This window comes from Haliotis cracherodii, unplaced genomic scaffold, assembly GCF_022045235.1.
Source record: "Haliotis cracherodii isolate W230 unplaced genomic scaffold, xgHalCrac1.p SCAF_4, whole genome shotgun sequence".
Lineage (NCBI taxonomy): Eukaryota > Metazoa > Mollusca > Gastropoda > Lepetellida > Haliotidae > Haliotis > Haliotis cracherodii.
In genome coordinates, this window is record NW_027266297.1 from 60,762,566 (window position 1) to 60,906,744 (window position 144,179).

At 41.4% G+C, this 144,179-nt stretch overlaps 6 protein-coding genes across 6 annotated transcripts in view; 4 read left to right on the forward strand and 2 right to left on the reverse strand.

The window, feature by feature from the left end:
- Positions 1–924: 924 nt before the first annotated feature.
- Positions 925–23,746, reverse strand: LOC139478752 (ATP-dependent RNA helicase DDX24-like). The gene is made up of 18 exons (XM_071261365.1): positions 23,600–23,746; positions 22,108–22,447; positions 20,889–20,972; positions 18,610–18,758; positions 18,144–18,225; positions 17,073–17,437; positions 14,947–15,132; positions 13,427–13,537; positions 13,122–13,240; positions 12,154–12,281; positions 11,290–11,408; positions 10,165–10,342; positions 9,280–9,383; positions 7,651–7,768; positions 5,496–5,592; positions 4,655–4,732; positions 3,563–3,729; positions 925–1,144 (listed from the first exon to the last, which is right to left on the reverse strand). Exons 1-18 carry the CDS (start codon positions 23,744–23,746, stop codon positions 981–983), a joined length of 2,736 nt encoding a protein of 911 aa, XP_071117466.1. The 3' UTR covers positions 925–980.
- A 201-nt stretch (positions 23,747–23,947) lies between these two features.
- LOC139479978 (non-structural maintenance of chromosomes element 1 homolog) lies at positions 23,948–37,607 on the forward strand. Its single transcript, XM_071262938.1, has 8 exons — positions 23,948–23,983; positions 25,608–25,769; positions 26,317–26,456; positions 28,700–28,777; positions 29,881–30,024; positions 31,217–31,333; positions 34,239–34,371; positions 37,278–37,607. The coding sequence occupies exons 2-8, from the start codon at positions 25,655–25,657 to the stop codon at positions 37,352–37,354; spliced, it is 804 nt and encodes a 267-aa protein (XP_071119039.1). The 5' UTR covers positions 23,948–23,983; positions 25,608–25,654; the 3' UTR covers positions 37,355–37,607.
- An 11,251-nt stretch (positions 37,608–48,858) lies between these two features.
- Positions 48,859–78,131, forward strand: LOC139478398 (A disintegrin and metalloproteinase with thrombospondin motifs like). The gene is made up of 14 exons (XM_071260842.1): positions 48,859–48,915; positions 50,333–50,372; positions 51,028–51,230; positions 52,878–52,973; positions 53,792–53,927; positions 55,613–55,968; positions 56,619–56,690; positions 57,410–57,567; positions 58,758–58,810; positions 59,459–59,588; positions 68,188–68,334; positions 74,970–75,096; positions 75,540–75,653; positions 78,084–78,131. The coding sequence occupies exons 1-14, from the start codon at positions 48,859–48,861 to the stop codon at positions 78,129–78,131; spliced, it is 1,737 nt and encodes a 578-aa protein (XP_071116943.1).
- A 14,041-nt stretch (positions 78,132–92,172) lies between these two features.
- Positions 92,173–96,534, reverse strand: LOC139478919 (kelch-like protein 24). The gene is made up of 2 exons (XM_071261608.1): positions 96,232–96,534; positions 92,173–94,754 (listed from the first exon to the last, which is right to left on the reverse strand). The coding sequence occupies exon 2, from the start codon at positions 94,722–94,724 to the stop codon at positions 92,964–92,966; it is 1,761 nt and encodes a 586-aa protein (XP_071117709.1). The 5' UTR covers positions 94,725–94,754; positions 96,232–96,534; the 3' UTR covers positions 92,173–92,963.
- A 4,491-nt stretch (positions 96,535–101,025) lies between these two features.
- Positions 101,026–123,281, forward strand: LOC139479254 (asparagine synthetase domain-containing protein 1-like). Its single transcript, XM_071262116.1, has 13 exons — positions 101,026–101,107; positions 102,300–102,500; positions 107,445–107,567; positions 108,472–108,591; positions 111,778–112,409; positions 113,043–113,135; positions 113,481–113,592; positions 116,132–116,166; positions 116,524–116,668; positions 119,578–119,645; positions 120,102–120,185; positions 121,976–122,066; positions 122,914–123,281. The coding sequence occupies exons 1-13, from the start codon at positions 101,060–101,062 to the stop codon at positions 123,172–123,174; spliced, it is 2,013 nt and encodes a 670-aa protein (XP_071118217.1). The 5' UTR covers positions 101,026–101,059; the 3' UTR covers positions 123,175–123,281.
- Positions 123,282–130,787: 7,506 nt separating this feature from the next.
- The window catches only part of LOC139480523 (uncharacterized), a 14,841-nt gene continuing 1,449 nt past the window's right edge, over positions 130,788–144,179 (forward strand). Inside the window, exons 1-3 of the mRNA XM_071263618.1 lie at positions 130,788–131,094; positions 132,512–132,684; positions 143,527–143,609. Coding sequence (XP_071119719.1) covers positions 130,788–131,094; positions 132,512–132,684; positions 143,527–143,609 — 563 coding nt within the window. The remainder of the gene's footprint in view (positions 131,095–132,511; positions 132,685–143,526; positions 143,610–144,179) is intronic.

Consider the following 144,179-nt stretch of genomic DNA (forward strand, 5'->3'; position numbering starts at 1 on the left):
AAAGTCTGATTAATTTAAATATTACAAAATAAATACAATATAAACCCACTGACTTGAACATAAGAAGGAACCTTCAAGCCAGGAGAAGATTTTTAAGCGGATGCTAAAAGGGCAACATTCTTTCCACTGCAAAGGTCAAGGTTACCAGGGGTCACAGTCACGTACCTACAAAGTAGGGATCAGAAGAAAGTGCTGTAGCTCTGCAACTCTTGCTGCAACGGCAAGCTCCTTCCCAGCGCATGACATCTTCGTTACACTCTCAGTAACATTGCTGCCACCAGTGATGGCAAATCTTGAAATTTGACCTCTAACCCCAAATGTAGTAACGTTTATACTTTTGATTATGTCTTTGGGAATGCCATCATAGTGAATTTTGAAAGGTTTACGTCTGACCAGATTTCCCAGATGAATTTACCTTTTTGTTTGTTTGATCAGATTGGTTCGAGATTGCAGACGAACAGAAAATCACTAAATTCCTTGTTTTATTCTTACAATCTACTTAAATGATAGTTGAAATGAAATAGAAATTCAAATCGACAAAGAAATTAATAAAGCTGAGTTATCTGCCTCATGGCAGTCAGTACTTGTTTGTAAACATAACGGTCAATGGGTTGCGAGCTCAACTCCAAGCATGGTTGTAGCCACCTATCACAGTGAGGAGTCTTGACTGGTGGCAGCAATAGTGAAGAGAACTCCGCGAATGGGCTATCGCTGTGAGGAGCTTGGCAGTGATGGCTGAAACAATGGCAGTATGGGCTTTCACCAGCCTAGTGGTTCCTGACACACTTGTCAAATTGGCCCAAACGCTGGCCTGTGACCTGTAGACCTTTCAGGTGAAGTGAAACAGCAGACTCAACAAACACATTGTTGTACAGATCAAGATTTGTATTTGTACAAAGGAAACATTTCATAATCTATGTACATCATATCAATTCTAGTTTTTGAATCTGCTTCTGTATCAAGAAAGTTTCTTTTTTTATTCATCCTGTCATCATCTTCATCTTTTTCTTCTTCCTCTTTTCATTCTTCCTCGTCTTCCGGTTCTCCCGTTTTTTCTTGATGACCTTGGGATGTGCTGCCACGTACTGCATCATCTCCTTCTGGGCAGGCTCATCACGCTTCATCTTCTGGATGGCATCATTGTCTGATATAACAAATGTATCAAACGTCAGTTGTCTGATATAACAAAAGTATCAAACGTCAGTTGTCTGATATAACAAATGTATCAAACATCTGTTGTCTGATATAACAAATGTATCAAACGTCAGTTGTCTGATATAACAAAAGTATCAAACGTCAGTTGCCTGATATAACAAAGGTATCAAACGTCAGTTGTATGATTTAACAATTGTATCAGTGTTAAAATTCTAACCTCAATTGTCTGATATAACAAAGGTATCAAACCTCAAATGTCTGATATAACAAATTACCAAACTTCAATTGTCTGACATAACAAAGGTATCAAACGTCAGTTGTATGATTTAACAATTGTATCAGTGTTAAAATTCTAACCTCAATTGTCTGATATAACAAAGGTATCAAACCTCAAATGTCTGATATAACAAATTACCAAACTTCAATTGTCTGACATAACAAAGGTATCAAACGTCAGTTGTCTGATTTAACAATTGTATTAGTGTTAAAATTCTAACCTCAATTGTCTGATATAACAAAGGTATCAAACCTCAAATGTCTGATATAACAAATTACCAAACTTCAATTGTCTGACATAACAAAGGTATCAAACGTCAGTTGTCTGATTTAACAATTGCATCAGTGTTAAAATTCTAACCTCAATTGTCTGATATAACAAAGGTATCAAACCTCAAATGTCTGATATAACAAATTACCAAACTTCAATTGTCTGACATAACAAAGGTATCAAACGTCAGTTGTATGATTTAACAATTGTATCAGTGCTAAAATTCTAACCTCAATTGTCTGATATAACAAAGGTATCAAACCTCAAATGTCTGATATAACAAATTACCAAACTTCAATTGTCTGACATAACAAATGTATCAAACGTCAGTTGTCTGATATAACAAATGTCTCAAACCTCAAATGTCTGATATAACATGTATCAGTGAGTTAAAATTCTAACCTCAATTGTCAATATAACAAATGTACCAAACCTCCACTGTCTGATATAACAAATGTATCAGTGAGTGAGTTATATTCAAACCTCAATGGTCTGACATAACAAATGATCAAATCTCAGTTGTCTGTGATAACAAATACATCAAACATTAATCTCTCAAAGACAAGCAATATAACTCTAAACCCTCAAAATTACATCTGTTATACATTATTCACAAGAACATACGTCGGCTACAAAAATTGTATCTGGCTATGTCTGTGAAGATTGTCTTAAGGTAAATGACCCCTGACTGCACTGAACTCACCATCATTCATTCAAACAGATGACATTTTCCTAAACATATTTGAACTGACAATAATTAGGAAAAAAATGGGACAGGATCACATATTTGTAATAGCAATATTTTCACTGAGTATGACACTTCCACACAGAACATACAATTCTTGTATGGAACGGTACCAAAGTATGTATTGTGCATTGGCTGCCAAGATGAAACAAGATAGTTGTTGCAGAATTTCTGTCTGAACATATAGCAAATTGGTAACGTCCTGTTTGCAGGGGACATCATATAAGAATTGTAAATTATATTTGAAAGATGGCATTACAAAATTCTCATGCAAGTATGTGGTCTGTCAGGGTTGGTTTGTTGTTTAACGCCGCACTCTGCAATATTCCAGCTATATGACGGCAGTCTGTAAGTAATCGAATCTGGACCAGACAATCTAGTGATTGATATCATAAGCATCGATCCTTGCAATGTTGGATCGATGACATACATCAACCAAGTCAGCGAGCCTGACCACCCGATCCCGTTTGTTGCCTTTTACAACAAGCATGGGTTGCTGAAGATCTATTCTACCCCCGATCTTCACGGGTCAAAAGCAGGAAATGCTAAATAAGGAATGTCTTAGCGACACATGTCAAGTCAGGTATTTTCAACATGGCCACAATGAGCCATCCCAATTTCTACTTCTTGACATCGATATATTATATATTAAAGTTTGTTTCTTATTTTGCTAATGTCAACCAAATAAGCATTGTTAATACAATTTCTAAAAATACCTAATATTTTGTTTGTTTGTTTGTTTGTTTGTTGTTTAACGCCACACTCAGTTATATGACAGCGATCTGTAAATAATCAAGTCTGGACCAGACAATCCAGTGATTGATGTCAGGAGCATCGATCCACCCAATTGGGATACGATGACACGCATCAACCAAATCAATGAGCCTGACAACCTGATCCTGTTAGTTGGCTCATACGACAAGCATGGATTGCTGAAGATCAATTCTTACCCAGATCTTCATGGGTAACAGACCACAGTCAGCGAGCCTGACCACCCGATCCCGTAAAATAAAACAATGCAGTTGTCATGGAAGTGTACAGTGTTGATGTCTGAGTACCCAGCATATACTGACAATTTCCCCATCTTCATCATTAGTGTTACCATGGCAACTCACCCTGTGTGTGTTCTGGTGCTATCAACCTGCCCATCTTGGTAGGGTATTTCCCTGAGAACAGCTTCTGTGTGAGCGGCCGCTTCAACAAGACATCCAGCTGTGCCTTCATCATCTGCTGCTTCTGCTTGTGTTTCTGCTGCTCCATCGAGTCACTCGGGTCCTCCAGGCTAGGTCAAAGGTCAAGGTCAAATTTCCATGGACTATGTTCCAATCATATGATACACAAATAAAGCTTCCCAAAAAAACTGTGCACAAAAGTATTGGCATTTCAACCTGGACAGTTTTATGTGTAAGATGTGAAGAGCACAGGTAAAATCAATCACATCACTGAAAAACTCCATTGGCTCTCTGTTGCAGCTCGCATTGAATACAACATCATTCTCAATGCATACAAATGTTTCAACAACATTGCCCCAAAATATCTCACTGAACTCTTACCACGACACTCTCCGAGGAGAACTCTCCGGTCTCAACAACAGAAACTATTTTCTATTCCAAAAATTAGATCATCCACGTTTGGCAAAAGAATCTCCTATTCCGAAGCAATTCTATGGAACTCTCTTCCAGATTATATCACCTTCAATCCAGCTCTTAAAGCCCACCTCAAAACCCACCTTTTTAACACACACTATCGTTGCTAAGCGCACTGAACACAAGATTTTGTGACGTTTATGCGCTATATAAATACACACATTATTATTATTATTATTATTGTTGTCATCATCTTCGTCATCATCATCATAATCATCATCATTATTATTATTATTATTTAAGGACCTGCATAGTGTCATTATTATTATTATTATTATTATTATTATTATTTAAGGACCTTTTTGTTGTTGTTTAAAGTTGCACTCCATGATGGTGGTCTGTACAATATTAAGCCTGGACCGGACAAACCCATGATTGATATCATGAGCAACAATCCACGCCATTGAAGTATTTTGACCCACGGTCAACCAAGTCAACAAGCCCTACCTCCATTAGTTGCCTCTAACAATCAGCTGAGGTAACTGAGGCATACGATGCTTTTGACTGGTTTGAAAAACAGGTATTCTCTTTTAAGGACAATGACGCCAAATACAAGGATACGCTCGCTCGTCCAGCATCATGTCAATCTCCTCTGCCGCCTTCACGAACCAGTCATTCTTCCGCTTCTTCTTCTTGAATCTGTAACACAGGACTCTGTCTATAATACAATCGGACACAACACAGCTATGGCTAGACTCAGCGAAAACAAAGTGCTTCCACAAAACATATACATCGTAATGCATAGGGGCTGGTAAACACAAAATACAATCACTGCACATATGTTTTTGAAGATAATGTAAAGCTGCACAAGGTGACTTTTGTGAGTGAGTGAGTGAGTGAGTGCTGTTTGTGTTGTGGTGTGTCCTGTAGTGTCACTGTCTTGTCACCGGGTTGTGTTGCTACTATGTTGTGTTCTATAGTGTTGTGTTATGGTGCATCTCATGTTGTGTTATGGTGTTTATAGTGTCGTATTGTGTCTCATGTTGTGTTATGTTATGGTGAGATGAGGTGAAATCGGGTTTAACGCCGCGTCCAAGATTATTGCACTTATATAGCGACGTGCATGTACATGTGTGTGTTTGTGTGGCTGCTTGTACTAGTCTGGACTGATGCCGATTTATAGTGCTAGCTCACTGAGATACCATGCCGCAGTTTAACATGAAGACCAAACTCAGACACAGTATACTGACTCCGAGCCAACCAGTTCTTGTTTTAGCCCCTTAATGCCAAGCGCCAGACAGGGTAACATCAAGTACCATCTTTTAACGTCTTTTGATATGACGCGGACGGGGATCGAACCCCGGACCTTCCTCTCTCCTGGCGGACACTCTACCACTAGACCACGGAGGCGGTCGTTATGTTGTGGTGCATCTTGTGTTGTTCTGTGTTGAGTGCTGCCTACCTGTGGTCCTCTGTGTCGATCTTCCGGGCCAGTGTGATGACATCCCTCAGGGAGGCGGTTGTGTGGAACTCCACAGGGAACAGGGGCAGGTCCTCATCTGATGCAGAAACATACAGCGGATACCTCCTGTGTCACACAGACTCTCCATGTGCACACAGACATACAGTGGATACCTCCTGTGTCACACAGACATACAGCAGATACCTCCTGTGTCACACAGACTCTCCATGTGCACACAGACATACAGTGGATACCTCCTGTGTCACACAGACATACAGTGGATACCTCCTGTGTCACACAGACATACCGTGGATACCTCCTGTGTCACACAGACATACCGTGGATACCTCCTGTGTCACACAGACTCTCCATGTGCACACAGACATACAGTGGATACATCCTGTGTCACACAGACATACAGTGGATACATCCTGTGTCACACAGACTCTCAGTGGATACCTCCTGTGTCACACAGACATACCGTGGATACCTCCTGTGTCACACAGACATACCGTGGATACCTCCTGTGTCACACAGACATACAGTGGATACCTCCTGTGTCACACAGACATACAGTGGATACCTCCTGTGTCACACAGACATACCGTGGATACCTCCTGTGTCACACAGACTCTCCATGTGCACACAGACATACAGTGGATACATCCTGTGTCACACAGACATACAGTGGATACATCCTGTGTCACACAGACATACCGTGGATACATCCTGTGTCACACAGACTCTCCATGTGCACACAGACATACAGTGGATACATCCTGTGTCACACAGACATACAGTGGATACCTCCTGTGTCACACAGACTCTCCATGTGCACACAGACATACCGTGGATACCTCCTGTGTCACACAGACATACCGTGGATACCTCCTGTGTCACACAGACATACAGTGGATACCTCCTGTGTCACACAGACATACAGTGGATACCTCCTGTGTCACACAGACATACAGTGGATACCTCCTGTGTCACACAGACATACCGTGGATACCTCCTGTGTCACACAGACTCTCCATGTGCACACAGACATACAGTGGATACATCCTGTGTCACACAGACATACAGTGGATACATCCTGTGTCACACAGACATACCGTGGATACATCCTGTGTCACACAGACTCTCCATGTGCACACATACAGTGGATACATCCTGTGTCACACAGACATACAGTGGATACCTCCTGTGTCACACAGACTCTCCATGTGCACACAGACATACAGTGGATACATCCTGTGTCACACAGACATACAGTGGATACCTCCTGTGTCACACAGACACACAGCGGATACCTCCTGTGTCACACAGACTCTCCATGTGCACACAGACATACAGTGGATACCTCCTGTGTCACACAGACATACAGTGGATACCTCCTGTGTCACACAGACATACAGTGGATACCTCCTGTGTCACACAGACATACAGTGGATACCTCCTGTGTCACACAGACTCTCCATGTGCACACAGACATACAGTGGATACCTCCTTGCCATACTAGGCTAGAATTATGATGTTTTACTTTAAATGGACTAACGAGTCTATGCATAGCCCAATCAAAATTGTGTAACGAAATCGACATCCGGTTCATAAACTGCCATGCAGATTTCGGTCGATTGCAGGATTTGCAAAGCATGTGCACTAAGTGGGTGTCAACAGATATTTTCCAAATCTTTTTTAATCAAAGTGCTCACATGATTTGATGCACTTAGCAAAGTAACACACATTTTAACGCAATATAGATTTTGATTATCGATCGTCTTGACTGGGCGCCGCCATTTTGTTTGAAGAAAATGCAAGTGATATAAAAGGTAGAATCTGATTGGTCAGTGGGAGAGACATAGAAGGGACATAACTTGTAATAGCAACTGGTGGCGCTATGATCGAGCCCAGGAATTCAAGCCAAGGGTGGAAACTCAATTTTCACAGTCACTAAACTCCCATGCCTCAGGAAGATGGTCTGCACATAATTCAATGTGTAACATAATGCACTTTACTGAGCGAGATAACAAATGTAAATTAGAAAATATAACTGGCTCTATCGACCTTCAAAACAGCTGACGAGATAGGTCCCCAACTCCCTCACCAACCAATGACCTGCTCCTCTGACAACACCAAACACTGCTTCACTCACTTCTGTTGAGGGTCTGTACGATCTTCCTGTAGTTGCGCACATCCTCCGGGCCGACCAGCATCACACTAAGACCCTCCTTCATGGCGCGAGCTGTCCGACCACTGCGGTGCACGTAGTTCTGTGGGATGGAGCATACAACAGACATGATTTGTTTGGATTGTTTGTTGCTTAATGCTGCACTCAGCAATATTCCAGCCATATGACGGCAGTCTGTAAATAATCGAGTCTGGACCAAACAATCCAGTGAATAATATCATGAACATCGATCCACGCAATTGGGATCGATAACATGCATCAACCAAGTCAGCCAGCCTAACCACCCGATCCCGTTAGTCGCCTTTTACAACAAGCATAGTCGCCTTTTACTGCAAGCATGGGTTGCTGAATACCTACTCTACCCTGGAATCTTCACGGGTCACCACAGACGTGAGACATCAGACATGTCAAAACACTGACAAACTACATGTACTTGGCACTGCAGTCCAGACAATCCAGTGTCTGACATCATTAGCATCGATCTGTTTGTCTGTTTGTTGTTTAACGCCACACTCAGCAATATACCAGCCATATGACTGCGGTCTGGAAATAATCGAGTCTCGACCAAACAATCCAGTGATTGACATCATGAGCATCTATCCACGCAATTGGGATACGATGACATGCATCAACCAAGTCAGCGAGCCTGACCACCCCATTCCATTAGTCGCCTTTTACAACAAGCAAAGTCACCTGTTACGGCAAGCATTGGTTGCTGAAGACCTATTCTACCCCGGATCTTCACAGGTAACAGACCACAGTAGTGACAGATGTAGAGGCATGTTGACAATACTGTCCTTTGAACAGACACGTGTTTTACGAATATATAAGCTCCCAAATAGTGCGGTAAAACATCACGCATAATTACTACCAACCACTGATGACTATGATGATACAATAGGTTGATTTTGGCATTGGATGGGTGTAACTAAAAAACATACTGTAAATCGTGAAATTAATGTGTCTCCAAAAGAATGCGACTCAATATGAATGCGACACCCCCTCCTCTCAAGAATCAGTGGATTTCCGTCTGAAGAAAATGTCCTCAGTCAGGTTTAGAATCCTCACCTTAATCCAACCTTACATTAATCCAATCACACACCAAATAGCACCGCTTATTAGCGCTGAATAAAGTACTTCTGCCAAAACAATACATGCGCGCTGGCTCGTGTCGCAAAGAACAAAGGGTGGCGTCTGTCTGGACTTGCAGGTGTGATCAGTGATGACATAAGTGAGTAGAACTCTTGTCTTGACCCCAGCAGTGACAATTCACAGGATGTAATTAGTGTTTGAATGACATTGTTTATATACTTTACATACAAGTGCTGCTCAATAAATAGTGGTGTGGAATACATCAGCGTATGTCTAAGTTGGTATTTTTGCTATCCAAAATGTCTTATTGTTGATATGAATGTGATGTTTAAAAATGCGAGCAAAGACCACTCGCATTTTTCGCATTTAATTCACGCTCGCGTTAATTTCAAGATTTACAGTTATTATCTCATAAACTTACAAAACACATCATTGGCACGAAACCAAAATCACTCACTCCCTCACAATGTATGCTTCATGTGAATATAGCAGGCACTGTACCTCGACGGTGCGGGGGACCTGGAAATGGATCACGTGCTGCACGTTGGGGATGTCCAGACCTCGGGCTGCTACATCGGATGCTATCAACACGCCATTGTCGTTGGCTGCAAGTAAAGTCACACTATCAACTCATCTTTTTATACATGAGTATGTTACTATATAAACAGTTTGCCAGGCTCTGGAAAACAATTTCCAAGCGGACATTTTGTACCAAACTTTTTAAACCCACAGTGGGTCCCCGGGGAGGGTCGGGTAATAGGGGGTTGGGTACCTGGGTAGTAAATTTGGACTCGTCCCAGCACTAACATAAAGATGTATAACAAGACATGTCTGGGCATATACAGCGCGGAAATGACTAGTATGGGTGTTACATTCATTCAGATTGGCTCCCACTCAAATCAATAGACTTGACCCATTGCACCTCACTCCCTATCTTTGCTAACAAAGAGTTTGTGTCTAGCTTTGCCATGGTAAGAAGAATGGTGATATACCAACTGTGTTTTCAAGGTACAGCTAGGTTATGTAACTGTGCGTCTGTTCCAGATTCAATTTAGCGTGGTTAAAAGTACAGGTAACCTAGCTCTACATTGAAACACAGTGTGTTTATCTCCAAAACAATCTGACACTATTATCATGATTATCCTCATCATTTAAACAGGACATGTGGACAATATACCGACATGGCTGACAATTTTGTTTGATATTTTTACTGTTTGTTTCAGGCAGCTAAATAATCAAGATGGCCGCCCACAAATATAAAAACATTCCTTCAGAATTAATGCCGTCGTATTGAGGTTCGGGTTTGTTTTTTTCGTAATATAACTGAAATACTGTTGTACTGTTATACTGCAGCATATTACAAAACTCATGGTTCTCGAAACGCACCTGAAAATCGGTCAAGGTTCTTGAGCCTCTGTCTCTGATGCATGTCGGAGTGGAGAGGTAGAGGGTTGCACTTGAGCAGGACGAAGATGGACATGAGTCGGCGGATACAGTCCTTGCTGTTGGTGAACACCAGCGTCCGACCGGGGTACTGCTTCAGGAAGTAATACAGATACAGGTCCTGGAGAGAGAGATAGTAAAATACAGTGAGTCACAGTGAGAGACAATGGGAGACATTGAGAAACAATAAGAGACAGTGAGAGATGGTGAAATACAATGAGAGACAATGAGACAGTGAGAGACAATGAGACAGTGAAATACAATGAGAGACAATGAGACAGTGAGAGACAATGAGACAGTGAAATACAATGAGAGACAATGAGACAGTGAGAGACAATGAGACAGTGAAATACAATGAGAGACAATGAGACAGTGAAATACAATGAGAGACAATGAGACAGTGAGAGACAATGAGACAGTGAAATACAATGAGAGACAATGAGACAGTGAAATAGTGAGAGACAATGAGAGAGAGAGTGAAATACAATGAGACAATAAGACAGTGAAATAGTGAGAGACAGTGAAATACAGTGAGAGACAATGACAGACAGTGAAATACAATGAGAGACAGTGAAATAGTAATAGACAATGAGAACGGTGAAATACAGTGAGAGACAATGATAGACAGTGAGCAGTAGCAGCCATGTCACAATGTAAATAACTTTAGTGTAGTCAGCTCTTACAACAGCCATGGGATCCCCAGTACCTTGCCCTGATTCCCGTAAGAGGCTAGAGACATACAAGTCTGTCATAATGCTTGATACACAAAGACGAAGTCAGTCCTACACTCTACAAGATTCCCAAACTTACTCCCCATCTTATCGTCGGGTGTTAGCTGACCTCAGCTCCTCATCTGGTGTAAGCCGATCTCACCTTCTCATCAGGTGACACAAATCTCACCTTCTCATGTAGTGTAAGCCGATCTCACCTTCTCATCCGATGTAAGCCGATCTCACCTTCTCATCTGTTGTAAGTCAATTTCACCTTCTCATCGGGTGTAAGCCGATCTTATCTTCTCATGGGGTGTTAGCTGACCTCATCTTCTCATCAGGTGAAAACAAATCTCACCTTCTCGTCTACTGTACAGTTGATCCTTGCTTCAGTCAGTGTTTCGGCTGTCCCGGCCTTGGTTGTCAGATCAATAATCTTGGGGCGGTCCTTGATCCCGATGGTGCTCATCAGCAGCTCTGTTGGTCAACAGTATCACAGAATTAATTCTTTACATACTGGACACATTCTGACCCCAACCCTGGAATAGCATGAGGGTTAAAAACAACGCTCCAGTCTCCTATCTCCACAGACAAACATGCTCTGTACAGGACAAGACATATCACAATATGGTTTAAAATTTGAGCGAGCGAGTGAGTGAATGATGTTTTAGGCCAAGTCAGTAATATTCCAACTACATCCAAAGGTCTGGACCCGGCAAACCCATCTTCGACGACAAACACATCATAGTTTAGATCTTGGTGAAGGGTACAATGGCAGGTTATTAACAAAGTCACTGAGCCTGACTACCTGATCAAGATGGTCACCTCTTATGACCAGCATAGGTTGTTGGGGGCCTAGTCTAACCCAGAATCCTCACTGAGGCCCTAACACAAGATAAAGGTTTTTGTGTACTACCAAGGCACAAGGTGCCATTCACGCTGACGACAAACACGCCACAGCTTAGATCTTGGCGGAAGGGCCGTGGTTTTTACTCAGCAAGTGGATGCGGGGTTGTACAAAAGTAGCAGTCATATGCAAAAAACATGCATAACATCAATACACTTCAGTTCAAGACAGGGCTATCTTTTTACGTAGGTCAGCAATATTATCAGCTTTCTCAAGATGGCATGAAGTTTGACAGTCAGCAAAAGATATTGATTTAACAGTGGTGGTTTGCTGGTCTGTTTCTCAGTAGATCAAGCAGATCAGGGGCATGTTTACCTAGTTTTTTCTTGGTGTCCATTTTTTCCTTCTTCTTCTTCTTGAGCCGTCTCTGGGGCCCACTGTGGAGCATGGTGAGGGTGGCCGAAAACACAAACGTCTGGCGGAGACGCTTCCGGTTCTCATCTCTGAAACGTGTGTTTGCTTCACATGAGTGAGGGCCATGTATTCAGTGTTACAGTGTTTGAAATAGTGAGTGAGAGAATTGTGTTTAATGCTGCTTTGAACAGTATTCCAGTTATGTCACGGCGTGTCAGTTTAATGTGGGAGGAAAGCCCGAAGTGATGCAAGTATCAGACGTTTGCCACTTTGCCGAAACCCACGAGCACCTGGCAACATCGAGGAGACCCGGGATTTGAACCCACACTCATAAGCCTCTGGCGTGCCCAAGGGGTGCAACTCTGCACAGCAAATTGCGGCACCTTAGATGAGTGGGCCACCCGTGCCCCCATGTTTGAAATAAAGATTGTATGCAGAACAGCATGATATCAGTACATTTTAGAAGGAAAATGAAAATTGATAATGTTTTTTATATGAAAGAGTCAACGTAACACTGGCTGCATATTTGTTCCAAACACCACAATAATGTCTTTGTCCACGTTTCACATAGATATCCCAGCTACATATGCCATGACCTCCATAGCTAACCACTGAATTGTGATTAGGACTAAGATGCCAATAACACGAGGAGGATCGCAGCCAATTTCACAAATCTTGACTTTGACTGTGATACATCTATGTTAAAGTATACAAGTCTTGTCAGTCATAGCACAAAGATGTCATAGTTAATTAGCTTCAAGCTGAGACCCTCTTCGTGTTCTTAGCACCTCAGCATATTTCACAAATCTTGACTTTGACTGTGATACATCTATGTTAAAGTATACAAGTCATGTCAGTCATAGCACAAAGATGTCTTATTTAAATTAAGTTCAGGTCGGGTCTTGATAATCTTGACAATCTTGACTCACACATTGATCATGTCCAGCAGCTTGGTCAGCTCCTCAAAGTGACCTTTCTCCACCATGCGGTCAGCCTCGTCTATCACCAGCTTGTGGATGCCGGCCACCTTGGTCAGGTGAGGATCACCCTGAAAACAGGGGAGATAACTCTGATATTCTGGTTCATAAATGCTCTGACTATTTGTCTGACCCTAACAGCATTTCAAAAACATGCAGCTTTGGCATTTATAAAATGATTAAGTGAGTCCATACTTTTCCAAACTGATTTTACGATTGTTATTCCCTTCAACACTGTCCATTGCAGGACATCTCACTTGTTGTATGAGTTCCCACAGTCTTCCTGGTGTTGCTATGACGATCTCCGGGCACTGTTTCAGCACCCGTTGCTGCTTCTGGGCGGCCATTCCACCAACAACCGTCGCAATCTAAGGGAGATAATTATATACTCATATGATTTCATCAACAGATTACGAAACATGTGAAAGTCAGTATCAGCAAGCAATTATCATCAACATTTGACATTCCTGTTCCACAGAATAACAAATGTTGTTCGTAAGGCGATTAATTTTTTTTTAGTTGGTTTACAGAATTTTGGTTAGTTCTTACAATGTTTGTGGTTGAAAAAAAAGAAGTCTTCAAATGAACATGTTGGTGGTTGAAATAAAAAATAAAAACATATTACAATTGTGAGCATTTTAAATCTTGTTTTTGGTATTGTATGGCATGTAATCCTATTGTAAATGGAACCCACGAAGGGCCATAACTCTAATCGATTTACATCGCCTCAAACTTTGGGGTAACCTATTCGCGTATTTCGCAATGAAACTAATTTGTGTGATATTTCAAGTTAACTTATTTCTTTATTTATTCTTATGCCATCAGAGTTGGCGGTATTAAAACATATCAGAAAAGTCATTTTAATTTTATTTTCATTTTGCTATCTTTCATGCCAGCAGATTCATAAACCAACACACACAAAATAAATCGCCAAAGAAAAGTTTAAGTGTGTTTACTAAAAGAGTGAGCAGGGTGGGTTTTAGCCGATTTTGGCCAAGGCACCGCCATCACCTGTAAGTTACCCCACCAACCTGCACAGTACAAAGAAACCATTAATTATCACATGGCTTTAAATGTAAGACCTCTGTGAACACACAATGCCATTTAGAAAGCGGTCAAATGTAACAAATGTTATACTTGGGATAACACTTTCTTAGTAAAAGTACACATTCTAGTACTTTTTTGGTCGAGTCCCATCCGGGATTTGAACCCACACTGCCAGAGTGAGGCACCTAATCGCTTTCGGCCACGGGAACTGTGCCAATTTAACTACAGAGGGGAACACAAAGTACATGATCTAAACTATTAGTTGTCAGGCTTTCATTTTGTGGAAGCCTTGATGGCTGGGTGGGTTAGATCGCTGACTTTGTGTGCTGGTTATTAGGTGCCTCATTTGTTACGTAAGACTTCAAATCCCTAATTGGGGGCACGGGTGGCCCAGTCGTCTAAGGTGCTGCGATTCGATGTGCAGAGTTGCGTCCCTTGTGCACGCCAGAATCCTATGATTGTGGGTTCAAATCCCGCTTCGCCCTGATTATGTTTCTAGGTTTGTCAGCACCATACACGTGCTTGTTGGTTTCACAAAAGTGGTAAACGTCTGAGACCTGCATCGCTTCGGGCTTTCCTCCCACATTAAGCTGACACGCCGTGATACAACTGGAATACTGTTAAAAGCGGCGTTAAACCCAGCTCACACACTCAAATCCTAATTAAACTGATTATATAGGAACCAAACTATTCCCTGGCCATCTGACATGTTCTACGCTGGCATACACACCCTGATATCTGTGTACTTGGCGGCCGCCATCAGGTGGTTCTTCACCTGGATGGCCAGCTCTCGTGTCGGCTCCAGTATCAACGCTACCAAAGGCTTGTCTCCCTTGGAGGTAGCCTTCACCTTCTCAAGGTCAGCGGCTTCAAATTCAATGTTGTTGATCACTCTCACACAACCAGTCTCATCACCCTACAACAGAAGCATGGATGATGATGATGATAATCATAATAATAATAATAATAATAATAATGAAAAAACCCCAAGAAATTCAGGGTATTGACACCCTCCCACGAAGAATCATGTAAGACAATAGATCCCACTACCCTCGCTCTTCCCTCAATCACTTATAATTACCAGTTATAATGGGAGGCCGTGGTTTGATTAACGTAGAGGCTCTTCATGACAGAATTGTATTTTGCACTTTTGCACACATTTTTTTGTAGGATGATTCTTTTCTGAAGCATGTCAAGACTCATGATGAAAACAAGGCATTCCACATTTTTCCTAAATGAGCCAAGGATGTGGGACATAATGTCAATGTTGATTTTGTTGATGGTTCTGTACTGCTGGACGGTACAGAAATGAGTGTCAACCAACAGCAGAGCCATATCAATCGACGCAGACTCAGTTTTTCAGGGAGAGGCTATGTGAACGACATCGCATTTATGTGCAGTGTGTTGAGAAGACAAGGAACCCTGCAGAGTCCTTCGCTTGGATGAAGTTGGCAAAGCTCACGACATTCTCAGTAGTCAAGCTGCCAAACAGGGCCACCCAACAACCTACTCTCTGCAACCAACGCTACCTAACTTTGCCTGAAAGTGAACTGTGCATTGTACACAGAATCATGTTAGTTCAGGATTAATAGCATCAAATATGTTCCTGCTATTTGCTAGCATTCAGCAACTTCAAATGAAAGCATGTCCAACAGTACTTGTCCATAGCAAAAAAATTCCTGTCTGATGTAGAGTTGGGTTTAACGGCACTTTGAACACTGAGTAAGTAAGAATGGTTTTATGCCGCTTTTAGCAACATTCCAGCAATATCACGGCGGGGGACACCAGAAATGGCCTTCACACATTGTACCCATGTCGAACCCGGGTCTTCGGTGTAACCACTAGGCTACCCGACAACCCCCTCAATTTATAAGTGTCAGGAAATCCTGAACCACCGTTTCATGAAACCCATGAACATGTGTATAGTGTTGACAAACCAAGCATCAAAATCGGGGTGCGGAGTGGGCAAGCAGTCAAAAGCGCGATGCTATCAAGCGCCAGGTGCTGAGATCGTATCCCGCTGAGACCAGGTTGTTGTTCAGCCTTGGGACCAACAATGTTTACAGGTCGTTACAGTGTTGTCACTACCCTTAGTGTACAGTACATTCACCCTGTGCACTCAAAAGAACCCACCCGTCCGATGGTAGATGACCAGATGGTGGAAATACGAATACATTCATACACCCGAAACACAAGTGTCAAAACTTGTGGTGTCACCCTGGGCAAGTGACTTAGTTCAAATGTGCCTCTGTTCACCCAGCAGGGAATGTGTACCCAATGTGAAGTGGATGTAAAAACCTTTTAGTGCCCCTGGGCAGCTTGGGTTGTATACTCCCCAGGGAGTTGAGAATGGTAACTGGAATGCAAACGGATCCACTGGTCTGGGATCAAATAAAACTGCATTTGAGCAGATACTAGTACCTGGATACCTGCGGTGTACTAATGAATAGTTTAAATTAATTAAATTTAAAATCTGGAAAAATCTGGGATTAGAACCATAATCCTTGGATCCTGGAATGCCCAAGGGAGACAATTCAGCACAGCTTGGATCACTGGGCAACAGGTGTGTAGTTAAACCAGCACCCGGCTGTAGTCAAATATTACTTGTCTGGAAGATTGAGGACACATTTTGTACTGACTGTTTTGCATTTGAGGTCCATCTATTTCTTTCATGTTTTATCTCAGACTCAAGATTCGTGTGAACATTTATAATCGCATAAGTTTCGATTCTTTCTTTACATTTGGCTAAGGAAATGCAAAACAATTTATTCTACTAGTCCCATAATCTAACATGCAGGATTATATTAGAATGGATATGATCACTGAACATTGATTTAGAAGTAAAAATTAACTGACATCAATTTCAAGTATATCTTCATCATCAGGAGGAAGATCATAATCGCCATCTTCATCATCAGGAGGAAGATCATAATCGCCATCTTCATCATCTGGAGGAAGATCGTAATCGCCATCTTCATCATCTGGAGGAAGATCGTAATCGCCATCTTCATCATCAGTAAGGTCAAGGTCTTCTTGCACACCACTGTCACTTCCTTCATGTCCACCTTTAACACCATCCTCCTTCTCATCCTCATCCTCCTCCTCCTCCTCCTCCTCCTCATCACCATCATCATCAACCTCTGCCTTCACATCAGCCTCACTATCATCTGATGATGAGTCTCTTTCCTCACCTTTCTCCTCCTCCTCCACAACTTCAACACCTTCAAAAAATGTAACAGTACGTATATCAGTATTTCAAATTTCACAATGTTCTCTGAATCTTTTATATTTTTCTGTGACAGTTCTGAGTATTTCAGACTTCTCATGAAGTAGCACAGCCAGTTCCTTACCCATTCTAACATGAGATTACATTAATGTAGAATGGAGAAGGTACAGGTTCCCTTCAGTAGCAGTGCCATCATGGTGGGGGGACACGAACAGTATGGTGACCATGATGGAAGCCAATATCATGGAGACTTGTACGTTTCGAAAAAGTCTTAAAGACTGTATACACGACTCTACAGTGAGTGAGTGAGTTGGGATTAACGCCACTTTTAACAGTATTCCAGTTATATCACGGCGTGTCAGTTTAATGTGGGAGGAAAGCCCGAAGTGATGCAGGTCGCAGACGTTTACCACTTCGGTGAAACCCACGAGCACGTGTATGGTACTGACAAACCTTGAAACATAATCGGGGCGAAGTGGGATTCGAACCCACAATCATAGGATTCTGGCGTGCCCAAGGGACGCAACTCTGCACAGCGAATCGCGGAGCCTTAGACGACTGGGCCACCCGTGCCCCCACACGACTCTACAAACCTGATCAATGCTTGTACATGTTAACAAGAACTACATGGCTCAGATATTGCTGATGCGGCATTGTAACTCGCTCACATTATGACATTGCAGCTTTCAAGAGCTACTGACCTTGTTGCTGCTGTTTGCGTGCTTCATGCTGTAAGATGTGGTGGAGCACAGGGATCCCAAACGCCAGCGTTTTCCCACTTCCCTGGACACACACAGAACTCAGATTAATATTAATTTGAACAAATGGAGTAAAGAAGAACTATGTACTTATCATGTTTACAGCTACAAAAATACATTTAAAAATTTAGCTAAATGATAAAATTTTGTTTATATTCATAGCAGTTTGAAAATTTTACATGCATAGTGGGAGCTAGGATAAGTTTAAAAATGTATGAGTTTCAACTGAAAAATTCAAAGGTGAAGGTTGAGTTAAAATTTAAATCACAGTGCCAGCCTTGAGCAAACCAAGATGGCCGCCATAAAGTCATTCCCAAATTATAGGGGGCAGTTTCGTATTCGAGGGGAAGTTTTGTATCAACACATTAACAGTTATTGTGTGGTGTATTAACAAAGTCTTATAGCTTACCGTTTCTGCAGCACCAACAATGTCCATCCTGTCCCTGATGGCGGACGGCAGTGCCAGTGCTTGTATGGAGGTCGGGGACGTGAAGCCTTGATGTTGTAGAGCTTTCAGGACTTGGCTCGGCACAAACAGATTCTTCCAAGCACGCATGTCTGGTTACAACATAGGACAGGTTATTTGTTTGGCCCACGAGTGTTAAAAATATAATATGTCTCTGTCTTAAAAAGATCTGTTCAAAGACACTGCATCACATCATGATAGTGAGTGAGTGAGTGAGTTGGGTTTAACGCCGCTTTTAACATTATTCCAGTCATATAGCGGCGTGTCAGCTTAATGTGGGAGGAAAGCCCGAAGTGATGCAGGTTTAAGACGTTTACCACTTCGGTGAAACCCACGAGCACGTGGTGCTGACAAACCTAGAAACATAATCGGGGCGAACCGGGATTCGAACCCACAATCATAGGTTTCTGGCATGCCCAAGGGACGCAACTCTGCACATCGAATCGCGGCGCCTTAGACGACTGGGCCACCCATGCCCCCCACATCATGATAAATGATATACTGGTATATTCAAAAATCACGGTTATGTCGACAACAAGAGTTAATCCCTCTCAAATACACTTTGTCGACATTGTGGCATCATTCATTCAGCAGGGTTAGAACTTAATACTAGCCTGCTAGCCTAAGGCTAGTAAATTTTATGTGGGCTAGTACAAATTGCCCAATTGGCCATTGTTTTAAATTGCAGGGGCATTTTATCTTTACCCGGGCTGGTAAAGGTTTTGAGTTTAGTTCTAAACTTGTATAGTCTATTACAGCCACGGGTTTGTTCATGAAATTTATTTGGGCTGATTGTCAGATTTAGGATTCATTTGGATATACAAACATCAACACATGTAATGCTAAATATGTTAAACAGGCACGTCCCATCATCAGTGGTAATAAATAGAGACTCAACCAAACATATTTGATAAACTTGAGTTCATCAAACTAACAATGACTTGAGATCTCTGGTGTATTCTGTCAGAAAATAATAGTTATCTTCACATCAGTGAGTGAGTGAGTTGGGTTTGATATTACTTTGAACAGTATTTCAGTTATATCACATCATGTCTGCTTAATGTGTGAGTCCAAAGTGAAACAGCAGGTCTTAGATTTTTACCATTTTGGTGAAACCCATGAGCATGGGAATGGTGCTAACAACCCTTGAAACATAATCAGGGCAAGTCTAGGTTTCTGGTAGGCTTAAAATACCCAAGGGGCCCAACCTTGCACTTTGAACTGCGGTACCAAAACTCAATGCATCACCATTGCATCTGCCATTTTTCATTGCGTTAAAAAGATTATTGCACTTATCTAGCTCTGTGTGCATGTGCGCGTGCGTGTGCGTGTGCGTGTGCGTGTGCGAAACATCTTTTGCTATGATGCAGCTAGGGGTCGGAAAACCACTGGCTTTCTTCTCTCTGGGCAGATGCTATATCCACCAGACCATGGAGGCAGTGTGTTACTCGGAACCAGACCATGGAGGCAGTGTGTTACTCGGAATCAGACCATGGAGGCAGTGTGTTACTTGGAACCAGACCATGGAGGCAGTGTGTTACTCGATCCAGACCATGGAGGCAGTGTGTTACTCGGCATCAGACCATGGAGGCAGTGTGTTACTCGGAACCAGACCATGAGGCAGTGTGTTACTCTGAACCAGACCATGGAGGCAGTGTGTTACTCGGAACAAGACCATGGAGGCAGTGTGTTACTCGGAACCAGACCATGGAGGCAGTGTGTTACTCGGAACCAGACCATGGAGCAGTGTGTTACTCGGAACCAGACCATGGAGGCAGTGTGTTACTCGGAACCAGACCATGGAGGCAGTGTGTTACTCGGAACCAGACCATGGAGCAGTGTGTTACTCGGAACCAGACCATGGAGGCAGTGTGTTACTCGGAACCAGACCATGGAGGCAGTGTGTTACTCGGAACCAGACCATGGAGGCAAGTGTGTTACTCGGAACCACTCATGATAATAAAGGAACTACAGTCAAACACTGTTGTGTCAAAGTTGAAGGGACCTACATAAATACATTGAGTTATGCGAGGTTCGACACAACCGAAATAATGACTAAACAAGGAATACTCAAGGATCAAGCTTTTACTTTGAGACAACAGTAAGTTTGACACATCAAAGTATGACACAATGGTGTTTGACTGTATGTGATTTTCAATACATGTGTAATCATGAACTACTTGCTGTCAGACAGCTGATAATGATGGACAACAAAGCCATACCTGCAGACACAGAAGGATCTGTCTGATGCGTCAGCTTCTCTCGCTCTGTCTTTGCTTTCTTAGGCTTTGGTCCTTCTCCCTTGTCTGATGAATAACAACATAAATGAACTTATGTCAACATGATACAAATAATCACCCTTGACGAGGTCAATATGCGAAAACAAGGTCCCTCAGACCCGACCCTTGACATGGTCTGACTGCCGAAGGGGTCAAGTCCGAGGGTGCTTGATTTCGCATATTGACCTCGTCAAGAGTAATCATTTGCTTTGTTATACCGAAATTCACATTAAAGTTTATGAAGTCTTTAAACCATTCTCTATTTCATTACAGTAACTTAGCTGCAAACTGTGAAATCTTCGTACCAGACGTCATCTTATTTTCCAGTAGACGAGTCAATATTCATCACGTGACAGGTCAATACTGATGATGTGACAAGTTGATATTCAAGGTCAGTGTCAATCACATGATTTCGGTTTCTACATTGAAACCTATTGTTTCATAATATGGTACAGATTAACCAATGGAATTGCAAGATTAATAGAGGCATAACAAATCATGATATTACACCTATACTAGACTAACAAACAGTCCCCGAAATAAAGTTATGTGTGAGGTCAAATAAAAATATTTCTATAATTAGTATAAATGAACCCTCGGGTACTAAGGGACGCTAGAGTTGAAAAGGTGATAATCATATGCTACTGGAGCTGAAAAGGATAAGAGTGGAAGAGAGGTGAATGGTTTGTTAAATATTTGAGTAAGATACTACACCTATACATTCATTATGTTTTCATAATCTCTGTCTCATGTCTAGTACTCAAGAATTTATCTAGACCTGCTCAAAGGCCGATTCGGTCCCATTTCTGTAGCAATGTTAGTTCCCAAAATGGAAGTATCAGATAACTTTCCAATTCATGTAATACAGTTATAACTAATCCTATGACTTTCTAAGGGTGATGTGAATTTCAGGAAGGGACTTTATTGCTTAGTTTTACACTGAACAAAAGAACACAATAACTTTGCAAAAATCCCAATTGTTAGCTAAAAACCTAAATGTTCCCGAATCATCTGCCTAGAGCACATAGGTAGGAATTCTAGATCAATCCCTGAGAACCTATGTCTATGCTGTGTGGTGAGACACACGACCCACTTGGCCCAATGAACAGTTTCCACAAGAGGAAGTATCACTTCTATATCTCACACGTCAAAGAAAGCACACCTTTTTCAGCCATTTGTTTCGCTTTTGCCTCCGACAACTTGTCCTCATCCTCATTCAAGTCAACTACATCCTGGCTGTCAATCATCAGCATCTTCCCATGCTTCCTCTTCAAGGTCAGTCCCTTCTTTTGCTCATCTTTCTTTGGAGGTTTCTTCTTTTTGGCTTTCTTTGCCTTCTTTGGATTTATCACGTTTATAGCTTCAGTCACCTCCTCCTCCTGTTTAGACACAACTGGAGTCTCTGATGGTGCTACCTGCTTTTTCTTTTTCTTCTTCTTTTTCTTAGTTTTGTTTCTTTTTTCAGCTGCTGTTGCAGTTTGAGAAGCATCATCGTCTGCTATCTAGAAAAAAGGCAAATGGGTATAGTTAATGTTTTTAGTATAACCATAGTAATACCAAGATAGTAAAGACCATTCCATATCCTAGAATTTGTTCTCTTTACCTTGATTGCTTGATTTGCTGTTCAACGCCGCACTCAGCAATATTCCAGCTATATGACGGCGGTCTGTAAATAACTGAGTCTGGATCAGACAATCCAGTGATTGATATCATGAGCACTGATCCATGCAATTTGGATACGATGACAAAAATATATTGACATGTATCAAACAAGTCAGCGAGCCTGTCCACCCGATCCCGTTAGTCGCCTTTCACGACAAGCATAGTCGCCTTTTACGGCAAGCATGGGTTGCTGAAGACCTATTCTACCCCATATCTTCACGGGTTGCATCAAGAGGGACGTCTAGGTAGTCCAGAGGATCTCCCCTTTGGAAACCAAATGTAGTTTGTTGTAGGCAGTAAACTTGACTGAGAGAGGATTTTTATATTTTGGACCCTCCCTTTTAAAATGCTGGACCAACCCTTGGATTACCATGAGTGAGTGAGTGAGTGGGGTTTAACGCCGCTTTTAACATTATTCCAGTTATATCACGGCGTGTCAGCTTAATGTGGGAGGAAAGCCCGAAGTGATGCAGGTCTCAGACGTTTACCACTTCGGTGAAACCCACGAGCACGGGTATGGTGCTGACAAACCTAGAAACATAATTGGGGCGAACCGGGATTCGAACCCACAACCATAGGTTTCTGGCGTGCCCAAGGGACGCAACCCTGCACAGCGAATCGCGGCGCCTTAGACGACTGGGCCACCCGTGCCCCCGGATTACCATGTAAAATGTGTTAGTTACTGGTGCAAATTGTTAGGGTGTCTGAAGTTCGTTACCATAAACAGTGTTATTTACGGTAACAATGCAATTTAACACATTTTACATGATAATCGACATAAACAGTAAATATACAGCTAACCCTATCGATCGAAGAGGCACGCAAGATCTGTGAAGCGAGAGCCACAGTCGGCAGCCTGAGCAAATAAACGCTATAGTAAGCTGCGCCCGGTAAACTGTATTGTGGTCCATCGTGTTCCATTTAAATAGTTTGCTATCCGAACGAAAACCGGACGATTGCATTAACTTTATGGAATATATGATTGTACTGACCTGTCCAGCATTTGTTTCCACGAGTTCGTAGTCTGTGAGTTCCTCAATAGATATTAAACTTTCAAAATCTTTGTTGGAAAATAGCACAGGCGCTATTTCGACCTTTTTCCACTTGGAGTTAGTTTTCACGTGTTTCAAAGTCGCCATTTTGTTTTGTAATCTCAAATAAGGACAAATAATGATTTTAAGCGCTCGCCACCAATCAAAGTCAGTCACACTGATCGTATGTAGTTAAAATACACATATTACTAATATATCAATATTCTGCAGGTAACAGATTGCAACAGTCGTCGCTGTAAATGCTTTGCATATCGTAAGACACTTTGGATTGCGTTCCGGAGATTATAGAGAAAACAAACATGGCGCGAATATGAAACTAGAATGGTAAGATATCAAATTGATACGTGTTAACAGATGATTGCACGGTACTTTAGCAAGTGCATGTGTAAAAAATGGTAAACAACGTCATACACAATTCATTCCCACGTGACAGACAAGTAGCTGTCACTACTGGGTTTGACAAATTTAGCAGAAATGTCATATCCTTCTGTCATGATACTATTTGGTCAAACTAGCCTAGTACACAGACACCGGCGGTAGAAATTGGTACTTGTCCTATAGTCCTTGCCAAATTGCCCAATAGTTAAGGTATCACAACGACTAGTAGACATTTGACATTTTTAAAGGTTTTTCTATGTGTTATTTCTCAGGCCTCAAAGTCTACTTTTTAACCAAGTCGCCATATGGCTACAAGTATACTTTTCCAGGTAGCCAGTGGTAAAATCAAGAAGTCTAGCCAATATTGTAGGTAGCCAAATGCATTTGAAATTATCTTTTATCAAATAACTATTATGATATGTACAAGTCATAGTTATTTTCAATAACATCGCGGGAAATAGTGAATAATTTTTTAATTCATCGATAAAAAATGATAAATTGAAATGGAATACGTATTTCAGACATTGTGAAATGTGACAGATTTAATAAATGAATGATATTATAGGTAGATCTAGGTCCATAAAAATATATACTATTTTGACGTGACTTGACGTGAGATAAACACATATTGATGATTTGAGATTTGCCGAGCGCGCTCCCCCGCCTCGGCCTCGGTTAAACGGCTCATCGTCTATAACGCCCACCAATTCTTTGGACCCCATTGGTAGCGTTGTAGCGAGGGACCACTGTATTTGAAACTTAACTGATTTTTATTACTTGTGACTCGAACAATGATGCAATTTATGTCACTAGATTATGATATACCTGGAAACTTGTTAAAAGTGGAATTAAACCCAACTCACTCACTCACTAAAACTGCCATATGCTGTTGTTTTTGTTCAAATAAAAAGGTCACCTTCATGCATTTACATTGTGTTTTGTTTAGATCTAAATCTAAATTAATATTTTATATTCGCGTAATTCAATGTTTATTGCATAGGGTTATGAAACTACTTTCAATTTGGGATATGAATTTTCTGATTTGAAAGGTGTACGCATTCATTTGGGTTACAATTATGCATACACTCATTGGGAAAAAACCTACTTGGGACAGCCTTAGCTGTGTGTATCGACAAATCAATATCAAAATCGTTTATCATGTTTTTAGGGAGCAGCACAGGGATGCTGCTACCACAGCTAGATGTAGTGGTGTTAATGCTCAACAAATAAGGCAGGTCACACAAACCTTTCGACCCGTGAAGATTCCGGGGTAGAATAGGTCTTCAGCAACCTATGCATGCCGTAAAAGGTGACTATGCTTGTCGTAAAAGGCGACTAATGGGATCGGGTGGTCAGGCTCGCTGACTTGGTTGATACATGTCATTGATCCCAATTGCGTGGATTGATGCTCATGATATTAATCACTGGATTGTCTGGTCCAGACTTGATTATTTATAGATCGCCGTCATATAGCTGGAATATTGCTGAGTGCGGCGTTAAACAACAAATCAACCAACCAACCAACAAACCTTTCACAGCTCAGTACATGTTTGCCTTTGAATTGTTGCAGGTTAGTGCTTCACCACATACAGCCTATACGTACTACAGCGCACAATCATGGGGGACATGAACGATTGCCATCGCATGTTCCTGCAGAAATTTATGTCACAGAGCCTGCTTAATGCTAAGGAAGTGAAACAGCTTTTCAAACAATGTTGTGACAAATACTCAGGTCTGTAATTGACAATACCATGAATACTTAACCTGATACTGATAGCATCTAGATTTCTTTGTCAGTTAGTGGAATCATCGTTATCATTCATTGATTCATTAACCTCATATCTTGCATTCACATACCCAGGATGACCTGAAATAAACCTGTAGAAAAGCATTTATGAACAAATGAACGTAGTAATGAAGCAGTAAAGTTTCATTGCATGAGAATTTCAGTTTGAAAATCAGTTTTTATTATTTTTATTTTTATTTTTATTTTTATTACACATTCATATACCGCAGGTATCCAGGTACTAGTATCTACTCAAATGCGTTTTTTTTTAAATTTGTTCGCTGACCAGTGGATCCATTTGCATTTCAGTTATCTTTCTCAACTCCCTGGGGAGTATACAACCAAAGCTGCCTATGGGCGCTAAAGGGATTTTACATCCACTTAAAGTACAATGTATTATCACTTATCACTGGCACATTTATGAATGTGTAAATGATGTTTTGAATGTCAACATGATCAGATTCCTTCATGTTAATCTAATTTCTTGTGACAGTGAGCATCTCTGAAGATGACCCCGATGCCAAGAAGCGTCTGTTTGAGTTTGTGAGGATCATCAATGCCAATATACACCAATTCCACATGGAGATCAAGAAAGCCATTAGTGAAGACGACGGGTCCAACCACTATGGACTGGTAGGTCACATTGATAACGGTTGTCAGGGCTCGATTTAACTATATGCAACGTGCACCAGAGCAACCTGTTATTGAAGAGTGCAACCTAATATTTATGTCCACATGTACCAGTGCAATCTATTACTGAAAAGTGCAACCTAATATTTATGTCCACATGCACCAGTGCAATCTATTACTGAAAGTGCAACCTAATATTTATGTCCAGATGCACCAGTACAATCTATTGCTGAAAATATTTATGTCCACATGCACCAGTGCAATCTATTACTGAAAAGTGCAACCTAATATTTATGTCCACATACACCAGTGCAATCTATTACTGAAAAGTGCAACCTAATATTTATGTCCACATGCACCAGTGCAATCTATTACTGAAAAGTGCAACCTAATATTTATGTCCACATGCACCAGTGCAATCTATTATTGAAAAGTGCAACCTAATATTTATGTCCACATGCACCAGTACAATCTATTATTGAAAGTGCAACCTAATATTTATGTCCACATGCACCATGTGCACCAGTGCAATCTATTACTGAAAAGTGCAACCTAATATTTATGTCCACATGCACCATGTGCACCAGTGCAATCTATTACTGAAAAGTGCAACCTAATATTTATGTCCAGATGCACCAGTACAATCTATTATTGAAAGTGCAACCTAATATTTATGTCCACATGCACCATGTGCACCAGTGCAATCTATTACTGAAAAGTGCAACCAAATATTTATGTCCACATACACCAGTGCAATCTATTACTGAAAAGTGCAACCTAATATTTATGTCCACATACACCAGTGCAATCTATTACTGAAAAGTGCAACCTAATATTTATGTCCACATGCACCAGTGCAATCTATTACTGAAAAGTGCAACCTAATCATGCTAATATTTATGTCCACTTGCACCAAATGCATGTAAAACAACTTCAAATGTGTCTTCTCTGACGTACCCTTACTTTTCAACCCAACAACAATTTTTGAACTCACTACCTTAAACAGTAAAGCTTTATGTTCAATACTGCACCAGTAACATGTGTTTTGTGATGAATTCTTGGGCTTGGAATACTGTGGGTACTTCAAGTATGTGATTATGTGTAATTAGGAAATAAATATACTGTCTTTTCAATTGAGAGAACTTTAATTTGATACCTGTAAAATTAAACAAACACAAATGGAAATTAAGATTGTTTTTGAAAAGGAATGAGTTTTTTTCACCACCATCATTTGGTGCATTATTGACATAATGTCATTTTAGCCTGGAGTCTTATCTTGTGGATGTCATGATTGGTGATTGTGAATGGTACTTAGCTTACATTAAGTGTGTGTTATGAGTGACATTGTATATTTGTGTGGTTCACAAGGGGTCCAGTTTGGGTGGACGGCATCATGCTTGATTGAGTTAAGCAAGCTGCCTGACAGGGAGAAGCGTGCTTGTGGGGTGATTGGAGTTTGAGTTGGCTTGGTAACTGATTGGTGTGGGCCGATCAACCTTTTGTTGTGTGCTGAAGTAGATAGCTTACTTGGAAATTTCTTTACTATATGAGGGCAAGTTATAGAACAGAAAGGGGGAAGGAAAAAGAATTGGAGAGGGAGAAATATGGTTTAACTGAACGAGGGCAGATCAGCCCAGCGTTATGTCTGGAGACAAAGTTAGAAGGTCATGTCGACGCCTCGAAGGAGGAAACTGTTGTTACCCAGTTATCCTGTGAACTGTGATATAAAAGTTTGGAACAATGTGAGATGGAATACGTTGGGAATGTGATTTCAAGAAATCTGAGGTGACTATTATCTATATTGCACGTTTGCCATATTGCTTTGCCTAAATAGATGTGTATGAGTGCCTTGCCCAGTAACTGAGAATTGTTATATACTTATCTTTGTTTTAATTATTAAATCTAGCTTTCAACTTCAGAGATTGTTGTGTGATTCTTGTAATTGTTATTTGTGGTATTAGCGGGAACCCCTGCCGTTCATACCACACGTAACATGTGCGATACATACACAATTTCATCTTCTTTCAAATGCATAATTTCAGCATTGGCCTGTTATCATGGTTAAGGTACTTAGGGACTGGTCATTTATTTGGAGAAGGGAGGGGGATGTTGCGAGTGGGACTGTATCACTTCATCATATTTTGCTGACACCCCCCACCCAATAATGAATGACTGGTCCCTAAATAATGTTCAAATTTATGACCTTAGTTTGTGAAAGAATGTATCTGTGAAGTTATGCTTTCCAGGTAAACATAAGCAGAACAGACATCACCAAGATGGCTTCAGACTACAACCAAAATGAGCTGGAGTTCTTCAAAAAGCTAGTAAGTATTGAATTTTTTGTTGGCAGCCTTTCCTGTGAAGAAGTTTTATTTTTGTATGTTACACAGACACGCAATATGCTCTATGACAAAGGGTTTTATTGTGTCCAGTTTACGTAATAATTGTGTCCTAGTAAGAACAGTGATCCCTCGCTATTGGGCTCTTCGATAAAGCGCTACCTCGGTTACTACGCGCGGTATCGCATGGCTCCCAAAACTTATGTACACTTTTAATACTGAGAGTTTTACACAGCCGTGATTGTATTGTTGTTCGTTGTTCATTTGCACATAATGCTTCTCATTGCATAATCAACTGTTTATCGCTGAATTGAGTTCTAATAATCTGTTTGAAAACATCCACGGCAAGTCCTGGAAATATGATTGTTCTACTACATGTAGTTAACTTTTCACACTATACATCCTTTGATCTTAGAAGCCCATGCATGCAATAAAAGAGAACCACAAGCGAAGTTTATTTTCTTAATTAGTGGGCAATCCAATTTGAGGTGACACTGTCAACTCACATGTAGTTGCTGTCACAACACGGCGGCCATTCCTTTTGATTCGGATCAAGTAATCGCATCAAACCAATTAATCTGGCTTGAATGTGTATCTATATTTGCATGAATGTTTATGAATGCGCATAGTGTTGGTCAAAACTCTTGTTTTCCGTATTTTAAGCAACATGACCAATCAATGCCACTGAATCACTCTGTACTTGTGTAATGAATTGTGATTGGCACTTCACTCATAGCGTCTGTTACTACCATAATCGATCGATATTTTCATGTAAGTAGACTACATTCACAATGAATGTGACAGTTAAGGCTTGTAAATAATAACAAACAGCGAAAACATAATGGAGATATATTTTTACACTATGAACGGTAAACAACTTGTATCATTGCAATGTGCGAGACAAGGCGAAGATCGTGAGATTGGCCGAGCGCGCTCCCCCGCCTCGGCCTCGGTTAAACGACTCATCGTCTATAACGCCCACCAATTATTTGGACCCCATTGGTAGCGTTGTAGCGAGGGACCACTGTACTTTCAATGTTCGGACAGTCCACTCAGATGTCCTACACTGGTGATATCTTCTCTTTCAGGTAGAGCTTGTGGTTGAGTCTGATGATGGAACTGTCGGCTCCATCGAGACTCTGAATCTAACGGAGAAGCTGGAGAAGAAGATCTCAAAGAATGATGCTCAGGACCTATTGGACCGCATGAGTCGGGACCAGTGGATAGCTCAGGTAGGACAGCCACGATTGACCGGAGCGGATAGCTCAGGTAGGACAGCCATGATTGACCGGAGCGGACAGCTCAGGAAGGACAGCCATGATTGATCGGAGCGGACAGCTCAGTAGGACAGCCATGATTGACTAGAGCAGATAGCTCAGGTAGGACAGCCATGATTGACCAGACAGCCATGATTGACCGGAGCGGATAGCTCAGGTAGGACAGACATGATTGACCGAAGCGGATAGCTCAGGTAGGAAACTTGACAGGAGTGGATAGCTCAGGTAGGAAGCTTGACAGGAGTGCATAGATCAGGTAGGACAGCCATGATTGACCAGAGCGGATAGCTCAGGTAGGACAGACCTGATTGACCGGAGCAGATACCTCAGGTAGGAAGCTTGACAGGAGTGGATAACTCAGGTAGGAAGCTTGACAGGAGTGGATAGATCAGGTAGGACAGCCATTATTGACAGGAGAGGATACCTCATGTAGGAAGCTTATGATTGACAGGAGTGGATAGATCATGTAGGACAGCCACGATTGACAGAAGTGGATAGCTCAGGTAGGACAGCCATGATTGACAGGAGTGGATAACTCAGGTAGGAAGCTTGACAGGAGTGGATAGCTCAGGTAGGACAGCCATGATTGTCAGGAGAGGATAGATCAGGTAGGAAGCTACTCATGCTTGTGGTTTTCACCAAAGTAGTAAACGTCTGAGACCTGCATCACTTCGGGCTTTCCTCCCACATTAAGCTGGCATGCCATGATATAACTGGAATAATGTTAAAATCGGTGTTAAACCCAACTAACTCACTCACTCACGGAGGTTAGTAGATGTCTCAGGTGAGCTAATTAGTACATATTACAAGAATAAGGAAAAGACCAATACATGATTATGAACTGTTGCAACCTTTCTGAGCTCTCCGTTAGGTAGCTGGTCCTCATAGCATCAAGGTTTCCGGTAACAATGTCTCATGACAGCTTTGTGAGCCCAGATTGCAGGTGATATTTCAGGCATCCATCAAGAATGCTGCATCTTGAATCTTAAAAACGTACAGACTTATTGAAACAAATAGTAAATGAGGGTAGATAATATACCCTGCTTACTCAACTGCATGGAGAGAAATGCTGTTTGGGGTGTATAAACTGATATCTGTTGAAAGTAGCCATAGCAACCATGATCATGAATACTTTGTTGTATTTCAGAAGGCTGGCCGAGTCTCGCTTCACACACGGGCTGTCCTGGAGCTGGAGCAGTACATCAAGGAATACTTCGTGGAGGCTGTCAAGATGTGCAACATGTGCAATAAGCTCTGTCTCAAGGTCAGCATCAATATAATAATAATAATAATAATAATAATAATAATGGGAATCCATTTGCTGCTTGATGAAGTTGTTATGTTGATTTCTTATTTGTAATTAAATTTTGACAGTAGACAGCATAAATCATCTTGCCGAGGCAAGAGCGTCCACTGGCCTTTTTATCAAAGTCTTGTTTCCACCCTTGCCACATCAAGCCCACTTTCCTGTGTTAGATATGATTGGACTCAGAGCTCCAGATAAGCTTTTGGCGTTGTGGGTATTTTACCCATGCATTTTAAAATCATTGGGTATCAGTAATTCTATCTGGGTATTCAAATTCCTGTTACCCACAAGTTTTTACACATGTGGCTATTTCAGTTAAATTTTTAAAAACATTATTCATCTTGTCCCTGCAAACTGGTGTCGTGTGGGTTCGAGAGCATTATAAGACTCAATAATACCACAATACTTCCACAAGAAAGTGTGATGGCAAATGATCATGATGTAACTGTCATCGTGGAGTTTAGCAAAGTTGACGGAATGCCCGTTTATAATGTCAAAATATGTTGCTGATTTGCTAATTGAATACGCAGGGTTACTTCACAATATTTTGATGATACGCACAAGTTATATTTTTGTAGCGTATCTGTAATGTTCGTTGCGTATTTGATACGCTTGGATTATATTTTACTGCGTATTTCTGCATTTCTGATGCGTATTTTACGCAGATACGCAGCTTATCTGGAGCTCTGGGACTATCACACATATCAATAGTCCTGTCTGAGAACGTTTCACAATATCAGCATCCACGACTGGTACACCTTTGTATGGAAGTAATTTACCGCTGTCTGTCTTTGTTGACACGAATATGTCTCTTTCATCATTTGAACTCTCCAACGATTGACTATCTTTTTGTGTCAGGCTTGAAATCGCGAATGTTTTAGTTATCCGATCGCCTAGGTCGTCACCTATGGTAGTTGCCATTTATGCGAAGCTTTTTGAGATAAGAACAGCAATCTGTTTGGATATTGCATTTTCATTACAAGGGGCACAACTCGTGATCTACGTGAGGTGGCGCCAGGGTCGAGCCAAGAAAAGTGGCCTTGATGTGGCAAGGGTAGAAACTAGGCTTGATATAGGCTTGTAGACACGCTTGCCTCGTGAAGATAGCAAAAATATTCAAGCAGCATTTCAGAATTGTTTGAATACCAGTGGGTCAAATAACTCAATACCTTGGATACAAGGCTTGATTGGTGAGTTCTGAACCTCCCATAGAAGGAATTGTGTTATAGTGAAATCTTTCATTGTTTACATGACATGTCATAGAGGTATCTCCGCAAGCCTGAGTCAGTTGAGCAAATTGTTTCACTGTGACAAGTCAGTAAAATGCAGAGGTCTATGACTGTTGGAAAATGCACAAGCTTGAGGAATGTGCAGTGATCAAGTACTGGCAGAAAAGGGGCTTAACTCCAAAATCCAAGATATGAATGCAAGACGAAGGAAGGATGAACTTCCTGTTTCATCTGAATGAGGAGTTTGGAGAGCTTTGGCGACGACCCCTGTCCTGGGAGGTCATGATGTCAGCATCACCAGAACTGATCCGGAGAATTGACGATACTGTGATGACCGGCTGGCAATTATCTGAATGTTGTGTTGTTAGTTCAGTAGGCATTCCTGGGAAAGAGTACTTTCCACTGTCACAAACTCTGGCAATGAAGACAGTATCAGCTCGTTGGGTTCCATAGCACCAGACACAACATGTCATGTCCCGAAAGTCTTTAGGTCAAGTCTTTCTATGTGAGATTCAGAACTCATAAGTCAACTCTTGTATATAAAAAAATATTGCAGTCTCATTTAATTCAGATCTTAGTTCTCGCTACTGCTTAACAAAGATCTGAGGACATCCTATTACGGGTCACGTCAGACTGACCTTGTGCGAACTTTGACCGACCAATCAGAAGGCAGCTTTCTCATGCTTTACGGCACGAATTTCAAATTGGCGACTAAGCTTCAAAACATATTTTGACAAATTCTCGATTACAAATTTGAAACCTGAACAAAAGAACATTATGGAATAATGGCTAATAGATGGGCTAGATTGTATGGATTCAGTCGTTAAACCCGTACCTATTGTTCGGATTAAAGTTTTTGAGGTTGCATGATAAGAAATCACATTCCGACTGTCACTTTCATATTCTGGTAAGCGACGCTCTGATTGGCCGGATGAAAGGTCGTTCTGACATGACCCCTAATGAGATGTCTTCAGATCTTTGTTTAGCGGTAGCGAGAACTAAGTCTGATTTTAATGAGATTGGAAATATTGTGCCATTGTGACATGTTTGTCATACCTGCTTCCTACTCGATCATTTGTTGTTGTCAGGGGTCAATAACCTAGGAGCCTGGCTATAAGTACACTCCTCAATGTTTATATCAACGAACAGGTTGATAAATGGCGGTTTTTTTTGTGTATAGTTAGCATTTGATACAGCCTTTCCTGACTCTCCTGAATTGAGCTTCAGAAGAACCTGAATATTACCAACTTTCCTCATCAGTCAAACTGTGCCAGAGTGAGTGAGTGAGTTGGGTTTAACGTCACTTTTAACAGTATTCCAGTTATATCGCGGCGTGTCAGCTTAATGTGGGAGGAAAGCCCGAAGTGATGCAGGTCTCAGACGTTTACCACTTTGGTGAAACCCACTAGCACGGGTATGGTGCTGACAAACCTAGAAACATAATCGGGGTGAACCGGGATTCGAACCCACAATCCAAGGTCTCTGGCGTACCCAAGGGACGCAACTCTGCACAGCGAATTGCGGCGCCTTAGACGACTGGACTTCCCGTGCCCCCAACCGTGCTAGAGTTGGAGGCAGTGTTTTATACCAGAAGGATATTCCACTGTTCAATTCAGGTTCTCTTGTCTCCACAGGGCCAGACATGTGAGGAGTGTGGCATCAAGATACACTTCCACTGTGCTGTCCGTTACTTCAGTCACAGAGAAGCTCAGAAGTGTCCGTCGCGGGAGTGTGGTGCGGCCTGGACCCACGACATCCCCAAGAGAGGTAGGTTCCATGTTGCTGTGCATGTCTCCTAGCATCCTCTGTGCTGCCTGCAGAGGGAACAAGGGCCTCGTTCCACAAACTAATCTTAGCACTACAATTATTGTAAATCATATTGAAGTATCGACGTGGCGCCAAGACTGCTTATGGAAACGGGACCCAGGACTCAATATATCTGAGTCTTTTGAAGTCGTGGTATCTTGTGTGTGACCTTGAGTGTGTGTGTTTGGTTTTAACAGTACTTCGGTTATATCACAGCATGCCAGCTCATTGTGGAAGGATTGATGGATGGACAGAGACCCATGACAAGTTCATACTGACTTTGGTAATAATATGCTCTGTAGGATAAAAAGTAATCTTATAATTTTACCTTATCCTGGCTCATTATCCATTGCTTATCTCATCTCGAAAAGGTAGTGGAAACTCCAGTGCTGTGTTCCCAAGAACAGAGAAAATACATCTCACCCAAACGCACCGGAAGCGCGTAACCAAGACGGTATTATTGTCACTTTTTTTGTGCCAACTGGGTGGTTGGCCTAATTTCTCTGCTGTCACAAGCCAAGCCGTCAAACTTAATAGTTTTTATGAAAAGAATTTGCTTAGATTACCTTCTTCATCATACTATAACTTGATTTACAAATATAACTGAGTTGTGAAACTATTATGAGTGTGTGTCACTCCCAGTTTTTGCAGTACTTCCCTGCTCGCAAAACTTTACAGTATGCACTAGAGACCTGTCATCTGTGGATGTCCCTGGGGGAAGACAACTTTGCAGCCTACTTGTATGTAGTACAGAGAAAGAAGTTGGTCCGTAAAAGACGTGATTCCACTGGATCATCTTCCTCAGTAGAAGCAGCTAGTCTTATCACACCTAAAAAGAAGAAAAGTAAGGTAACAACCTCTTCAGGTGAGGACAGATCTTTTGTGGTCGTAGCTGGATGGCTGCTGAGAACCCTTCCTTGCAGATGTCAGAGAAGTCCTTCGCTGCGTTTCTACTATAAGGCGAATGTGAAGAAATGGTCATCAATGAGGAAGAAGAGCTCTTCGTCATCTTAGAAGTTGTCTTCTACGTGAAAGGATTCTTTATGAAGGTTCCCACCTTAACGAAGACGTGCACTAAGGCAACCATGAAGTCGACTTCTAAGTCGCAGAAGCATGCATTCTGCATGCAGACACCCGCCTCCACGCAGCTCTCGTTGCTTGTGAACCTTTCACAGGTTTCACGCATGCAGATCTGCATTCAGGACCAGTCCTTCACGCAGCCTCAGACCTCTCAACCCCTACTTTTCACTCAGGACGCAGCATTCACAGTCGCAGTCGTTCAGGCAGCTAATGTTACTCAGCAAGTGATCTTGCTATGCAGCAACAACACACACTCAACAAACCACCTCTGCCGAACCTGGTTTCCAGATCTGATTGCCCTAGATTTCACAATGGTGACAACGCATCAGCCCATCTGGGTCTCAGTCCGGATTTTATCGCCAAGAATCAACTGCCTGGTCAACCAAACAGTTTCACAATTATCATCTATACTTGGTTCTGAAGTTACATAAGATTTATCACTATGTCCATTTAGAGCCTTAGAACTACTTTCTCCTTGATAAGAGAAGTCATACCATATATCGCTATGTATAAGGTGAGTTTTTCGTACCTAGAATGAGGGGGTTAAGAATAGGGGTCGTCTTATACACGGAGTCAAACATCTCAATTTTTTCCAGGCGTTTTACTTTCAGTTTCCACTGGTGTCAACCGGCGTTCGATAGCCAGCCCAGCATTTGACAATAAAACTTTGCATTTCGTCCTAAATAACTGTTCCAATAACTATTTCCATACATAAACATGATTTGTATCTGTTGTCCTTGAATAAAGTTTGATAATTTCTGCAAATAAAGTTGAAATGACCCTCGCCTCGATCCAGCTGAGACGGTAAAACAATCAACATCCGTGTGTAGAGAGCCGGAAGTACCGGTAATCATTTGCATATTGCACATGTGACCTAACATGTGAAGCTGAAATCAATTCCCGTTGTTTTCACAGTTGTATTAACAACTGTTGGAGACGGTGTGTGTAAGTGAATGTTGAATAAACACGCTGAATGTGAAGCAAACATAAGCCTAGTTAGTTACAACATAGTTAATTGGCGATTAAATTACTCACCATTGTCTCTTATGTTATTACTTCATAATCTATTTTTACGGACACCAATTTGATGTCATACCGTGTAAACACAAAATGGCGACATGTGCTGGAGTTACGCACGCGACCAATCATCGTAGAAAAAAACCGCAAGATAAGCATATTTTTATTGCAAATATAAGGTTTGTGTGCGCACTTGCGATGTGCTTGTTTCCAGATCGCTTTATACACGGAGTATAGGATCGATTTTGAAGGCGTGTACAGGGGGGGTCGCCTTATACACAGCGATATACGAATAGTTCTAAGTAAGCTTGAATTTTACTTTATGAGCATTTACAAAATCTTTTGATTTTATGGTACTCCTCTCACAAGAGGTGTTACCCCAGTACCAATTGATGTCAAGGAAGATTAAAAACATGTTCTCACCAACCATGAGATTCAAGCAATTAGTATGAGTCAGGATATGGTATTTAAGGTAAAAATATCATTGATCCTGACTCATACGCTATAGCGCCCACCCTGCCATCCCCACTTCCAGTATACATGTTTGGGCCGTGAGGGTAAGCGAAATGAAAGAGTGACGAGTGTACTGGCTTGGTCACATGCTTCCGGGAGAGATGTTTTTTTCTGTTCTTGGGAACACAGCACAGGAGTTTCCACTACCTTTTTAGAATGAGATAAGCAATTAGTATGAGTCAGGATAAGTATAATTGATATTTTTACCCTAAAAAAATACTATGTTGGGAAATGTTTAGCAAGTATTTCTTTTTCAGACATGAACAGTACTCAAGCCACACAAGAGGACCAGGCAGCTTCATCTCATGTGCGGAAGAGGAAGCACCACACCTAGGATGCCATCATTCTGTGGTGGACATGAACCATGCCAGTGTCAGACTTGCCCATACCTACTGGAGACAGATGGACTTGTCCTCTCACTGAGGAGACATACATTATGCTTGTTTGTTGTTTAACGATGCACTCAGCAATATTCAAGCTATATGATGGTGGTCTGTAAATAATCAAGTCTGGACCAGACAATCCAGTGATCGACATGAGCATCGAGCTGTGCATTTGGGATACACGATCTGCGCAATCGGGATACGATGGCATGCATCAACCAAGTCAGCGAGTCTGACCACCCGATCCTGTTAGTCGCCTCTTACGACAAGCATTGGTTGCTCATACTAAATGTTGATTTAATTCAGATAACATAATGTATCAAGAAGCCATGTTAAGGTTACAAAAGAAAATTGTTGACTATATCATGTTGTGTGGATGAGTAATCAGGGACATATCAAGACCTGCTCAGAGGTCAAAGTAGACCGAAGTTCATGGATAACAGACCCGTTAAGATTCGGGGGTAGATTAGGTCTTCAGCAACCCATACTTGCCGTAAAAGGTGACCATGCTTGTCGTAAAAGGCGACTAACGGGATCGGATGGTCAGGTTTGCATGGATTGATGCTCATGACATCAATCCCTGGATTGTCTGGTTTAGACTTGATTATTCATATACCGCCGTCATATAGCTGGAATATTGCTGAGTGAGGTGTTAAGTAACAAACAAATGTTATGAGTAGTCTTGCTCTGTCTTGTTCTAGCTGAGCATCTTCATTTTCATCACCCTGTTGTCTAGTGTGTATGTCCACTGTGTGAAAGAAACAATTCGAGAGAAATATCATTACTGTTATGAGAAGAGGAAATTTATGTAACATATTCATTTTAATAAAATGTTATCTGTCATTAACTGTGTTCCATTTGTTGATGAGCCTGTGGGAATTCCAAGTTCGACTTGATCCCTTGCTATCTGTACTTGTGTCTAGGTGACTTAGTGGGTGGTCCGGCTTGGTTATTTGTGTGTCATCCTCCATTATCAGTTGTTTAACTGCAAACTCATGTCATGGGTGTGAGTGAGTTGGGTTTAACGCTGCTTTTGACAGTATTCCAGTTATATCATTGCGTGTCAGCTTAATGTGGGAGGAAAGCCTGAAGTGATGCAGGTCTCGGACGTTTACCACTTCGGTGAAACCCACTAGCACGGGTATGGTGCTGACAAACCTAGAAACATAGGTTCCTGGCATGCCCATGGGACGCAACTCTGACAGCGAATTGCGGCATGTTAGACAACTAGGCCATCATGCCAAATATGGTACCTGGTGAAACAGTTGGTTGTAGCCAGGGTGTTCAATGTGTCTCACACCACCAGCTCCTGGATTTGGCATTGGTACCAACAGCATGGTATGTCTCATGTTACAAGGCCTACTCAGCAGCATCTTCTGGGACAGCAATTCCAGGACTGCAAAGGATATCTGAGCAGACAGTGCAGAATGCCCTTGTGTGGCAGGTCTATGAGCCAGGGGGTAGGCACAAGTGGCCCAGTCTAAGGCACCGTGATATATCGATGTGCAGAGTTGCGTCCCTTGGATAGCCAGAAACCTATGATTGTGGGTTCGAATCCCGGTTTGCCCCGATTATGTTTCTAGGTTTGTCAGCACCATAACCCTGCTTGTGGGTTTCACCGGAGTGGTAAACGTCCATACCTGCATCACTTCGGGCTTTCCTCCCACATTAAGCTGAAACCTGATATAACTGGAATACTGTTAAAAGCTGTGTTAAACCCAACTCACTCACTCACTCACTCACTCTGACCCAGGTGGCCTGTCAGGCACTGCTGTCAGCCACACACAGACAGACGCTACACTGTCAATGGCCAAAGTTTAATCCCAGATAGTATGAACGTGAACACTGAAACAATCAGGTCTACAATATAACAGATATAAAACAATATACACGTATTATATACACATACAATTCATACGCATACTAATAGGATTCCTTCTGTGTGGACACATGGAGTTATTGTCCCCCTCCACAAAAAGGGTGATACTAAAATACCAGCCAACTACAGAGGTATAACAATACTACATACTTTCCTTCTGTGTGGACACATGGAGTTATTGTCCCCCTCCACAACAAGGGTGATACTAAAATACCAGCCAACTACAGAGGTATAATAATACTACATACTTTCCTTCTATGTGGACACATGGAGTTATTGTTCCCCTCCACAACAAGGGTGATACTAAAATACCAGCCAACTACAGAGGTATAATAATACTACATACTTTCCTTCTATGTGGACACATAGAGTTATTGTTCCCCTCCACAACAAGGGTGATACTAAAATACCAGCCAACTACAGAGGTATAATAATACTGAGTGCTTTCAGTAAAGTCTGCTCAAATATATTTAATAAGAGATTACAGTTTTGGGGTGAATCATGTGATAAATTTTTCGAATCCCAGGCTGGCTTTCGTCGGGGCTACTCTAAAGATGACAATATTTTTATATTGCAATCTATCATTCAGCGATATTTAGGTAAAAAGAAAAGTAAAGTGTATACACTTTTTGTAGATTTTTCGAAGGCTTTCGACTCTGTTGATAGATCAAAATTGTGGCGCGTATTTAACGAACATGGAGTCTCGCCAAAGATGTATAAACATACCCAATCTATTTATAGATATGTTATCTCTTGTGTCAAATATGGAAACCAACTTTCAGATTTTCCCCCGTGTACTACTGGAGTCCGTCAGTTTACTAAGTCCCTTCCTGTTTAATATGTTAATTAATGACTTGGCTCTAGAAATTGAATCTAAATAAGTAAGGGAGGAATGTTGTCTAAAAATGATATTATGGAGATGTAAGATTAGAATGTGTTTCTTCTTATAAATATTTGGGTGTATCATTCTCAAAAACTTTAAATTGGTCTAACCATGTATGCAATGCTGCACTTCAGGCCAAAAAGGTATTGTTTGGTATTTTAAAATCACTGAGGAATGTAAAACCATTTGATTATAATGTATTTTTCAAGATAGTTGATACCAAAATAGCACCAATATTGTTATATGTGGGTGAAATTTGGGGCTTAAATAAATACAAAGAAATTGAACAGATCCATTTATTAGCATGCAAACAATTTTTAGGCGTTAAGTCTTCGACGCCTGATCATGTCGTACGAGGCGAGTGCGGTCGATATCCTTTGTACATTTCAGCATATAAGCGTTGTATTACTTACTGGTGTAAAATTATATCTATGCCTAATAGTCGTTACCCAAGAAAGAGCTATAATCCTCTTGTTTAAAGAAGATGTAAATGGCAAGATTAATTGGGTATCCAAGGTTAAAAATACCTTATATAAATTTGGTTTCGGCTATGTTTGGGAAAACCAATCAATTTCTTATCCAAAACTATTTATATTTGAATAACGATTAAAATATATACATGAACAAGAATGGCATTCAGATATTGCTAGTAGTCCGAAAATGTACACCTATTCTTTATTTAAATTATTTTTTTGTGTTGAACGGTACTTCTAAATATCAATATTGGTAAATGTCGTACTGCACTTTCCCGCTATCGTTCTAGTTCGCACACACTCCATATTGAAGTGGGTAGATATTATAATGTCCCAAGAGACCAAAGACTTTGTAACCTCTGTAACATTGATCTTATCGAAAACGAATACCAATTTCTGTTAATTTCAAAAACATATAATAATCTTAGAAACAAATAAATTCCAGGAAAATATCATGTCCAGCCTACATTACATAAATTTAACCTATTGTCATCATGTCATGCTGAAACCATGAAAAACCTTTCACAATATATATTCCATGCCATGAATATTAGAAGCTCGTTAATGTCCATTGTGGACCTGACTATCTAAATGTACAATGGGCCGATGGCCTACTGTGCGAAATGAATAAAAAAATACAAATAAGATAAGAGACCCCAGAAGATGGGGGTAGGATGTCTTCAGCAACCAATGCTTGTTGTAAGATGCGACTAACGGGATCGGGTGGTCAGGCTCGCTGACTTTGCTGATACATGTCATCGTATCCCAATTGCGTGGATCGAGGATCATAATGTCAATTACTGGATTGTTTGGTCCAGATTCGATTATTTACCGACCACCGCCATATAGCTGGAATATTATTAGAGTGCGGCGATAAAAACAAACAAACTACTAAGATAAGATGCAGTAGGTAGCATGGTTGTTAATGTACTGGCTACCCGTTGTTAGTGTTTATTACTCTCAAGTAAACACATACTTGTTATGAGCAAGTAAATACACATTCATATACATGTACATTTCAAAAGTAGTTTTGTCTCAATATGTAACCAAATACATACACTAGATAGACAATATACACAGTAAATAAATTAATTATAAACGCTACATAAACCCAAGTGAACTTACCAGGTATGTGGGCCTGGGTTGATAACACACCTGGGGACGTTGCCGCGACAAGTTTCTACACAGTGGTACACACCTCTGCAGAGAAAATAACAATATATACAGTGCATGCAGACTTGCCAATAAGAACAAATATAGAACTCGGCACAAATACCTTCTATCATTCAAGTATACATGTAGCTGAGCATGATACAGCAATACTAGAAAATGGCACATGCATTCATTCATTCATTTACGCTTACCTTCATTCATTCACGCTTACCTTCATTCATTCACGCTTACCTTCATTCATGTATTCACGCTTACCTTCATTCATGCATACTTTCATTCATTCATTCACGCTAATCTTCATTCCTTCATGCTTACCTTCATTCATTTATGCTCAATTTCATTCATTCATTCATTTATGCTTACTTTCATTCATTCATGCTTACATTCATTCCTTTGACGCTTACCTTCATTCATTTATGCTTACTTACTTTCATTCAATCAATTTACGCTTACCTTCATTCATGCTTACATTCATTCATTTATGCTTACTTTCATTCATTCATTCATGCTTACATTCATTCATATTATGCTTACCTTCATTCATTCATTCATGCTTACATTCATTCATTCACGCTTACCTTCATTTATGCTTACCTTCATTCATTTATGCTTACCTTCATTCATTTATGCTCACCTACATACATTCATCACAAGCATGCTTGCTTTGCCTTGCCTCGTATATCACAAACGAGCTCTTCTATTATTTCTAAAGTCACTAATATTACTTTTTAGTTAATACTTATACTTGTTTTAATGAATTTAGGATACTTATTTGGTTGTTTGACTCAATAATAATCACGAACACATTACGTGTACTCCTGTCTAAACACACACATATATCCAAATACAAACAATAACTACAATAATGCAAATGCAAATACAATCAATGAATAAAAATCCTCAAGCCAATAATAAAATACTAACCTTGGAATTTGTTCCAAAGTTCCCAACAGAGATCCTTGTGAATAACAAGTGAGAATATAGATAAATGTTTATCCTTAGAAGGATATATGTGGAGTGACCACTCCTTTTTAGGTGTCCAGTATACAGCATGGCTGAGTACCCAAGCTGGCCATATAGACAAAAGGGCGTGAGTAGGAGAGGGCTTGGGCTATTGTGTTAGTGCACAGGGTGTGACTTTCACAAACTAACCATGCACTAAGCATGCTCAGAAAAAGCGTTGTGACTTATAATGTAATGTTTAAGGTAGGCTGAGCAATAAAATTAGATTACTAAAACTGCATTTAATTATGTACATGAATTATACTTAAAATGTAAAATACAAGAAATATACAAAATCTGTAACTGCCAGTACTGTCTCTGAACAGGCAATGTCATTTAGAAAGTGGTCAAATGTCACAAATGTAATATTTGGGATAACATTTCTTAGTAAAGTACAGATTCTCTAAGCCGCTTTTAGAAATATTCCAGCAATAACACAGCAGGGGACACCAGAAATGGGCTTCACACATTGTACCCATATCGAGAATCGAACCCGGGCCTTCCGCATGACCAGCGAACGCTTTAACCACTAGGCTACCCGACCGCCCCACTTTACTAAGAAATTGTTATCCCAAATATTTCATTTGTGACATATGACCGCTTTCTAAATGACATTTATTTTGTGTTCATAGTTTTCGGCCATGGGAGCCCTGTCAATTTACACATGTCAGAGGAGTACACAAAGAATGTAATCTATACTACAAGTTGTACTTTCAGTTTTTGGAAGCCTCGGTGGCTGAGTGGGTTAGATCGCTGACGATTAGGTGCCTCACTCTGGCAGTGTGGCTTCAACCCCCAAAAGTACGAGAATCTGTATTTTACAAAGAAAGTGTTATCCCGAATATTACATTTGTGAAGGTGTTTGGCCCATGGATGAATCAAGGTGAGGTGAGGTGAAATGAGTTTCACGTCGCGTCCAAGGTTAGTGCACATATATAGCGGTGTGTGTGTGTGTGTGTGTGTGTGTGTGTGTGTCTGCTTGTACTAGTCCGGACTGATGCCGATTTATAGTGCTAGCTCACTGAGATACCATGCCGCAGTTTAACATGAATACCCCACTCAGACACAGTATACTGACTCCGATGCTGTCCCTTAATGCCGAGCGCCAGACAGGGTAACAACAAGTACCATCTTTGAACGTCTTTTGGTACGACGCGGCCGGGGATCGAACTCCGGACCTTCCGCTCTCCGGTCGGACGCGCTACCTCTAGACTACGGTGGCGGTTTGGATGAATCAAGATTAATGAGAGGGGATTTTGATATTTGGACTCTCCCTTTTAAAAATGCTGGATCCGCCCTTGTCATATGTGCAGGAAATGTGTGTTACTTCCACAATCGGGGTATGCGTTTCTTTTATAGGCGTATATGCACCAGCGCACGGGTGTCACTTGTGGTCAATTGCGCCGCTATTCGGAGTAGTGTCCCACAGGTGTGCCATAAAACCTGGGATCATGGTTTAGACATCCTGATTCGCCCTGCTGTTTTTTTTTTGTTCTGAGACCGCCTCCGTGACGTTAAAAGATGGTACTTGTTGTTACCCTGTCTGGCGCTCGGCATTAAGGGGCTAAAACAAGGACTGGTCGACTCGGAGTCAGAATACTGTGTCTGAGTGGGGTATTCATGTTAAACTGCGGCATGGTATCTCAGTGAGCTAGCACTATAAGTCGGCATCAGTCCGGACTAGTACAAGCAGCCGTGCACACACACGCGTGCATGCACGTCGCTATATAAGTGCAGTAATCTTGGACGCGACGTTAAACCCAATTTCACCTCACCTTTTTTGTGCTGGTCGCCTCGGAGTTAGTATATTGTGTCTGAATGAAGTATCTATGTTAAACTGCGGCATGTTATCTTATTGGCTAGCAGTATTAACCGGCCACACACACGTGCATGCACGTCCCTATATTAGTGATATATTCTTTAACATGGACAGATGACAAAGGATGACTGTTGTGATATGTCATTATACCGTAACACTGGTTATAAAAAGCTGTATGTCCATGAATGGTCAGTTGCTATCTTGGTTTAACATCGGACGCTGTTGTCGACAGGGTGACCAGTTGTCACCGTATATATTTATTCTCTGTGCAGAAATACTAGCCAGTATGATCTGTTCTAACAGAGGCGTCAAATGTATCCTGGTAGACGGTAGTGAGTATCTTCTTTATAAGTCAGTATGCTGAACATATGGAATTATTACTTATTGGTAGTCAGTCCTCCTTTATATCATGTATTAACTCTCTTGTTTGTTTTGCCAAAATGTCTTGTCTTAGGATTAACTATGATAAAACTAAAGTTATCTGGCTTGGCTCCAAGAGAGGTGGTAAGGAAAAGTTCAAATATGATTTGCCTATTAGTTAGAATCGAGAAGAGTCAAATTTTGTACAAATCTGGAAAATATGGTTCTTTTGAACTTTAAAGGCAGATTATTTGAGCTAAAACAGATTATGAGTACGTGCATGAAACGGATAGTTACACCAGTAGATAGGGTGGCAATCATTAAATCCGTGATGATTAGGTATGGTGAACGTTTTGTCATACGTAACATCTCTTAAAGCCACACGGATAAGGAGACTTGTCTCCTTAGGTGATCAAATTTGGAAGCACCTATCTAAATCTACATACTGTATCCTTATTTGTGTAAACTTGGTGAATTTGGTGTGACTTTCTTTGAGAGAAAAGTATCTTTGATAAGTAATGAGTTTTGGAAAAGTTGTTTTCAGCCATTTATAGTGCTTGATAAGAAAATCAACCCAGAATCTTTCAGTAGTTTTTTGACTGAACCAATTTTTTCATACCCCTAATATTAAAATTAATAGGAAATCATTTTTGTTGATATACTGGTTTGGGAAGGGTGTCTCCCAAATTATAGACTTGGTCAAGGCCAATACAGAGTTTCTGTCATATGAGGAATTTAATTAAATGTATTGTATTTGTTTATCCTATTTATAATTTTATGGTGTTGTCAGCAGTATTAAACAATACCTCAAAACTAATTGTGTTAAAGTTCCTACAGATTCTATGGAGGACCAGCGCTGTGTGGTTAATACTATATTTGTAGTTCCAAGTCAGGTTCAAAGCATATGTATTTTTCATTGGTTTCTACAGAAGTTAAAACTTAAGGGCATGAAAAGCGGGAATTACAATTTGAAAACATAAATTGGAACAAAATTTGCAATGAAATATTCAGTACAACACAGGGTGTAAAACTGCGATGGTTTCAATACAAAATTATCCACAGAATTCTTACCACTGATACCTTTCTGTATATACGTAATTATGTTCACAATGATCTGTACTCCTTCTGTCACAATGAAAAGAACCGCCGTCATATAGCTGCAATATTGCTGAGTGCGGCGTTAAACAACAAACAAACATGTCATGAAACAGGAAAGATGGAAACAATAACCCACTTGTTTTGGGAATTTGATGTAATAAAACGATTTGGGGATAAAGTGTCATTGTGGACAGACGAGTGCTTTTATGTTTATAATGTGACATTTTGTGCAGAATTGATACTTTTTGGAGTTAAAGAGAACATAAAAACAGATAAAGCGTTCGATTTGCCTTTACTTATTGCCAAATTCTATATTTATAGACGCAAATTCCAAAATACAAAACATTATTTTCAAGTTTATAAAAAGGAAGCTTTTTGACGATACAACATTGAAAAAGATATTGCTTTCAAGAAAGGTAATCAACAGAAATTCCATGGTGCTTGAATGCTGTATCATCAACTTTTCTAAAATGAGGAGCAGCTTTCATTTTAATTTTAGTTTTATACTTAAGACTTTAATTTTTGAGACCGTGTACTTTCCTGCACTGCGATATGATATATAAACTTTAATGGTTTATGCATACTTGATATATGCAGTATATTTGTATTACAAGAGTGAATGTATGAGTGAGAAGTATGTTATTTTCTGGAAAAAAAACTAAGATGTCCTGGTACGTTGTGCTATGTCATGGGCTTTCTGTTACCCTGGGCGGAATCGCATTTTATGTAACAGGTACTTCTTTTCAAAAACAATAAAATAAAAAAAATATTACAGTGGCGCGTGTTCTTCAATACGCCGAATGAGATTGTATAAATAACAGGTAACAGGATAGTATGAGGATTTATGAACGCATAAAATGTGGCACAGTTCTGTGATTGAACCCATAATGCTATTAAAATAAAAGAAAAAAGTACGAGAATTTGTACTTTACTAAGAAAGTGTTATCACAAATATTACATTTGTTAAATGGTCGATCTGTTTCAATTTATCTTCCTTCACTAATCCGCTAGGTGCGCTGACCCGGACGACCATACCTTAAACTTACGGCGCATGTGGTATGCGCGATACGAGCGGTACATGTTACTATGACGGCTATAGACAGTTAACCAGTATTGCCTTCACCTCCATCGGTAACGGTCACGCTGGTGTATGGGCAGTATATCATTTCAAAAGGGGGGGGGGGGCTTTCCTCCCACATTAAGCTGACACGCCGCGATATGACTGAAATACTGTTAAAGGCGGCGTTAAACCAAACTCACTCACTTACTCATTTCAAAAGGAGAGTTATTGCCCTTTGGAACAAAAAGATAGACCATTCTGTGATTGAAACAAACACACAATTTTTAGATGTGTCTTTCTTACAGGCTCCATTGACAAATTTCGAAAAACATTGTGTGTATGTGTGCGACTTTAAGTTTACGAACACGTGACAATATTATTTACAGCAGACGGACCCCGTCAGCAACATATTTGCACGGATACGAAATGCGACGAATCCTATGCGTCAGACATGATCTGTTGCGTGGGCACGTGGCGTCACATTTCTAGACCAGGTGACCTCGGGCTTTATAAATACATAATCAAGTACATATGTAGACATCGAGTTTCACGAGATCAATCAATTACATACTCATCAATTAGTTCATACTGACTCGAATAACTCGCATTTAATGACCATGAATGAAACACGACAGTTATTCTGACATTTCTATTGGAGATTCCAACATCGATAATTTGTTTAAAAGGAGCAGATAATTACATATATTAGGATATTCAGAGAAAAGGAAGAAACCCAAATACGTATGTTACATGTTGAATATCTGCATATTTATTTGAGTATTCCTGTGATGCGTAATATGGGTCGCCACACATACAGGCGCAATTCAATAGTTGTCATGAAACGTGTGCCGGGGTAGGGAGAAACGTTATAATGTTTTCTGGGAACAGCCTTAACCCGAATTCATGGGTATGTCGAACTATATCGAGTTATCTACAGTTCGAAACAAGCGGAATGTCTGCACAAGACCACAGTACAGATAAGGGTTTATGCCGGGGCATTTAAGGATTTCTGTTCTTAACGCAATATCAGGTTAAAGATGTTTTACAGTATATCTTGTAAATGCTCTCCAATACTTTTTACACGCACGCACGCAAGCACGCACGCACGCACTCACAATAGACAATTGAAGAGAGACGGGCATTCATTGCTTGCTGAATAGTACATAGCAGTTGAGACTGTCAGGACTTCAAGGTCCGCTCGTGTCCGTTTGTACAATGGACAGCAAACAATGCCTAAAAAACAAACAAACAAACAAAAATGAGGAACACACAAAATTATAGAGACACTTCGTTAACACCCAATACTTGGGACAATCGAAAATATATCTAGTTGCATACCAACGGAATGACTTTACACAACTCTAGCCCTGACAGATTCTGAAATAAGTTTATATCGTCTTAAACGATATATCCACTTAATGGAGTTCGTGTTAACGGGATTTGCCACTATTTCCTTTACATAACTTAATGGGTAAATTTGGAACATTGTAAGTAAATAATTAGACCCACCGCCTCCCTGTGTAAATCTGTCAGGAGAGTGTGAAATTAACCAATGATATTAATGCACTGACTTGTCTGGTGATATAGAAGGGAGGCAACTGCCGTCTCGCATGAATGCTCTTGCACTGATTACTTATCATTTAACGCCATGGCTAATTATTTCTTCCTCTTTCGACGCTTGGCGAGGTGAAGATCTCGTCGTGCAAATATGAAGTTCATCTGCCTTGTATCATTCTGCTTTGTGAATACGGTCCTGATATATACGGTAAGTAGACATTTCTGGGTGCCTCGTAGATGATAAAGTATCCTTATAACGTCATTTAAACATTTAAGATATATACTGTTATATTTCTCATTTTGATTGTAATCTTCGTCAGCAATATTTAATGTACATTTATTTTCCAATTGATTTTCCAATTTTACATTTCCATCCTGTAATATTTACTTCGTCAAAAAGTAGCGGCGTTCGTAGACTAACATCTAGTCTCTGAAATGAATATATCTTTCAGAAAAAAAGTTGTTAAATTATCTTAGTAAAAATATAATAAAAAGGAGCCAGAGACTCCCTTCATTTTCAGATTTCCTGATACTCCAGTAATCTAGACTTGCCAAACATTATAGACTTGCAAGGGTTGTACTGGATATTTGTTATAGGGTCTGTATGACAGACTACGGTATTCGCACACTCTTCCGGATGTAACTCAGGCCATGCATAGACACTACACAGTAGCGATACGTACTTATTTCTATTTATACTGGGATGGGATAGCCTAGTTGTTCAAGCGGTCGCTCGCCACAGTAGAATTTATCAACCATGTTTCAACAGATTATCATTTACCATATTGCAAGGTATGCCTCTACGTAGTGTTTCCGTATTTGTGTTGTTGCTGTTGTTTGTTGTTTAACGCCGCACTCAGCAATATTCCAGCTATATGACGGCGGTCTTTTAAAAACATGACCAGACAATCCAGTGATTAACAACATGAGCATCGATCTACTCAATTGGGATACGATGACATGCATCAACCAAGTCTGCGAGCCTGACCACCCGACCCCGTCAGTCGCCTTTTACGACAAGCATACCCGCCTTTTACGACAAGCATAGTCGTCTCTTTCGGCAGACCTATTCTAATCCGGATCTGAAAAGGTCTTTTGTACATGTTAAAATGCCATATATTTTACGGAAAGTCTGAAAACCTAGCGATCACTTAAATTACCAACAAATATTGGCACTGCTTATATCTATGTATATTCAGCATTGTGTGTTACTTAAAATATTAAAAAACTCCGATTCTTTCGGAATGACATATTAATCTATGGTAATTTGATAAAATCGATTCTTTCATTTTACTATAGTTAATCTGTCATGGAAGGATATATTAAACTATAATAATATGAAGAAATCGAGTGGTTTTGAATTTCTTAAGCATGACATATTAACTGTAGTAATATGAAAGGATCGGATATTCCTTAACTTCTATTGAGTAGTATATATTCAAAATATTAAAGAAAACACAACGATGAACACGCTCTCCAACACGCATCCATAGAGTGAATGATGGTGCTAAAGAAGCATGCTGGAGAACGTAGACAACGCTGTGTCTTGTTTTAAAGTTTGAATATATTGGCTGTGCACTCGAATTGCTACATGCATAAATCTTTCAATCTCTCTTCTAAACCAGACCACAGACGGCGCGAGCATTCATCACAAGAAACACGAAGGTAGGTACCTGCTGCAGTCAACTCCTACTTGGGGATTGATGGACCCACAATATGATTATAAGTGGACCGACCATTTGGCAGTCTATTTTATAGTCCTCTAAACTGAACCACCTGAGCAGGTCAAGGTTGTGACGGGCAATAACGCAATCTACGAGTTATGATCGATGTTATTGACGAGGAACCTATCCAACCTTTTTCTGCACCTATTAGCGTGTCTTTACAATGTGTTTATGCATACATGTCACGTGTACTTGTAAACCCCCCCCCCCCCCCCCCCCCAACCGAGATTATTTCGAATTGAAGGAATATCCTATTCCAGTGAAAATGTTTGCCAAGGATAATTCTTCCACAACCTGTATGTTACTAATACTGGAATATTTTCAAATATGAATACAAACTACGTTTATCACGAACACGCTTATAACGAACTGACGGATATAACGAAATGCGTTTTGATCCCGTCCCTTTGCTGTATATATGCTTATAACGAACTACGGTTATAACGAACTAAAATTAGTGGTCCCTTTGAGTTCGTTATAACCGTAGTTTACTGTATTCTTACTTGCATGCTTGTCAGTCAGTGTATCATTGTTGGTACTCTTGTACCCAATCCTGTGAATGTCAATTTGATGTTCTTGTGTGGATTCTCTCACAGACGAAGTGTTCACAGCAGAAATACGTGTCCATGGAAACCCGCGTCTCCATGACGAACTCGTCATACACGTGACGACAGATAAGCACGAGCATCAAGTGACGGTGAGCCGAGTGACTCATTCCGTCTTCGACCATGACACAGAAGGATTCATCGTCTCGGGCGATGATGACGGAAATACGGTTTTCGACATGCACAAATTACCGGTAGGGATATATTTTTATACTGTGTAGTTTCTTGAATAATTTGCCTTGGTTTCTCAACTTCATGTGTAATGTATCTGTACCCTAGCCTTGACCGACCAATAAGTTCTTTACCGTAAAACTTCTTAAAACAACCACATATAATTGTTTATATGTACCTTAAAACAGAGGGGCACGAGTGGCCCAGTCGTCTAGGGCGCCGCGATTCACTCTGCAGAGTTGCGTCCCTTTGGGCACGCCAGGAACCTATGATTGTGGGTTCGAATCCCGGTTCGCCCCAATTATGTTTCTAGGTTTGTCAGCAATATACCCGTGCTCGTGGGTTTCTCCGAATTGGTAAGTGTCTGAGACCTGCATAACTTCGGGCTTTCCTCCCCCAATAAGCTGACACGCCGTGATATTACTTGAATACTCACCTTAACTCAGGAGCACTTACAAGTTCTGCATACTAATTTGAACCACTTATAAATGTCAGGTACCCTAACTCAGAACCACTTATAAATGTCAGGTACTTGAACACAGAACCACTTATAAATGTCAGGTACCTTAACACAGAACCACTTATAAATGTCAGGTACTTGAACACAGAACCACTTATAAATGTCAGGTACTTGAACACAGAACCACTTATAAATGTCAGGTACCTTAACACAGAACCACTTATAAGTGTCAGGTACTTGAACACAGAACCACTTATAAATGTCAGGTACTTGAACACAGAACCACTTATAAATGTCAGGTACCTTAACACAGAACCACTTATAAATGTCAGGTACTTGAACTCAGAACCACTTATAAATGTCAGGTACCTTAACACAGAACCACTTATAAATGTCAGGTACTTTAACCCAGAACCACTTATAACTGATTTGTACCTTAACTTAGAACCACTTTTAAATGATATGTATCTTACACCAGAACCACTTACAAGTTACATATTACATATTACAATTTCAGCTGTACACATATAAACGAATATGTTACTTGTTCCAAAGATGTTATATAAAATTTCTAATAATTGAAACACGCCCATACCCCTACATATGCGGGTCGCTTGTGCTTCCAAACAGGAAGTAATATGAATTATTTGATAGGCATTACTTAGTTGACGATGACAAAGTAGACACAATTTATGGATAACAACTTATTTAATACTGTAAAGGCGACGTTTGGGTAAAGATCCTTATGCTTGACAACGGTATAAGGATTTATACCGTAACGTCGCCTTTACATTATTATAGAAGTTGTTATCCATAAAATTGTGTCTTGGAAGTAATATGGTTGATCAAAACGTATTGATTGGTTTGTTTATTTGTTTGTTTGTTGTTTTACGCCGCACTCAGAAATAGTCCACCTATATGACAGCGGCCTGTAAATAATGGAGTCTGGAGCAGACAATCCAGTGATTGATATCATGAACATCGATCCACGCAATTGGGATCGATGACATGCTTCAACCAAGTCAGCAAGACTGACCACCTATTCCGTTAGTCGCCTTTTACGACAAGCATAGTCGCCTTTTACGGCAATCATGGGTTGCTGAAGACCTATTCTACCCCGGGTCTTGAGGAAACACTGATTATAATAATGGAATTAAGGGTACCTCAGCTCTCATGGAGACTTACTGTGTGTTTCTGTTACGTCTTCCAGAGCCATGTTCACGATCATGCCAAACAGTTCTTCAGCGACATCAACGACGGCACAATCATCAGCGTCATCCACGGCAGCAAGGGAGACGTGCACGTGGTCTGTTGTTTATAAGTTTACAACACCGTAAATTGCAGGGTTTCAGTAGTTAAATAGCATGCTTCCTTCAAACATTCAAACAACTTAAGCAATATTATGAGTGCATGCTGAAAATACAGAAGGAAAAGTAAGGTGAAATGGGGTTTTAGGTCACATTCTAAATTGCACTTATATAGTGATGTGCATGCACGTGTGCGTGTGTGACTGCTTGTACTAGTCCGGACTAATGCGGGGTTCTAGTGTTAGCCCAGTGAGATACTTTGCCTCAGTTTAACACCGAAAATTCCCGCAGTCGTTATGCCTCTACCAGAGATTTTGATGTCATTCTCACCCGTCCTTCAAACACCATGCAGGTATCTTAACCGTTATTCCACTGATGTAACAGTATGTTAAATATCTCTGTTCTGTGTACATGTATGTTTGTCATCTGGGACCACTTGCACAAAGCGATCTTAGCGCTAAGGCTATTCTAAGCCTATGTTAAAGTATGGGAGTTACGATCATCTTAGTGCTAAGATCGCTTTGTGCAAGTGGGCCCTGCAGTTTATGGTAGGTACAGATGATGGCAGAGAAATAAGTAGTAGTGAATTAAATGGAATTTGTATGTGATATTAAGTCGCAAGTTTAGAAAACAAATACGAGCAGTCTCTTCAGTATTATTATTCTATCGTAACAATAGCAGCCGTTTAATAGGCGTATTATGAGCGAAATCTTAACAAAAATTTTAGTTTTGTAAGACGGGTATAAGTGACGTTGTAAGCGGTAGTGAAGTCTGTAATTTCTATTCAACAATGAATGTAATTCATCATTGTTCTCAGGAGGGCATTTTGAACCACATCTACATCATCGCTCCGCCTGGGTCCCAGAGACGTCATCGACGGGCCCTGAAACCAGACAGCCACACCCTGTACAAACAGAACAACGAAAGTGAACGTTCTCCTGACTTCCTGGAAGGTAAGAAGGAAGGACCCTAGAAACACTGTAGAGAGATTACCCCAGACTTCCTTGAAGGTAAGAAGGAAGGACCCTAGAAACACTGTAGAGAGATTACCCAAGACTTCCTTGAAGGTAAGAAGGAAGGACCCTAGAAACACCGTGGAGAGATTACCCCAGACTTCCTTGAAGGTAAGAAGGAAGGACCCTAGAAACACTGGAGAGATTACCCCAGACTTCCTGGAAGGTAAGAAGGAAGGATCTTGAAACACTGTGGAAAGATTACCCCAGTTCTTGGAAGAAATGAAAGACTTGCAGAAACAAGATATGACTATCCCCAAATGACATGAAAGGTACGACATCGGGAACACCATAGGGCGATCCCCCAAATGCCCTGAAAGATAAGAGACAGGTGCTTCCTCTGTAACTCTATGGAGGGATCCTCTATTTCCTTGATGGTACAAAAGACTGATACATCCTCGCAAACACTATACATATGTGACAAATGATCAATGTTACGTGAGAATGAATTAAAAATACTTGCAATTTGTTACATTCAAAATTAGTTCAGGAACACTTTTTGCCACCACAGTCATTCTAAAGTTTGTGGATGTAGGATTATGTTAGTTTAATTGCAGTGGTACATGGATTATAAAATCCTTGTGACTTTTTCAATTGAAACAGATTTTTTTAAATTGATAGGAATAGCTCTGGGATGTTCTTCCTAGATGCGTGGTGACTATGGTTTTACGCCGCTTTTAGCAATATGCCAGCAATGTCACGGCGTGGGCCAGCATAATGTGCTGCAGACATTGACCTATGTTGGGAAGTTAGCATGGGCCTTTGGGGTGACATGCGAACACTTTTAGCCACCAGGGGTGCGTTTTACAAAGGGATCTTAGTGCTAAGGTGATCGTAACTCCCATACCTTAACATAGACTTACGACAGTTGCAGCGCTTAGGTTGTTTTTTGTGCAACGGTACCCAGGTTACCCCACCTCCAGTGTGTTGAACCTGATGCGAGTGTTTGATTAACCAGGAGTCACATTGAGGAACCCTCTGTGAAGATTCCGGGTTAGAATAGATCCCCAGCAATCTATGCTGGTCGTAAGAGGCGACCAAATGGATCGGTGGGTCAGGCTCGCTGACATTGCTGATGGCCTACCATTTTACCCCATCAGCGTGGATCGTTTTCCTTGATATTAATCTCTGGATTGTCTGGTCCAGGCTCGATTATTTACAGACCGCCGTCAAAAAGCTGGAATATTGCTGAGTGCGGCGTTAAACAACAAACCAACCAACTTTATGACAATATGCAGTAGGTTTCTATCTACTGTACAAATTCAAACGTGACTTCTGTGTTGTAAGCGAACACATATATGGTGAGATAGAGGTTTGCTTTAGAAGACTGCAAGTAAAATCCATAAAACATAAAACACCAAACACATGTCGGAAAGTATCGTCCAGATTCATGCTGGTCTGTATACTAAAGTAATAATTAATTCACCACAAATCTCATCTATTGCAGGGGCGGTCGGATAGCCTTGTGGTGTAAGCGTTCGCTCATCACGCCGAAGACCCGGGGTTCGATTCCCGACATGGGTACAATGTGTGATGCCCATTTCTGGTGTCCCCCGCCGTGATATTGCTGGAATATTGCTAAAAGCGGCGTAAAACCATACTCACTCACTCTCCATGTATTGCAGTTCCCAAGATCTTCCTGGACAAGTCTAGATGGGTCGGGTCGTTCACCCAAAAGCCGACGGCACATCCATGGTCCATCCACAGAAAATATTTTGGAAATTTTCTTCCTACTCCGCGTCTGGCTCCTGTCATCGGTTCAAGGTCATTACATGGTCTCCAACAGGGCAGCTTCCGCCCTGTCCCAAACACCAACCCACATTCTGCTGTTGGCGCTTCCCCTCGCCCCAGACGCAGACGACAGTCGTCACGTGATCCAGCTGTTGCTGAAGTGTTGGTGATCATCGACAAGGAGATGTTCAAGAGCTTCAACTTCAGTATGACCGAACTGGGCCTGTTTCTTCTGCACTTCTGGCATGCGGTGGGTAGCTGGCGGTTTGTCCTCACATTCAAGTCATTTACTTTGACTGTTTGGTTAGGAGTTCCAATATTCTGATGTTGCCCTCTTGAGGAACTTAGCAACTAATATTAAAGACGCTGTCGATCAGTGTTTTTCCTTGCTTTTGTCGAGGTGTTTTATCTGAGTTATGTGTCCGATTTTGACAATAATGATGTGGTCTGTCGTCTGCTGCTGATACTGGAGATGTACAAAAGAGCGCAATATTGAAAAAATAATAATGTGAGGATAATGAAGGGAACGCAACAGTGAGAACCTATGCTTGAAAACGCATTATATTTAATGAGAGCGTCATGGTGGGAACGCAATAATGAGAGCGTAATACTGTAAACCTAATACCGAGAACGTCATACTGGGAACGCCATCCTGAAAAAGCAAAAGTGGGAACCCAAAACACAAAATACTGCGAAGCTGGTCTCATTCGGTCATCGTGAAAAAATATCCCCATCTTTTTAAGACACATTCGGACTTTAACATCTCAACATCCCATGCCTCGTCATTGTTAGAAAATGTGTACCTGTTTGTAGGAATATTTTTTCGGATATAGTCTGATCTCAAGCATGCAAACGTGACATGTTTAACCTTACTATGATATATGCCATCAACTTGTCCAGGTTGACTTCAAGTTTCGTACTCTCCCCGACCCCCAGATCAGACTGAAAGTCAGACAATATGGAGCGTTTCAGGTACGTTTTGCACGTGATATTTCTGTCCAATATGTACATTATTATTATGACATTATGGCTATTAACCATGCTTCATTTATGTATTTCAAGGGAACACTTCGTCTGCTGTACATTGATTACTTTTAACGATTGTGTTGATAAGAAACATATCTTTAGAGTAAATGAGACTTGATAATGATATGATTAAAATGGAAATCTTTATCGGCTCAACGTCGTCTCTCTGAATGAGGGGCGGTCGGGTAGCCTAGTGGTTAAAGCGTTCGCTCGTCACACCGAGGACCCGGGTTCGATTCCCGACATGGGTACCATGTGTGAAGCCCATTTCTGGTGTTCCCTGCCGTGATGTAGCTGGAATATTGCTAAAAGCGGCGTAAAACCATACTCACTCACTATCTGAATGAATATAAAGACTGATAAAACTTCGCTGGTGAACTGGATAACATGCCTAGAGTTTACCGCACTCAGCAATATTTCAGCTATATGACGGTCCACGCATTTGGGATACGATGACATGCATCAACCAAGTCAGCGAGCCTGACCACCCGATCCTGTTAGTTGCCTCTTACAACAAGCATAGTCACCTTTTACGGCAACCGTGGGTTGTTGAATACCTATTTCACCCCGGATCTTCACGGTTCTTCACGGGTGCAGTGGAATAAGTAACTGGTACATCCTCGCGTTGCTCCTGTTCTATAAAGGCAGCCTTTATGTGTCTGCAGTTCGGTCAGTACCAGCCGTTTATAGAGGAGAGCCGGATTGACCAGACCTCCAAGCAGATCTCACTGTACGACACTCTCACGGCCTTCAGGAACTGGATGAAGAAATACGAGAGCAACACTAACTTCGTCAGGCACGACATAGCCGTGCTGCAGACAGGGTAGGTGACGTCCATGTTGTTCAGTCAGACACGGCGTCGTCGTGCTGCGGACAGGGTGGCCGACGTTCATGTCGTTAAAGTCAGACACGGCGTCGTCGTGCTGCAGACAGGGTAGGTGGCATCCATGGCGTTACAGTCAGACACGACATCGCCGTGCTGCAGACAGGGTAGTCGACGTCCATGTTGTTACAGTCAGACACGGCGTCGTCGTGCTGCGGACAGGGTGGCCGACGTCCATGTCATTACAGTCAGACACGGCGTCGTCGTGCTGCAGACAGGGTAGGTGACGTCCATGGCGTTACAGTCAAACACCACACCGCCGTGCTGCAGACAGGGTAGGTGACGTCCATGTCGTTACAGTCAGACACCACACCGCCGTGCTGCAGACAGGGTAAGTGACATCCATGGCGTTACAGTCAGACATCGCTGTGCTGCAGACAGGGTAGGTGACGTCCTTGTCGTTACAGTCATACACGACATCGCCGAGTTGCAAAACAGTCTAGGTGACGTCCTTCTCGTTACAGTCATACATGACATCGCCGTGCTGTACCCTCGATTATCAAGTGTATTGTATCTCAATTCTATTAAGACAAATACCCCGTATCCAAATCGCCAACGTAGCTTCGTTTCGGAAGCGACATAACCGTATCTCATACTACTAACCTAGCAAAAATTTTCTCTCGCTCATAAAAGGAATTTGATTGGACAGCTTTTTTTAGCGTCATGTCACCCGAATGTGGCTCAAAGCAAACATATGGCAACGAATGGGTCCATGTCAGTAGAAGCTATAATGGACTTATAATACACTGCATAATCGAGGGTGTGGAAGGTCTTGTTATATCGTTAACGTTTGGTTGGCACAAGGCAAATGTTTTTAGCCAGACATTTAACGGTATTTGACTTTGATCCACAATACCTTGCGATGCGACACGGAACCCAAAGATGAGTTGTTTTAGTTATATGACAGGTGATGATTTCACACGACTTTTTTCGTTTGCAAGTGAGGGGAATAGAACCTCATTTATTTCGGGCATCAATAAATTCTGTTCATATATGGTACAATTGAAAGTACCCTTTCAAAATACCAGACTGTATAAACGAGTGATATTATACGCCGCTTCTATTAATGTTCTTGGTGATATTAATTGCGATATACTGAACAAAGTCTACATCCGGCCTCCTTTTCGCAGCGAGGACCTGTGTGAGAAAAAGGACAAAGGCGAATGCTCCAAACAGACTTCCGGTGAGTCTACGCCATTTCTACGCCGTTGTTTTTCTGGCAATTTATGAACAGACTTATGAGTTTGTGTTTGTTGTTTAACTCCAGCAACAATTCCAGCTATGTGACAGCGGCATGTAAATAATCGAGTCTGGACCAGACAATCCAGTGATTGATAGTATAATCGGGGAACGATGACACGCAATCAACCAAGTCACTGAGCCCGACCACTCGATCCATAAAGTCACCACTGGTATATACTCCCCTACACCATATACATGCTGGTTCCTACTGAACGTGGGTTCGATCCCCGGCCGCGTCATACCAAAAGACGTTAAAAGATGGTACTTGTTGTTACTCTGTCTGGCGCTCGGCATTAAGTGGCTAAAACAAGGACTGGTCGGCTCGGAGTCAGTATACTGTGTCTGAGTGGGGTATTCATGTTAAACTGCGGCATCGTGGATCTCAGTGTGCTAGCACTATAAATCGGCATCAGTCCGGACTAGTACAAGCAGCCACACACACACAATATATATAAGTGCAATAATCTTGGACGCGACGTTAAACCCCATTTCACCTCACCTCACCTCACGTGAGTTCACGTTTCCCGACTACGACAAGACGGGTATTGTTTCCATCGAGAAAAGGCTTTACAGTGTTTTTTCTTATCAGGAATTGGTTTCGTGAGCGGCGCGTGCATCTCCGCGCGGAAGTTCCCCGGCTACACCTATGACGTGGCCATCAGCGAGGTCGGCAAGAGCTTCAAGGGCGTTCTGGTGACAGTTCACGAGATCGGGCACCTGTATGTATTATGTTAGTTGATACAATTCACGAGATCAACACCTGTATGTCTTATATTAGTTGATACAGTTCACAAGATCAACACCTGTATGTCTTATGTTAGTTGATACAGTTCACGAGATCAACACCTGTATGTCTTATGTTAGTTGATACAGTTCACGAGATCGGCCACCTGTATGTATTATTTTAGATGATATAGTTCACGAGATCAGGCACCTGTATGTATTATGTTAGTTGATACAGTTCACGAGATCAACACCTGTATGTCTTATGTTAGTTGATACAGTTCACAAGATCAACACCTGTATGTATTATGTTAGTTGATACAGTTCACGAGATCGGGCACCTGTATGTATTATTTTAGATGATACAGTTCACGAGATCGGGCACCTGTATGTATTATGTTAGTTGATACAGTTCACGAGATCGGGCACCTGTATATATCATGTTAGTTGATACAGTTCACGAGATCAACACCTGTATGTATTATGTTAGTTGATACAGTTCACGAGATCAACACCTGTATGTCTCATGTTAGTTGATACAGTTCACGAGATCGGGCACCTGTATGTATTATGTTAGTTGATACAGTTCACAAGATCGGGCACCTGTATGTATTATGTTAGTTGATACAGTTCACAAGATCGGGCACCTGTATGTATTATGTTAGTTGATGCAATTCACGAGATCGGGCACCTGTATGTATTATGTTAGTGTATACAGTTCATGAAATCGGGCACCTGTATATATTATGTTAGTTGAAATAGTTCGCGAGATCAACACCTGTATGTATTATGTTAGTTGAAATAGTTCGCGAGATCAACACCTGTATGTCTTATGTTAGTTGATACAGTTCACGAGATCGGGCACCTGTATGTATTATGTTAGTTGATACAGTTCACAAGATCGGGCACCTGTATGTATTATGTTAGTTGATACAGTTCACAAGATCGGGCACCTGTATGTATCATGTTAGTTGATGCATTTCACGAGATCGGGCACCTGTATGTATTATGTTAGTTGATACAGTTCACGAGATCAACACCTGTATGTCTTATGTTAGTTGATACAGTTCACGAGATCGGGCACCTGTATGTATTATTTTAGATGATACAGTTCACGAGATCGGGCACCTGTATGTATTATGTTAGTTGATACAGTTCACAAGATCGGGCACCTGTATGTATCATGTTAGTTGAAATAGTTCACGAGATCAACACCTGTATGTATTATGTTAGTTGATACAGTTCACGAGATCAACACCTGTATGTCTCATGTTAGTTGATACAGTTCACGAGATCGGGCACCTGTATGTATTATGTTAGTTGATACAGTTCACGAGATCAACACCTGTATGTCTTATGTTAGTTGATACAGTTCACGAGACCAGGCACCTGTATGTATCATGTTAGTTGATACAGTTCACAAGATCGGGCACCTGTATGTATTATGTTAGTTGATACAGTTCATGAAATCGGGCACCTGTATGTATTATGTTAGTTGAAATAGTTCGCGAGATCAACACCTGTATGTATTATGTTAGTTGAAATAGTTCGCGAGATCAACAACTGTATGTATAATGTTAGTTGATACAGTTCACGAGATCGGGCACCTGTATGTATTATGTTAGTTGATACAGTTCATGAAATCGGGCACCTGTATGCATTGTTAGTTGAAATAGTTCGCGAGATCAACATCTGTATGTATTATGTTAGTTGAAATAGTTCGCGAGATCAACACCTGTATGTCTTATGTTAGTTGATACAGTTCATGAGATCGGGCACCTGTATGTATAATGTTAGTTGATACAGTTCACTATATCGGGCACCTGTATGTATTATTTTAGATGATACAGTTCACGAGATCGGGCACCTGTATGTATTATGGTAGTTGATACAGTTCACGAGATCGGGCACCTGTATATATCATGTAAGTTGATACAGTTCACGAGATCAACACCTGTATGTATTATGTTAGTTGATACAGTTCACGAGATCAACACCTGTATGTCTCATGTTAGTTGATACAGTTCACGAGATCGGGCACCTGTATGTATTATGTTAGTTGATACAGTTCACAAGATCGGGCACCTGTATGTATTATGTTAGTTGATACAGTTCACAAGATCGGGCACCTGTATGTATTATGTAAGTTGATACAGTTCATGAAATCGGGCACCTGTATGCATTGTTAGTTGAAATAGTTCGCGAGATCAACACCTGTATGTATTATGTTAGTTGAAATAGTTCGCGAGATCAACACCTGTATGTCTTATGTTAGTTGATACAGTTCACAAGACCGGGCACCTGTATGTATTATGTTAGTTGATACAGTTCACAAGATCGGGCACCTGTATGCATTATGTTAGTTGATACAGTTCACAAGATCGGGCTCCTGTATGTATTATGTTAGTTGATGCATTTCACGAGATCGGGCACCTGTATGTATTATGTTAGTTGATACAGTTCATGAAATCGGGCACCTGTATATATCATGTTAGTTGAAATAGTTCACGAGATCAACACCTGTATGTATTATGTTAGTTGATACAGTTCACGAGATCAACACCTGTATGTCTCATGTTAGTTGATACAGTTCACGAGATCGGGCACCTGTATGTATTATGTTAGTTGATACAGTTCACGAGATCGGGCACCTGTATGTATTATGTTAGTTGATACAGTTCACGAGACCGGGCACCTGTATGTATTATGTTAGTTGATACAGTTCACAAGATCGGGCACCTGTATGTATTATGTTAGTTGATACAGTTCATGAAATCGGGCACCTGTATGTATTATGTTAGTTGAAATAGTTCGCGAGATCAACACCTGTATGTATTATGTTAGTTGAAATAGTTCGCGAGATCAACAACTGTATGTATAATGTTAGTTGATACAGTTCACGAGATCGGGCACCTGTATGTATTATGTTAGTTGATACAGTTCATGAAATCGGGCACCTGTATGCATTGTTAGTTGAAATAGTTCGCGAGATCAACTTCTGTATGTATTATGTTAGTTGAAATAGTTCGCGAGATCAACACCTGTATGTCTTATGTTAGTTGATACAGTTCATGAGATCGGGCACCTGTATGTATAATGTTAGTTGATACAGTTCACTAGATCGGGCACCTGTATGTATTATTTTAGATGATACAGTTCACGAGATCGGGCACGTGTATGTATTATGGTAGTTGATACAGTTCACGAGATCGGGCACCTGTATATATCATGTAAGTTGATACAGTTCACGAGATCAACACCTGTATGTATTATGTTAGTTGATACAGTTCACGAGATCAACACCTGTATGTCTCATGTTAGTTGATACAGTTCACGAGATCGGGCACCTGTATGTATTATGTTAGTTGATACAGTTCACAAGATCGGGCACCTGTATGTATTATGTTAGTTGATACAGTTCACAAGATCGGGCACCTGTATGTATTATGTTAGTTGATGCATTTCACGAGATCGGGCACCTGTATGTATTATGTTAGTTGATACAGTTCATGAAATCGGGCACCTGTATGCATTGTTAGTTGAAATAGTTCGCAAGATCAACACCTGTATGTATTATGTTAGTTGAAATAGTTCGCGAGATCAACACCTGTATGTCTTATGTTAGTTGATACAGTTCACGAGATCGGGCACCTGTATGTATAATGTTAGTTGATGCATTTCACGAGATCGGGCACCTCTATGTATTATGTTAGTTGATACAGTTCATGAAATCGGGCACCTGTATGTATTACATTAGTTGAAATAGTTCGCGAGATCAACACCTGTATGTATACTGTTAGCTGATACAGTTCACGAGATCGGGCACCTGTATGTATAATGTTAGTTGATACCTCATGAGATCGGGCACCTGTATGTATTATTTTAGTTGATACAATTCACAAGATCGGGCACCTGTATGTATTATGTTAGTTGATACAGTTCATGAGATCGGGCACCTGTATGTCTTATGTTAGTTGATACAGTTCATGAAATCGGGCACCTGTATGTATTATGTTAGTTGATACAGTTCACAAGATCGGGCACCTGTATGTATTATGTAAGTTGATACAGTTCATGAGACCGGGCACCTGTATGTATTATGTTAGTTGATACAGTTCACGAGATCGGGCACTTGTATGTATTATGTTAGTTGATACAGTTCACAAGATCGGGCACCTGTATGTATTATGTTAGTTGATGCATTTCACGAGATCAGGCACCTCTATGTATTATGTTAGTTGATACAGTTCATGAAATCGGGCACCTGTATGCATTGTTAGTTGAAATAGTTCGCGAGATCAACACCTGTATGTATTATGTTAGTTGAAATAGTTCGCGAGATCAACAACTGTATGTATAATGTTAGTTGATACAGTTCACGAGATCGGGCACCTGTATGTATTATGTTAGTTGATACAGTTCATGAAATCGGGCACCTGTATGCATTGTTAGTTGAAATAGTTCGCGAGATCAACATCTGTATGTATTATGTTAGTTGAAATAGTTCACGAGATCAACACCTGTATGTCTTATGTTAGTTGATACAGTTCACGAGACCGGGCACCTGTATGTATTATGTTAGTTGATACAGTTCACAAGATCGGGCACCTGTATGTATTATGTTAGTTGATACAGTTCATGAAATCGGGCACCTGTATGTATTATGTTAGTTGAAATAGTTCGCGAGATCAACACCTGTATGTATTATGTTAGTTGAAATAGTTCGCGAGATCAACAACTGTATGTATAATGTTAGTTGATACAGTTCACGAGATCGGGCACCTGTATGTATTATGTTAGTTGATACAGTTCATGAAATCGGGCACCTGTATGCATTGTTAGTTGAAATAGTTCGCGAGATCAACTTCTGTATGTATTATGTTAGTTGAAATAGTTCGCGAGATCAACACCTGTATGTCTTATGTTAGTTGATACAGTTCATGAGATCGGGCACCTGTATGTATAATGTTAGTTGATACAGTTCACTAGATCGGGCACCTGTATGTATTATTTTAGATGATACAGTTCACGAGATCGGGCACCTGTATGTATTATGGTAGTTGATACAGTTCACGAGATCGGCCACCTGTATATATCATGTAAGTTGATACAGTTCACGAGATCAACACCTGTATGTATTATGTTAGTTGATACAGTTCACGAGATCAACACCTGTATGTCTCATGTTAGTTGATACAGTTCACGAGATCGGGCACCTGTATGTATTATGTTAGTTGATACAGTTCACAAGATCGGGCACCTGTATGTATTATGTTAGTTGATACAGTTCACAAGATCGGGCACCTGTATGTATTATGTTAGTTGATGCATTTCACGAGATCGGGCACCTGTATGTATTATGTTAGTTGATACAGTTCATGAAATCGGGCACCTGTATGCATTGTTAGTTGAAATAGTTCGCAAGATCAACACCTGTATGTATTATGTTAGTTGAAATAGTTCGCGAGATCAACACCTGTATGTCTTATGTTAGTTGATACAGTTCACGAGATCGGGCACCTGTATGTATAATGTTAGTTGATGCATTTCACGAGATCGGGCACCTCTATGTATTATGTTAGTTGATACAGTTCATGAAATCGGGCACCTGTATGTATTACGTTAGTTGAAATAGTTCGCGAGATCAACACCTGTATGTATACTGTTAGCTGATACAGTTCACGAGATCGGGCACCTGTATGTATAATGTTAGTTGATACCTCATGAGATCGGGCACCTGTATGTATTATTTTAGTTGATACAATTCACAAGATCGGGCACCTGTATGTATTATGTTAGTTGATACAGTTCATGAGATCGGGCACCTGTATGTCTTATGTTAGTTGATACAGTTCATGAAATCGGGCACCTGTATGTATTATGTTAGTTGATACAGTTCACAAGATCGGGCACCTGTATGTATTATGTAAGTTGATACAGTTCATGAGACCGGGCACCTGTATGTATTATGTTAGTTGATACAGTTCACAAGATCGGGCACCTGTATGTATTATGTTAGTTGATACAGTTCACAAGATCGGGCACCTGTATGTATTATGTTAGTTGATGCATTTCACGAGATCAGGCACCTCTATGTATTATGTTAGTTGATACAGTTCATGAAATTGGGCACCTGTATGCATTGTTAGTTGAAATAGTTCGCGAGATCAACACCTGTATGTATTATGTTAGTTGAAATAGTTCGCGAGATCAACAACTGTATGTATAATGTTAGTTGATACAGTTCACGAGATCGGGCACCTGTATGTATTATGTTAGTTGATACAGTTCATGAAATCGGGCACCTGTATGCATTGTTAGTTGAAATAGTTCGCGAGATCAACATCTTTATGTATTATGTTAGTTGAAATAGTTCGCGAGATCAACACCTGTATGTCTTATGTTAGTTGATACAGTTCATGAGATCGGGCACCTGTATGTATAATGTTAGTTGATACAGTTCACTATATCGGGCACATGTATGTATTATTTTAGATGATACAGTTCACGAGATCGGGCACCTGTATGTATTATGTTAGTTGATACAGTTCACGAGATCAACACCTGTATGTATTATTTTAGATGATACAGTTCATGAGATCGGGCACCTGTATGTATTATGTTAGTTGATACAGTTCACGAGATCAACACCTGTATGTATTATGTTAGTTGATACAGTTCACGAGATCGGGCACCTGTATGTATAATGTTAGTTGATACAGTTCACGAGATCGGGCACCTGTATGTATTATGTTAGTTGATGCATTTCAAGAGATCGGGCACCTCTATGTATTATGTTAGTTGATACAGTTCACAAGATCGGGCACCTGTATGTATTATTTTAGTTGATACAGTTCACGAGATCGGGCACCTGTATGTATAATGTTAGTTGATACCTCATGAGATCGGGCACCTGTATGTATTACGTTAGTTGATACAGTTCACAAGATCGGGCACTTGTATGTATTATGTAAGTTGATACAGTTCATGAGATCGGGCAACTGGATGTCTTATGTTAGTTGATACAGTTCATGAAATCGGGCACCTGTATGTATTATGTTAGTTGATACAGTTCACAAGATCGGGCACCTGTATGTATTATATTAGTTGATACAGTTCACGAGATCGGGCACCTGTATATATCATGTAAAGGCTCAGTTCCGTTTCTCACGATGACATCTTTGTTAAAAGAGGCTGGTTCCACCTAGACTAATGGGAAAACCGGGTAGGGTCAAAGTACAAACGATTGATTCTGAGGTAGGGTTGTGGACAATTACCAACTTTAGGGACGCTACTGACAAAAAAGTACAAGTATTGTGTTTCAATATTCGTAATGTGTGATGATTGTGTTAAACAACAACTTTGGTAATGTTGCGTCCCCGGGGAGAGTCAAGGGTCAACGGTCAAGGGTCAAGAGTGAGAGAAAGTGAATGAATGTTGTTAAACTATATCACTGCTTCCTGTAAATAACCGTCTCTGGAATAAACAGAAATCACCAGCAAAATTCCCAGTAAAATCACTACTGACTCACTTTAATTTGACTTGACGTAAGGCATTTTATCACAGTATTGGGGGTACTGGTAGCCCAGTAGTCTAAAGCGCCAAACATCGCTGTTGCTTCCCTTAGGCACCAAACATCGAAGTTGCTTCCCTTAGGCAGGCCACAAACAAGTGAGCGTTCGCCCTGATTTTGTTTCTAGATTTGTCAGCATCTTACCCCTGGGTACATGTGGTAAATATGTATAACCTGCATCACCTCTCACATCAAGCTGACACGCGGTAATATAACGGAAATTAATGGGGGTAGTGGACGTCGAGTTAACGAATCCGTTGCACTACATCCTACGACGGTCGTCGGTGATATACTTTCACATTAATCAACTGCGTTATAGCATTGTGAAGGCCCTGTTCCTTATTGCCAGTGCTGGCAGCCTCCGTGGTCTAGTGGTAGAGCGTCCGCTCGGCGAGCGGAAGGTCTGGGGTTCGAGCCCAAGCTGCGTCATACCAAAAGACTTTGAAAGATGGTAATTATTGTTACTCTGCCTGGCGCCCGGCATTAAGGGGCTAAGACAAGGAATGGTCGGCTCGGAATCAGTAGGGCATTCATGTTAAACTGCGGCATGGTATCTCAGTGCACTATAAATCGGCATCGGTCCGGACTAGTACAAGCAGCCACACGCACGCACGCTCGCACGCACGCACGCATATATGGACGCTATGTAAGTGCAATAATCTTGGACGCGACGTTTAACCCAATATCACCTCACCTCACCTCTGGTCATATCCATCCATGGGGGCACGGGTAGCCCAGTCGTCTAAGGCGCCGCGATTCGCTGTGCAGAGTTGCGTCCCTTGGGCACGCCAGAAACCTATGATTGTGGGTTCGAATCCCGGTTCGCCCCAATTATGTTTCTAGGTTTGTCAGCACCATACCCTCGCTAGTGGGTTTCACCGAAGTGGTAAACCTTTGAGACCTGCATCACTTCGGGCTTTCCTCCCACATTAAGCTGACACGCTGTGATATGGAACTGGAATACTGTTAAAAGCGGCGTTAAACCCAACTCACACAATCATATCCATCCACATTGCCCGCAGACTGGGTTCTCATCACGACGGCGAGGGCAACAGCAAGGCGTGTTCCAGCAAATCCGGCTACGTGATGAGCTACCAGAGGGACAACGCCTTCAACTTCAGCCGCTTCTCGGACTGCTCCAAGACCAGCATCAAACACTTCCTGAGCAGGTGCAGTATCCCCTTAGGTTACCGCGTACCCTTAACTCTCCATCGTTTTCTTGTCACAATGGTTATGTACTGAAGGTACTCTATAAGGAAACACTTGCATATATAATCACACCTCTGGACCAGCATCCCTTAACTACCCCGAACATGGTTGTTTGAGTATGACATTTAAGTCATGTCTTAAACGTCACTTTTTCATTTTTTCTATTTTTACGAATACGACTGACTGTTAAAAAAAGCCACAAATGGAAATTACAAATAAACTAGTTATATTCCGCCCGCTTTATCTTAAAAAATACAAACGGTACAACTACAAATGTGAAATAGTTACCTGTTTACCTTATACTTTATCATTGTTTATTATTGATATCTGGCCCCTGTAAACACAAAGCACAAAGTTTAATAAATATACTTTATTCAGAATGTAGGCCTCTCAGCTCATAATTCTCAATACAAGCAGTTTATGTGAAAAATAATTATACATTAGCGTAATTGCCTTTACAAATGCGTATAAACAAGATACAGCATACTGCTTACCTCTCACCGGTAACCTGTCCCGAGTGATTACATAACATAATGTTTAAATTTATAGATACATTTACAAATTCAAGTGGCTTAAAGTGATATGCTGTGTTTGAAACAGAATTCATAAATATGAAAAAAAATTATACACAGTAAATATATTCAAAAATATAAAACTGATGTGAACATAAGTTTGATGCTGGTTCCAGCGTAAGTTGTAAACACTAAATTTATGCAAATTGTTTTTCAATTAAACCGACAGACCCTAACACATTTAATATGGAACAAATACTGAACGCCTCAAAATAGTTGTATATTCCTACCTACCCATGCTCGGTATACTGTTAAATATAGCTGACCTCCTCTTTCTCAAATAAAAAAATGCATTTTAAGCTTCTTAAAGCCCTCTTCTGGTATTTTGCTGGTGTCCTATGTTTTGCCATCAGTAAATATACAGGAAATATTCGCCTTCCTCATGCATATTACCTGTGCTAGTAATGGTTCTGGCTGTTTTCTTTTTTAAAATTTGATCAGGTCCTAAGGAGATCACGTAAGGAAAATGTTCTTTGTATGTAATCACTGGCAACAGTCATTTAGTCTCATGGATATTCCGGGTTAGAGGTCCCCAGCAACTTGTATACGAGGCGACAAGATAGATCGGGGGCGCGGTGACATCTCTGGTTTCGAGTCTGGCCAAGACTCGAAATAAGAACGAAAATGAAAAATAATAATGTGTCCAGAATCAGCCAAGTACACGCGGTGACAGGGTGTAATGCATGCCTGACTTATCCCACCCACCACGTGGTACTTCCAGTGTACACATGGTGACAGGGTGTAATGCATGCCTGACTTATCCCACCCACCACGTGGTACTTCCAGTGTACACATGGTGACAGGGTGTAATGCATGCCTGACTTATCCCACCCACCACGTGGTACTTCCAGTGTACACATGGTGACAGGGTGTAATGTATGCCTGACTTATCCCACCCACCACGTGGTACTTCCAGTGTACACATGGTGGCAGGGTGTAATGTATGCCTGACTTATCCCACCCACCACGTGGTACTTCCAGTGTACACATGGTGACAGGGTGTAATGCATGCCTGACTTATCCCACCCACCACGTGGTACTTCCAGTGTACACATGGTGACAGGGTGTAATGTATGCCCGACTTATCCCACCCACCACGTGGTACTTCCAGTGTACACATAGTGACAGGGTGTAATGTATGCTTGACTTATCCCACCCACCACGTGGTACTTCCAGTGTACACATGGTGACAGGGTGTAATGCATGCCTGACTTATCCCACCCACCACGTGGTACTCCCAGTGTACACATGGTGACAGATACAATGTATGCTTGACATATCACACCCACCACGTGGTACTTCCAGTGTACACATAGTGACTGGGTGTAATGTATGCTTGACATATCACACCCACCACGTGGTACTTCCAGTGTACACATAGTGACAGGGTGTAATGTATGCTTGACATATCACACCCACCACGTGGTACTTCCAGTGTACACATGGTGACAGATACAATGTATGCTTGACTTATCCCACCCACCACGTGGTACTTCCAGTGTACACATAGTGACAGGGTGTAATGTATGCCTGACTTATCCCACCCACCACGTGGTACTTCCAGTGTACACATGGTGACAGGGTGTAATGCATGCCTGACTTATCCCACCCACCACGTGGTACTCCCAGTGTACACATGGTGACAGATACAATGTATGCTTGACATATCACACCCACCACGTGGTACTTCCAGTGTACACATAGTGACTGGGTGTAATGTATGCTTGACATATCACACCCACCACGTGGTACTTCCAGTGTACACATAGTGACAGGGTGTAATGTATGCTTGACATATCACACCCACCACGTGGTACTTCCAGTGTACACATGGTGACAGATACAATGTATGCTTGACTTATCCCACCCACCACGTGGTACTTCCAGTGTACACATAGTGACAGGGTGTAATGTATGCCTGACTTATCCCACCCAGCACGTGGTACTTCCAGTGTACACATGGTGGAAGGGTGTAATGTATGCTTGACTTATCCCACACAGCACGTGGTACTCCCAGTGTACACTTAGTGACAGGGTGTAATGCATGCTTGACTTATCCCACCCACCACGTGGTACTTCCAGTGTACACATGGTGACAGGGTGTAATGCATGCCTGACTTATCCCACCCACCACGTGGTACTCCCAGTGTACACATAGTGACAGGGTGTAATGTATGCTTGACATATCCCACCCACCACGTGGTACTCCCAGTGTACACATAGTGACAGGGTGTAATGTATGCTTGACTTATCCCACACAGCACGTGGTACTCCCAGTGTACACTTAGTGACAGGGTGTAATGTATGCTTGACTTATCCCACCCACCACGTGGTACTCCCAGTGTACACATAGTGACAGGGTGTAATGTATGTTTGACATATCACACCCACCACGTGGTACTTCCAGTGTACACATGGTGACAGATACAATGTATGCCTGACTTATCCCACACAGCACGTGGTACTTCCAGTGTACACATAGTGACAGGGTGTAATGTATGCTTGACTTATCCCACCCACCACGTGGTACTTCCAGTGTACACATGGTGACAGATACAATGTATGCCTGACTTATCCCACACAGCACGTGGTACTTCCAGTGTACACATAGTGACAGGGTGTAATGTATGCCTGACTTATCCCACACAGCACGTGGTACTTCCAGTGTACACATGGTGGCAGGGTGTAATGTATGCTTGACTTATCCCACCCATCATGTGGTACTTCCAGTGTACACATGGTGGCAGGTACAATGTATGCTTGACTTATCCCACCCACCACGTGGTACTTCCAGTGTACACATGGTGACAGGGTGTAATGTATGCCTGACTTATCCCACACAGCACGTGGTATTCCCAGTGTACACATGGTGACAGGGTGTAATGTATGCCTGACTTATCCCACCCACCACGTGGTACTTCCAGTGTACACATGGTGACAGGGTGTAATGCATGCCTGACTTATCCCACCCACCACGTGGTACTCCCAGTGTACACATGGTGACAGATACAATGTATGCTTGACTTATCCCACCCACCACGTGGTACTTCCAGTGTACACATAGTGACAGGGTGTAATGTATGCCTGACTTATCCCACCCACCACGTGGTACTTCCAGTGTACACATGGTGACAGGGTGTAATGTATGCCTGACTTATCCCACCCACCACGTGGTACTTCCAGTGTACACATGGTGGCAGGTACAATGTATGCTTGACTTATCCCACCCACCACGTGGTACTTCCAGTGTACACATAGTGACAGGGTGTAATGTATGCCTGACTTATCCCACCCACCACGTGGTACTTCCAGTGTACACATGGTGACAGGGTGTAATGTATGCCTGACTTATCCCACCCACCACGTGGTACTTCCAGTGTACACATAGTGACAGGGTGTAATGCATGCTTGACTTATCCCACCCACCACGTGGTACTTCCAGTGTACACATAGTGACAGGGTGTAATGTATGCTTGACATATCCCGCCCACCACGTGGTACTTCCAGTGTACACATGGTGACAGGGTGTAATGTATGCCTGACTTATCCCACCCACCACGTGGTACTTCCAGTGTACACATAGTGACAGGGTGTAATGTATGCCTGACTTATCCCACCCACCACGTGGTACTTCCAGTGTACACATGGTGACAGGGTGTAATGTATGCTTGACATATCACACCCAGCACGTGGTACTTCCAGTGTACACATGGTGGCAGGTACAATGTATGCCTGACTTATCCCACCCACCACGTGGTACTTCCAGTGTACACATGGTGACAGGGTGTAATGTATGCTTGACATATCACACCCAGCACGTGGTACTTCCAGTGTACACATGGTGACAGGGTGTAATGTATGCTTGACTTATCCCACCCACCACGTGGTACTTCCAGTGTACACATGGTGACAGGGTGTAATGTATGCCTGACTTATCACACCCAGCACGTGGTACTTCCAGTGTACACATGGTGGCAGGGTGTAATGTATGCTTGACTTATCCCACCCACCACGTGGTACTTCCAGTGTACACATGGTGACAGGGTGTAATGTATGCCTGACTTATCCCACACAGCACGTGGTACTTCCAGTGTACACATGGTGGCAGGGTGTAATGTATGCTTGACTTATCCCACCCACCACGTGGTACTTCCAGTGTACACATGGTGACAGGGTGTAATGTATGCCTGACTTATCCCACCCACCACGTGGTACTTCCAGTGTACACATGGTGACAGGGTGTAATGTATGCCTGACTTATCCCACCCACCACGTGATACTTCCAGTGTACACATAGTGACAGGGTGTAATGTATGCCTGACTTATCCCACCCACCACGTGGTACTTCCAGTGTACACATGGTGACAGGGTGTAATGTATGCCTGACTTATCCCACCCACCACGTGGTACTTCCAGTGTACACATGGTGACAGGGTGTAATGTATGCCTGACTTATCCCACCCACCACGTGGTACTTCCAGTGTACACATGGTGACAGGGTGTAATGTATGCCTGTCTTATCCCACCCACCACGTGGTACTTCCAGTGTACACATGGTGACAGGGTGTAATGTATGCTTGACTTATCCCACCCACCACGTGGTACTTCCAGTGTACACATGGTGACAGGGTGTAATGCATGCCTGACTTATCCCACCCACCACGTGGTACTTCCAGTGTACACATGGTGACAGGGTGTAATGTATGCCTGACTTATCCCACCCACCACGTGGTACTCCCAGTGTACACATGGTGGCAGGGTGTAATGTATGCCTGACTTATCCCACCCACCACGTGATACTTCCAGTGTACACATGGTGACAGATACAATGTATGCTTGACTTATCCCACCCACCACGTGGTACTTCCAGTGTACACATAGTGACAGGGTGTAATGTATGCCTGACTTATCCCACCCACCACGTGGTACTTCCAGTGTACACATAGTGACAGGGTGTAATGTATGCCTGACTTATCCCACACAGCACGTGGTACTTCCAGTGTACACATGGTGGCAGGGTGTAATGTATGCCTGACTTATCCCACACAGCACGTGGTACTTCCAGTGTACACATGGTGACAGATACAATGTATGCCTGACTTATCCCACACAGCACGTGGTACTTCCAGTGTACACATGGTGACAGGGTGTAATGTATGCCTGACTTATCCCACACAGCACGTGGTACTTCCAGTGTACACATGGTGGCAGGGTGTAATGTATGCCTGACCTATCCCACACAGCACGTGGTACTTCCAGTGTACACATGGTGACAGGGTGTAATGTATGCTTGACTTATCCCACCCACCACGTGGTACTTCCAGTGTACACATGGTGACAGGGTGTAATGCATGCCTGACTTATCCCACCCACCACGTGGTACTTCCAGTGTACACATGGTGACAGAGTGTAATGTATGCCTGACTTATCCCACACAGCACGTGGTACTTCCAGTGTACACATGGTGGCAGGGTGTAATGTATGCTTGACTTATCCCACCCACCACGTGGTACTTCCAGTGTACACATGGTGACAGGGTGTAATGTATGCCTGACCTATCCCACACAGCACGTGGTACTTCCAGTGTACACATGGTGGCAGGGTGTAATGTATGCCTGACTTATCCCACACAGCACGTGGTACTTCCAGTGTACACATGGTGACAGAGTGTAATGTATGCCTGACTTATCCCACCCACCACGTGGTACTTCCAGTGTACACATGGTGACAGGGTGTAATGTATGCTTGACATATCACACCCACCACGTGGTACTTCCAGTGTACACATGGTGACAGAGTGTAATGTATGCCTGACTTATCCCACCCACCACGTGGTACTTCCAGTGTACACATGGTGGCAGGGTGTAATGTATGCCTGACCTATCCCACACAGCACGTGGTACTTCCAGTGTACACATGGTGACAGGGTGTAATGTATGCCTGACCTATCCCACACAGCACGTGGTACTTCCAGTGTACACATGGTGGCAGGGTGTAATGTATGCCTGACTTATCCCACACAGCACGTGGTACTCCCAGTGTCTGCGGGAGACGTCCAGTGACGGGTACGACTTCCCCAGCACGCTGCCAGGACAGTACATGACCATCGAGGACCAGTGTCGCTACTACGTGGACGGGACGCCATGCTCGGTATGTATATCCTCAAACAAACGCTTAAATGAACATTGTCAACGCGACGCTTGTCATGTAAATCCAACACCTTGAGTGACTCCTGGAAAACGAGTTAAGCTGACATCTATCTCAAATAATGACCCACCTTTGGATGAAGTGTTCGCCTCTATTAAGTCTCAGGTACGATCTCTTCATGTAAACCCATTCTTAGTGTCCCCGGCCATGATGCTGCTGACATATCGCTAAAAGCGAGATATTGCTTTTACCCGTGGTTATATTAGTTAGTGTCTTATTTTCTTCTGTACATATTTTATATCATAATTTCACTTCTAATCAACTGTGCGAAATGAATTTCCCCCGGGATAATAAATTCTGTTCTGCTGTGCTCTGTTCAGTACTGTTGATCTGGCTAATGTTAGTCTGCCTGTTGCCACGGTGTAGTATATCATGTTTACCTACAGGAGAGGGCCTACCCGCTGTCAGAGCGATGTGAGCGGCTATGCTGTGAGGCCAAAGGTTACAGGATCAAGCGTCGGGAACCGGCTGTAGATGGCACGGACTGCGGAGGAGATAACGTAAGGATTTTTAGTGTCTAACAATCTCCGTATTTCTTGGAATTGGTTTTGTTAATAAGCATTCTTGTTCCTTGTCTGGATGTTAAAGTCAGCCTGCTGTGGTAATCACAGTTATTGCAGTGAAACCATCAAAATTTGAAATCTTTGCGGCTCCCGTGGGGCTTTCTGTGTTAGAATAGGACCACGGCAATCTCTGCTGGATAGATCGGGTGGTCAGACTCGGTGACTTGGTTGATTGCGTGTCATCATACCCCGACTGCGTGGAAAGTTGCTCATAATATCAATCTATGGTTTGTCTGGCTCAGACACGATTATTTACAGGACGCTATCATATAGCTTGAGTCCCCTGGAGATCCGGGGTAGAATAGGTCTTCAGGAACCAATGCTTGCCGTAAGAGGCGACCATGCTTGGCGTAAGAGGCGACCAATGGGATCGGGTGGTCAGGCTCGCTGACTTGGTTGATGCATGTCATCGTACATCTTCCCGAGACAAGGGTGTTAACTGACTATAAAAGGCTGGAATTTCCAGACTCGATCGTAGCGCCACCAGTGGTTATGTCCCTTCTATGTTCCTCCTATTGACCAATCAGATTCCATCTCTCATATCACTTACATTTGCTATATACAAAATTGCGGCGCACAGTCAAGACGATCTGCTCGATAGTTAAGATCTGTATTGTAATAAAACGGGTCTTACCCCGCTAAGTGCATCAAATCACGTGAGCACCTTGATTAAAAACACGAAAGAATTTCCAAAATAACTGTCGACGCCCAGTTACTGGTACACATGCTTTGCAAATCCTTTACAGTCGACCGAAATAGGCACTTTGAAATCCATTTTGTTTACGAACCGATTGGACTATGCATAAACTCGTTAGTCCAGCCAAAATGTAACTCCATAATTGCAGCCTAGTTCGGCAAAGGTGGAAACCGGACTTTTACAGTCAGTTAACTCACTTGCCTCGGGAAGATGTGTGGATCGATGCTCATGATGTCAATCACTGTTAAACAACAAACAAACAATAATATAGCTTGAATATTGCTCATTGTTGCGTTTTAACGAACACACACACACACGCACGCACGCACACACACTAACACAAAACAACACAACAACAACAAATAAACAACAAACAAACAAAAACACACGAAATCATTTGGACCAAAAAATACACTGCCGGACAAAAAGAATTATAACGGTGTCTAAAATTATACAAACAAGAAATGGTTATTCGATGGTGAAGTATTTGATACGGATGTTTTTGGCAATATAGTATGCATCATATGCATGCGGATCTCAAAACAGGTGACGTGCATATGCGTCGCAATTTCACAGTACACAGTAATGAGCATAGTGAAGTGTGCATTTTTTAAATGAATACTTTTTTTGTCCGGCAATTAATATGTGTAGAATAAAGCATGTCCGAGGGTTTTTATGATGTTTAAAACCGCGGGATAAGGATTTTATCTAACTTATAAACCGAAAAAAGAAACTTCCTACATTTATCAACTGTTTTATGTTTCAAACATACTTTCTTGTGAACCTTAGGAAACGGGCGTAAAATATCTGTTGCTGGCGTACAGTACTTGAAAAAGGCATTCTTAAAAGCATGTGATTTATCGCCTGGGTACACTCACTGGGCTACAGATACTAAGGTTGCGTGTTCGATCCTGGGGAATATAAAGTAAACATTTGTCATTTGATTGTACATTTCATTACATTGTGTTCAAAAGCAAAATAAATTCTTGCGAGAAATATTAATATGTTACAATCATAGGAAGTTGTATGAATAAATTTCCCTGCATATTATGTAAAATCCCGGGGATATTATAACATCTCTGTTTATGAGATATAACCTGACTGGAGAGCAATAGGATGACGTCACTGGAGGTTTATAAGCCGAGGTATCCCTATTTAGAGATACTCGGAGAGCCGATTAAGTCGCCAGTGTCGCTAGGCCTTCTGCGATGAACGTCTCAATGATAATTGGGGGTAATGGACGTCGAGTTAACAAATCCGGTGCACTAAATTCCACGACGGTCGTAAGTGATATACTTTCACATAGCATTGTGAAGGTCCCAGTTGTTGTTACCATTTCTTCTTTATATGTGTGTGTAACTGCAGAACGTCTTGCTTTTTTTCTCAGCTCATAACTCCATTCTCCTTAGGGGCGGCCGGGTAGCCTAGTGGTTAAAGCGTTCGCTCGTCACGCCAAAGACCCGGGTTCGATTCCCGATATGGGTACAATGTGTGAAACCCATTTCTGGTGTCCCCCCCCGCCGTGAATTGCTGGAATATTGCTAAAACCGGCGTAAAACTATACTCACTCACTCACTCAACCCATTCTTCTTAAATCAGCCTATTGGCTGTTTGTATTTAGGAACAGAACATGGCTCTACACATGTGTTTTCACTGGTCCTGTGTTTCAGGTGTGTTACAATGGGGAGTGCGTACCGAAGACTGACATAAAGCCTTAATCGCTGGAGCTTGCTATACACAAGAAAAGAAGAAAAATCATTAGCTGTACGTTTAATTCTTTCATAAAAATGAATATTTAAAGGCATATTTGCTTATGTTCGCTTATTTCTAATACCTGTGATTTGTATATTTGTATTTACTTGTTCCAATTATCTTTAAAATGCAGTTATTATTAATACAATCAAAATATTTCTTTTTAATAATATTACTGTAATACTTTTTACGTGACATATACATAGATATATGTATAGTGTGACCACACATTATCGAAAATGAGAACATTGTAAATTATAGATTTATTAAGTCATAGACCAAGACATTTCTTATTGATATTGTCCTTCATGATTCCCCAAATATTTTCAATTGGGTTCCGGTCCAGACTGTAGCTGGACCATTCCAGGAGTGTAACACTAAACCATTGAACCATTTCTTAGAATGCTTTAATTTTCTCTAAGTTTTGGATCATTGTCTTTCTGAAATACCCATCCGTCAACATACAAGACTTGTGCTGTTGTAAGGAGATGTCCCTGTTAATATCAGTGTATACTTTACTGGTCATGTTACATTCAAACACCTGTTTCTGTAACTTTGGTCCACATTTTTATGCAGATTGCATTTTGACACAATGAGCTTTCATCTGAGAACATAACATTGCCCTACTGAAATTTCTATTCTCCATAAAACCAGTTCAAATGTCGTTCAGGTTTTAGAAATGGTGATGGAATTCCTGCCAATCCATTGCATGCAAATGCGTTCTTATTGTCTCTCCTAGTAATCATTTCATGCCTAATATTTTCTATGCTATGCGCCTGTTTATAGACGCTAATTTACCAAGTCTTTCTATGGCCTACCTGCTCCCTTTTTGTGCTCAATTCCATTTCCACTATCATTATTCTTCAAAACACAGTACACAGTTGATAGTGGAATGTATGTTCTCCCTGTATTGACCTGTGCTAATAATTCCTTGATTGAAAAATACAAATTGTTATATACTTTTGTGTGAGTTTTCCAAAGTTGAGAAAGGAGATATTTTCATTGCAGTGAACATTACACTTGGTATTTCACTGCTGTGAACATAACACTTTGACGGAACTGTTGTCATACAAGAGTTACCTTACCCCCAGATTGTCTCCCTTTCTCGTAAGTGTCTGGCCCTTTCGCAAACTGTCGACTTCCTTTATATGCTCGTTCCACATTGACAAGGCCAAACAATGACAGATGGCTATTTATGGAGTTAATATCGCTTCATGCCGTTTTTTGTTCTCTTGAAATATTTCGAGATAAACTGTAAATTTCTCATATAACTCGTCAATCGAGAGTGTTCGTTTCGCAAAGCGCCTTTTTTGTTACTTGACCAGCGTGTATTCTTTCGCTTCCAACAGCGGTCTCGTAGTTTTCAAAAAAAGTTTTTGTTAAAGTTGATTTTGTATATTATATATAATAAATAGGATTTCACATGTGTCTCGTGAAATATGTTTCTCTCATCTCGTTTCCCCACTCGTGAAAATATATCCTTTCACCCGTCAATCGATGAGAGAAAATTGATATTCCAGTCGACGCATGAAATATCGCAAATATATTCTTTCTTTTTACCGAAAGCTGCCATTTCCAGTGGTCTTGTTTGCCGTCTGCCAGGTTGTCAAACTCCTCACAGCGATATCCCGTTCGCAGAACTCTCTTTACCCATTCGTGACCAACTCGTGTTATTCCGGGACAAGCCGAATAGCGACTCGTGCCCTTCTCGTGGCCATTTTTGCGACCGGGTTCCGTCTTAGCGCAAACGGGCATACCTAAAACAACATTGTCAACTCGTTGCGTAATGGTTCACGCATTTTCCCCATATATTATTTATATTTTAGATGCAATTTAAAGCACATCGGGACGTGCAGAATTATACAGTATGATTGAATACATTAAACTGTGTCTTTGGTATATTTTTAGATGCAAGACATATGTAAAATCAAAAATTATTTCTGAGGGATTATTTGACGAAGAACTTGAAATCATACGCGCATTCTGATTGGTTTGTCGTATTTTCGCACATAACATTCATCGATAGGGGGACGAGTCTTCTTGCAGGTTACGGAAAGGGGCGAGTGTTGACGAATGTCTCTTTACCGCGAGTGTAACGAAGGTGTCACGCGCTGGGGAGGAGCTTGTTTACCAAGGGAGACAAATCTGGTCATACTTTACAAACATGACACGCGGAATTGTCTCCCTTGAATCAAAGTCAGAATAAGTTCTACACATACCTTTGATCTGGTAAATATTGAAGCCGAAAAGGTTTTAAAATTCTCAATAATTTCCTGTCAACCTAATCTTTCTTTAACTCAGACTGACAGTCGATTATTGAGCAGGGAACATCCCATGATTGTTGTACTTCTTGAGAAGTGTGCACCAACACTATAACCTGACAAGAGTCCTTGTAAACTTTGTGAACAGTTAGCTGTGTTCATGTAAGTTTCATCACAGCAGTAAATAGTCTGGTAAACTGGTATGTTTTAATAAATTTTAATGATGTCTGTTTGTTTATTGTTTAACGCCACACTCAGCAATATCCCAACTACATGACGGCGGTCTGTACATAATCGAGTCTAGACCAAACATCCAGTGATTGACATCATGAGCATCGATCTACGCAGTTGGGATATGTGACATGCATCAACCAAGTCAGGAGCCTGACCACCCGATCCCGTTAGTTGCCTCTTACGGCAAGCATGGGTGGCTGAAGAATAGCCCATGACAGACCCCAGCTTGAAGTGTGTTCAGGTGTGTTGCATGTGTCAACACTGATACAGATAACCATGTGGAAACACACCCAAGAAAAAGAAAACACTGATGTTGAAGACAAGTTTTAATGTGATGCTGTACATACTCATACAATGTGCTTCTGAGTTCTTTCATACAAAGTCATTTCTCCTGCCACAACCTCCATTTTCACACACTATTACTCTTGTTCTAACTCTGAGGCCCATAGCAGTGAATAATACATTCTTATGTTTTTTTGTCACTAAAGATAAATTGTTTGTCCAGACTTTTTCTTTCAGTTATTGGCTCTTGATTTTACTGCCAAAAGATGTCACTGTAAAGACGATCATTGTTAATATCATTCTTTATGTTCACCATGAAGGTGCTTGACAATCAATACTATTGATTTTGTGATCAATATGCACATCCTTCATCAGGAATATGACAAGTTGTATTAATCAATCAGAAGATTGTTCCTCAATAAGAACATCCTTGATGATCAAATGACATCTTTGATGATCAAATGTGACCACCCTTGATCAAATAAGAACATCCTTGATCAAATGAGAACATCCTTGATGATCAAATGACATCTTTGATGATCAAATGTGACCACCCTTGATCAAATAAGAACATCCTTGATCAAATGAGAACATCCTTGATGATCAAATGACATCTTTGATGATCAAAAGAGAAAATGCTTTAGGATCAAACGAGAACAACCTTGATCAAACAAGAACACCCTTATTGATTAAAAGAAAACATCCTTGATGATCAAATAAGATCATCCTCTATTATCAAATAACATCCTCAATTATCAAATGAGAACATCCTCAACGATCAGTAGGGCATCCTGGATCGAAATGACCACTTGATGATCAATAGGAACACATGATTGATGATCAGTATTAAATAACCTGGGTTACTAGTATGGATTACCTTGCTGGTGTACATGTCATGCTGTTTCATACAAGTTAGCAAGGATGGTTATTAAACAACAATGTCTTGCCTCCGATTACACATTTGATTTTCACTTGCAAACAATCATCAAGTGTTTATTCGATTTGACACCAATACTGTTGTGAACGTGAGTATTGAATTAGGTTCCGCCTACCTTCAACATAGAGAGATTCATAGACATTTGTGAGCATCTACATCACCAGTCCACTGGCAGTGTAGTCCAGTCAAAGAAAACAGGTTCATTAATACCAATCAGTTATAACATGAAGTCTTGGATATGATTATTCAAATAAGAACACCCTCAATCATCAATAAGTTCCTTAATGATCAAAATGAACACTTGATGATCAGGAAGAACACTTGATGATCAAAATGAACACTTGATGATCAGTGAGAACATCCTTGATCAATGAGATCATCTACACGTCCAACGTGTGGGCAACAGTCTCACTGCCTTTTCTCATTCTGTATAACAGGGTTAGTCATTCTCGATTATCCAGTGTCCAGTGTCTCCGTCCTGTTACAATAAAGTCCCTGGACCCAGTGGCTGCCCTGGCTTCATTGTGAGCGCAATCGGAATGGAAATAAACTAAAACCAGCAATCGAGTCCAATAACTGCATCTTTCCGAGGCAAGAGAGTTAACTGACTACATGTATATAAGTCCAGTTTCCACCCATGCCGAACTAGGCTGGTATTATGGAGTTACATTTTTGCTGGACTAACGAGCGAGCCCAGGAATTCCAGCCTAGTTCGTCAAGGGTGGAAACTGGACTTTTAACCTCAATAAAATCCCTTACCTCGAGAAGATGCAGTTATTGGACTTGATGGCTGGTTTTAGTTTAACTGGGATGAGTGATAAAACAATGTGCCATGTTACTGACAAGGAGAGATGGAGATAACATCATCACCATAGAAACAAAGATCTGAGGTCAAATAGGTCCATGGGAGTATCATAACAGAAAGGACATACACACTGGATAATGGAGATTGTCTAAGTAGTCTCATGGAGTCGGGGGAGACAGGGAGCCCTGAGAAAGGTTTATTCTGTAGGTAGAAATTATCTTTAATGACCTTTACATCTTCTCCCAAAGAGTCTTCAGCTCATTGTACAAGGCGTTTAGTACGAACTGAACTAGTTTCCTAACCACTGAATGAAAGGACTGCCCCATGACGTGACCCCTTCTTCACCAATCTACTTCAGTTTCTGTGAACTGTCAGTGACGGCATGGAAAATACTTTTTAGTCCTCAAAACAATGAAAGCCCACTTCCACTCTCAAATTTGCATGATTCAAATCAACTTTGTGGTACCTGCCACATTTCTGGGATGCAAAACTATAGCACTGTTATCCCACACGTTTCACACCAAATTAGGGAACACGCTCCTCTACATGTCGTATATCTCACACACAGGAACACTTCAGGAACCACACACACGTCTCACACAATATCAACACAAAATTTACATATCACATTATTATCAAGGGAAAATGTAGCATCCTGTATGACTAGTCATACATAACAATCAACATCAGTGATACAAAGGGATGTAACCATGGTAATGCACAGTGTCATATCAACATAATGGCTAATATGTATACTACTCAAAAGAAGTTAAGGAATACCCAATTCTTTCATATCATTAAAGTGAGTGAGTGAGTTTGATTTTATGCCGCTTTTAGCAATATTCCAGCAATATTACGGTGGGGGACACCAGAAATTGGCTTCACACATTGTACCCATGTTGAGAATCGAACCTGCGTCTTTGGTGTGATGGGTGAACACTTTAACCACTAGGCTACCCGACCGCCCCTCATATCACTAAACATAATCTGTCACGGCATGACAAGTGAGTGAGTATGGTTTTACGCCGCTTTTAGCAATATTCCAGCAATATCACGGCAGGGGACACCAGAAATGGGCTTCACACATTGTACCCATGTCGAGAATCGAACCCGGGTCTTCGGCGTACATGGCATGACAAAATAACTATAGTAATATGAAAGAATTGGTGGTTCTTAACTTCTTTTGAGTAGTATAATATTGATAAGTTTTAAGCTTATCCAAACATGTTCAATATAGGAATGAAGTAGCAGGATAGGAACCAATACAAATTATTCATAGAGAAACAAAATATTCAGAGTTATGTTACACAAAAGATGATAAGGGTCATCACTCTGTCCAGATCCACCATTGCAGCAAGCCATGCACTGATGACCAAGCATGCACAGAGGACTGCTCTCATTCTTTAAATTACATATACCCTGGGTACATGAAAATGATCATCTGAAATATTCTGTCTACAGCCAATGGTGTTTGTATCACATACCGTTTTCGATGTAATAAGCACCCTTCTCTAATAAGCACCCACGGCGATATTTGATAATATATTGGCTAGTGAACAATCTCAATTAGCGCCCCTTTCGACTGATCAATGTACACTTATTTATTTGTGTATAATATGCACTCATGTGTTATATGCACCCTTAATTATGGGCAATTAAATTCTGGAAAATATATCTGTTGTGTATAATACACACAGACTTGTATCATTTCAGGCTGTCAGCATAAACCATTAAATAAATTTCAACTGTTTTTTCTCTCACCAAAATTATATTCTCATAAGAGCCCCCATTTCTAATTTTAAGAGCGCCCTGGGTGCTTATTACGTCAAATACGGTATATGAAATGCACATACAGAATGATGTACACTTGGTGTATAATATATCATGGGACTGTAAACAGCATTACCTCATCACAATGCATATGAGGCATTATAAAAGGTTATACTGTACAAACAATTACAATTTTCAAAATTGTTGTCGGCTTTTGTTTCCGGATTGATACACTTTACCTTATAAAACCAGACCAGTTCAACAAAAATCTCATTAAAATCTATAAGTTCTCGCTACTGCTAAACAAAGATCTGAGAACATCCCATTACGGGTCAACTCAGAACGACCTTTTCGAACTTTGTCCGACCAATTGAATGACTAACATAGTCGACAATAGCCAATCAGTAGGCAGCTTAATCAAGCGTTACGGCACGAGTTTCAAACTACCCGACTACGCTTCGAAACATATTTTGACATATACTCGATTAAAAAATTAAAAACTGAAGAAAAGAACATTCTGGAATGGCTAATAGATGGTTTAGATTGCGTGAATACAGACATAAAGCCCATAACTGTCGTTCGGATTACCCTGTGTGGTTTTTTTCAAGGTTGCACGATCAAAAATTACATTCCAACTGTCACTTTCATGATCTGATAAGCGTTGCTCTGATTGGTCAGATGAAAGGTCGTTCTGACATGACCCGCAATGGTATGTCCTAAGATCTTTAGCGGTTTAGCAGTAGCGGGAACTAAGATCTGATTTTAATGAGATTGGTTTAACGACAGAATGTTGCATCCCGAGGGTGCCTCCTGAGACGAGGAAGTAAACAGACCTATCAGGACACTGGGAAGAAATTCGGGAAAGTGTAACTGAAGTATTTTAAAAACTTTTTTTCACCACTGTTGCCAGGCCAGCTGGAGATACAACAATTAATATTTTGCAAATTGAAATCAGTGCGAGATTCACTGAACAAGGAATGGATTTGGTCAGTAGGGCTGGGACGAGTCCGAAGTTACTACCCACAACCCTATTACCCGACCATAGCCGGGTACCCTCCACCCTATTACCAGACCCTAACCAGGTACCCTCAACCCTATTACCAGACCCTAACCAGGTACCCACTGTAGATATTTAGAGATAGGTACAAACTGTCTGATTTGGAAAAGTTTGACCATAGCCCTGGCAAAATGTATTTAGATACACATGTTAAACTATCTGGTCATGCATACACTGTTTACTGCATGAAGTTTTATCTTTATTCAAACATATAAAAGTCAGAAGGAATGGGTGCATTGTCAGAGAGAAATGGGATCATTAGTGACTTACGGTTTAACCACAGATGTTTAGATAATTCTTGTCATTAAACAATATATCACATGACTACATGGACTAACCACGGGTGCGGGTGGTCCTGTGGGTACCCGGGTCCTACTCAGGACCCACCCGACCCGAGTACCTGGGTATCTCAGTTACCCATCCCAGCCCTATTGGTCATATCTTCAAACATGATTTTCATAGGAAGGACCAACTTAATACCTTGTCTTTTAAAGGTCTACATACCACAAGGCAGGCGGGAAAAACAAACTAAATTGTCAATCAAACAGAAATAACAAAGTGTAGGGTATATACATTCCCAGAAAAAGAAGGTCTGGCCTGAAAGTTCATTTTTCAAAAGAATACATGCCAGTGTTAAAGGCATATGGTTGCGTTTTTCGACTTCTGCAGTTTGTACACATGAATTACTATTATGAAAACATAATTACTGAAATGTGATGACAGTTATAATATAAAAACTGTTGTAATACTAAACACTCCACAAAGCAATATCTGAAGAAAAATATGTGATCCATGAACTGGATGTGATCACCACTTGAATGATCTCCCTCTAAAGTCAGCCATGTACCCTTAGACATGAAGACAATCTGGATTACCCTGTAGGCTAGGTGGGAGATTATAACATACAGGTTATAACAAACTGTCCATATATACAGTAGCAGCCAGTGCCAATATATCATGACATCAATTGTAACTATGTAACAGGTGTGGGATGCCAGAGTTAGAAACTAACAGTTTTTGTCCACTAGTCCTTATAATGATAACAAAGCAAAACCCTTAAAATGGGCCAATTTCTACTAGTCCTTAGGATACCTTTACTATTGGGCAGTTTGGTAAGGACTACAGGACTAGTGCCAATTTCTAACGCTGGATCATCATACAAAGTTATAACTTCCTGCTGGGTTTGTGATAACAGTGGAAAAGATGATGACAACTTCACAAAAAACAAACATTTGGTTTGGTATAAAAAATAACAAACACACAAAACAACCCAAACCTTTTTAACTTGGACTTTTGATTTTGATAACAGTGTATGGATTAAGTACATCGTTAATGCTGGAATCTATCTGAACAAGTGATTCTAAGAGTGAGTGAGTGAGTGAGTATGGTTTTACGCCGCTTTTAGCAATATTCCAGCTACATCACAGCGGGGGACACCAGAAATGATTCGGGAATCGAACACGGGTCTTCGGTGTGACTAGCAAACGCTTTAACCACTAGGCTACCCGATCGCCCCAGTGATTCTAAGAGCGAGTGAGTGAGTATGGTTTTACGCCTGTTTTAGCAATATTCCAGCTACATCACAGCAGGGGACACCAGAAATGGGCTTCACACATTGTACTCATGTCTGAAGTCGACCCCGGTCTTCGGCGTGACGAGCGAAAGCTTTAACCATTAGGCTACCCAACCGCCCCAGTGATTCTAAGAACTACGTTTGACCATGGAAGGGATCTACATATGAAGGCTTGTTTTACCCTGTGGAAACCCTACTCCCAGACAGTTACTGTCTGTACCGGTATTTAAATTCAGGGCTATTAGCCCTGACTTGTTCGTACAGAAATGCCGATATCGATGGGAACATTTTGTCTGAAATGACACGATTTCACTGTACCATGATTGAAATAATACATTTGACCTCCAAAACACTCAATACCCGAAAGCTAAGTAACATTTAGAAGGTCATCGGTGCTAGCACAGTGAACATCCGCTAATAATGTTGATACAATACGATTTAACCCTCAAAGTGTTATTTCCAGATAGATGACTTTCCCATCCTTGAATAAATGGTGCATATTAAGAGGATGAGTGTCAACATGGAAATAGTGCCTTATTGTATGACATGCTACAACACTTTGATGATATTATTACGTGCTCACTATTAGATCATACTTCATTGCAATACATGTGGTAGAATAAATATAGTACTTTCAGTGGGTGAAATGAGTTTCTCGCTGCTTTGACAGTATTTCAGTTGTAACAATATCATCGAAGTGAGTGAATGAGTGAGTTTGGTTTTACGCCGCTTTTAGCAATATTCCAGCAATATCACGGCGGGGGACACCAGAAATGAGCTTCACACATTGTACCCATGTCGGGAATTGAACCCAGGTCTTCGGCGTGACGAGCTAACGCTTTAACCACTAGGCTACCTGACCGCCTCCAAAATCATCGAAAGTCAACTCTGGGAGGAAAGCCTGAAGAGCCTCTTAGACCTCTTTACACCTTTGGTGAAAATCAAGGTGAGGGGTCTGGTAGTGAAAGACCAAGGACCACGTAGGGTGTATTTGTAGCCGCACACAGCAAGATCAAACAATAGTATCATTGTTAATATTTCAAAGAATATTACCTCTATTACATCACAGCCATAAATCCTTTCACAATAATATCTTCAGATTTTCAACAGAAGTCCTCTTCTGTCAACTATTCACAATCAGTTGTGCACGTAATACTATCTTGCTGCCCGTACCTCATGACCTAGGCGGTACTAATACAGTAGCAACAATAAAATCATTACTGATTGGGATTTTTGGCTATGATACATTGGCAAAAATTATGTCGGCTATATGATGTTGGGCTGTAAATAATCGATTCTCTACCAGACAATCCAATGATAAATATTAGCAACAATTATTAGAGTACAATGAGGTGCAAACTAGTCACCAAGACTGACCATTCTATCCACTAAGTTGCCTTTTATGACCAGCATATGTTGCTAGTAAGGGTGAAACGATACATCGATATTCCGATGCATCGCGATACTTGACCCACGATATACGATAAACGTGGGCCCATTTATCGATACGCCACGATACGGAACGCAAATCTCAAGTACAGCGTTTCCTCAGTATTGTGCCTTTCAATAAACCGCTAACGCTAACTTGGTTATAGGGCCCGCTAGCGCATGGCTCCCGAAAACGTACTTACATTTTTAATAAGCTCAGGTTTTACCCCGACAGATGTTTTTCCCCATCTCATAAAACATTATCAGCTGATCACGGCAAGCACATAACACCGAAAATACCAGTCAGCAAATCCGAACTGAAGTACGTAATTCAATACCATTATTATACTATCTTGTTATTAAAACGTGTTCATTGTATATCTGGACTTGTGTTTGTAATATATTTTATTAATTTTATTCAAAATTTCATTTAATATTGTTTTCGTTAAGTTATGTGACATCGTGTGTGAAGAGATACAGCAACCACGGTCAGATTACCGCTTTTGACGCCATGAAACGAACTTTAGTTGCTGGAGAATGGATACATATATTAAAAATGCCATACTCCTTAAAAGACATATTTGTGGCAATTTGGCTCATATATGTCAACATAACGTTATCGCAATCGAAATACATGTGGCACGGGAAGTTCCAAGGGTGACTGGTCAAATTGTTCCATACGTAAAAATATCCTGCAACAGCAATCACCAGTACCAAAATGCTACACTTATGGTTCTTATAATTATAAATATATAATTATATAGTAAAAGCTGCAACTAAGGTAACACGATATTGGAATAAATTATTCCTGATAAAACAATAATTTCAGATACAATTTCTTTGACCATTGCATCAAAATTCTTTGAAGTTGTATCACTGGTGGAGTACATTAATTATTTTCTGGTGTTTGAACTTTAAATTGTTTTGAAGGAAAGTTGAACAACTTCAGTAGTCTTGCTATTATAAAATAATTTTGACTGTTCCAAAATCATAAAAGGTTCAATCTTGACATGCTCTATGTCTTGCTTTTTTCATCATTGTGTATCGAAATACGTATCATATCGTTACCAGAATATCGAGATGCGTATCGTATCGTGACCTTTCGGTATTGTTGATCCCTAGTTGCTAGGGACCTATTTTAACCTGGAATCGCCCTGGATGGTAGATCGTAACAGGTAACAGGAAAGCAAATGAAGTATTTGTAATCCTTTAACATTTCATTTTCAACCAGTCCAGGGCCCCTTTCCACAAGGCAATCTTAGCGCTAATATAATCGTAACTCCCATACTTTAACACAGGTGTACAGAAATCATAGCACTAAGATCGCTTTGTTGAACGGGCCCCTGGTGTGGATTGGTGACAAGAAGAGCTAACAAGTAAAGATGAAGATGGTGAAAGGTATCTCATAGCATATACATTTTGCTAGTGTTTGGTGGAATGAGAACAGGCCACATGAAGGCTGGGACACCTACTCGAGACAGATTAAATATATCACATACACCCCACGTATCGTTCTGATGCTGGAGGAAAGCCGAAAGAATCGCAAGTCATACCTTGGTGTTTTTACAACTTAAAAACACCAACCAGGGACATATGGTGTATATACACCAAGAATCATAACCAGTAGATCCAGGCACTACTAAGGGACATAACTCTGCACAGCAAGGGGCAACGCCTTAGACCTGTGTCCTGATAAGGTGACAAGTTTACATCTAAATTAATGTACTTGTATGCTGCTCCTTTAATGACTTTCAGAATGTCGGTTGCTTGGCAACATATTGAATCAGCACATGGCATAATAAGCAGACATCCTCCACATTTATCAGGGTTGATTAAACTCCCAGTGATAATTAAACCTGTCAAGATTGCCATAATTTCCTCCATCCATTATGTAATAAATCTTCATTATAAAATGTCAAAGCTAATTGGCAGAGAGTGGAGATATAAAACATGCGAAAATATTTCCTTCAGTGTGAAACATTCATATGCATTGAACGTGTTGAATACATTTGCTAAATACTGAAACATCACACCAAGAATGTGTCAAGATGAATGAACATTTTTATGAACGAATGGTAGGCATCTGGATTAATAGCGGGTCAAGGTCATTTTGATATATTTCAAACATTTTCAATGAACTGCTCTTCATTGAGCAAATAATCATAATGACCCTATACGATGTGACTGTTATAAGTTATAACAACTTATAACATCACTTTATCAATGAACACCGCTTTTTCATTTAACACCACTTTATCAGTTAATACCACTTTATCAGTTAATACCACTTTATCACAATAGGCCGCATCAAGACGAAGCTCCACATAATGAACCCATGTGGAATACTGGGATACTTCTAACTGAAAGGATGTGAGCAATGACTGAAAACCCACTTGGACGACCCAATCCCACCTTGGTCAGTATGTGAAACACCCTTGACTTTGCAGAATCAATGCGTCATTCATGCACACAAATTCACAGGCAGTCAAGAAACCTTGAAATCACCAAACGAAAACTAATTCATCTATAAACAAACTTGAGCACAGATGGTGTCTATGAACATAATAACTGACCCCTTTGTCAGTGGAAATCCAACTTATAGTCCAGAATACAGAATACCCTCTTATCCATTGCAACATATTCATTCAGCAACTCAAGATGAGAAGTCTCTCTCCTCAAGGCAAACTAGTAACCATAGCAACCACATGTGTGACAGTATTTGAACATCTAGCGTATATCGGTCAATCATAGTGATATTAACAAACTTTAACAAGTAATAGCATTGTGTGCTTGGTTCAAGAACAAACGGTGCAAGTCACCAGGTTATCAAATCTCTAGTAAGTATTTGATGGTATGATATAAATGGACATACTGGATGATATAGGGAAAGTGTCCCAGAGCTGAGTATTTATGCAGGGATCTGGAACAATCAAGAAAAAATTCTGAAGGGTTTGTGTTGTGTCAATTTAACACTGACTTGGATAAACTAGGACTCATTGAATCATGATGAAAGAGCTTCACAAGCAAATGGAATAGGTCTTATGTGCTAACTGTGTTAACACTGATCCCTCAACAGATATAAAACAGTTAGCACTCTGTAGATTCACGTGATGTCTCAATGGCGTGTGCCTTCCACTGATGTCTCAATGGTCTGTGCCTTCCACTGATGTCTCAATGGTCAGTGCCTTGACCTGATGTCTCAATGGTCTGTGCCTTCCACTGATGTCTCAATGGTCTGTGCCTTCCACTAGTGTCTCAATGGTCTGTGCCTTCCACTGATGTCTCAATGGTCAGTGCCTTCCACTGATGTCTCAATGGTCTGTGCCTTGACCTGATGTCTCAATGGTCAGTGCCTTCCACTGATGTCTCAATGGTCTGTGCCTTCCACTAGTGTCTCAATGGTCTGTGCCTTCCACTGATGTCTCAATGGTCAGTGCCTTCCACTGATGTCTCAATGGTCTGTGCCTTCCACTGATGTCTCAGTGTCTCAGTGCTCAGTGCCTTGACCTGATGTCTCAATGGTACATGCCTTCCACTGATGGTCTGTGCCTTCCACTGATGTCTCAATGGTCTGTACCTTCCACTGATGTCTCAATGGTGTGTGCCTTCCACTGATGTCTCAATGGTCTGTGCCTTCCACTGATGTCTCAATGGTCAGTGCCTTCCACTGATGTCTCAATGGTCAGTGCCTTCCACTGATGTCTCAATGGTCTGTGCCTTCCACTGATGTCTCAATGGTCTGTGCCTTCCACTGATGTCTCAATGGTCTGTGCCTTCCACTGATGTCTCAGTGTCTCAGTGCTCAGTGCCTTGACCTGATGTCTCAATGGTACATGCCTTCCACTGATGGTCTGTGCCTTCCACTGATGTCTCAATGGTCAGTGCTTTTGACTAATGCCTCAATGGTCTGTGCTTTTGACTAATGCCTCAACGGTATGTGCCTTAAAATGATCTCTCAATGATCTGTGCCTTCAATGGATGTCTCAATGGTCCCTGCCAGACTAAGCTGTGATTCTGATGTTCTTCAATGACTTGTTTTGTTGACCAATTTCCCCAATGACTTCTAACACTGACCAAACCCTCAGTGAACTGTATCTTTGATGGATCCATCAATAATGTCTATCTGATTCCTCTACAAACTAGTATATTTATTTGACAGACCAATCAGTCCTCTGTATTTTTGACTGATCCCTCAATGACTCGTGCCATAGGCTGTTCTCTCAAAGATCCTTACTGACTGATCCTGCTATGATCTATATTATTTCCAGATCCCGGGTGATCCATACCTTTGCTTCATCCCTCAGTGATTCTGTGCAGTTAACTAAGCCCTGTAATGATTTGTGCTGCTGACCAACTCCTTGCTGATCTACATAGATTTCGACATTTGCGGTTGATTACTATTTCCTCTGTGATCTTCGCAGACCCCTCTACTGTCCAGACTGGTATCACTGTCAGCACTTGTCCTCTTCGCCGGCATCATCTGCCTGGTGTTCTGGCAGGGCAGGGCGACGTAAAAAGGATCGGTGAAGAATGATTTTCTGACATCCGAAAGCACTTGCAAATGGGTACAGTTTGTCTCTCATGACAACAGTTTCCTTTGACAGTTTTTCCTTGTCATCAATTATCACTTGGATCATGTCATCGAAAGCACCAAGGCCTGATGGGTATCGAGTGTCACCCCCAGTGACAACAAGCAATCCCCTGTGTAAAAAAACACCAAAATTGTAACGGTCAAAATTGGGCATTTTTGCAACATTAAACACAGCACCATCTTCAAAGATTTTCATGACACTTCCGTTTGTTGTGCACACAAAGGCTTCATCCCCGTCACTTAATGCCCGGCTTTCGGTGATGGGAGTCGGGAACAGATGAACTATCGTTGCAGTTCCATTTGTCAGATTCATGGCTTGAACTTCTTGTGTGCGTCTGGAACCCATTCCACGTCCACCAAAAACAAACAAAGTGTTACCGATTACTGCACAAGACGTAGAATATACACCAAACAGAAGGTGGCTAAAATGATGCCACTTCCTCTCCAAGATGTTGTACACATACACACTGGCTAGAGCTCCCTCTCGCTTGTTGCAGCCACCGATAACATACAGGGAGTCGTTAGATGCAACCATTTCATGGTAGCACCGATTGTCCGGCATCTCTGGGCAGTGAAGCCATTGGTCTACACTGCTATCGTAGTCCAGGAGGTAAGTCTTGCGACCGTGCCGCCCTGATATGTAGATGTGATTGTTGTACGCACAGACTGCAAATCCTGCCCCGGGGTCTAGAGGGAGTTGCTCAAGAGCAAACCACTTGCCCTCTAAGAAGCTGTAAGCATTTACAGAAGGCAAGAGTCCTGCAGACACTCGCACACCAATTGTCACTAACACTTCCTCATAGTTGCGTGGCTTCTGTGACTGCTTGAGATCAACATATGTATGCATTTCTTTGTTGCAAATATCTTCATCAACAATAGTTAGATTGTTTTCACCGTCGGCACTTCCTTCAGCGCGATCAGCTAGGGTTAGAAGTTTATGCAAACAGACATCTGATAAAAGAGATGTCCTGACAGTTTTACAGAGGTCTCTGAGGAAGCATTTCCGTCTCTTCCAGTCATGCTGCACCCACCGCAGGGCGATATCACAAACCATGTCCTCACTGGGCACCTTGAGGTCATCGTTGGAAAGCACCTCTAGGAGGTCAGGGCACTCCAAGCCTATGATCTCCTCCTGGTTCCCGACCTCCACAAAATACTCCAGGACAAAATCCATCGCTTTTTTCTTCAAGGACTCACAGTTGAGGCATTTAGCTAGCTGCCATATTCCAATCGCATTTTCCACAGACAACTGATCCACATAAAATTCCTCACATCTTTCTTGTAGGCATCCCATTTGTAAAAGTGTTGCGGCTCGAAGGATCTCCTCTACATTGTCAGTGCAAACGATGTTTCCCTGACTATCATAATAGAAATCTAATATATCTCGGAATGTTTCAATAGTGATGCCCTCAAGCGTCACTTTTCCATCCAGGCTTTCTCGCATGCCGGAGGAAAACATGGCATGAAAGTAGTCAGATATGGCCGACAGGAACACCTTGTGACAGCGGAAGATCGTGCCCTGGATGTCGATCTCCGTGTCCGTGAAGGAACCGGCGTCATATTTCCGTTTGAACCCTTCCAAGACCGAAATGGCAATACGGCTTCTCCAGTTGCAGGTCATTGTCCTGGCCTCAGGGAAACCTCTGTACCACTGCAACAGGAAACAGTTTGTTAGACCAACAATAGAAAAGACAGACGATAGGCTGTATTCATACACTTTGTCGTAAAACAATACACATCTTGACATTCATGAAAACACCAAATCTCTAAATGTAAAACATGAGGTACTGTGAACCTATCCTGACCCAGACCATCTTCCCAAGGCAAGGGAGTTAACTAACAATAAAAGTCCAGTTTCCACCCTTGCCGAACTAGGCTGGGAATTCAAGAGTTACATTTTGGTTGGACTTGTGTCTCTATGCATAGTCCAATCAAAATCATGTAACGAACGACATGGATTTCAACGTGCTGATCTAGGACAACTGCAGGATTTGCATATCGTCGACATATCACATGCATATATTTTTCAATATTTGTCATGTTTTATATCAAGGTGCTCAATATATTTGATTCACTCAGCGAAGTAAGACCTGTTTTATTACAATATAGGTCTTGATTATCAATGAGATTGACTTGAACGGGTGCTGGCATTTTCTTTGAAGCAAATGCAAGTGATATGAGAGATGAAATCTGATTGGTCAATAGGAGGGACATAGAAGGGACATAACTCGTAATAGCCACTGGTGGCGCTACGATCAGGCCTGGAAATTCCAGCCTTGTTCGGCAAGGGTGGAAAATGGACGTTCATAGTCAGTTAACTCCCTTGCCTCGGGAAGATGGCCCCAGACTGTAGTCAGACACATTATTGGTTGGTTTGTTGTTTAATGCTGCGGTCTGTAAATAACTGAGTCTGGACCAGACAATCCAGTGATAGACATTATGAGCATCGATCCACGCATATGGGACTTGATCACATGCATCAACCAAGTCAGCGAGCCTGACAACCCGATCCCGTTAGTCACCTCATAAGGCAAGCATAGTCGCCATTTACGGCGAGCATAGTCAGACACATTAGCCAGCAGTAAAAAATTATATAATTTTTGTGAAGAAAGACAGCTAATAATAGTGCACATATTATTCAACTAGAAAGGTGTCTGCATTTCATAAAAAAAACAAAAACAGAAGCATCCCATTCCCACTTTTTCCAAGAGATCTGATAGAATAATACGTGTCTGCCATGAGTTGAGGTGCATTTGTGTTAACAAGGCCGTAGTTAACTTTTTTTGACAGGGGGGTCAAATATTTGTACAAGTATCACTTGTCCCCAATTTGATTCAAATAAAACTGTTTCCTATAAAATAAAAATCATGGCCTACTTGTAAGTTTGTACCAAATATAGAAATCAAAATGCAATTGGCGCGACGAGTCGACACTTTAACTACTGTTCTAGATGGCTAGTCAGCTACCCCAGCTAAACTTGGTTGTGTACAGGCTTGTGTGACTAGTTCACATCGATATCAATTCTGTAGGCACATGTTTCAGATTATAGACATTGTTACACATCCTGCTACAAGGAACACAATTACAGCGAGCAGGAAAGGAACACACTGACAATATTGCACATTTACCTGTTCATTTGAGTAGATATCAATCTTCTTTGTATCGACATACACAACTTGCCAACATTAACGTGTGTACATGTTTGCATCGATGGTCACTTCATTCTAAAACGTTAGGTCAACTTCTCGGGGGAAAAAAATACAGTTTCTCATTTGCCTTTCAAAGGTAGGAATGAAGTCTTTTCAATTTTGTCATGATGTAACTCAGGTAGTCAACACTCCGGTAATATGTCATTATTATCACAAAAGAAGTTGGTATTGGAAGTAATTCCGTAGGAAATTTGTTGAATATGACGTGTTTTCTCTCGATGTACCAAAGCGGAAGTTTACAGGCATAAAATGTCTGCAGTTGCCTCCCTTTGATAAAACTGCTTTACGTACAACACTTTATGGCATTAAAATATGAAGAGCGGACGTAACGTGATAAAGTCACTCACCGATCGACGCTTTACCCTCGGATTTAATAATACATGTGTGTGTGCGGGATAAATTGGAAACGGCACAATAAGCACAATGACTTATTGTTTCTAAGATTTTAGGTAAAAAATATCGTGCTTTTGGAAATTATGGTTTATGGATTTTCGCTTGTATTCGTGTGGATAAGTAGTAGATAATCAACGCATGTCATAAAAGTCTCCCAAACTCCACGTAGTTCAGACATTTAGGATAAATCTATCTTCCTGCTACCCTCGTGGATAGAGCGCCTGCCCAGAGAGCATACGGGCGGTGGTTCGAATCCCGGATCCGTCATACTATGATACGTTAAAACATGGTAAGATAGAATACTATGTGTGAGTGGTGTATGCATGTTAAACTGCAGCACGATACCTCAGTGGACTTGCACTATAAAACCGGCATTAGTCGGGGCTAGTACATCTAGAATAAATACTACACGAGCTCCCGTGGAATACCAGTCCCATGTAACGAGTGAATAGTTTTGGTATCTGACTCGCTTTCGGGGGCACGGGTGACCCAGTCATCTAAGGCGCCGCGATTCGCTGTGCAGAGTTGCGTCCCTTGGCACGCCAGAAACCCATGATTGTGGGTTCGAATCCCGGTTCGCCCCGATTATGTTTCTAGGTTTGTTAGCACCATACCTGTGCTCGTGGGTTTCACCGAAGTGGTAAATGTTTGAGACCTGCATCACTTCGGGCTTTCCTCCCACATTAAGCTGACACGCCGCGATATAACTGGAATACTGTTAAAAGGAAGTTGTTTGATCAGGGTTTCAACATTCATCGCCTCAGTAAAGCTTTCATGTAAAAAAGTTTTATGGTAGAGATGTGGAGGACATTTCCATTTCTGGCGCATCAGTGACCAAAAAATATGTCTGATGGAACTCCCTTTTTTACTTGTACCATATGTTCCCGTGTTTTTTTAAGTGTACAATTGACTTGCCTGTGCATGTGTTTGTGACGGGTGCCACTGATGGGGCAGGATACGCTTACCTTTTCACGAACACCTGGTATCATTACTATGTGATAGTGATTCATAAACACATGCTCATGATATAGTCGGAATCGTAAATCGACTCTGCTTTAGGCAGAGATTTCTATAGGATATGGAAAGGGTTTGATCGCTTTAATTAATTATATAACTGCATTAATCTTGAACGCGACATTTAACCCTCATGGTGCCTGGTTATAAGCTGGCTTTGCATACTGCCCGACCCGTGAAGATCCGGGGTAAAATAGGTCTTCAGCAACACATGCTTGCCGTAACAGGCGACTATGCTTGTCGTAAAAGGCGACTAACGGGATCGGGTGGTCAGGCTCGCTGACTTGGTTGATGCATGTCATGGGTGGATCGATGTTCATGATGTCAGTCACTAGACTGTCTGGTCCAGACTCGATTATTTACAGACCGCCGTCATATAGCTGGAATATTGCTGAGTGGGGCGTTAAACAACAAATCAACCAACCAAGCAGTGCCGCACTGTGATGACGTCGCAGTTTCAAAAACAAAAACATTGTATCAAAAGTGTTACAACGTTCTTATTTCTTTACACAGTATAACCAAATTGTTTAACATTCAAGTAGAGTCGATTGTCTTTCCAACAGTATCAACAAATCCAAAAGATCTATGCACTGCCGAGCCATCGATAAAAGTGCTGGTGTTGTAAGTTTCCTACTTTTCTACATAATCGTAATGTGGAAGCACCCGAACGTGACAAGTAATGTCAAATAAGCGCTCTTGCTTGAAATCTAAATGTTCAATAATGCATAAAATTCACAGTACATATCCTAAAGGTGATAGACATATGACACATATGTTTTGTTTGTTGTTTAACGCCGCACTCAGCAATATTCCAAATATATGACGGCGGTCTGTAAACAATCAAGTGGTTGATATTATGAGCATCGATCCACGCAATTGGGATGTTAAAGTCGAGTACACATTAGCAGAAGGGTACAATGTGTGAAGCCCATTTCTGGTGTCCCCCGCCGTGATTTTGCTGGAATATTGCTAAAAGCGGCGTAAAACCGTATTAACTCACTCATTTAATTTAAGGGTGGCCAGGATGAAAAGAAGACTTTGATAAAAAGGCTAGTGGACGCTCTTGCTTCGGGAAGATGTCAATCTCCATGTCACACTCGTCATTCTTGGCTCTACATGGTATAATATTAGCTCTTGTCACCAACCACTACATCACCTATATCATTCTTACCCTCTAAAAACCTTGCAATAAGCTGCGCTCAAAGAATATTAAATACATTACGCGCCATGTCTAATCCCTTGTCACTTAACGCACCATCATTCTCCATCCAGCCCTTGTCACCCCACACAAGTCACCTTAACACACCATGGCCCACTTGCACAAAGCGATCTTAGCTCCACGATGATCGTAACACCCATGCTTTAACATAGGCTTACGATAGTCTTAGCGCTAAGATCGCTTTGTGCAAGTGGGCCCATGTCCCTTTAGTAAAACAATAAAGGAACCTAAAAGTCTATATTGAGAGCATACACTTCATTTTCAAAATATAAATTGAAAAGGAGCCCAAGTCTAGAATCATTTGGTAAGTTTACATTGATTCAGCTCTCAATTTAACATTGTTATGGGCTGCATTTTATTTCGTAGACATAAATAAATATATATATATAATATAAATAAATGTCAATCTGACCCTGTATGCATAATGTAGTTTTGTTTAGGTTTGTTGTTTTACGCCGCACTTAGCAATATTCCGGCTATATGACGGCGGTCTGTAAATAATCGAGTTTGGAACAGACAATCCAGTGATTGATATCATGAGCATCGATCCACGCAATTGGGATCGATGACATGCATCAACCAACTCAGCGAGCCTGACCACCCGATCCCGTTAGTCGCCTCTTACGACAAGCATAGTCGCCTTTTATGGCAAGCATGGGTTGCTGAAGACCTATTCAACCTCGGATCTTCACGGGTCTGAAAGCCATGTAAGCGTACAGCAACAGTGTATAGGTGTATTGCCAGCCTATCGTGTTATGATAATAATTCCATTTTCCGAGGAGATTTATAATGTTTATTTGATAATATATTCATAAATAGTTAGCAATCAAGTGACCCATGAAGATCCGGGGTAGAATACGTCAAATTAAAAAATTATAAGTGTATGAACGACTTAATTTGACTACCATATGTTTTTCACGAGACCGTATTCTTGAAATGACGTTAACACTGACGGACTACTTCCACATTCCTGGAAAAACCCTTGGAAATTCCCTAGTGCGAATACATACAGAAGCGTTCTTTCTTAACATTTAGACCCTTTAATCTTGAACTCAGCATTTCAGTATACATTGAGAAACGTCAGAGAGTTTGACTGCATGATCGTTCACGAATATTCTTACTACGACCCCTCCTAATGAACAAAACGAAAAAATGCACTTCCAAACTATCGTAAGTATCGACTCGATCCGTGTCTAGGCTGACAGTGACAGTCTACACCAATCTATGAATTTACCTTAGTGTCTATTTGACACATCTTTTATCACCTTTCAATGATCGACCAGTTGATCAATGATGACTAAAACATGTAACCGCCACAGGTTCATTAACAACTTCCGAAATCTCTCGCGTCACGTTTGTCATGTCGGCCATTTTGACGTCTTGTACTTGATGTAAATATATTACGACGCACTGTCATTGTGACTGACTTATTGTCACACATACTAAATATAATTGTGTATAGATCAAGGTCTACGTCCTTTGAGGTAAAAATAGTGATGTACACAATTATAAAAATTGACTTTCACTTTGTGTGAGTTCATGAACCTTCATAGAGTCAGGGCCAAACGTTGCACGAACGTCGTCGCAAGCTCGACGTACATACAGTTTGGCCCTCACTCAATGAATTTAATTCTCCAATGAACTCACACAAAGTGAAAGTCAATTCTTAAATGAACGACAATTTCGCGGTCATGTGGCCGACCTGTCCTCCAATGGAAAAGCTGTATATCGTGTAAACTTCAAATTAAATATATATATATTTGTTTTAACACAAAAATTTGTAGATTTAACACCAGTCAAAACCATAGGATGCTGCTCAACATGCATTCAACATAGTCAGCATTCTCCGATTCTTCATGTTAATTTGTGAGTCTACTCATTATGATTGCAAGATTATACTTGATGTATTGTTTTCGCCGAATGTATATAAATAGATGACAAACTAATAGTAATGTACGAGCTGATGTAATTGGGCTTATACTCCAAATGCCATATACAGTTCATCCGTAATTCCTTTAGTTGTAAGGTGTTGTAAAACAACTAGTACAATACAACTGTACGGATTATCCCCCTTTAACACACTCCAAGGGAAAGAACTCTATTGTATTTGTGTCTTGCAACATGTGTGGAATATGTTGTGTATTCCAAAAGGGGAACGAAACCACTTTAGTAAGATTTGAAATTTTTGATAACATTATTGTCAGTATGGAAATTCTGATTTATGTTATTGACGCAAAGTTGTAAATTAATAAATAAACATCTTACCAGCTGCTTACGCAGCATCGATCACATGTCTCGTACAAAACTCGTAGAACTGCAGTTTCAAGGAGACTACGGTCTGACAGTGACCTAATGCCAAGTATGACCAGATCATTACGAAGAAACGCCTGATACCCAGGCAATAATAGTAATATCCCCTGCTGTTGAAAGCCTGTACCAGCTCAGTCAAAATAATTAATCCTTCAGTTTACAATTAAGCCTGAATAAGCAAGGGAGGATCCAGCATTTTTAAAAGGGAGGGTCCAAAATATCAAAATCCCGTCTCAGATATTTTTATTGCCAGCAACATACAACATTTTTATTCAAAAGTGGGGGGCGGTCTGGCATGTCTGGTAGCCTAGTGGTTAAAGCGTTCGCTCGTCACGCCGAAGACCCGGGTTCGATTCCCGACATGGGTACAATGTGTGAAGCCCATTTCTGGTGTCCCCCGCCGTGATATTGCAGGAATATTGCTAAAAGCGACGTTAAATCAAACTCATTCACTCACTCAAAAGTGGGTTGGGGGGTCCGGACCACACTGTGGATCCACCTTTGTTAAGCCTTAATAATTAATCATAGTCACAATGGAGAATAGGCTGAACCTGTGGAAAATCTAGACTTGCTTCATTCAGGGCTGAAGCATGACAACAACAACAATGATAAAGTGCAAACAACAACAACAACAATAATAATAAAGTGAATATTTACAATGCACCAAATCCATACGCTAATGCATACTCAGAGTGCTACATGTTTACCCCAGTACATGGATCAGTGTGCACTCCAATTCTCAATGTTCATTATCAGCTCCCTGGGAGTATACCAAGTTGCCTGGGAGGCCCCAGGTTAACATGCAGTCACATTACCCTCTCATCCTACCGGGTACCCTTGGTAAACAGAGGCATATTTCCAACAAAGTTGCTTGCCTGGGGAGTGAGTGAGTGAGTGAGTATGGTTTTACGCCGCTTTTAGCAATATTCCAGCAATATCACGGCGGGTTGCCTGGGCAGACACAACATGTATTACATGTAGTATTTCAAGGTATATGACCTCTGAAGAAAACTGCAATGTTTAATATTTATTCCTTATTTCTACCCAACAGAAATGCATCACAGAAAATTCCTGTATACAGAATCGTGGGCCTGACTACAGCGGTAGCCATGTTGTCAGCATTTCCAGTGAACAGTCTCTTCTATTTGGTGGATTCGTGCTTCACCTGCGAGGAAGTGCCACGCCCCAACCAGTCAAGGACGACAAGGGCAATACCCTGCTGTGGAATGGAGAGGTGTTTGGAGGAATGGAAGTCAGTAACCTTTGCTAATCAGGTTTAGTACATCATTTGTTTACCCTGCTAGTGGCTGCGATCACCATTTGAAACTTCAGAAAAGTCCTTATGTGTACGGGGGCATGGGTGGCCAAGTCGTCTAAGGTGCCGCGATTCACTGTGCAGAGTTGCGTCCCTTGGGCACGCCAGAAACCTATGATTGTGGGTTCGAATCCCGGTTCGCCCTGATTATGTTTCCAGGTTTGTCAGCACCATACCCATGCTTGTGGGTTTCACAGAAGTGGTAAACGTCTGAGACCTGCATCCTTTCGGGCTTTCCTCACACATTAAGAGGACATGCCGCGATATAACTGGAATACTGTTAAAAGCGGCGTTAAACCCAACTCACTCACTCACTCACTCACCTTATGTGTACATGTATATGGCCGAAGTGACCGACCACAGTTATGCCTTACTAATCTGGACCCTGTTAATCTGGAAACACCACCTTCCTCGGAATTAGTTATTAATAGTTTAAGGGACATTACTTGTATGTTTTCATGATTTCACTATGAATGGTTCCATCCAAATTAACCTGGTTTCATTATGTAACATTTAGAATCGTCATGAAAAACAGGTCTATGCTTCAACTAAAAGTGGGAGTAGTTCACTTTACCAGGTGCACTTTTACAGGGGGCCACAGGTGAATGACTGTGCTTTGCTGGCTTACCGGTTTTATGTAATTACTTAGTTAGCTACTGCTCTACCCCTGAACCACAAATTCCATCACATGTAATCAGTGCTTGTTTAACGAGTCCTCAGGACAACATTAACATGCATGAGCAATAAAGTGAAAAGGAACTGCGCATGTTTGTTAATAATGTGATAGTCTCCCCCATTATCTTTTCATGAAGCATTACCCGCCATTGTCAATCAACATGAGCAGCCAATCCAGTGACACCATGGTCTGTAATGACATATTTTGTATCACAATTGATGTCAAGACTCTTGTCGACTGGCTCACTACCCTCGGTGTGATAGGTGACTTCGCAGGGGCCTGTCAGTGTTGTGGTAGTGGCGAGTGGACTCGTAAGAAGAGTTTGAGCTTTGGAAGAGATTATCTACTTTCGCAATGTCAGACTGTGGCCAGAAAGTCAAGAGGGTAGCGGGTTTTCGGCCTCGGCTCTCACCCTGCTGCAGTTGTGGAAACATCTCTGCTGCTGGTCTACATGTCCCTGAGACATGGGATCTGGCGCGAATCCAGAGTTGGCTCCATTCACACCCTGGTCAACTGTTATGTGAATCGTCCCAAAGACATACCATCGCGTCCACATGGTGTGCTGTTGAGAACTGTGCCATTCCAAGCTCCGGAACACAGAAGGCTTTGTCCGACTCATACTTTATAGAGTACATCTTCACAATTTCATAAAAATCAGATCTGAGTTCTTGCTGCCGCTAAACAAAGATCTGAGGACATCCCATTTATGGGTCACATCAGAACGACCTTTCACTAACTTTGACCGACCTCTGAAATGACCAACAAGAAGTCGACATCAGCCAATTAGAAAGCAGTTTTCTTGAGCTTTATGGCACTTGTTTCAACCTGGTGACTTCCATTTCAGACTACGCTTGAAAAATATGTTGACACGGTTCTCGATTAAAATTTTGAAAACTGAACAAACGAACATTCCAGAATGACTAATATATGGTTGAGAGTGTATAGCAGTGCTTCCCACATAATGTTCAACGCCTCCTCCGTTCAAATGTTTATCCCACTGAAGTGAGATAGACGATAATTTTGACGGAACCAGTTGTACGGGTCATAAATGTCGTTCGGAATACCCCGTGTTGACGTTTTTGAGGTTGCATGATTAGAAAACACATTCCGACTGTCACTTTCATGATCTGGTAAGCAACGCTCTGATTGGTCGGATGAAAGGTCGTTCTGACATGACCCGCAATGGGATGTCCTCAGATCTTTGTTTAGCGAGAGTGAGAACTAGGATCTGATTTTAATGAGATTGACATCTTCAGGAAGCAGTATCTTTGTGGTGCACCCAATAGTTTCCTGACCTTCCTGGATGCACTGAAGAAAGTCTACATGCCTTAACTGGAAAAAGTAACAGCCTGGCTACGTAAGTGTCAAGCAACACCACTGATTAAGCAATTCCTTGACGTGATTCGGCCCAAAATGACACTCTACAGAGACAGATTACTGAAACATGTCTGCAGTTTCCCTCCTGGAATCCAAGCTGCACTGAAGAGTCCTGGTGGGACGAAACATGTTAAAACAGTAAATAAGGATTACTCCAATAGGTTTACCCTGATTGGATTATTGGAAACAATGTGAAAAGGTAAAATGTATGGCTACCCTAGCTGTACACTGGCTGCTTCTAAGGATTGAAAAGGTGTATTGGATTGGAAAGGCATGTCAGCTCTCTAAGACTGAAAAGGTATATTGGTTCAGAAAGGCATGTCTGCTCCTCGAGGTCGAAAAGGAGTGTTGGATTAGAAAGGGATTTCAGCTTTCTATAATGGAAAAGGGGTGTTGGATTGGAGAGGCATTTCAGCTGTCTGAGACCGAAAAGGGTGTTGGACCAAAAGGCGTGTCTGTCACTAAGACAGAAAAGGAGTGTTGGATTAGAAAGGTGTTTCAGCTTTCTAGGACCGAAAAGGGATATTGGATGAAAAGTTTTGTCTGCTCCCTAAGACAGAAAAGGAGTGTTTGATTAGAAAGGCGTTTCAGCTCTCTCAGACCGAAAAGGGGTGTTGGATGAAAAGGCTTTTCTGCTCCCTAAGACCGAAAAGGAGTGTTTGATTAGAAAAGTGTTACAGACCGAAAAGGGGTTTTGGATTGGAAAGGCGTTTCAGCTCTCTGAGACCAAAAAGGGGTGTTGGATGAAAAGGCGTTTCTGCTCCCTAAGACCGAAAAAGAGTGTTTGATTAGAAAAGTGTTACAGACCGAAAAGGGGTTTTGGATTGGAAAGGCGTTTCAGCTCTCTGAGACCAAAAAGGGGTGTTGGATGAAAAGGCGTTTCTGCCCCCTGAGACCGAAAAGGAGTGTTAGATTAGAAAAGTGTTACAGCTTTCTAAGACCGAAAAGGGGTGTTGGATGAAAGGGCGTTTCTGCTCCCTAAGACAGAAAAGGAGTGTTTGATTTGAAAGGTGTTACAGCTTTCTAAGACCAAATAGGGGTGCTGGATTGGAAAGGCGTTTCAGCTCCCTAAAATTGAAAAAAAAACGGTGTTGGATGGGACATGGGGGAGTGCATGTGAGTACTTTCAAACGTGCAACGCTATAGTACGACAGTACTTGGAATGCACCAGGTAGACTGCATTGTTGCCCTACTAACCCTTTTACCTACACACCTTACGCTGGGACTGAATTATGGGTAGCCTTCAATACCGCTCAAAATAGAATTGCTCTTAATCGGCCAATCAAAAGTTTTTTTCAACAAGCTTCGGAAGATATTGGGAAGGGATGTAACTCTGTACACTTATCAGCAGTTGTTTGACCGTCACCTTTAGAATAAGGATTCGAAGCATGTTGAGTGAAAGGTGTTATGCTGTGGCCTGTTGTTCGTCTTCCGTCTGGTTGTGAGTCCGACCTTAATTTTTGCATTTTTTACATTTCCTCTGAAATTACAAGGCCTACAGCTTAAACTTTTTATGAATGAACCCAGCTAAGATGTCTCTGAATCTTTCCAATCTGATCGAAAACATGGCAACATAGGCGGCCATTTTGAAAATGTTGTTTTTGTCTATAACTCAGTTATTTCTGCATGTATTATGAAATGCAGCAAGTATTGTGTTTTCATAATAACATAGTATGCTTTTAGGCATATTTTTTACGGTTATTGTCTTTGTCCTTCCCGACATTGAACTTTGCGCTTTAACCTTAATATCTTAAATATATTCTCCTCTGATGCTGCATGACTGATAAAGCTGAAATTTGGCATGCAGTTTCCATCTCACAACATGCACAAAGACATCTTTTTTAAATCAATGTGATTTTATTTAGTCCTCAAGATCTTGTTCTTAAGAACCATTGAGCACTAGGCTGAAAGGTTTTTAGAATGGAATGACCATGAGAACATCCAAGTTGATTCAAGGCATCACTATTTGTTGACTTTCACAATGTTGCATAAATATCTTTTTTGCTTTTTCCAGAATCTTTTGCACCAATTTTACTTGAACACACTATAGATATTTGTGCCAAAAAAAGGTTAAAAAGTAAAAAAATTGTAACTTCATCGGGTGAGCTACAGAGCCTTGTGGCTGAATTTTTGTTCAATCAAAATTGAAAGCGATCAGCCCAAGGCTTTTTAAGTTTCTAATTTGTGATTGTCTGCTTATAAGGGGCAGTCTGGTAACCTAGTGGTTAAAGCGTTCGCTAGTCCCGCCGAAGACCCGGGTTCGATTCCCTACATGGGTACAATGTGTGAAGCTCATTTCTGGTGTCCCCCACTGTCATATAGCTGGAATATTGCTAAAAGCGGCGTAAAACCATATTCACTCACTCACTAATTATGCTTATGAAAATAGCTGTAAGTTATAAGGGGAGAGTTCCAGTGCATGCGATTAGTTTTATTGTCAATAGGTTTGATAATCTGTGTAGCAATGAATTTGTGTTTATAGTAAAAAATATAGATATGCAAGAAGCATGACTTATCTACAATTGTGAACCCAAATCCGTTACACCTGAGACCGCCTCTGTGGCCTAGTGGTAGAGAGTCTGCCCGAAGAGCGGAAGGTCCAGGGTTTGATCCCTGGCTGCGCCATGCCAAAAGACGTTAAAATATGGTACTTGTTGTTACCCTGTCTGGTGCTTGGTATTTAGGGGCTAAAACAAGGACTGGACTTACTTGAAAACAAAATGAAGGGTACTGTCATGAAGGGTGAATGCAATGCAACACAAACCCTGTATTCTTGTTGCCCTGTATAGCGGAGATATGTTAACACATTCACTCACTCACTCACTCAGATGGGGAAGGAGGAGAATGACACCCAGGCTTTGTTTGATCACCTGACCCAGACTGCCGACACCCAGGACATCCTGACACTGATGGCTGGCCTCCAGGGACCCTGGTCCTTCATATTCTGGCAGGTAGGACTCACTGAGTTACAGTTTCAGGGTTAATCTAGACCTGCTCACTGAGTTACAGTGTCAGGGGTTAATCTAGACCTGCTCACTAAGTTACAGTGTCAGGGGTTAATCTAGACCTGCTCACTGAGTTACAGTGTCAGGGGTTAATCTAGACGTGCTCACTGAGTTACAATTTCAGGGGTTAATCTAGACCTGCTCACTGAGTTACAGTTTCAGGGGTTAATCTTGATATGCCGAGATGCTGATATTCGGCTCCAAGTCTGCAGCCAATGCCAGTGCAGATTCCTTAATTGGAAGTTTGTTTAAAATTCTGTACATTTTTGAGAATAGAAACGTAAATGTTTCTTAAAATCATAATGAGTCTTAAGGAAAGTCTTTAAACTCGTCTTGTGAATAACCTCAGTGACATGTCAGCGGTCATCTTGGACTGTATTGTGTTGTGTGTGAAGGATCTATATTGCCTCAATCTTATTGTGTGTGCAGGATCTATATTGCCTCAATCTTGTTGTATATGAATGATCTTTATTGCCTCAATCTAGTGTGAAAGTTCTATTTTGCCTCAATCTTGTTGTGTGTGAAAGATCTTTATTCCCTCAATCTTGTTGTGTGTGAAAGATCTTTTTTGCCTCAATCTTGTTGTGTATGAAAGATCTTTATTCCCTCAATCTTGTTGTGTGTGAAAGATCTTTTTTGCCTCAATCTTGTTGTGTGTGAAAGATCTTTATTGCCTCAGCTTTGGTTTTGAGAGATCTTTGTTGCCTCAATCTTGTTGTGTGTGAAAGATCTTTATTGCCTCAGCTTTGGTTTTGAAAGATCATTTTTGCCTCAATCTTGTTTTGTGTGAAAGATCTTTATTGCCTCAATCTTGTTGTGAGTAAAAGATCTATGTCTATATTATATCAAGGCCTCTGAGAGCAAGCTGTGGTTTGGCCGTGATGTGTTTGGGCGTCGGAGTCTGTTGTGGCATCTCCCTGACAGTGACACTGACGTGTTTGTTCTGTCGTCTGTGCAAATTCAGCCTCATGTAAGTGATAATTCCACATCGAACATGATACCAAGCACTCTCTTGTCATGCTTGCCAATAGATATGCTCGTATTGATTATCTTGTTTATGTTCTCAAGTATAAATGAAATATGGAATAGGTATGTTTCATATGATTTGTTTTATTATAGTTTTTAGGTCGTTGTAAGAATTAAAAGAAACTACATGCACTTTTTTGAAATTCTGCAAATAATAAGGAAATCTTAGTATGATCTGTTTCACTTTTATGTGTTACCATGGTTACCGGTAATAATAGTCCCATGGGGTCTCTGGTGTAGAATTGTGCCCGGTAACCTAGACTTGTCATGGAGGCAACCATAACAAATCAGGTGGTCATGTGATCAGGGGGTCTAGGGGGCCCCCAATGATGAATGTTAAGGGTCCGTGCAGGCAATTTGAGGGTCCTGTGAAGTACCGTATTTGACGTAATAAGCGCCCAGGGCGCTCTCAAAATTAGAAATAGGGGGCTCTTATTAGAATTGTATTTTGGTGAAAAAAAAGAAAACAGAGTTGAAAGATAAATTTCGTGGTTTATGCTTACAGCCTGAAAATGTTTGTATACGACAGATATATTTTTTTCAGAATTTAATTGCCCATAATTAAGGGTGCATATAACACACGAGTGCGTATTATACACGAATAAATAAGTTTTGTGTACACTGATCAATCAGAAGGGGTGCTAATTGGGATTGTTCATGAGCCAATATATTAACAAATATCGCCGTGGGCGCTTATTAGAGCGGGGCACTTATTATGTCGATACGGTAATAAAATGGTGAAGTGTTCTGTACATTTTGATAATTACTTTACTGCATGGAATGAATCAATGATCAAATGGACGGTGGTCATGATGGATGCGTGAAATAACAGACACCATAACTGCTCTTGATGCGCTGTCGGTACAGTGGTTATTATTGTGCATCCTTTGGGATGCAGTATGTTCTTTTTCTGCATCCATTCTCAACATTGGTGCATACTGGATGCACATTGGTGCATCACATAAAACCCTCAGTGTTGGTCATGCTTCCAGTCACTTGTTTGTCTGAACCAGACCTGATTATTGACAGGCTGTCGTTCTATAGCTGTAATATTGCTGACTACAGCGTTATATGTCATTTACTTGCTCACATCACTGATTTTTATTATACATTATCGTTTATGATTGTTGGTGCAGTGGTGCAGTTGTACGATGTGCACTACATACATGTGCAAATGTCAGTTATGATTATGTTAATATTTTGGGCACTGGTGCCCAGTCTTATAAGGTGCCACAGTGCGCACACTGTGCAGAGGTGCATGCCCGAAACCAATGACTATGCCATAATAATGTTCCTAGTAGGGCTGGGATGGGCAACTCGGATACCCGAGTCGGGTGGGTACTGAGTAGGACCCCAGTACCAACAGGACTACCTGGACCCGTGGTTAGTCATGCGATATATTGTTTAATGACAAAAATTATGCGCCCATTCCTTCAGACTTTCCTCATGGATGAATAAAGATATAACTTAAGTCAACTTAATACATGTGTCGAAATACATTTTGCCAGGGCTATGGTAAAAGAATTCCCAATCGGAAATTTTGTACCTATCTCTTGAGGCCTACAGTGGGTACCCGGGTAGTAAATTTGGACTCCTCCCAGCCCTAGTTCCTGGGTTTGTCAGCTCCATACCTGTGTGTGTGTGTTTCACCAAATAGGGTGAATGTGGCCGATATCCAATGTATATCAACTCACTTGTTCGTAGTGTGGGATACTGGTGTAAAATATTATCAATGCATGAAGACCACCTCTCCCCAAAAGCGTACATTACGTTACTTTAGTTGGATAATATAGGGTCTAAAAATTGGGCTTCAAATATTAGATATCTTCTATTTTCTCATGGTTTTGGTTTTGTTTGGCTGTCACAATTTTTAATAAATATGTTGAAGGATTGTGCTGTAAATGTTTCATCAAAATTGGATATCTACTATTATAAAAGTATATAACCTTTATAGAGAATATAAAAGTTTGTTAGAACCTGAAAAGTATTTTTATGCAATTAGCGAATTAAAGCTTCGAAATATTTTAGTGAAGTTTAGAGGGGGACTATTACGGTTGAGAAATTCTGAAGGTAGGTGTCAAAAAATTGATATGTGCTTGAGAAACTGTCCTTTTTGTGTGATCGAGGAATAGAGGACGAATTTCACTTTCTACTTGTATGTGCTACTTTTGATGCTATTAGAAGTAAATATCTACCAAACATGTATAACTAATGTAAATATGCATACATTTATAAAGGTAATTGCCACAAATGATACAGACCAACTATGCCTGTTTATTTGTCTTGCGTATCAAAGAAGAAAGTATTTGTTAAACAATGTTTAAATGTATATTGCCTCTATCATACTTGTCCACTGTTATTTGTATATGGGCCTATGGCCTTTTGATTGATTGATTGATTGACTGACTGACTGACTGACTGACTGACTGACTGTCAGCTTGCCAAATGTGTAGGACTTGCATCATTTTGAAGGCCTCAAAGTTGTGACTAAAACGGTCGTCAGTGCCACCTAAATTTCAATTTGTCTGCAGTCTAAACCACAGAGGTAGCCGAATGACTACCTTGAAAAATATCTTGTAGCGACTAAATTTTATTGCTACACATATGTAGACACAAAAATAAATATGTCTGCTGCTAATTATACTCGCAAATAAGTCCTCCTATAGTCAACAGTAAACTGAAATACATAAATATTAATGTAATTAGTATTTTATTTCAGTTGCTCATTGTATAAGCAAGGATATACCTATTTAATCTAGTAACATAAATTGCATTATTGTTTGAGTCACAAGTAACAAAACTCAAGTACAGTTCCACTAATATACAATTCGAAAGACTAGTGCTATGACTTGTACATGTAATAGTTATTTGATAAAAGATCATTTCAAATGCTTTTGGCTACCTACACTATTGGCTTCGCTTCTTGATTTTACCACTGGCTACCTGGAAAAAAATACTTGTAGGTAAAAATTTAAACTTTGAGGCCTGCTTGAGTTTTCCTCCAACCTCAAGCTGACATGCCTTTATATAAGTGAAATAACTGTTCTAGGCAGCATAAATCTAAACTCCCTAACTCCCTCATGTTTGTATTTGTAAGTGTCTGCTTTAACAAGACTTTATATCTATACAGCATTACCAGGAACTGCCATCATTAGGTGTGTACTGTCTAGACCTGGGTGTATCACAGACTGGTTCAGATGGAGCCAATGCAAGTTACGTCCCTGTGTTGACTGTGTTTCCATGGAAACAAGGGACATGGCCTGGAACTATGGAGCCAGTTTTGGCTGATAATTTTACCCAAAAACTGTACCCCACTTCTACATATTTTGATATAAAATTGGATTCTGAATTCCATCTTCATTCATGGATGCCAGCAATTAATAAGGAGTTACCTCCCCCTGGGCATGAGTTAACTCCCCTTGAGAATGGTGAACAGTGTTACCAGGACTACATTGGGCATATCCTTGACAACAGTGAGATCATGAAAAGAGCTGTTGAACAGTTAATGGAAGTGTTACTCAAATCTGTTCAAAAGCGAGTGTATAATCTACCCAGATCAAGATGTGTCACAGATATATTAGATGGAAGTAGCTCCGCCATTGCGGAGGGCGTCGAGAGGATGAAACTGAGTGAGATGCGAGAAGGAAAGGGTGATGGACAGGGTCTGGATGAAGAGGCAAACACTTCTAGTGGAAAAGCCAAAGTGGCCATTTTGTTTTCGGGTGGAGTTGATTCCACCGTGCTAGCCGCTCTGGCAGACAGGTGAGATATACAAATCTGTGTCCAGGTCCTCCACTGCTCTGAAACTCTGTGATCCTGAATAAATACGAATGATATTACTCAAATAATTCTCATCTCATCCTATTGATATTGTTCATGTCTATGCTATGTCTGTTTGAACTTCATTTAAACCACACCATACACATTCTAGACTTAATGTGGACTGCCTCCATGGTCTAGTGGTAGAGCATCCTCCCGGAAAGCGGAAGGTCTGAGGTTCGATCCCTGGCCGCGTCATACCAAGACGTTAAAAGATGGGATTTGTTGTTACCCTTTCTGGCGCTCGGTATTAAGGGGCTAAAACAAGGACTGGTTGGCTCGGAGTCAGGGTGCTGTGTCTGAATGGGGTATTCATGTTAAACTGCGGCATGGTATCTCATTGTGCTAGCTCTATAAATTGGCATCAGTCCAGACTAGTACAAGCAGCCCCATGCCCACGCACACGCACACGCACACACATGCACACACACGCATGTCGCAAAATAAGTGCCTTTATCTTGGACACAACGTTAAACCCTATTTCACCTCACCGCCTCACCACTTAATGTGATTGAGATCCTGTTAATTTTCCAAACATTTGAATCTGTAATTTTCTTGATTTTTGTCTGGTTTCAGATGTCTGCCTCCAGATGAATGTATTGACCTCATAAATGTAGCATTTGAGCAGCTCCCGAAGCAGCCACCGGCCGGCAAGAAGGGTAAACAGAAGTGAGTTTGTCTTGTGTGTGATACCCCCGACACAAGGAATTGTTATACTGCTATTTAAAATCTGTGAATTTCATTTGTTAATACCTACCATGTGACAGAACAATGAATTTCAATGTTTTGACCCTTGAAGATCTGGGGTAGAAGAGGTCTTCAGCAACCCATGCTTGCTGTAATATAACAGGATCCGGTGGTCAGGCTTGCTGACTTGGTTGATGCATGTCATCGTATCCCAAATGCGTGGGTTGATGCTCATGATGTCAGTCACTGGATTGTCTGGTCCAGACTCGATTATTTACAGACCAGGTAAAGGTAGACAGGTGTCTTCAGTGTATCTGTATGTTTCAGGTGTGGAGCGGTGCCTGATGTTCCTCCAGATAAGTTCAATGTCCCAGATCGACTCACAGGATATGTTGCTCTCTCAGAACTCAACCCAAACAGGAAGTGGAACTTTGTAGAGGTCAGAGGACTTTATGTTTGTAGATACTGCTTTATATTGTCAAACATGATTGTTGGGTTGAAGTATAACTGACCATGTGAATTATTATTATGATGCCAGATGTTCACAAAAAGGTGTGCATATCCTGCCCCATCAGTGGCACCCATCACAAACACATGCAAAGGCAAGTCAATTGTCCATTTGAACAAACAAGGGAACATATGGTACAAGTCAAAATAGGGAATTGCATCTGACATCTTTTTTTTGTCACTGATGCATCAAATTTGCGTATGCCCCCTCCCGACTTGATAATCTGTCATGTCATGGATAATCTGTCATGGGATTGTTAATCGGTCATGTCATGGATAATCTGTCATGTCATGGATAATCGGTCATGGGATTTTTAATCTGTCATGTCATGGACTATCGGTCATGTCATGGTTAATCTGTCATGTCATGGATAATCTGTCATTGGATTGTTAATCTGTTATGTCATTGATTATCGGTCATGTCATAGTTTATCTGTCATGTCATGGATAATCTGTCATGGGATTTTTAATCTGTCATGTCATGGACTATCGGTCATGTCATGGTTAATCTGTCATGTCATGGATAATCTGTCATGGGATTGTTAATGTGTCATGTCTTGGACTATCGGTCATGTCATGGTTAATCCATCAGATCATGGTTAATCTGTCATGACAGATTAACTATAGTAATGTGAAAGAACTGGCTTGTCCATACCCTTTGTGAGTGGTATATAAATGACCAACATCAACACAAATGCAGCCCAAAGCTTGAGACAGTATTCTCCTGGCCAACAGGTCTGTTAGAATTCTCACCTGGGTTAGAAAATGTCCCTAGCACCTAATGAAGGTTGTGAGAGTCGACTTAATAGACCAGGTGGTCAGGCTCTGTGACTTGGTTGATTGCGTGTCATTGTATACCAACAGTGTGGATCGTTGCTCATACCATCAATCACTGGTTTGTCTGGTCCAGATTGAATTATCTACAGGCCACCATCATACAGCTGGAATATTGCTGAATGTGGTGGTAAATCACAAACAAAATCTTACTGACCTAGAAGGGAAAGTATTTAAGATTAACATAATTAAGCTCTGAGATTCATGAACATATTTACTATCAAATTATCATCTGATGGCAAATCAAGATATGTCTCAGGTTGCGCAATCTGTACATATGTTGCATGTATTCTTTAACAGACGACTGTCTCCGTGGTCTGGTGGTAGAGCGTCTGAGTTGGAGATTCATGTTAAACTGTGGCATGGTATCTCAGTGAGCTAGCACTATAACTCGGCATCAGTCCAGACTAGACAAGCTGCCACACACACACAGACGCATGTGCATGCACATTGCAATAGAAGTGCAATAATCTTGTACGTGACGTTAAACCCCATTTCACCTCACCTCACCTTTAACAGACAAGATGTATGTCCAACAAGGGACCCTCTGTTGTTGGCTCATCTAGTAAATGTCACTATTTAAACCATGAATAAAAGCCATTTAATTGATGTGAACCTGAGAGTGTTTAAAACATAATTATCACTACTCAGATGTAGTTCACACAGATTAATGATTGAATGAAGGAGGCACAGTAATACACCAAGAAATAGGAGATTGTGTACTCAATGTAATTTGAGTTCAGTATAGGATGAATATTAAATTTTATTAGAATGTACTAAATATAATAACTTGAGAAAAACAAACCCAAAATGTACTGCTTTGTAAATTGTAAAAATTTTTCTTTGATACAATACAGATGCTGTTTGCAACTTATCAGTGTACAGTAAACTACAGTTAAAATGACGTCAAAGGGACCACTAATTTTAATTCATAATAACTGAAGTTTGTTATGAGCAGATATACAGCATGTATACAGCAAATGGCCGGGATTAAAAAAAGAAAGTTTGGTATATCAGTCAGTTTGTTTTAAGCCTGTTCAGTATAAACATAGTTTACTGTATATGTGTCTTACCATGTACATTAGGAAGTAATGCTGTGTACAGCCTGTCTGCATATCCATTGTAATACATGTACTATGGGTCAGTAGCCTTTCAGTATTTGGGGGTTCGCTGTGCAGAGTTGCGTCCCTTGGGCATGCCAGAAACCTATGATTGTGGGTTCGAATCCCGGTTCGCCCCGATTATGTTTCCAGGTTTGTCAGCACCATACCCGTGCTCGTGGGTTTCACATATTTGGTAAACATCTGAGACCTGCATCTCTTCGGGCTTTCCTCCCACATTAAGCTGACACGTCGTGATATGACTGGAATACTGTTAAAAGCGGCGTAAACCCAACTCACGGGCTCATGAACCAACGAGTTCATGAATCAACAAGCTCACAAGCTCATGAACGAGCTCACGAACGAGCTCATGAATGAGACCCGTGAAGATCCGCGGCAGAATTGGTCTTCAGCAACCATGCTTGCCGTAAAAGGAGAAGACAGCGTATCCCAATTGCGTCTCACTCACTTTCAGTATTGAGAATAAAATGACTTTAAGGAATAGACCGTACTTCACATTGTTGATTATTTCTACAGGTGAATGTGACCCAAACAGAGTTACAGAAATTCAGGTAATCAAATTGTTCTTGTCAGTTGCCTGTTTGAATTAATAAGTACAGATGCTGAGAACAAAACGGATGCAGTGTCATGTCTCCTGGCTGTCAATGGAAATAACAAGCAGACGGCTTACACTATCATTTCCATCCTAAATCTGATCTTGTAAATATAAAGGACCAAAGAGGTACTGAGATAGGCTTAACGCCAGTTCAAACAGTAATTAAGTATGTTGTGATGTGTCAGTTTAATGTTGGAAGAACGCCCAAGGTGATGCAGGTCCTAGACATTTACGATGAAAATGGGCATGTTGTTGAGACTGTTGACAAACTGTGGTTTAATAAAGCCATATATATTATTGGTTGACATTCTAGAAGTCAACATGTCCGCCACCTTCTGTACCCGTTGACCTCAGTGCTGGATGACAGCATCGGCTGTGCTGTGTGGTTTGCTGCTCGAGGACAGGGCATTCTGGGTAATGGAGCAGGACAAGGCCAAGGGTACAGATCCGATGCCAAGGTAAAAATCGTAATAATGCATTCTTGACAGTCGATAGATAGTTTTCGGATAAAATGTAGTTAACTGTCACATTAAGTGTCTAGCCTGAAATACAATGTGGTCTGTATGGATATGGCTCATGGTATCTATGTCATTTAAATTGTGGCGGTGGGGTAGCCTAGTGGCTGAAGCGTTGGCTTGTCTTGCCGAAGGCTCGGGTTCGATTCCCAACATGGGTGCAATTTGTGAAGCCCATTTCTGGTGTCCCCTGCTGTAATATTGCTAAAAGTGGCGTATAACCAGAGTCACTCATTCATTCAAATTGCCCACTTGAGTTCAGTTGACAAAACCCTGTGTAGATGTCCTTTATCTTGAACTGTGTCTTGCAGGTTGTCTTCTGTTAAACATTGTGTCACGTGTGTTGCAGGTTGTCCTGTGTTAAATATTGTGTCACGTATGTTGCAGGTTGTCCTGTGTTAAATATTGTGTCACGTGTGTTGCAGGTTGTCCCGTGTTAAACATTGTGTCACACTTGTTAAATGCAGGTTGTACTTTGTTAACATTGTGCCATGTGTGTTGCAGGTCGTACTTTGTGAAACATTGTGCCATGTGTGTTGCAGGTCGTACTTTGTGAAACATTGTGCCATGTGTGTTGCAGGTCGTACTTTGTTAACATTGTGCCATGTGTGTTGCAGGTCGTACTTTGTTAACATTGTGCCATGTGTGTTGCAGGTCGTACTTTGTTAACATTGTGCCATGTGTGTTGCAGGTCGTACTTTGTGAAACATTGTGCCATGTGTGTTGCAGGTCGTACTTTGTGAAACATTGTGCCATGTGTGTTGCAGGTCGTACTTTGTTAACATTGTGCCATGTGTGTTGCAGGTCGTACTTTGTTAACATTGTGCCATGTGTGTTGCAGGTCGTACTTTGTTAACATTGTGCCATGTGTGTTGCAGGTCGTACTTTGTGAAACATTGTGCCATGTGTGTTGCAGGTCGTACTTTGTGAAACATTGTGCCATGTGTGTTGCAGGTCGTACTTTGTGAAACATTGTGCCATGTGTGTTGCAGGTCGTACTTTGTGAAACATTGTGCCATGTGTGTTGCAGGTTGTCCTGTGTTAAACATTGTGCCATGTGTGTTGCAGGTTGTCCTGTGTTAAACATTGTGCCATGTGTGTTGCAGGTCGTACTTTGTTAAACATTGTGCCATGTGTGTTGCAGGTCGTACTTTGTGAAACATTGTGCCATGTGTGTTGCAGGTTGTCCTGTGTTAAACATTGTGCCATGTGTGTTGCAGGTTGTCCTGTGTTAAACATTGTGTCACACTTGTTAAATGCAGGTTGTACTTTGTTAACATTGTGCCATGTGTGTTGCAGGTCGTACTTTGTGAAACATTGTGCCATGTGTGTTGCAGGTCGTACTTTGTGAAACATTGTGCCATGTGTGTTGCAGGTCGTACTTTGTGAAACATTGTGCCATGTGTGTTGCAGGTCGTACTTTGTTAACATTGTGCCATGTGTGTTGCAGGTCGTACTTTGTGAAACATTGTGCCATGTGTGTTGCAGGTCGTACTTTGTGAAACATTGTGCCATGTGTGTTGCAGGTCGTACTTTGTGAAACATTGTGCCATGTGTGTTGCAGGTCGTACTTTGTGAAACATTGTGCCATGTGTGTTGCAGGTCGTACTTTCTGAAACATTGTGCCATGTGTGTTGCAGGTCGTACTTTGTGAAACATTGTGCCATGTGTGTTGCAGGTCGTACTTTGTGAAACATTGTGCCATGTGTGTTGCAGGTCGTACTTTGTGAAACATTGTGCCATGTGTGTTGCAGGTCGTACTTTGTTAACATTGTGCCATGTGTGTTGCAGGTCGTACTTTGTTAACATTGTGCCATGTGTGTTGCAGGTCGTACTTTGTGAAACATTGTGCCATGTGTGTTGCAGGTCGTACTTTGTTAACATTGTGCCATGTGTGTTGCAGGTCGTACTTTGTTAACATTGTGCCATGTGTGTTGCAGGTCGTACTTTGTGAAACATTGTGCCATGTGTGTTGCAGGTCGTACTTTGTGAAACATTGTGCCATGTGTGTTGCAGGTCGTACTTTGTGAAACATTGTGCCATGTGTGTTGCAGGTCGTACTTTGTGAAACATTGTGCCATGTGTGTTGCAGGTCGTCCTGTGTTAAACATTGTGCCATGTGTGTTGCAGGTCGTCCTGTGTTAAACATTGTGCCATGTGTGTTGCAGGTCGTCCTGTGTTAGACATTGTGTCATGTGTGTTGCAGGTCGTCCTGTGTTAGACATTGTGTCATGTGTGTTGCAGGTCGTCCTGTATTAGACATTGTGTCATATGTGTTACAGGTCGTCCTGTGTTAAACATTGTGCCATGTGTGTTGCAGGTTGTACTGTGTTAAATATTGTGCCATGTGTGTTGCAGGTTGTCCTGTGTTAAATATTGTGCCATGTGTGTTGCAGGTTGTCCTGTGTTAAATATTGTGCCATGTGTGTTGCAGGTTGTCCTGTGTTAAACATTGTGCCATGTGTGTTGCAGGTTGTCCTGTGTTAAACATTGTGTCATGTGTGTTGCAGGTCGTCCTGCGGTAAACATTGTGTCATGTGTGTTGCAGGTCGTCCTGCGGTAAACTTTGTGTCATGTTTGTTGCAGGTCGTCCTGCGGTAAACTTTGTGTCATGTGTGTTGCAGGTCGTCCTGCGGTAAACTTTGTGTCATGTTTGTTGCAGGTCGTCCTGTGTTAGACATTGTGTCATGTGTGTTGCAGGTCGTCCTGTGTTAGACATTGTGTCATGTGTGTTGCAGGTCGTCCTGTGTTAGACATTGTGTCATGTGTGTTGCAGGTCGTCCTGTGTTAGACATTGTGCCATGTGTGTTGCAGGTTGTCCTGTGTTAGACATTGTGTCATGTGTGTTGCAGGTCGTCCTGTGTGGTATGGGAGCTGATGAACAGCTGGCGGGATACTCCAGGCACAGAGTCCGCTTCAGGTACGTTCCACAGTGCCTCACTCACTTGCTGACTGACTGACTGACTGACTGACTTACTGACTGACTGACTCACCTGCCCACTCATACTCGCTCTCTCAACTCACTCACTCACTCACTCACCTGCCCAGTAATACTCGCTCTCCCAACTCACACACTCACCTGCCCACTCAATCACTGACTCACTCACCTGCCCAAGCATACTCGCTCTCCCAACTCACTCACTCACTCACCTGCCCACTCACTCACTCACTCACTCACTCACTCACTCACTCACTCATGGTGCAGCATGGGTAAACACTCTTATGAAACACTCACTCACCTGCCCACTCATACTCGCTCTCTCAACTCACTCACTCACTCACCTGCCCACTCACTCACTCACTCATGGTGTAGCATGGGTCAACGCTCTTATGAAACACTGGTGTTCCTTCTCAAAACATGCATTCACTGTTTCAGGGATCACGGCTGGCAAGGCATCATCAATGAGGTGGACATGGAAATGAAGAGAATCTCCGCTCGCAACCTGGGCAGGGATGACAGGTGAGCTGGCAGTGACTTGTGCTGCTCCAGTGTGGGATCAGCATCAAGCCCCAGAAAACTGTGAAACATTTGACTGTCCCCGTGGCTGCAACCAGACAAACTGTTGCTCACACCCTCGACCACTGGTTTGTCTGGTCCACGCGTGACCTACTGTCATCTGTAATACAGCTCTTATGTTGGTATCTAGGGTATGACATTCTCTCAGGTTTGTGGTTTGTTTGTTTGTTGTTTAACGCCGCACTCAGCATTATTCCAGCTATATGACGGCGGTCTGTAAATATTCGAGTCTGGGCAGACAATCAAGTGATTGACATCATGAGCATTGATCCCCATCAACCAAGTCAGCGAGCTTCACAACCCGATCCCGTTAGTCGCCTTTTACGGCAAGCATGGGTTGCTGAAGTCCTACTCTACCCTGGATCTTCACGGGTCTCTCAGGTTTGTGAACGTACTGAGCAGTATATGAAGTGTGCAACAGACGATTGCACCAACAGCTCTCCATTATTACTATGCTGTAACTGAAGCCCATTTGTGAGGGTCCTGATGGGTGGGTCCCATAAGCAGTAAGCAGTAAATTTAGGGTACTTTTTCATTGAGCAGTAATATTTCTTCTTTTTCAATTAAATTGTCACGAAAAATTCCTAAATCAGCCATGGCAGGACATGGGACTTTTAATTCTGCTTTCGTTTCATCCTGACAGTTCATATTTTTAATACCGGTTAAAATCTCATATTGCTAAACATTCTAGACTGGTCCCCTGCGTCAGTTGCGCAGCGTGCTTTCTGTGGCGAAGCATTTGGTTCTTAAAGACCATTTTAATCATTTTACGATAAGCAGAAATTGATTTAATTACGTTAAGCAGTTATTTTTTGGTATTTTACGATAACCATTTACGATAAAAAAAAAGATGAATTTTACGTTTACGATAGTGTTTGAAGTGTTTTTTACGTTAAGCATTTAAACACATCAGGACCCTCATTTGTGATGTCCCCCGCTGTGATATTACCTTAATATTGCTAAAAGTGGCATAAAACCATACTCACTCACTTACTGAGCTGTAACAGGGCCAAAGAGGAGTAAGATGCCCAAGGGCGGATACGGCGGATGAAAATCCGCGCTCATATAATTTTGCTGCCTACAACATACTACATTTGGTTTCAAAAGGAGGGGGGGGGGGGATCCGCCTGCGATGCCTTATGTCTTTTGTCTGCTGTAGTGATGATATACCACAATAACCTTACTCAGTTGGATGTTAATACCAGTTACCAAAATCACAAACCTATAGGTAGAAATATCACTGTCCACAAGTTGCAGACAACTGTTTCAATTATTTGCTTCATGACAGAAGTTTATGTTTGTTTATTGTTTTACGTCGCACTCAGCAAACTGGGTGAACTCAAGTTGGACTGGGTGGCAGTTGTATCCCTGACTGTTGTTATTTCTCTATACATTCCTGTACAGTACTTAGTTTGATATGAGCTCTGGGCCCTCTTGCACAAGGCGATCTGAGCGCTAAGACTATCGTAAGCCTATGTTAAAGTATGGGAGTTACAAACATCTTAGTGCTAACATCGCTTTGTGCAAGTGGGCCCAGAATTAACTTAAAGTTGGACTGGGTGGCAATTGTCTTCCTGACTGTTGTTATTTCTCTATACATTCCTGTACAGTACTTAGTTTGATATGAGCCCGGGAATTAACTTTTATAATAAGGTTTTCACTGTGGTGTTTGTACTTTGATGTGCAGTTGTGTCGTTGTGTCCTGTTTTCTCTATAATCTTTGACTGATCCAGAATCATTGGCGATCATGGGAGAGAATCTCGCTTTCCTTTTCTTGATGAAGATGTGGTGGCCTACCTCGCTGGACTTCCGATGTATTTGAAGGTAAGCACATTAAATGACAGGTGCTTGTGATCATAAATGTATTTGAAGGTAAGCACATTAAATAACAAATGCTTGTGAACCCAAATGTATTTGAAGGTAAGCACATTAAATGACAGGTGCTTGTGACTTTCAATGTATTAAATGACAGGTGCTTGTGACTTCCAATGTATTAAATAACCGGTGCTTGGGAACCCAAATGTATTTGAAGGTAAGCACATTAAAATAAGGTCTACTAGTCCAGCAGCTGTCCAAGGGATGATCCCCATCATGTTTGTTTAAGCAATATACATCCCCACATGCAGAATTTGTTTACTTTAAAAGATAAAATACATAATTGACAAAAAGAAAGGGCCCTGTATAAGATTTATATTGTCTTTTTTGTCCAATTTCACATTTAGCAATTTGTTTAGCAAGTTGCTATTTTGACTTTACTTGCCCTTTTAACCCACACACTCACACACTCACTGACCCCCAGGCTGACCTGTCCCTGGACCACAGTGTTACCCCACCCACCCACTCACCGTCATGTTCTGCACCCCCAGGCTGACCTGTCCCTGTCCCGCAGTGTGACCCCATCAACCCACTTACCGTCAAGTTCTGCACCCCCAGGCTGACCTGTCACTGCTCCACACTGTTACCCCACCCACCCAATCACAATCAGTGATTACCCCAAAACTCACTCATCCACTCACCGTCATGATCTGCACCCCCAGGCTGACCTGTCCCTGCCCCACAGTGTGACCCCATCAACCCACTTACCGTCAAGTTCTGCACCCCCAGGCTGACCTGTCCCTGTCCCGCAGTGCTCCCCTACCCCTCCACTCACCATCATGTTCTGCATCCACAGGCTGAACTGTCCCTGCCCCGTGGTGTGGGAGAGAAGCTACTTCTCCGACAACTAGCTCTCCAGCTTGGACTGCGTTCCACCGCTGTACTACCAAAACGAGCCATCCAGTTCGGATCTAGGATTGCTAAACTTGAGAACAGCAAAGAGAAGGCCTCTGACATTTGTGATAGACTGAAGGATGCACACAAGGCTGATTGTGCAACAGTTTCAGGATGTGCTGGGGACATGGCTAAATCCCAGATGTTGACTAACAAACATTGATAACAATTTTACTTATGAAATGACAAATGAAATCACCTGATGAAGGAGCAAGAAGTAGCTCTGATATGTTGTACGAAGAATAAAAGAAGTTGCTATCCATAAAAAAGTGTCATGTATTCATGTTCTCCCAACTTCTAAATACCTATCAAAGACTTTACATATTAATTATTGTTTTGTTATCAGTGAGATAAATTTTGAAGATAAATCATCCATAATATACTGAACCATAAAAGAAACATCACCCCATGTAACATTGCAATAAAAGTTGTTATTTAAATATTTGGGTAATTTTTGTCAATGTTTCTAAAATTTCACATTACCTTGTCCGGAAAAATGAAATTTGATGGAAAAAAAGCGCAGATGACAATAAAACCGATCGCCCAAACGCATCATGACAACGGCCATGGTAACCCGATGCACGTGAGTTACGTGCAAATTGAAATGCACATGCGTTCCCCCATTTCTTGCCCTATAAAAATCCACCCAGATCGGATAACATACATTCGTTATTGAATTGCTACCACATGCCAAGATTGACAAGAAATCAGCGACACCAAGCCCTTGGACGATTGCAAGCTGGACAAACCGCCCGGCAAGTAGACAATGCATTTCAAGTCCACATAAGGACTATATGCAGGCTCCAGTAACGGTACCAGACCACCAACACTTTGGATGACCGACCACATAGTGGAAGATCAAGGGTCACTACCCGACGTCAGGATCGTCAGATTGTGCGACAGCATCTTCAAGATCGCTTTGTTACTGCTGCGGAAACTGCTCGACAGACCATGGGGACACACCAGCAACACATAAGTGCGGACATCGAGCATCGATGATTGACGAGCAGACACCTCCACGGTCACAGGCCACACCAAGGACCCATTCTGACACCACGTCATCACCAGGACTGTCTTCAGTGGGCAACACAGCACCAGCATTGGTGCCACCAGTAGTGAAGAAGAGCCGTTACTGTTTCTCAACAGCAGATGGCAGAGAGAGAGTCTGGCAATGCCGTGGGGAACGTTATTCGGATGCTTGTGTTGTTGAGAGAGACTCGTGGGGTGGTCCAAGCATCATGGTGTGGGGTGGAATTGGTCTTGCACAGAGGGTCTGCCCTGTGGTCTTCCAGAACATCGGTCCAGGGAGAGGCAATGGTGTCACAGCAGCTCGGTACATTGATCAAGTCTTGAGGCCACACGCCATACCTCATTTGGCATGTTGCCGCAACCACAAGTTTCAGCATGATAACGCCCGTGCCCACACTGCGTAAGCAACAAGGGACTTCCTCCAGCAGAATGGCATCAGAAACATGCAGTGGCCTTCCCTCAGTCCTGATTTAAATCCCATTGAGCACTTGTAGGATGACATTCAAAGACAGCTGAATGACGTCCGATCAAGGCCGACAACTGCAGCTGAACTGCGTCAGACGTTCCTCAGAGTGTGGGCTCAAGGGCCTATTGCTTTCATCAACCGCCTCATTCATTCCATGTATCTACTTTGCACGGCAGTCATCAATGTAAATGGCGGACACACAAGATACTGACTTGTGATAGCATTTTCTCAGAGACTAGTGTTGTGTTTCACTTTTAGAACATTTGACACTTTAATTTCAACCTTGATGATCAGTTTTGCCAAGTTTCATCTTTTTAATAACTCTCAAAGTATGTGTACAGTGTTTGGACAAAAAGGGTTTCTAATATATCTATCCATGGTGATGTTTCTTTTGCAGTTCAGTATATTACTCTTTTTACAGGTTACAGTAAATATTATTTTTCATTGTTTGTGTGAAAATTCTTCTTCTTTATATTATGTCAACTTTCAAAACAAAACAAATAAAATAAACTCATCAATGCAAGTTTTGCCATCTTACTGCTTGGACTGTGTCTTCTGTCTTTGGGTGGGATTTCAGGGCAAACTAGTTCACTCTCAGACATGAATCTGGGGTCTCTCCGTAAGAGTGGGACCATCAGTATCCCATGCTTGTCTCCCGTGGACGAAATGAAGATTGGCTGGTTCCACTGGTTTGCCTGTGCCAGTTATATTGCGGAAATATTGCTGATTACGATCCAAACAACATTCACTCGGTCTGTGAGGAAACAATACAATCCAATGTCAATGTGTAGAATGTTAATTACAGTTTAGATTACAATGTTAAAGTGTACAATCCAGTGTCAATGTATACAATGTTAATTACTGTTTAGATTACAATGTTAAAGTGTACAATCCAATGTCAATGTATAGAATGTTAATTACTGTTTAGATTACAATGTTAAAGTGTACAATCCAATGTCAATGTGTAGAATGTTAATTACAGTTTAGATTACAATGTTAAAGTGTACAATCCAATGTCAATGTATAGAATGTTAATTACTGTTTAGATTACAATGTTAAAGTGTACAATCCAATGTCAATGTGTAGAATGTTAATTACTGTTTAGATTACAATGTTAAAGTGTACAATCCAGTGTCAATGTATAGAATGTTAATTACTGTTTAGATTACAATGTTAAAGTGTACAATCCAATGTCAATGTATCGAATGTTAATTACTGTTTAGGTTACAATGTTAAAGTGTACAATCCAATGTCAATGTATAGAATGTTAATTACAGTTTAGATTACAATGTTAAAGTGTACAATCCAATGTCAATGTATAGAATGTTAATTACAGTTGAGATTACAATGTTAAAGTGTACAATCCAATGCCAATGTATAGAATGTTAATTACAGTTTAGATTACAATGTTAAAGTGTACAATCCAATGTCAATGTGTAGAATGTTAATTACAGTTTAGATTACAATGTTAAAGTGTACAATCCAATGTCAATGTATAGAATGTTAATTACTGTTTAGATTACAATGTTAAAGTGTACAATCCAATGTCAATGTGTAGAATGTTAATTACTGTTTAGATTACAATGTTAAAGTGTACAATCCAGTGTCAATGTATAGAATGTTAATTACTGTTTAGATTACAATGTTAAAGTGTACAATCCAATGTCAATGTATCGAATGTTAATTACTGTTTAGATTACAATGTTAAAGTGTACAATCCAATGTCAATGTATAGAATGTTAATTACTGTTTAGATTACAATGTTAAAGTGTACAATCCAATGTCAATGTATAGAATGTTAATTACTGTTTAGATTACAATGTTAAAGTGTACAATCCAATGTCAATGTATAGAATGTTAATTACTGTTTAGATTACAATGTTAAAGTGTACAATCCAATGTCAATGTATCGAATGTTAATTACTGTTTAGATTACAATGTTAAAGTGTACAATCCAATGTCAATGTATAGAATGTTAATTACTGTTTAGATTACAATGTTAAAGTGTACAATCCAATGTCAATTTGTAGAATGTTAATTACTGTTTAGATTACAATGTTAAAGTGTACAATCCAGTGTCAATGTATAGAATGTTAATTACTGTTTAGATTACAATGTTAAAGTGTACAATCCAATGTCAATGTATAGAATGTTAATTACTGTTTAGATTACAATGTTAAAGTGTACAATCCAATGTCAATGTGTAGAATGTTAATTACTGTTTAGATTACAATGTTAAAGTGTACAATCCAATGTCAATGTATAGAATGTTAATTACTGTTTAGATTACAATGTTAAAGTGTACAATCCAGTGTCAATGTATAGAATGTTAATTACTGTTTAGATTACAATGTTAAAGTGTACAATCCAATGTCAATGTGAAATATAATGAAATTAATGTGTACAGTACGATGTTAAGCTGAACAATCCAATGGTAATGTTAAAAATCGCATGTTCATGTGTCCATATTAACCTGTAATATACTATTTGAACATCCAATAATAACTTGTACAATCCAATGTAAACATGTAGAATACCATCGTACGGTGTGCAATCCAATGTAAACATGTACAATACCATGTAAACATGTACAATACAATATAAACATGTACAATACCATGTTAACATGTACAATACAATGTAAACATGTACAATACCATGATAACATGTACAATACAATGTTACCATGTACAATACAATGTTAACATGTACAATACCATGTTAACATGTACAATACAATGTAAACATGTACAATACCATGTTAACATGTACAATACCATGTTAACATGTACAATACCATGTTAACATGTACAATACCATGTTAACATGTACAATACAATGTAAACATGTACAATACAATGTTAACATGTACAATACCATGTAAACATGTTCAATACCATGTAAACATGTACACTACAATGTAAACATGTACAATCCAATGTAAACATGTACAATACAATATAAACATGTTCAATACCATTTTAACGTGTACAGTACACTAGTACTGTTAACATGTACAATTTAGTTCGAAGAAGTGAACAGAGCAATGTAATCATGTACCGTACGAAATTGATCATTACAAAAATACGGGAACAATAGGAAGACAACATTCAATTCTTTTGTACAATTTTGTGTCGAGATCAATAAAATCAATCAAAGCGCTCGGTGTAATGTACTACTCAAAGGGCCAGGCGATTCTTTCATATCAATATCGTCAATCCGCCATGACACCCGATTGTGTGATATTACTGTAATTAATTAACTGTAGTAATATGAAAGAATCGGGTCCTCCTTAACTTCTTTTGAGTAGTAGACTACAACAACGTGATAGCGCACTCATTGTGCCTTTGTTGGGAACACCACCAAGTGCGTTTGTTTCAAATCATTCTGTTTCCCATTAATTTACATGTATATTTGTTTAGTCATCTGAAAGTTGAAGCTACCGATTTAACACAGTTGCTCCTTCGTCACGTGAATGCTTAAGCCCCCTTTACACAGGGCTGCGACCTTTGTGCCTTTGTGCCACCTTTGAGCGATTAGGACGCTCAATGGTCGCCTAAATCCGGAAAATCATGTTTCTGTGTAACTGCTCCAGCAGTTGTTCAGCAGTAACTGCTCAAGTTGTTCAGCGTCTGCAACCACAGGGAAACACTTCAGGTACAAGCCCTCCATTTATAGGCAGGTTGAGGAAGCACTACAGATAGCTGAAAGGAGGCAGAAAAGAGGCAGAAGCATTGCCATGGGTTTCCGGGGTCGTCGAGTGGAGGCACGGCGGTCGCTACAGTCATCGTTCAGTGCACGCTGTTGGTCACCCAAAGGAGGCACATGGGAGATTAACTGAATACATTTGCAGCAGAACGTATCTTCTACCTGGCGACCATTGGGTGACCACTGTGCCTTCATTCTGCAACAGGGGGCATTGGTGGCCCAGTCGTCTAAGGCGCCGCGATTCCCTGTCCCTTGGACACGCCAGAAACCTATGATTGTGGGTTCGAATCCCGGTTCGCCCCGATTATGTTTCTAGGTTTGTCAGCACCATACCCAGGCTCGTGGGTTTCACCGAAGTGGTGAACGTCTGAGACCTGCATCACTTCGGGCTTTCCTCCCACATTAAGCTGACACACCGCGATATAACTGGAATACTGTTAAAAGCGGCGTTAAACCCAACTCACTCACTCATTCTGCAACAACGGCAATGCTTGTGCCTCCTTTGAGCAACCTTTGAGCAACCAATGTTGCGACCTTTGTGCATCTTCCCGAGGCAAGAGAGTTAAGTGACTTTAAAAGTCCAGTTTCCACCCTTGCCGCAGTAGGCTGGTATTACTGGGCACGATCGTAGCGCCATCAGTGGCTATTACCAGTTATGTCTCTTCTATGCTTCTACTATGGACCAATCAGATTCCACCTCACGTATCACTTGCGTTTGCTTCACACAAAATGGTGGCGCCCAGTTAGGACGATCTGATCGATAATCAAGATCTATATTGTGATAAAAGGGGTCTTACATCGCGAAATGCATCAAATCACGCGGGCACCTTGATTAAAAACATGAAAATATTTGGAAAATATCTGCTGACAACGAGTTGGCGGTGCACATGCTTTGCAAATCCTGCAATCAACCGAAATCTGCACGACTGTTTACGAACCGGATTTCGATTTCGGTGCGCGGTTTTGATTGGACTATGCATAGACTCGTTAGTCCAGCCAAAATGTAACTCCATAATACCAGCCTAGTTCGGCAAGGGTGGAAACTGGACTTTTATAGTCAGTTAACTCTCTTGACTCGGGAAGATGCCTTTGTGCGACTGTTTTGAACATGTTCATTAATTCACGGCGACCATAGCGTCCATCGCGATGTCTGAACCTCCCGTGTACCACCTTGGAACGACCTAGGCAAGCATTCCGCCTACGTTGAGCCTGCAACGACGACCTGGCAAATTTCATGGTCGCACACGGGAGGCACAAAGGTCGCCATCCTGTGTAAAGGCCCCATAAGTAAGAGTGGCGGTCGGGTAACCTACTGGTTAAAGCGTTCACCCGTCACACCGAGGTTCCGTGTTTGATTTCCGACATGGGTACTATGTGTGAAGCCCATTTCTATTGCCCACCGACGCGATATTGCTGGTATATTTCTAAAAGCGGCGTAAAACTACACTCACTCACTGCTCAGTACGAGTCAAGAAGTAGCCCTGAAACGTCGTGACAAAGAATAAAAGAAGATGCTATCCATAAAAAGTGTCATGTGTTCCTGTTTTCCCAGCTTCTTTATGCGTATCAAAGACTACAAACACAAAGAGAGTAAACATCCTCCATACTTGTTCAAACGTCGATGGAGGATCCTTGGCTCTATTGGAGGCAAACAATAATTACAAGCACATCGTTATAAACAGTGTATTTGAATACGTCCACTGACATTGATTTGTGTCGGGCAGAGCTTACTTTGTCGAGTGTGTGCACAACAAACATAATACGTGTGTCTGCAGGCAGGCTTAAAAAGCAGTGCATCCGACCGGGGTCTTGGCTCAAAATAATCTATTATCGTATTTCCTCGTCGATAAGGGGCGGCGGGGTAGCCTAGTGGCTAAAGCGCCACTACGATGGCTCGTGTTCGAGTCTTCAAGCGGGTACATCAATGTGTGAAGCCCATTACTGGTGTCTCCCGCCGTGATATTGCTGAGGTGCATTTAATAAGCCGTTTGGTGCCGAGTCGCCAGCGAGCTCTAGCGAGCACCTCCGAATATTTCCTAATGAACGAAACGCGCGCCGAGAGCACTTTCTGAGGAGGAGGCACGCCGAGGGACAAAAATTGCGGATTTGGACAAATGCGGGGCTGGAATATTGCTAAAAACGGCGTAAACCCATACTCACTCACTCACTCAAATGAAAGGGAGATCTACCTTCATCACCTACCAGTGCGCAATGTAATCTGTGATTACGTCACTTTTTATCTTTGCCGTTATATTTAGTGTTATAAATCCAAAGTTTTTAAATATACAAAATGTTATTTTCGTTCGTATAGACACGCGTATTAAAATTCATTTCCAGTTGCAAACGTTCTTGGCAGTGAACAGGAAACGATTCCGTGTCATGCCGTGTCCTTTGCATGCTGGCCTTGCGTATAAACATTGGAAAGGAGTGATATCGATCTTACAGGCGCTGTGCCACTCCACTGCTTCCGACACGCACGGCAAGCCTACATTAGTATGACGCCATCACTTTAGGTATTTCGAAGCGTATTGCCATACCTTAAACAAATTCAAATTATCAATGGTTGTGCCAATATGAAAATAACAACGATTGTACTTTGTGAGTTTCTAATCGGCGTAGTTTGTCAAATCTCCGGACTTCAAGAATGTAAAACTTTCTTTAATCTGGCGGATGAAACGGACAGCTTTTCGTCTACAGACATCCTCTCTGTGGTCAACAACTCAGAGCTGCTGGACTGTGTCAGTAGATGTTACCGACACACCCGTTGTGTCGGGGTGAGGTTTGCCCCCAGCACCGGCCAGTGTCACATGTACGCAGCCTACCAGACACAGACAACCACAGGGACGGGAACGACTGGGGACAAATACTACATCATGAAACGTGAGTTCAGTGTTTAAGTTCATTTCAACGAATGGTTAATCCGTACCAACAAAGCATGAACTATTTTGTGAAATCTCCAGTGTAACAAAACGCCAATAGCTTAAAAAGCGGCAAAAAGCATGTAAGGGCCTGTATTCTTGATATTCATTTGAAATTTGTCTACCTTGGTGTCGTTTTACAAAGTGATCTTAGCGCTAAGGTGATCGTAATTTAGCAAAGAGATCCGGGGTAGAATATATCTTCAGCAAGCGATGCTTGCCATAAAAGGCAATTATGCTTGTCATAAGTGAGTGAGTGAGTGAGTGGGGGTTTACGCCGCTTTTAGCAGTATTCCAGCAATATCACGGCGGGGGACACCAGAAATGGGCTTCACACATTGTACTCATGTTGGGAATCGAACCCGGGTCTCCGGCGTGAAGATCAAACGCTTTAACCACAAGGCTACCCGACCGCCCTCTTGTAAGAGACGACAAACGGGATCGGGTGGTCAGGCTCGCTGACTTGGTTGATGTATTTCATCGTGTCCCAATTGCGTGGATCGATACTCATGATATCAATCACTGGATTTTTTTGGTGCATATTCGATTATTTACAGACCGCCGTCATATAGCTGGAATATTGCTGAGTTCGGCGTTAAACAAACAAACAAACAAACAAACAAATGAGAGTATTTAGTACTGGTGTATTTGCTGAGCAGTTTTGACTGAGCATGTCCTTCACAATTCATTAAATACAAACTTGACAGTGGCGTTGTTGCTAAAGCTGATAAAAAACTGTTCCATACGTGCATCTGGGTCACGAATATCCTTGTCTTCTAATTCCCGAAACGTATGCGTCTGTTTAATCACGTGACCCTGAGGCGTGTCAGAAACCTATCATGGTGGGTTCGAATCCATTTTCGCCCAGAATTTGTTTCGAGGTTTGTCAGCACCAGCCCATTGCTCGTGGTTTTACCAAACAGATAAACATCTGAGGCCTGCCTCAAATCGGACTTTCCTCTCACATCAAGGGGCGGTCGGGTAGCCTAGTGGTTAAAGCGTTCGCTCGTCACGCTGAAGACCCGGGTTTGATTCCCGACATAGGTACAATGTGTGAAGCCCATTTCTGGTGTCCCCCGCCGTGATATTGCTGGAATAGTGCTAAAAGCGGCGTAAAACCATACTCGCTCACTCACTCCCTCTCACATCAAGCCGACACGACGTGATATACTGTAATACTGTTCAAAGCCGCGTTAAACCAAACTCAACTCCCACATGCAATTCCCGTCTCTAGTTCTGCGATCGCCAATTATAGATACTCCCTGAAGAGCCACATTATTAAAAGATTTGTCGCCTATCCAATGCCGTGTATATTTGCTTTGTAGTTTTCCAGCCAATGTGACTTTAAATTTACTCACTCATTGAACTTTTCCTCTCAGATCTCTGCGGTTCCCCAACCCCGACTCTTCCCTCTACATATTGGAGAAATGACGTCATTGCTACTTCTTCGACGTGCAACGATACAACGGCTTTTGTTGGAACCAGCGCCGCGATATTCTGTGTTCCGGGATCGTCAATCTGGACACAAGCAAATGGAACTTGTGTTGACAAAGTGGGTATTTGGCAATATTTGGTACCTCGCCTTTTCTCACTGGTCAGCACCATCTGCGGTTAAAACCTGTATTATTTCCTCCCAAATCCGTGAAGATCCGGGGTAGAATAGATCCTTAGCAACCCATGCTTGTCGTAAAAGGCGACTATGCTTGTCGTAAGGGTCCTCTTACGGGATCAGGGGCGGTCGGGAAGCCTAGTGGTTAAAGCGTTCGCTCGTCACGCCGAGGACCTGGGTTCGATTCCCGACATGGGTACAATGTGTGAAGCCCATTTCTGGTGTCCCCCGCCGTGATATTGCTGGAATATTGCTAAAAGCGGCGTAAAACCATACTCACTCACTCACTCACTTACGGGATCAGGTTTTCAGACTCGCTGCCTTGGTTGATGCAGGTCATCGTATCCCAATTAAGTAGATCGATGCTCATGATGTCAGTCCCTGCATTGTCTTGTCAATCGTCCTATAGCGCGGCAGTAAACAACAAATAAACAAACATCAACTTGTGTCATGAAGGTACTGGCAACAGATAATTGAAACTGATAATTGAAATTGTCCGAAACTTGTGGACAGTGATATTTCTGCCCACAGGATAGTGATTTACTCACTGGTCAGTATACGGTTAAAACCTGTTCCTTTCCTCCCACTACCGCGAAGATCCAGGGTAGCATAGAACCTCAGCAACCTGCTTGCCGTAAGAGGCGACTAACGGGTTCGGGTGGTCAGGCTCGCTAAATATGTTGATTTAAGTCATCATATCCCAGTTGAGTAGATCGATGCTCATGTCTTGTCAATCGTCCTTTAGCTGGAATATCGCTGAGCGCGGCAATAAACAACATACAATCAAATATCAACTTACTGCCAACAAATAATTGAAATAGTTGTCTGAAACTTGTGGACAGTGATATTTCTGCCCATAGGGTAGTGATTTTGGTATTATGGTATTATGGTATTTTGGTTAACTGGTATTAACTTCTAACGTACAGTGGGCAAGGGGGCACGGGTGGCCCAGTCGTCTAAGGCGCCGCGATTCGCTGTGCAGAGTTGCGTCCCTTGGACACGCCAGAAACCTATGATTGTGGGTTCGAATCTCGGTTCGCCTCAATTATGTTTCTAGGTTTGTCAGGACCATACCCGTGCTCGCTGGTTTCTGGTGAACGTCTGAGACCTGCATCACTTCGGGCTTTCCTCCCACATCAAGCTGAAACGCCGTGATAAAACTGGAATACTGTTAAAAGCGGCGTTAAACCCAACTCACCCACTCACTACAGTGGGCAAAAGACATCAGGCATCATAAGCGGATCGATAAGGGGGTCCAGGGGTCCAGACACCCCCTGCACACACCTTTTGAAAACCAAATGTAGTACGTGGTAGGCACTAAAATTATCTGAGAGAGGATTTCGATATTTTGATCCCCTCCCTTATAAATATGCTGGACCCTTGCGCTTCTCACTCACTGTTGGCCCTGTTACAGCACAGTGAGTGAGTGGGTATGGTTTTATCGTATCATCGTATCCTAATGGCGTGGATCGATGCTCATGGTGTCAATCATCAGTGATTAAATAATACATCTTCTCAGCCAAGTGAACATAAATGTCTATATGATCTGCAAAGACTTCCTGGCCAATGGAAGTCGTGATGAAAAAGTAACATATGAATCTCTTCATTTGCCTTTACACACAGGGCCACGGATAGCCATACTATACTGACTGTACTGATTACATTCTCTTTTTTTAATGTAATCAGTACAGTCAGTATTGTATGGCTATCCGTGGCCCTGTGCCTGTACATAACAAAAACGACTGCACCCTTTCCATTGCTTCCTGTAAAAGGCGACTATGCCTATCATAAAAGGCGACTAACGGGATCGGGTGGGCAGGCTCGCTGACTTGGTTGATGCATGTCATCGTATCCCAATTTGTTACAATATGTTTGCACTGTCTTTTCCCGAGAAAACTAGCTGACTGCTGGTGTGCTATCACATCTCATTGATGTATGTTGCCAGGGGCGACACTACCACTGAAGCAGAAAAGCAATTGCGTACACCTTACAAAAAACGTGCACTATTTGTTTATTAGGTAAACCTCAATTTACCATCTATGCTGTAAATTTTTAATTCAAACTCTACATGGTCGGACAGGATATTCATTGTCTGACTTGAAAATCGGAATCATTACGCACTTCGGGATTCTAATGGTAGATGATTTGTGACGTAAGCAAACCGCGCTCACACAATTATTTTCATTATATGAACAAATAAATAACCGTAACATATTTCGAACGAACATGTAAAAACACATAACATTAATATTATCGATTCTTTTTTATGTTCAAAATTCAGTTGTCATCGTAGATATTTCTTGAATGAAAGTCGAAAATGTGTTGGTGAAACACGTAAATATATTACTAATAAACAACAATAACAAATACATTACCAATATTAATTTTGTTACAAATACAATTTAACATAAACGATCCCAAAAAGAAGGAAATAGCGTTTAGGCGCAACTTTTTTCAAAAACTTTCGGGGGCACGGGTGGCCCAGTCCTTTAACAGGCGCCGCGATTCGCTGTGCAGAGTTGCGTCCCGTGGGCACGCCAGAAACCTGTGATTGTGGGTTCGAATTCCGGTTCGCTTAAATTGTGTTTCTAGGTTTGTCAGCACCATACCCGTGCTCGTGGGTTTCACCGAAGTGGTAAACGTCTGAGACCTGCATCACTTCGGGCTTTCCTCCCACATTAAGCTGACACGCCGCGATGTAATTGGAATAATGTTAAAAGCGGCGTTTAACCCAACTCACTCACTCAAAAACATTCTGGGCGAGCTGGCGGGGCCTCGTAATATTGGTTTTGCTTACACTTAAAATTTGCCTCGTTGTGACCCTGATTGAATGTAAACGTGTGTGAAAAAGCAAAAATTATAATATTTCTATATGCAGTTCTTCATTAATGTTACTTCTTATCATACATGTCACAAGTGACATTCTGGCAACATTTCAGCCGCAAACTCTGTTTACCCGAATTAAGAAGAATAAAATCACAAATAATTAATTAAAAACGGATTTTTTCCCCATATTCACAGGAAATCTGACAAGTTAAAAGCAGAATCGGGTGTACTATTCCAACTGTATCAGGTGCATGTGTTTATGAATCACATTGTGATGAAATCAGGTGTTCGCATAAAGATGATCGTATCCTGCCCCCATTCGTGACCAACTCGTGTTATTCCGGGACAAGCCGAATAGCGACTCTTGCCCCTCATGGCCATTTTTGCGACCGGGTTCCGTCTTAGCGCAAACGGGCATACCTAAAACAATTGTCAATTCGTTGCGTAATGGTTCACATATATTTCCCCATATATTATATATATTTTAGATGCAATTTAAAGCACATCTGGACATGCGGAATTATACAGTATGATTGAACACATTTAACTGTGTCTTGGGTATATTTTTAGATGCAAGACATGTAAAATCAAAAATTATTACTGAGGGATTCTTTGATGAACAACTTGAAATCATACGCGCATTCTGATTGGGTTGTCGTTTTTTCGCACATAACATTCATCGATAGGGGGACGAGTCTTCTTGCGGAAAGGGGCGAGTGGTGACGAATGATCCTGCCCCACCGGTGGCAGCCTGTCACATTTACAAACAAACGTCTGGATGTAACGTGGGGTGGTGAGGTGAGGTGAGGTGAGGTGAGGTGAGGTGAGGTGAGGTGAAATGGGGCTTAACGTCGCGTCCAAGATTATTGCCCTTATAATAATAGCGACGTGCATGTACGTGTGTGTGTTTGTGTGTCTGTTTGTACTAGTCCGGGCTGTTGCCGATTTATAGTGCTAGCTCACTGAGATACCATGCCGCAGTTTAACATGAATACCCCACTCAGACACAGTATACTGACTCCCAGCCGACCAGTCCTTGTTTAGCCCCTTAATGCCGAGCGCCAGACAGGGTAACAACAAGTACCATCTTTTAACATCTTTAGGTATGACGCGGCCGGGGATCGCTCTCCGGGCGGACGCTCTACCACTAGACCACGGAGGCGGTCACTTGGAACGTGGGGACTCCCAAGTGTAGTATGCTGGTCCGCGTGGACCATATGTCGAGTGAAATAACATGTTTCTCTCATCGAGTGACGGGGGTGGAAGGAGATATTTTTGAAATATTTTGGTTTTGTTTAGTTTTTGAAAATATCTCCTTGTTTCACGTCACGTCTTATCCCTTAACGAAAGCTTCCTTTTAATCGAGAGATTTCTGTTACACATTTCGAAATAATTCACTCGAATTTTCGCGTTATGATTTGTGGGATCGGGTGGTCAGGCTCACTTGGTTGAAGCATGTCATCGTATCCCAATTGCGTGGATCGATGCTGATGATGTCAGTCACTGGATTGTCTGGTCCAGAGTTGATTATTTACAGACCGCCGTCATGCAGCTGGAATATTGCTGAGTGCGGCATTAAACAACAAACAAACACACAAAACTGTCTATCAATTGCACTGAAATGAAAAAAAAGACCCATTGGAGGCGGAGTGTTTTTTATATATATATATATACAGGCTCCATTTAAGCTTTTTATTGGAGGTCCTCCAAAATTACATGGCTGATCACACAAACCCACCCCTCCGTTCGAGGTCATAGTAAACTTAGCATAGCTACTTTGCAGATTTTAATACTTTAGGGCATACCCAATCACCGATGGACGCCGCAACCAAGTCTACATGTCAGCCATTGAAAACATGTGTCACGCAACGCTGCACCGTTCCGCCAGGAGCTTCAGGCTTTGTTTTGGAATACGATTACGGGGCGTGTGATGTCAGCACTCTCACTTTGACATTCAGTCAATTAATTAGTTATTCAAAGTGGTTTGTTTGTACATAAAGAAGGTTACAGTCATCCGAGCATGATTGATTAAACACACGTACAAACGCCACCCAAACTGGTTATTAGAGACGGTAAAATCAAGAATAATTCTTGGTAAAAAAATCAAATTAATCCCTTTATAAACATAAGGTATTTGAGTTTATATACAAAACTTATCGTAATCCACACCACTGAGAAGGAACGGGTAAAAGAAATTAAATAATAAAATAAATAAATCCATATTAGGATAAAAAACTTATGAATTATAGAAAGTTTTTATGTATGTACTTTCTACGAATGTTATGAATTTATATTTTGATTAATGTGTCTTGGAAGGTTTCAAGATGTGTAATGTTTTGAAATTAGATGTGATGTGTATCAACGAGCGACGTTCATTCTTGGAGGAAACCCATCTGTCATATTGACAGTATGAAGTCTATTGTTCTTTTGTAACATTGACGATAGCTGGTAAATAATTAATAATTACAGAACAAGTCGAGGGACCAGGGCACCAGGAGACGTTTTGTTTCAACAGATGTTCATTGTGTATTTCTTGGCCGCATTCAGTGTCGAATGTGAATGTGTTGCGAAACTACATCCGTAGTTACAATACGACGGCATAAAGAAATGAGACAAACGGTTTTGTTTGTTCCAAATTAACATGCTAGAATATTGATGATCATGGCTGTTATGTCAGATCGACATTTTCTGTTTTTATACGTCATACTAGGAAAATGTTTGGTCAACGATCTGGCGGATCCAGATGAACGTGAGGTGGGGTGAAATGGGACTTAACGTCGCGTCTATGATTATTGCACTTATATAGCGCTGTGTGTGTGTGTGTGTGTGTATGTGTGTGTGTGTGTGTGCTTGAACTAGTCCGAACTGATGCCGATTTATAGTGCAAGCCCACTGAGATACCATGCCGCAGTTTAACATGAATACCCCACTCAGGCACAGTATACTGACTCCGAGCCGACCAGTCCTTGTTTAGCCCCTTAATGCCGAGCGCCAGGCAGGGTAACAAGGAGTGCCATCTTTTGACGTCTTTCGGTATGACGCGGCCGGGGGTCGAACCCCTGACCTTTCGCTCTCCGGGCGGACGCCCTACCACTAGACCACGGAGGCTGTGTCTAACAGAAGCAAACAATGACAGAACACAGTGAGACAGTAATATGGCGATGGGGAACGTCAAGAATGACACACAATTTACATGCTCTGTTGGGACTGTGACGACAAGGTAGCACTATAACCACTTCCCCCTTTTGGTATGACGCGGCCGGGGATCGTAGCCCGGACCTTCCGCTCTCCAGGCGGACGCTCTAACACTAGACCACGGAGGCGGTCCCAGATGAACATGTGTGCGTGCACGCATCGTCTTGAGACACCTTACATTTTCACCTCGCCTCATGACTTCGGGGGGGGGGGGGGGGGGGGGGGGGTCGGGTAGCCTAGTGGTTAAAGCGTTCGCTCGTCACGCTGAAGACCCGGGTTCGATTCCCGACATGGGTACAATGTGTGAAGCCCATTTCTGGTGTCCCCCGCCGTGATATTGCTGGAATATTGCTAAAAGCGGCGCAAAACCGTACTCACTCATTCCCTCAATCATGACTTCGGTATTATATGAACTTTGCCCGTGTCCGTAAGTGTTTTTTCATGAATAACTGACTATCTGTACGAGTTAATAAATTTTGTACTTTTCGAGCTTTGGTGAGGGTCTTTCAACATTATTTCTCGAAGAAGGCCATCAGAAGTTCGTTCGGTATTTGTCGTTCGAGATACGTAAGATGAATAACTAAAATTTTTGTTCTTCTCGTTTGATTTACTAAATAACAAGAAACAAACCTTTTCGTACTTCGCTTTTCGTCTCTCACATTCCGGAATGACAAATAAGGAACTATTTCTTTATTTATGCACATTGAAATTTAAAAAAAATAATTTTACACATTTATTTCCGTTTTACACATGATATCATGACAAGCCATAAGTCAGGCAAAAAATAACCTTTAGTATTTTATTGTTAATGAATGAAAGTGAATGAAGAATTTTGTCTATTATTTCAGAACATGAAGAACGTCCCTAGTGGCATAGCTATTAACTACGACAACTGATGTAATTGAGTGAGTGAATAAGGAATGACTGTGGGAATGAGCAGGGCTAAACGACACTTAATATATCAAGGCGGTTGACACCAGATGCGGTATGTTGTAAGACATCAAATCCCGATGTAAGAAGTAAACTACCATGGTTCACAACCTCACAACTTTACCTGATAAAGCAAACGTTGAACTATTTAAGTGGGTGATCCAGTGACGTTTCCGTGTCTGTGTACACTGATCGAAGGTTCGAATCCCAGATTAACTCAAATTATACAATCATAATTGTAAGTGAGTGAGTGAGGTGGGTTTAACGCCGCTTTTAACAGTATTCCAGTTATATCGCGGCGTGTCAGCTTAATGTGGGAGGAAAGCCCGAAGTGATGCAGGTCTCAGACGTTAACCACTTCAGTGAAACCCGAGCACGGGTATGGTCCTGACAAACCTAGAAACATAATCGGGGTGAACCGGGATTCGAACCAACAATCATAGGTTTCTGGCGTGCCAAAGGAACGCAACTCTGCACAGCGAATCGCGGCGCCTTAGACGACTGGACCACCCGTGCTCCCTCAAATCCCAGATTAAGCTGTATTACGATTATGCATGTAAAAGGGATAACATGATCATTTGTTTTACTGAAGTTATAAACGTTGACGTCTTTAATGATAATTTATATGAAATGTAATACTAATAGTTGTATAAAAGGCTTAACCACATGCGTAAAAGAAGTGGAAGAAGCCTTCTGACGTCATTAACACGTGTATTTTCTTGTCACGTTTCAGTCCTAGGGTCTATGTTTCAAATGATTTTTTTGCACAAACACAAAGTATTCCAGCGAATACTAAAGTAGTGAATTACCAGCAGCACTCATTATGGTACAGTGTGGTTACACACATTTTGTAAATGTCACAAAATTGCCAAAACATGTATAAGGTATTGAATTTTTCATGGCAGCCCTAGTAACACACCCGGAATAGGGCGTAGTACCTTATGTACAAAATGAGTGATGTCATGTATCTCTGTAATAAATATGAATTGACGTTTGTGAATTGTATCTTTGTGTTCCGAAGATGCTTTAGTTTTAAATGTAATGTAAAGTCGAAATGTTATTTTTCGCCTATAGGGTCCCTTATCTCATGGTTGGTCACATATGTCATTATCATAAACAGGTCATTTGTCAGGTCCTTGTGGAAGAAAATCTTTACATGTTAAGGCCACCAATGGAGTTCCCGATGTGTCATTAGTCCGCCACTCCCCGTATGTTGCAGACTATGAATGATGTCAGGCTCTGAAATGTCATTTTACTGAAATACCATTTCAGCCCTTTGCACTTGGTCTGTAAATAATCGAGCCTGGACCTGACAATCCAGTGATTGACATCATGAGCATCAATCCACGCAATTGGGATGACGTTATATCCCAATTGCGTGGATCGATGCTCATGATGTCAATCACTGGGTTGTCTGATCCAGACTCGATTATGTACAGACCGCCGTCATATAGCTGGGATATTGATGAGTGCGGCGTTAAACAACAAACCAAACTTTACATTCAGAGCTTTAGAGGTGAAACAAGAGTAGTTCCATCGGACATTCGTGGAGTTCTGAGGGACACAACTTCTGCAACCTTGTCATATTGACTTTTCTTACGTGTGAGGGGGTATAAGACCTCAACATGTATTTGGTCATGTCTGGGGTTGCTGGTGGTTTATGTCAAGAACCACCACTTATGGTCATAGACCCGTGAAGATCCGGGATAGAAATGGTCTAATGCAACCCATGCTAGTCGTAAGAGGCGACTTACGGGATCGGGTGGTCAGACTCGCTGACTTGGTTGATGCATGTCATCGTATCCCAATTGCACGGATCGATGCTCATGCTCCCGAGTATGGCCCAGACTTGATTATTTACAGACCGCCGCCATATAGTTGGAATATTGCTGAGTGCGTCGTTAAAAAACAAACAAACAAACAAATAAACAAACGTATGGTCATGCGTCAGTCCCTTTTCATCAGAGGATGTAAATTCTATGTTGCGTTAGTTGTTACATTGTTGAATTATTTGAAGAATAATTGGTTGATACTTTCGAAACAAAACTGTACCTCAAAAAGGTTAAACAATTTGTTGTTTACCAGTGAACAGTTGTCTTCACTTTGAATATAACGGCACATGAATTCTCAAAGTGCGTAGTCGAGCAACTGCACCCTGAACACGTCACATAAAAACATATTGAAACAACAGGGTCATTGATGAACTTGTTTTCGATGCGAGGTTTCTTTTTCCACTCATAAATGAGAATGAATCATTTGGATGTTTCAAATTCTTGACAATAACACTCCCAGATAAACATATGACAATTTACCTGGTGCAAACACTATGCCTTTGACCGTTTCAAGGATGACAACTCTATATAACAATAGGGATAAAAATCAACGGTTTTTCAAAACTGAAATTCATAAATGGTATTTTTCACTTGGTTAGCCAAATATATTTAAAAAGTCGTAACAGATAAAGACCTCTCTTCTTTGGATAATAATTGGGAACGGGACAGTAGACCCCAATATTAGGCTTTCTTTCAAACTGCTTGCGAGAGTAGTTTTGGACACGAACTCTTGCATTGTTAGACTCGACTTAACTTGAAACGACTTCAAATGCAAATGGTGACTGACCATTGATTATGTATCAACTTTATGACACTAATCAACAAACAAACAAGTTAAAAGACCTGTACCAGTACTTATGTTCAAACAACATTCGACACTGTAAACAGTTCAGACATAGAACATATGAAGTCGTCATCGCATCTCCAAGGTGCAGTCGAAGATTCCCGGAAAGATTGAACGATTTTGTCAGAATGTCGGACAATTTCATCTCATCTCGATGGAATTTTATGTACACTTCGCTCGGTGTGTTCAGTAGTATTCGGATACTCGCCGAAGCAAAGTTGAACAGCTTGAGGATCATATTTCTACAGCAATGGCCGATTGTAAGATATCCGAGGAGGAGTTTCGTTTAGTGCTGTCGGAACTCTCAAAATACAATGAAATGAAGCAGGAGATTCGATCAAAATCTCGTAAGACCAGTGGTATTAGCGAAGACGAGAAAAAAAGTTCATAGAACAGGGGAGGCAACAAGCGCGTCAATTATTCCGTGCCAAAACCAAAGAACTGGTTCGAGATTAAAAATAAATTGCTTACTATCGTGTGATTACATTTAGACAAATGCTTACATAAATATATAATAATGGAAAAAACTATTAAATGGAGAGAATTACCACAAGGTTTTTATTATATCAGTGATGTCAAACCAACCAAATACGGTAATCAATTGTTTCTTATCAATTTACAAAAAGAGTGTAGTTACATAGTCTGGTCTCCTAGTAAAATGAACGAAGAACTTAATAAAAATGTTGAATATCGCTTTATCGATAAAAATAATGAAGAATATTTTTATTACCATTTAGACTCATCTAAAGCAATGATTGGACCCAGGTATTGGTGAGCTAGAGCTGAATCTCATGACTATCGTTGAATCGCATAATCATTTTGGCATAAAAAATTCCATCTGTAGTAGCAGTATAGGTATATGAATCCGGCTCCAGTGGAAGTGGTCCAGAACCCCCATTACCTATACTACTTGTTCCAATATTGATAGTCTTTGTAGCAATCGTTAACATATAGAGATATTTAATCTATTACTATAACCATGGTCGTGTGGAAAATATATTAATGTAAAACTGGAACGAGAGGTCCAGTCCGAAACCTGAGAGTAATTAAATTCTACTGTGTAACCTGAACGACACAACAATTGCAAGAACGAATGTTGATTTCAGTTACCTATTCGATCTCTTAAACCACGAATCTGTATGTTAGTTTCTCTTCCAGACTTCTCCAGTATCCATCAGCGGCGCACACCTGCACACAGTAGACTCTGGCTTTTCATTGGTTGCAACTCCTACAGCGGCAACGTACGTTTACTGTGTGTTTAATCGCTAATATGGGGCCTTTACACAGGATGGCGAAATTTGTGCCTCCTCTGCGCGACGATAACATTTGCCAGGTCGTCGTTGGAGGCTCAAAGGAGACAGAATGGTTGCCTCGGTCGTCCCAAGGTGGTACACGGGAGGTTGAGACATCGCCATGGACGCCATTTTTTTTTAACATGAACTAAACAGTCGCACAAAGGTCGCCGAGGAGGTTGGTTGCTCAAATGTGGCTCAAGGAGGCACAAGGGAGGCACAAGCATTGCCGTTGCTGCAGAATGAAGGTCGCCCAATGGTCGCCAGGTAATAGATGTGTTCTGCTGCAAAGTTTCCCGTCAATCCGGGCGATGCTTCTGCCTCCCTTGTGCCTCCTTAGGGCGACCAACAGCATGCATTGAACGATGACTGTGGCGACCGCCGTGCCTCCATTTGGCGACAACGGCAACCCTTGAGACACCATAGAAATGCTTCTGTCTCCTTTGAGTTACCTGTAGTGCCTCAGCCTGCCTATAAATAGAGGGTTGTACCTGCAGTGTTTCATTGTGGTTGCAGACG

Excerpts from the sequence above, each read along its gene's own strand:
- LOC139478398 (XM_071260842.1), top strand. The coding sequence starts at position 48,859 with ATGAAGTTCATCTGCCTTGTATCATTCTGCTTTGTGAATACGGTCCTG. Across the intron at positions 51,231-52,877 it reads TCGACATGCACAAATTACCG|AGCCATGTTCACGATCATGC; the intron begins GTAGGGATATAT and ends TACGTCTTCCAG. Across the intron at positions 68,335-74,969 it reads ATCAAACACTTCCTGAGCAG|CACGTGGTACTCCCAGTGTC; the intron begins GTGCAGTATCCC and ends TATCCCACACAG.
- LOC139478752 (XM_071261365.1), bottom strand. The coding sequence starts at position 23,746 with ATGGCGACTTTGAAACACGTGAAAACTAACTCCAAGTGGAAAAAGGTC. Across the intron at positions 11,409-12,153 it reads GGACACCAAGAAAAAACTAG|AGCTGCTGATGAGCACCATC; the intron begins GTAAACATGCCC and ends GTTGACCAACAG. Across the intron at positions 3,730-4,654 it reads ATGATGCTGGACGAGCGAGC|CCTGGAGGACCCGAGTGACT; the intron begins GTATCCTTGTAT and ends CCTTTGACCTAG.
- LOC139479978 (XM_071262938.1), top strand. The coding sequence starts at position 25,655 with ATGGGGGACATGAACGATTGCCATCGCATGTTCCTGCAGAAATTTATG. Across the intron at positions 26,457-28,699 it reads GGTCCAACCACTATGGACTG|GTAAACATAAGCAGAACAGA; the intron begins GTAGGTCACATT and ends TATGCTTTCCAG. Across the intron at positions 31,334-34,238 it reads GCAATAAGCTCTGTCTCAAG|GGCCAGACATGTGAGGAGTG; the intron begins GTCAGCATCAAT and ends TTGTCTCCACAG.
- LOC139479254 (XM_071262116.1), top strand. The coding sequence starts at position 101,060 with ATGTGTGGAATATGTTGTGTATTCCAAAAGGGGAACGAAACCACTTTA. Across the intron at positions 101,108-102,299 it reads AGGGGAACGAAACCACTTTA|AAATGCATCACAGAAAATTC; the intron begins GTAAGATTTGAA and ends TCTACCCAACAG. Across the intron at positions 108,592-111,777 it reads CTGTGCAAATTCAGCCTCAT|CATTACCAGGAACTGCCATC; the intron begins GTAAGTGATAAT and ends ATATCTATACAG.
- LOC139478919 (XM_071261608.1), bottom strand. The coding sequence starts at position 94,724 with ATGACCTGCAACTGGAGAAGCCGTATTGCCATTTCGGTCTTGGAAGGG.